Genomic DNA, 123,523 nt, shown 5'->3' on the forward strand with positions numbered 1-123,523 from the left:
AAACGTTAACATTATTCAAAGTTATGTCTGTTTTTACCCACATTTTTATTACTCTTTAATATTGTTTTTTTGTATCAGTATGCTGCTGCTGGAGTATGTGAATTTCCCCTTGGGATTAATAAAGTATCTATCTATCTATCTATCTATCTATCTATCTATCTATCTATCTATCTATCTATCTATCTATCTATCTATCTATCTATCTAAAATCACAAAAACAATAAAAAACAGTCATGTAACAAATAATTATTTTATACTTTGCTAGTATTAAACAATTATTCAGTATTAACGCACGTCAGACTTTGCCAGAAGACCCCCAACCCCACACTGAATGTCAGCAGGGTGAATGTAACTTTAGCAGGTAGGACACTTTCCCTCTCTCTGCTTCTCTTTGCTAGCTGCGGTGCTCATGATTCTTCAGCTCTCATCTTGTCCAAGTGCTGTGAAGACATACTGAGATGTTTGGAATAGAGGGCTGCAATTCAAAGGTCCCAGGATTAAACAGATGAGTGATTCTGTTGCTCAAACATGTCTGGGATCCATCAAGTGTGGGGTTCTGCAGTCCCAGGGTGTGGCAACACTTGGTATAACTTTTAGATAATGTTGTTTGGGCACAATAAATAAATTAGTTTAACTAGGAGTAAAAACGTTCTTAACGTTTCTCTTTGCAGAGCTCAAGAAATACTTTTGTCACAGACCTATATTCGTAAAGCATAATACTCGAAGCAAAAAGCAAGGCTATACATTAAAAAGAAAAAGTGAATAATGTGATACAATAATAAGTCAAAATAAAATATGTATTGACTATGAAAGAATAATATTCCATAAGCATATTATGTATGTGGTTCAAACTTGAATTAAATACTGTATGCACGTGCAATATTAATTGAACTTTACTGCTGCCTACAAGAACTGTACTGAAATGAGGTAATTAACAGATAATGAAGAAAATAATAATAATAATAATAATAATAATAAAAACATGAGTGTTAGGATATTTGGCAACTTGTGTGCATGAGTGTGCTCAGTGATGGACTGACATCCTGTCCAGGGTTGGCTTCCTAGTCCTACAACTCTGTACTTAATAAGTATGGTAGAAAATGAATGAATCGTGTTTCGTGATATAGTTCATCATTTTTTATTACTGTTGGCCAGAAATTCTTTATTCTGTATATCTTTGTTCTTGGACAAACAACAAAGCATACATAACCATATCCACAGACAAAGCATCTGAATCAAAGAAAATCTTAACATTTACATAGAATTGTAAAATACACTTTGTTAGCATGCATCAAGACATATAGAAAATCAATTAAATTGTTTCAGATTATAAGGTGCTGTTTATAGATTACTGATTTTGATTGAAGATGTTGTTGTCCAGTGACTATAATGTCATGTATATAATAAAAGTCTTAATTGCAAATCAAAATAAAAATCTTGAAGACAAAAAATGAATTACATTACAATGTTATTCTCCTGTTAAAGGCAGGGTGATAAAAACATGAAAGCTAAGCAAGCTTAGGACTGTGATTCTTAATGATCATGGTAACATCTGCATAATGCAAACATTCTCCATCACAAAGTGTGACAAGGCATCAAAGGGTCTTTCTTTCTGATTCCAGGAAGCTTTTATGACTGAGGCAAGCAAAATGTATTGCTTGAGGATTGTTTACAAACAGTTGCAAGCCATTGTCTCAAAAAGGAGTTCATGAACTCCTATGTCACCGGCCTTGCTGATTAAAATCTAGGAGAGACAGAGCAGATGTGTTCCATGTTAGGCTGAAGATCTGCTACAGTTGCCCAGATAAGACTGTTACATTTGTTTAAGTGCCTTGTTATTGACTTATGGTGTCCAGCAGACCCCATGACCCTGTAGTTAGGATATAGCGGGTTGGATAATGGATCGATGGATGTATGTTTGTAGAATGCGTACACTAAACCATTAGATTTTTAATACATTTTTTGACTGCAGACATATGGCAGCAAAACTTAAAACCGATCCTCTGCTTACTTACTTTTGGTTATATTATACACTAGGGGGCTCCGCCCCCTGCTCGCTTCGCTCGCCAACCCCTGATGTTGGGTAACCCGAAATACATTGATGTATGTATGAGATATATTGGAGTGTAAAGGTGTAGATGACGAACAAAGGAAAAGCAAATGAACAATTGTAGGATCTAATGCAGTCCATAAAGTTTTTACTTTCGGGTACATTATTAGTTAGAAGCTTCCATAGATATTCAGGATATTCATCTAAAGGAGGCAGTCTAACCTGACCCTTTTGACAACAACGTGTAAACTCATTAGTTGTATTGCCAGTTGTTTCTTCAGGGAAGTTAAGTGAATGACAATGACAGCAAATTATATTCATTAATCCTAATGAATGTTCAATAATAGTGGACTCATTACAGAATGCGTTGTCAGCTAATTGGCGGAATTGTGTAGCGGCCGTTTGTCGTTCCTTTCTTTGCCATTCATCTATTGCCTCTGCTGTTTGAGAGGCGCGTTGTAGGCACCTGCGTTCATTAATTGTATTCAGGCAGGCTCGTTTCTGTATGTCCATTAGTTGAGATGTTTCGTTTTGGAGCCGTGACTCCTTTGGTTGCATTGTTTGAGAAGCGCGTTGTAGGCGCCTGCGTTCATTGTTTTTATCCAGGCGGGCTCGTTTTTGTATCTCCGTCAGTTGTGGTCTTTCGTTTTGAACCCGTGCCTGCTTTGCTTCCGCAGTTTCAGATGCGCGTTGTAGGCATCTATGTTCATTGTATTTGTCCATGCAGGCTCGTTTTTGTAGCTCCGTTAGTCGAGCTGTTTGGTTTTGGAGCCGAGACAGTTTTTCTTCCGCGGTTTCAGACGTGCATTGTAGGCGCCTATGTTTATTGTTTTTATCCATGTGGGCTCGCTTTTGTAGCTCCGTTAGTTGAGCTGGATCGTTTTGGAGCTGTGACCATGACTCCATTAGTTATCCGTTGTCTACCGTTAGTAATATGGATAATTGCACTTACTGTTAATACGGAGCGTTTTCTGTGGTTGTACTGTTAATAATGCATCACTGCAATGTGATTCACATATGCTATATGGTTTGGACTTGTGAGGATGCCGTACGTTTAATATGGAGAGTTCGTTTATTCTTATTACCCGGACCATGCTGTGTAGTGTGGACGTTTAGTTCAGAAGCGCGTTGTAGGCGCCTGCACCTTTCGTACTTTCTCGCGCCTTCCGTACTATCTTTGTGGACCTTTGCGGACTCTGTATTGTCTTCCATTTGACTCTGGGGTGCAGTGCAGAATCTTCTTTTCTGTGTGGCTGTGTCGTTAGTCGTTAGCTATGGGCACGTTGTTGCTTCATGTCTTATTTATGTTAGTTGAGCTCTTTCATTTTTGGGCTGTGACTCCTTTGTTAGTTGAGCTCTTTCGTTTTTGAGCCGTGACTCCTTCGTTCACGGTGGATCAGACTTCGCTTGCGGTTTATGAGACGCGCGCTGTAGGCGCCTGCGCACTATGTCTCCTGCCGTGCCGTGTACCTGCGTCTGTGCCTTCCGGTTTACCATTCTCGGTTAGTAATATGGATTGAAATATTTATTAGCACTAAACATAGGCATTTTTCTTGTTTTATAAAAAATGTGGAGATCTTTTGAATCTGAATTTCTTCAATTCAAATGTGTTGATTATGGTAAATTTGCCATTATCAAAATATTTCATTAAGGTTCTTAATAAACCAGAAAAGTCTACCCATTCATGCATTAATTTTCCACTCACAGGTCATGGTGCTGAAGCCTATCCCAGCAGCCCTGGGTGGAAGGCAAGAACAGGCTCTGGACCAGGTGTAAGTCTACGATATCATGGGACAGGCTTACTCCAGGGGCCAGTTTAATGTTAACTGAACACACAATTGAGATTATTAGCTTATTAACTTAACACATTTTGCACTTGTTTGAGAAATGAGAGGAAAACATACCACCAAGAATTGCCAGACAGGGGATACAGTGTGAAAAGTTCATGCGGAAAGAGGATTGGGTACTGCCTTGAATTTAATGTTGAAGGATTTTGGGGCTTGTTAGTACAGCTCAACAGGTCACCAATGCTGCTGTCAAGTGAGACGCTGTGGAAGTGAGTGAATGGAGTGGTTTACTCTTTAAACGATTAGCAAAAACTGCCCCAAGTGGGATAGACTTTAAACCCCAAAACAACCATGAATTTTATGGCGAGAGTCTGAGAGATGAATGGATATACTTTGGTGGCTCTGGTGTAAACGCGTCATTTCAATAAAAGATTACAGTAAATAACTCAGGACATCATCTGACAGTACGCAGTCTATTGTTAGTGGCCGATTTGAACCGCGCATGTGGGCGCACACCACATTATATTTTACGAAGCTGCCCCGTATTGCGATTGTGTGTTATTTTACAGTTAATGGTGTTTTTTTTCTGTTTCAGAAGAATTTAACCATAGTTTAAGGTAGTATCTTCGCAATCTGCATAATAAAACGTATGGTTGCTAAGCTAATTATTTGTTGTGTTTAACCTACAACCTGTTGATTAAAGAACTGTTGAAGAATTCGATATACAGGGGCGACCCACTAATTAGAAACACTGCCAGCTTCACACGTCACAGAACCTCGGCTCAAGTATGGAGCTGATCGCGCAACAGTGTAAAACGTCATTCTGCAGCACAATACAAATCAAACAAGGGGTTGCAGATCTGGTAACCGCGGATCAGCTCTAGAACCATAGATTGGCGGATGTGTTGTCTTCAAGAAGGCAGAAGGCATCAATTTACAAGGAAATAGCACAGAAATCAATACAGAGCTTACTATAAACGGGATCCGTCTCTGGAGATTAAAGTTAGGGTCTGTTTTTAAAAATGATACTATGCCCCTTGAGGACGTCTGGTAAAAATTTGTCTGTGCACTATGCTTCTATAATGAAATTTATGAAGAAATGTGCATAGCTTTATGTGTATTTAGGTTTTTCGCTCGAGCGTGTAGTTTATATGTTCTTCCTTTGTAAAATTAATGTACTGTTACATTTTACAATGAGAGGGGAAAAAATGTTGACCTCCCCGTCGGGGAATCGAACCCCGGTCTCCCGCGTGACAGGCGGGGATACTTACCACTATACTAACGAGGAGTTAGTATATGCCTGCTTGTGCGATTTCGTCATATGACAGTTGTAGTTACTTCTGGTAAAATTGTTTAAATCTCTAAACTATTACCGATGCAATACATCTTCCGCTACTTCCGCCTTTGGGGGCGCTGTTCTGTGGCTTTCCACTCTATCTTCAGCTCTGTACTGATAAGAGTCGAAACAAGTCGTTAATTAATTCGTGAATCATTTTTTAATCAGGATGGAGATAGTATTTATAATTGTAACAAACAGTCCTCTTAAAAATATATAGAGCTTGTAGTGTTTAAAAACATGTAAAACAATTGGTGAGTAAATAAAATCAAAGGTAGTGCTATAATCCAAATATTCACTAGTAACGATTAATATGCACATAATCAGAACAGTATCTTACTGTATTTTAAAGAACAAATTGATGATACAGGCAATGATCTCGGTGGTATCATACATTGAAATAATTGCTGTATTTTTATTCATTTTTTTATTTTTTAATATTAGACTGTATTATCATTATCTGTCTTTTTCTTTAATTAAAATCATTAAATTAATGGCCATATACACGCTAATTTTTATTTCTTCCTTGTCTGGGAATCGAACCGCATTCCACGCTACCGAAATACTACATTCTGATTGGCTGCTCGTCTATGCCAACTATTCTTGACTAGATGTGCATTGGGCGGACTTGGTTGCTTTAGCTAAAACTCTCTAAACCGCTTTCCATTCATTTTCAATGGCAGTGCTGAAACACAACGGATGCGATATATTTTTCGCCACACCTTTTTTGAGGGGGCGCTCTTTCGTTATAACCGCTCTAGTGGCCGCTCCTGCAGCGGTAAACAGACGGATTTGGAAAGCGGCAAATGTTGCAGGGATCTGTTTGTATTATTGTATAATTGGTTCTCGGTAATAAATAATACAGTTCACGGAGTTTAATATTCACGGAGTTTACGGTTTTAATGAAGTTCTCACGGAAAGATAATGAATAAATGAACAGATATGAATTAATTTATCACCTATGTCAGGGAATATTTATTTATGTTTAGACACGCTATCAGGGATGCTGAACAGTATTCAAGTTGGATCAATTGAATATAAGCGATATTAAAACAACACAATTTTGATTTCTAAGATGTCATGTACATCATCTATCTGTGATCATTTCAATGTTAAAAGTGGAACTTCATCAGAGCTTTCTCAGCTCACAACCTGCCTTAGTGAAATTAAAACCTGGATGGAGCAGAACTCTTTAAAATTAAATTGCAATAAAACTGAACTCCTGCAAATTGGGACTAAAATGCAACTTAATAAAATGAGCTCCTTCCCAGTCTATCTTGGCAGTGATCTCATCAGACCTGCCTCTACTGTAAAAAATCTTGGTGTCATTTTTGACTCCTCCCTCTCTTATTCCGCCCACATAAATCACATTAAGAAACTTTCTTACTTTCACCTCCGTAACATATCCCGTGTTCGCTCCTTCCTCTCCTTTTCTAACGCTGAGAGACTTGTCCATGCTTTTATCACATCCCGCATCGATTATTGTAATTCCCTACTGGCAGGTGCCCCTTCTAATCTTATATCACAGCTCCAGCTTATTCAAAACTCAGCTGCAAGAGTCCTTACTCAAACCAGCAGCAGCGAGCACATCACACCCATCCTGCTCCGTCTCCACTGGCTCCCTGTGTCTTACAGAATCGAATATACAGTAAAATCCTACTAATAACTTACAAAGCCTTAAATAACCTCGCGCCAAACTACATCAGTGACCTTCTCCATCACTATGTGCCTGCCCGCCCACTAAGGTCCTCTGATTCTGGCAATCTTGTTGTGCCCCTCACTAATCTACACTCCATGGGTGACAGGGCCAGACTCTGGAATGACCTACCAAAATTAATCAGGTCAGCTGACTCCATGAATTCTTTTAAAAAACTATTCAAAACTCATCTGTTCAGGAAGGCTTTTAGCTCTATTTGACTTTATTACCCTTCTCTCAGTTTAATTCTCTGTCAAGATGCTAATGTAACCTGTGTGTGTGTGCTAGACCATCAATTATGTTGTCTGTTTCTTTTTTTTTCAGAATTCACTGTCTTAATCTTCTTTATTTATTTATCTGGTTTGTACAATGCTATATACTGTATACGCTGCCGTTCTTTATTATATTCTGTAAGTGCCTTGAGCATGGGAAAGGCGCTATATAAATAAAATGTATTATTATTATTATTATTATCATTCACTGTTAATATAGAGCAAAAACATTATGAAAGATTAAAATGCATATACAAAGTGAAAATATTTGCTCATAGAGGCAGTGCCAGAGATCAGCCAGCATGGAAGTCGGACATGTATGAGTTGAAACGGAGTGAAACCTTATACGTTTAGTCCTAATAAACAGTATAGTAAGAACGAATACTCCGTTTAAAAAGTTGTACTCGTCATGCTGTCAAGTTGTACTCGTCAGCTGTCTTAGGAGAGCTACTAAGATACTGTACTCAGAGACACCACCCTCCCAGCCCATACCTCCCAAAAATGCTGTTATGTCTGCATTATGTAAATGTTTTTTCTTCCGTTGACGCGATTATACATATACTGTATTATTATACATATATTCTGTCTGTTATGCTGCTTATGTCTATCTATTGCAGTATAACGTGTACTTATCTTTATGTTTATGTTCGTACATTCAGCCTGGAGAAACGCAACTTAGTTCAGCTGTGCACTCCTTGTTGTATGGTTTGAATGACAATAAAGTAAATCCAATCCAATAAATCAGACTCCTTATTTGATACTTCATTGTGGTATTAGTAGCACCTTTTCAAACAAAACGTAATATTTTTTCCTTAAACAAACGCATTCCTTAAATAATAAACATAGTGAAACGATTTGAGGTGTGGTGAATGAAGAACTGATACACACACTCAGAAGAGTAATGGACCATTTAACAGTTTTTGTAATGGGGATCTGAACAAACAACCACTGTGAGACTCAAGGAACGAACGATGAATGCCATCTATCTATCTATCTATCTATCTATCTATCTATCTATCTATCTATCTATCTATCTATCTATCTATCTATCTGTCTGTCTGTCTGTCTGTCTGTCTGTCTGTCTGTCTGTCTAGTGAAAGTGAATCAAGCTGTATTTCATATTGCGTTTGGAGGAATATTATGGAGAAAATTAAATACTGTACAGTATATACAAAATAAACAAGCAGCAAAAGCACATTCCGTGACACATTTATTTACTCTCAGATTTTAATGCTGCTTTTTATTTATTGTCACAGTTCACAATACGTTTAATAATTTGCGTATTAATTTATTTAAATTTGTCCAAAATCTCTCTAGTTTAGCTGTCTGACCTGTAGTCCTCGTTGTATTCCGTTCAGCGCTGTTTGTTGGTTTTATGCCTCTCCAGCACCCTTGGCTCCACCCTTTAAGTTTCTCGGCTGCCTGCTCCCTCAGAGGTCGAACTCGCCATAGCATTTCCAAAAGTTTTTTAAGTGAATTATTATGAATCGAAGCAATTCACTTCCTAAACAAGCGATATCGACTTAAAACAAAATTAAAATCACCAGTAAGCACTGGCTTAAGAACACTGAGAAACTAACGATTGTTCCAAAGCTACAAAGCTGCTTCTTTTATTCCGTCCTGCATCGGAATCGACGAGAAGGCTGCAATGAATTCAAGCGGCGCAAGTATGTGAAAAAAGTCCAATTGCACAGAACTGAGGGCGCAAGACAGCTGAGAAGTCGAGGAAGCGACGCACCGTTTCTGCCCCAAACCCCTTAGCGCTGGGCGTACCGTGCTCATTTATTTTAAGTTAAAAATTGTTAACGTTCTTATTGTGAAAATTGCTGCTGACAGAAAAAAAATCCCATTGTTTCCATGACGCGTGTACTGGGATGTATAACCACAATTTCTAATTCTACTTCATGCTCACAAACACCATTGGTGGACTGCCTTCCAGTCCAGGCATGAGCGTGACGCACTCCGACAACCGTCGCATCAGCCACCAAAGCGAAGACAGCAGAGCAGTTTGTGTTCTGATGTGAGATCAGATTGAAAAGTAATTGCGTTATCTCAAACTGTCGAAGCAGTTTGATGGACATCTTGGCTTCATTTTTCTTTTGGAAATTCATTTAGTAACAATTTAGAAAGTGGAAGGATGAAGCAGTTTATTTACCAATATTGGTGTAGTGATGTTTTAAATTAATTATTTTACTTTCTGTGTTTTCAAAAATTTCATATTGCCCCCATTGCCATATAACACCTTGGTTAAATGAAAATAAAAGCTAAAAGTACTGTCACACCATTTAACTTTATTAAACATTTTAAACTATTTTGTAGTACAGTAAAATGGCAGAATATAGCAAATGTTTCACAGGTTTAAAATATTGTAGTGGCCACTAATATTTAATGTGTTTAATACATACCTATATTAACATATGTTGTCAAGCCTTCTTAATGCAATTCAGAGTCCCAGGTGGTCAGGCTACCCTGGCTACAATGGGAACAAGTAGTTTAGTGGTATTTTATTTAATACTTTTATTTTGTTGAATTGAACATGGGTGGCTTGGAGGCACAGTGGATAGTGTAGCATCTTCAGTTTAAAGCAATGTTTGGTTTCTTATGAGATGGTCATGATATTAGGTTTGTGTAATATGTTGATTCAATTCTTTACTTATTTGTTACATATTTGGATTCTCTGAGGAATTTGCATAAATTTCTTATTTTTGTGACACCATCTCCATTTTGTGCTCATTTTTTGTGTGTCATTGTACAAATTTGTCTAGAATTTTTAAAAGGTCAAGTGTTTATGTTTAACTTTAAACAGGGAAAGATTTTCCAGGTAGACAGGGCTTATTAGTTTGACCTTTGAATGTTTGAGTGACAATTACAACTTTGACCATCAATGTTTTGACTTTCTTCTTCAGACCCATGCCTGTTTAAATAAAAAGTCGTTGTTCTGGGTCATTTAGTTAAAACTTCAATGCGCCTTTAAAAAAAAAAAAAGTGAAATTGAGTACAACTCAAATGCTTGCCTTACATGTAGTATTAAATAGACACAATAAACAACGTCACCTTGACAATATCCAGTGCTTTCAACACTTCCAGTCAGGTTTCACTGAGCCCAGCAGCCTTACCAGTGTCCAGTGCTGCCTTCAGGTAGGTGTGCATATCCACCAGGTTGAGTTTTCTTATACTGCTGGACAAAAGGTCAGCACCTCTCCATTACTGCTTAATGCAATTTAGGCAAGGTCACAGCTTCTTTCTTGCTGCTCCGGTTGGTACTCTTATGCTCATATGCTGAAATATTTTCAGTACAGTGTTAGGAACTGAATTCATACTAGACAGCAAACATAAGAAATATGAGAAATAAGAGGAAGCCTTCCAGCCTACCATGTTTGCCTGGTTAGCTAATACTTAAGTTGTCCCAAAATCTTATTCAGATGCTTAAGTGTTTTCGAGGTTTCCATTATAATAAGATAATTTTGTAGTTTGAAATTCATCATGTGAAGAAGTCTTTCCTGGATTTTGTCCTAAATGTACTTCACCTTAACTTCTGCTGAGTTCCTCAAATACACGATTGACAGTATTTTTAGTTTTGAGATGATCTCGTCAGTATTGTCAGGGCTATCTATCAAAAATTCATGAAATATTGTATCCTTGAGGGGGTGTAACATTACATCAGTTGAATGAAGTGGTATAATTGTAGTATGTCGTATGCAAGACTTGGTTTTTCTCCCTTTCGACATATAAAAAGTTGTACATCTGTTGTGTTTGTGCATAGTGTAGATTTTTCTGTGCCACTTGAGCTCTGATATACTCTTGATGAAGTTTGAAAGCCTCAATTTGCATTAAAAACAATCTAAATTAATACGCAATATTACTATTATTCCAACAAAAATACAAAACTGATAACTTCCATCAGTATTTTATTGAATATTTTCCCCATACTCATGTGGTTATTGTTAGTTTCTGTGATTTGTTTCATGTCCTTTCGGAGTGCACATACAGTCTTTAATGTGCTTGACATTATGTGATTCTTTAATGTATTCTAAATATATTTCCTCTTCTCTGTATCTAAATCTCTTTAGATAAATGAAAAAGGTATGCAGTTTTACAATCCTACATTTGTTCTGTACAAACCTTTACATTGAATGTTTTCATTACCTTTAATCCTTTTGGTGCATCAAAGATTAGTGCATTTATCAGTAATTATTCTTGTGTGCGTCTCACATGGGTAATGTATGTGGTTCTGTTCATGTTTAATTTCAGAACAAAAAACAATTAAATTGAATTACAACTGAATTAAATTTGAATTAAATCCAGACAAAAATTGGTTGACTTAGTCCTTTTATGTGTTTAAACTTCAAAGAATAGTTATTTGATTTTTGCTTCTGAACTGATCTGTATTAGTTAACTTCTAAAATGTATTCCAGAGATTCAAAAATCAGTTATTAGTGGAATAATACTGGAATTGTGTAATTACTTTTAACAATATTGTTGCAGTATTTTTTAATCCTTCCCATGTAGATTGATGCTCAATTGATAATATTAATATTGCTATCTAAAATATAGCTTAGTGGTGAATGAAATGTATGGTTTTGAAACAGCAATAATGGCAGGTGTTTATCCAATAAACATCCATCCATTTTATTCTTCCTCTTTGTTTTATTATACTTAATAGACGAATGCTTCATATTTTAGCATTTATATAGAAATCAACTTAACACAAAACCATTGTTTTAAAGTAATTAAAATGTTTAAACTATCATATTAAATAGTCTGTTATTAGATATATGGCATTGTAGATGTAAGGTATTGTCTGCCTGCTTCAATATTAAATCATCATCATGCATTAGTCATAAAAATAGGATTTCCAGAAGTCTAAATTACAAATTTACCATGGAATATATAATTTAGAGAGAAGAAAACATATAATTTTAGTTGTTGTTTTTTTTTCTTAGATCATGATCTGGCATTTGTTTGTGTTCTACAAGATGAACTCTTGATGATAGTGAAGGCTGTGCCGCCCTCTCATGGCTACATCGACATTATAAAGTATTAGGGGATTTAAACGCTAGACACTAAACACTGCAAATTAGCCCTTCTACTGACTAATTTTCTTACATAATGGTGCCTTTCTGGATGTTCATTTATGAATGGTTTTGTTATTTTTTGCTTTTCTAAGTTATTGGTGGATCTTGCTTTATTAGGCAGAGGAAATGTTAAAGTCAATTGTACTAGCATTTTTATTAACAAGTCATAATATGGTGCTTTTAATTCCGATGTACAAATCTCTGCCCATGTGATGTTTGTCTGTGCTTTTTGTTGTGCTTTACACAATTCTTTTGTTGTTCATAATGGGTATATTTTGGTTATGACTGATTGATAATGGATACATTTTATTTTTACACCAATGTCCATTATAAAACTTAGTTAAAACTAGAATAGTGTAAGCAACTCTGAAAAGGAGATGGGTTCAAGGGGATTGGAAAAACAGTTATCTTAAGTGCTCAGCACTAATGAAATTTAAATAAATTTTGGACTTGGAAGTGTTTCAAGTAATGTAAGATTTAAAATAATTAAACATAAGACCCCACTATTCATCCATGTTTAAACCCACTTATTGTACTATACCAGGAAGCTGAAGCTCATCTTGACTACATGAGGTACAAAGCTGGAATCACCTCAGTGAGGGGTGCCAGTCTATCTCAGATTAAACATGGAATACATTTTTGAGCAGTGTGGTAGATTGTACTCTGGGTAGCTTCAGATCTTCACCTGATAGGGAGTGGTGACAACTGATAGGTTGAATAACCTCTTTTCCCAAATATGTTCTTATGATTATTTCCTAATTACACTGTGAAACGTGTAAATGGATGCAACATATTGCACTTTATAGCAGGATACAGAGGATTGCAATTGCATTAATGCCATATCCCTTTATGTGGCATCTCCTTGTTTTTTCCAAAGTGTGCAAAACAATCAATGCGTTAGAGCTGTTGTCATACAATCACAACATAATGATGTGTGTACTTTTTAGATTGAACCAATGACAGCAAAAATAGCCAGATCCTTTATTAATTGCAGGTTACATTATTGTTTTAACCATAAAAAGATATTCACTGTCTGAATCCCAAAACAATATTCTAAAAAACATATACAGGTATTTTAAAAAATCCCTTTATTTTGTAAAGATTGAACTGGTCATTGAAAAATGTATACATGTTCTTGTCTTTACATTTACATTTGGTAAAATATTACCAAATTAGGGTGAGGAGACATGAATTATGTCTCTTTTAATTGTCTCAAGATGAACATAACTTTCAGGATAATGCATATTATGGGATAACTCGTTTCTGTAAAATATCCAGCTACTGCTGTATGCCAAGTACGGACAGACACAGTTACAAGTGTATAAAGTGGAAGCAGAAGCTGTAGAATACAGTACAAATATTCACAATTCTGTTACCATTCAGAAGCCATTTCTATATTTTTGTCTTTGTATTCTCACAAATGCAGACAGTCTAATTCACCCAGTTTCTAAAGTGGCAGTTCACTTTTTAATTTTTGTTATCATTTAGCTGATTTTATTCTGCACAACAGCACTTAGCAGAACCTCACCAAATGTATTCTGTTTTCAGGTAGCACTTTAAGTAACCTCTCTAATTTCCATCCATCTATCCTCAACTTACTTCAGCTTCCGGCCGAGGTTGCTTTGGATGCAAAAAAGCACACAACCACGGATGGGATGCTGATCCGCGAAAGTGCATACTCACTTATACGTCAGTCTAGTCCAGAGCTGCCAATTAGATTAACACATGTCTTTTGCATATGGAAAGAAAACTGAGTACAACCTAGTTAACTTTCCAAGATTTACTGTATGCTTGAAGTCAAATTTGTTTGAAAACTGTTTTGATGTGGCTTTGTTTACGAAACGTTCCTTGCAGGCCGACTGAATATTCGTTTTGTCTTAAGGAAAAAAAAACCAATATAAACACAATGAATACAAACAGGGAGTTATGACATCTTATACAAACACCTCTTAGTCAAAGTCTGTTGTTGCTTCCCTATTTGTTTTGGAACTTCTAGATGAGAAAATGTTCAGCTTCATTGCAGAACTCACACTGTTCGGTCTTTTATTGGCCTGTAGGTGAAGTTGTTGTGAAATTCTTCACCAACAAGAGTATCTCTGGCAGTTCGGCTGGCTTCTTTAGAGAGCTTCTCAAATCGCCGGAGAAAGGTAATGAGGAAAATAAGGAGAATGGCCTGAATGATAATAAAGATGAAGAGGCAAGCCTGGGATATAACAGCAAGATTACAATACCAGTATTGGCAGGTGGACAGTACCTCGTCCTCTGTAAGGTACATTATCAGTCGGCCCTTTAGGCTGGCTGGAGAGTGGCACACAATGTTCTTGTACAGTGTTCGATTCTCCTGCTTGAAGAGCCAAGAATGCAAGTAAAGGATGTTGCAGTCACAGTGCCATGGATTGCCTTGCAGGGACACCAGTTTCAAGTGGGTGAGACTGTCAAAAAGCCCTTTGGAGATCTCGGTAAGCTTGTTGTCATTGAGGTGTAGGAGCATTGCATCACTCGGAAACCCTGGAGGTAGCATGTCTATTGTAAGACCCCTGCCACTGCAGTCAACAGTACCATGACTACAGTAACATTTTTGTGGGCACCTGTGAGCAACTGCAAGTTGCAAACAACACAGAATAGCCAGTGAAGAGTGAAATTTCATTTTTCAGCCTGTTAATAAAAATAAAGAAACAGAATTAAGATGGTTATGTTGTAAGTATAAAGTAATCTCATTTGGCACCAAGAATTTGGGGGAATTATGAATCTTCTTGAGCAAACAGAGTGACCTGTGTGGTGGATTGCAACCTTTGATTAGTTGTATGAAACCATGAGCAATGCATTGAAATCAACTGTACTTAAAATGTTAAACAAAAAACAAAAAAACTATAAAGCACCTTAAAAGATACAAGACATGTACATATACATGAGGGACAAAAACTCAGCTGTGTTTAGTACAGACGTTTGTCCATTGCAAATCAAAAAACATCCGTCACCACCATTTTCTGAACATGTGTGGTCCATTACATGTAGAGCTACCTATTAACGCACAAGTATTGAGATACAGCAAGAAACTAAAACACCCACAAAAATCTACATGTAGGGTGGGAAGAGCATATAAATTTTACACAGATAGTGAGCAGAAAGTCTGCAGTGTAATTTAAGAGCAATACATTTAAACACACTGTATTTTAAGCAGTATCTTCCTAGTGAATTCTATTTTTATACCCTCTTTGACCTGGTAAATGTATTTAAGGGTATTTGTAATAATTATGTATTTCTCCACTATTGTTCAGTTCATTAGTGAACATCCTGTGATGGACTGCCATTCAATTTAAAGTTACACCCTGCTTTGTTCCTTCCTGCCTGAATAATTTTCTGCTTCACTTCTTTTCTGGCCTGGTTGATTTAAATCAGTTACATAACGTGTGACTAGAGGTACAGCATACATTAAAATATTAGTAAATACATGGGAAGAAAATAAGAGTGTTAGTGATGTTTGCTGGTGATGTTCTGGCTTGACAAAACACCTGTGCTCAAAACAGAATTTGTATAGTTAACAGGAAGACAGCTAGAGAGACCTTTATTGATATCCTATCAATATATATATTGTATGAAGTTTGATTTTGCCTTTTTGCAGTTGTTGGCGTCAGTAGTTTATATTCTTCAAAATCTATGTTGATTCAGATTTTGTTTTCCTTTCTTTTGTTGTCAACTTCACTTTTTGTAATATAAATAAATAAATTTTTATTTCCAAAACATTATTACTATTACTCCAGGTGCTCAAATCCACACCCAATACCCCCATCCACCCAGGTATATGTTAGGTTAATTTGCAGTTCTAATTTAGCCCTGTTGTGAAAGTGGGTGTGTGTATGACTGACCCCTTGAATGTATTAACACCCTGTTCAGGGATGCTTCATGTCTTGCACCTGATGCTGCTAGGATAGTCTCAAGCCCCTGGTGACTCTGAATTAAATGAAGCAGAATTCAGGATTATTTCTTATGTTATTATTAATATTTGGACCATAATAAATAATTTAAAAATGTATATTTTGTCTATAAATGTATACAGGTTTTTATTGGCTCATGCATATATAATTTTACATTAATATAAACATTTAATTTGCAAAATTCACATTTGACAATATAATATAATATAATATAATATAATATAATATAATATAATATAATATAATATAATATAATATAATATAATATAATGCACCAGTTCCGTAGTGCTCCCTAGTGCTGCTGCACAGGCTCCAGCCTTCTGCCATTCTTCATTGAATTAAGTGGATTTGACAGTGTTATGTTATAATATAGGAGGGCCACTGTGGTGTCCCCAACTGGGCAATGTCTGTGTACAGCTTATAAATTTCTCCCAAATTCCTAGTGTACCCTGAGATGGAGTGGCACCCCTCCAAGTGTTGGGTCTAGCTTTTTTACTGGTGTAGGCTCAATCACCCTTGACACTGTGTTGGAATAAGGAGATTTTATGATGAATGGATTGATAATATATTTTGCAGATTCAAGGAGGCAGGAATTCAGTGGATCCTTACTCAGTTCTTATTAGTTTGAGCTTGCAGTGACATTTTTCAAAGTTACAATAATTATTTCTGTGGTTTCTTCACAGTACAGTAACTATAAGGTACAGAATAATGCAAAGCATTCAGAGAATATGCTGAGAATGTGTCTTATAGTATTGTGAAGTTATTGCAACTAATGCCTATAAAAAAAAAGAGACTAATCATTTTTCTTCATGTATGTAGTCTTAAATGTTTCTTACAATTAAAGAATCATCCATAGTCTACAATCCCATTTTTCAAAATATGTTGTTTTATTACTGCCAATTGGCTAATATTCCTGCCACATAAAGAAGACCCCATACCTAAAACAATGAAAAGAAGAGTTTTGCAGTAAAAACACCTACACGTACCTTAGAGTCCTGTGTTGTCTGTCTGGTCCAAATTAGAAAATGAGCTCCTTCTGCAAATGCAGGCTTAGAAAAGCAGAGAAGCTGTCAACAGATGATTAGGAGAAGTTCACCCCAGGAAGTAAAGATAAAAGATAATAGTATGGTTTCCAAGTATTGGCAGCATGGGAAATGGGGCCCAAGCTTCTCCTAAATTGATAAAAAATGAGAAAAAAAATCTGTCACGTTGTTTTAAAAGGGTTCGTTTTGAAAGGCTTTGGTGCACTTTGTGTGTGTGTGAGAGTTTATGTTTAGAAAAGGAAAAAATATAGCATGGGTAAACGGGAAATGTAACATTCTGTGCTGGTCTTTGGTTGTGGGATTTTTACTTTTTTTAAATCTTGCAATACCAGCAGTGTTCTAATAAGAAACAACTTGCTGATAACAAAAAAAGGATTTATTTGAATTATTAAATGAATGCTTTGTAAGAATGATTTTATACAGCACACTGTGCATTTCTGAATGAGAATGGATCGACTAAATATATTGAACCAAGAAATAAGTCTTATTTTATTGTGCTTTTTTGTGGTAGATGGTAGTGCTTAGGACTCCCTCGAGTCATCTGGGGAACCAGCTTGGTGGTCTAGTTGTAAGCAGTGTAAAATATATGCTGCTTGTTCAGGTTCCACCTGTGACTCAGTCATCCTGCCAGGTCTGGCATCCTATACATAAGCAGTTAACACTGAATTCCATACTTTTTAAACTTTTTACTTTTGAAATGCACAATATAAAATAAAATCAGTTTGTTTGTGACTCAGGATGTGCCAGAATGATATTGTACTTTGTTGTTGGGATTTGCTATAAAACTTGAAACTGATAATCCGCATCTCCTAATGAACCCAACATGAATACACATTAGGAAATGAAACCTGTGTATTGTATGTGTTATTTTAACAGACTTGCTTCACACATACCAAAAGCTGGCCCCTATAGCTCTATGACTATATGCTCCTAGGACCAGTTGTACAGCAGTAGTGATGTGGCCCACATTCTGTTTTAGGGGTCATAGGGAAAATATTTGAAACTCCAAGGCTGATCCAGTGACCAAGTAAACTCTTATCAGTCTACATGTATAACTTGAGCAGAAATGCATCTGCAGAGGTAGTATTGTATCCATTGTCACTGTAATGTTTGAGTCATTTCAATACAGAATATTATTTGCATGTTTTGTGTTTGTGTGAGTATCTCTTCAGGTAGTCATGTATTCTTCTTACATAACCAAGATGTGCATGTTAATGTAAGCGGTTATTCTACGTTGACATGGTTTGTGCAGTTTCTGCAGCTCTTACTCTCTTGTGCCATCTCTCTATAAGTCTATGATTTTTTATCATTGTTAACTTTGAAAGTTTAAATGCAAAAACACCTTCTCACATTTGCATTTTACACTGACTATCTCTGGGTTTAGTCTATTTTCTAACCAGCTTACTTTGCAGATTTTAGTGCACTGGCCGTTAATATTTATTGCTAGTTGCATTTGTAATTATTGGCTTTTTTCAGTCTTTATTTCTCTGCTATTTATCATTCATTTACATTTTTTACAGTTTATTATTTTTAATAGAATTATATTATGTTGTTACTTGTGAAGAGCCTTGTAATGCCAAAAGGTTTATTCAGTTTCATTGTAAAGAATGACTCAAACATTTTGTAGTTTTTGCTAATGCTTCCATTCTCACTCACTATTCCTTTGTAGCTCCTTCCTTTACCCCTTGATTTCTAATGAATTTAGAAATTAAGTTTACTTGAATGTTGTCCCATTAAGGAAGCATCATGTAATTTCATGTTTTGTTTTTTACAATAGAACCAGAACATATAAACTAGCAGCCAAACTGCATCATAGCTGTCTTGAATGCTATTATTTTGCAAGCCTGCGTTTTAATCCCTGATGATGAAAAGATTTTGGCACCTGAAGGTTTATTATAAAAAAATGTACATAAGCCAGCTGATATCCACAGTTCCTGTATTCTGCATATTCTCCCCCTTGGAAAACAGTTGGTTGGGGTGGAGTTGGTAGTGAGGGTATGGAGTAGTATCCTCAGGATGTTTGAGAGGGCTGCAATCACTGATAACAGAGGAGACTGATTGGCACTGAAGCTGTGGTAGATAATGTCAAATTCTGTGATGGATACTCTTAAATTGCATATGACTCAGCCCATTCTTTACACGATTGTGTGTTTCTGATACAGTTAGCCTACTGGATCCTCTTTCTTTTGTTATAGACATGCTATATACTATATAGTACACAAATGTGAAAAAGTAAGTCCACACTCTTTTAGTTGTATTGTTTTATATATCCTTGCATAACCAACAATTATGTCATCCTCACCAGCTTCTAAAATTAGATCAATCTAACACCAGGTGGCAAATAACACATAAGGAATTGATTTTTTTTTTTTTTTTTTTTTTTTTACATTTTTTGTCATTTGGGGTTAGATTTATGTATTTTTATAATTTGTTGAGGGCTACATGATTGTTAGTTGCGTCACAAGTTTTAAACCTAAAAAACTGATTATTGATGTACATTCTATAATCACCATCCATCTACCTATTTCCTTACCTTCCTTATATTTTGAGTTGTAGCTCTTTTTATATGTAGCATGGGAAGATGGTTCATTATGACAACTAAGAGAAGCCTTTCATACTCCTGTATTTTGGATGGTATACATAAAAGAAGACTGAAGTAGCACTAAGCTCCTTTGTTTTTAATCAAAAACATTTCACAAATCCTTTCTCATATAGAAAAAAATACAGACTGACCTTAAATATGAAAAAATGGATAATACATAAAATTATTGTAAAGTCAAGTCAGTCAGTCAGTCAGTTAGTCATTATCCAACCTGCTATATCCTAACAAAGGGTCATGGGGGTCTGCTAGAGCCAATCCCAGCCAGCACAGGGCACAAGGCACGAACAAATCCTGGGCAGGGCGCCAGCCCACCGCAGTTATTGTAAAGTATGCTGGTGATTTGAGTGCACCCTAAATGGGAGGCATATTAATGGCCTAGAGAAAATTAGAGTGGCTGGGAAAGTTCTAACATGAGAATCTGTTAAGAGGATTGAGGTCCTGTTTTGTCTGATTAGGGCTCCAGAAAAGGTACTCGGGGTAAGTGTGGCATGGAGCTTGCAAAGCTATGAATCTTCACATGTATCCCTACATGTGAGGTGACAATACCCCAGATCATTTTTGTGGCACAGCCTTCCTTATATATATATATATATACTGTATATATATATATATATATATATATATATATAAGAATTTTGTGGAATTAGTCTTGCATTGTTAGGTCAGTCACCATAAGAGCACCCTATGACCTCAGATTTTAATATCTGTTATCAAGGGGTGCCTTGTTTAGAGGCTTTAACTGTTTTAACTCAGAACCAGAGTTTTTGGTCTTAAGAAAGACCCTAGTTGCTCTCTAAGGTGCTGGGACTCACAACTCTCTGGTTTGGAGGCCCTGCTCCCTCATTCAAGTCAGTTGAAAGGGCTCGAGGCTTTTAATTTGTCTATGTCTGTGTCATTTGGAGGGTCCAGGTCTCATCCTCTAGCTGGCACACTGAGTCAGATAAAATGCTGTCTGCATTTTGCACGTTTAGCTCCGTCTCCTGAAACTATGATTACTTTTGTTAAGAGACTATGTGTGAGAGGGTTTTTAATGGAGACATGGAATGGTAGATCTCTAAAGTAAAAGAAGAAGAGAAGGATGTGAGCAGAGTCCTCACACCCTAAGATGCACATTTTATAAAATCTCCTATGTGTTTAGGAGAAATAAGGCATATACAGACTATCATTTTGCTTTTTTTATGAATTACCATTATATCTCTTATTTGCTCTCTCATATCTGTGTCATGACTCTCTAGGATTTGATGGTCTTCAGTTAATCAAATGATGTTGTGTTGTATAGCACCTTCAATCTCCATTGCTCCCTCTCTCACATATTCAACATAATCCCCTAATTCAACATTATCCTGTCTATACTCTGACACTGCACCTTCGCTGCCTTTTTACTTTATATAGCATATAGCATGTTAAAATTGCTGGCAAAGTGAAAGAAAATGAAATAAAAAGTCTGGGCAGGAACAAAAAGCAGTGGCCTAAATGGCATTAAAACTGGCATGGAAGCAAAGCCATATACAGTACTGTATTTAAATACCTGATGCTCGTTACGTTCATGACAACCACTAGAGGGCTGCATTTTGCACTTGCTGTATACAGACTGACAACGGGTGGCTTCAGATTACAGTGATATAGGTGTGGCACTACAACACTTATATTAGTTTTATGAACAATTACATATGTCCAAATCATTGCTCTCTGTGATTTTGTTTGGGCAGTGCAGCATGTCTCAAATTTAGTTATAAGAATAAATGAGCAGAACCAAAAAAAAAAAAAAAAAACATACCACAGGATGACCAGCAGTTCATGTGGCAGGCAATTACAATGTTTTCCACTGTCTACAGAAATGTATTGACCTCTATAATATTCAGAGATGGAACTCCTTTTACAAATACTATTATGGCTACAGTTATTGACTGCTTTTTATTTTTAACCGCATCTGTAGTGCACTGGCTGTCATGGTATGAGGAGCCATAGTGTGAAATGGCCGCCTTGTTGTTTTTTAGGTGCATTATGTCTATAGGATGTTTCATCAGACAAGGTCTTATCTGCCATTGTACATCATAACATTTAAGGCTTCCCCAGTAACACTTTCCAATAGCACAGTGTCTAAACACTTATAGCTGGCACCTCCTGAAAATAACTGTGAGATCAGCACTCCCTAAAAAAGTATGTGCTAGGCATTCTGAGATGCTAACTACAGCTCACTCCTCAAATACAGTGACTGATGCCTCCCAGAAGCAGGAGTTACACAGTTCATGCCTGAATGTGCTTACTAAGATATTTACATTTTCCTTCTCTGTGTCTACAGAGGCACTTGATCTGCCACTGGGTGGCTGGATTGTTACAGAAGATGGACCAATTTCCAGATGTCTTCTGTCCAAATGATGCCATCATTGTTTGACTTTGACATGGCCCTTTTCACAATCAGCTGAATTATGACAGAATTTAAACGTAAAACTACCCTGTATATACAGTATGTGTCTTTTTATTTGTGCACTGTATGTAATGAATGATGTTTTTCTTCATTTTATATCTGTCATTTTTGCATATTGTTCTGTGCTCACAAGTGGGTGTGGCCATAATAGGAGCAAACCTAATGGAACTGAATGTGATATAGGACACCATTTAACATCATTCTAATTCCACACAATGGCACAGTCACTCTTGTCATTATTATGGACGATTTAACCAACATGAATTAAGTATGTTTATATGTACTTTTGGCCCTAGCTATTTTTTAACCACAGACTTTACATTTTAAAAGTAGAAGTTCCAAGGCTGACCTAGTTCACATTGTATAATTACCTAATATCTATGTTCCCAAGCAGAGGCATGTGGTGCTCCTTTTATTCCTTCAATATTTAGGGCATGTATTGATTAGAAAATGACTATGAAAGGCACTTTATATATCAACGTACCTAATGATATTTATCAACGTACCTAATGATATCTCTCTATTATAAAAAGAAATCTTGTCCTGGAAAGCAAATGCAAGGCTACGATACGTGATCATCTCAGAAGACATTTTAAAGATCCGCGAGACCAAGAAGACTTGCCACGGTGTGTCTCACGGGGACCATAAACATGACACTTGGTGCCAAGAGATTGTCCCAGGGCCGTAGCAAAAAGGACAGTGGCTATAGAGGCTTTACAAAGATCGAAGGGTAGCGCGACAGCATCGGATTAGCGCTATTTCAGATGTGGAATGGAAAAATGGGGGAGGCAGCTTGATGAATGAGGTCTCCAGGACTTAAAACAAATCCAAATTATATTATGTGATATCATCTAATGTGAAATTCTACTCCGTACTTTTAGAATTTTTATTTTTATACTGTATTGAGGATTTATTCTGTTCTATGTATTGTATTGACCCCCTTCTTTTTGACACCCACTGCATGCCCAACCTACCTGGCAAGGGGTCTCTCTTTGAACTGCCTTTCCCTAGGTTTCTTCCATTTTTTCCCCTACAAGGGTTTTTTTTGGGAGTTTTTTCTGGTCTTCTTAGAATGTCAAGGCTGGGGGGCTGTCAAGAGGCAGGGCCTGTTAAAGCCCATTGCGGCACTTCTTGTGTGATTTTGGGCTATACAAAAAATAAATTGTATTGTATTGTATATCCGGTAAACCAAACACAGGGGTTGGCAAGCGAAGCGAGCAGGGGGTGGAGCCCCCTAGTTTATCAGAATTATCTGAGTATCATACATCTAATCCCTTATTTCAATTTCTCCATCCTGTTATTTCCATGACAGTTGTCTTCTTTTTACATGTCATAATCTTGCTGTCAGAGCCAGAAGAGTTCCTGATATCCCCCTCATTTATGCATAGTTTGAAAAAGAAGTTTTGGTCCTCATTGTACCACCCCTATACATTTTGCAAGACCACTGGAAAAATCAAGTTTATTGCTCTCCAAAAGTTGTGATACTCATTTTTGGTAATTTTGGACAGCTTTGATAAAATAAATAAATACGTAATTGGAATTGTAAGTTTAGAACTTACTTCTCGCACCATCAGTGGCTCCAAGTTCATGATGTGCAATGTATTCTGGTGGCTAAAAATGGTAATGGCAATGACACAGTCAAGTACCCCTCCACCGCAAAGAAAACAATCAGCTCAGTCATAAATAGATACTGTAATTAAATATTGAACCTTACATTTTTGACAAACATCACATACATCTTTTAAAAACGGAAGTGCTTCACTTTTTTGTTTGCTTTAAAACACCATGTATGTAACATGCTTCCATGTACCGACTGACATCAAGTACTGTTACACCCTATTTTTGAACAATGTCTTATTCTCCTAAACTGCGATGCCCCGCACATCGCTGGCCAGGGTGTAGATAGGTCACTCTGTCCGATTTGTGATAAGATTCCATCTCCTCCTCACTGCTCCTGTTCATGCATCTGCTGCTGCATTTTCTGGAGCATCTCCTGCATTCGTTTGAGCTGAAAAAAGCGGGACACAGGAAGATTATTGGAATGTGGGAGAGTTCATAGTTAAGCATTTTGGTGGGCTTACACTTATTTCACTTGCAGTTTGATCACCCCCAGGTATAGAAAAGAGCTTAACCTCAATACACTCCCTCTCTCCTGTCCTTTGTAACTCAGAAATATCTCTTACTATGATATCAGGTGGTTTCTCCATGTATTATAATACCAGTCTCTCTTGTGCATCCTATCATATTTATGATTTATGTATTAGTCTCAGTGGAGCCCCTTGGTATTGTTTCTACTCATTCTCAGGTAAGCCGTTTAATTATTTCTTATGATCATAAAGGACTCCATAATATTTTTAATTTATTGCTGTGTCAAGAGGATACCTGTTTAATGTATGTAACAATCCTGAATAGCCTTCTCTTGTAGAAAGTACACTTCAGTCTCAGGGGCACCCTACGTGATAGGTAGGTGTTTGTGTCTGGACGTCTACCTTGCATCTAACTGACACACTCACTGTAACATCTCTAGTAATCCTGAAAATGCTTCCATTATCATCTTTATAGTAATTTTCATGCAGGTTCCTCTGAAGAAGCTTTTTGTTTGCAGTACATGTTTATCCAGTGAACATCCCCTTTAATATTTCTAAGCATTACATTCTCAGTTGGAGCTCACAGGGGAGCCAAACATTATTCTGGGCAATAAAGTGCCAGTCAGTTACAGAGAACACCCACGGGAGCCTATTTGGAATTGCCAGTTGAACTAACCTGCACCTTTCAGGGGCCTTTTGGGGAAAAAAGGAACACCTGGAGGACAACCAATCCAGACATGGAGGTAACATGCAAACTCCACATTGACTGCATGCAAAATGGTGCTGCCCTGTAATATTTATAATCATCCTAAAAGGACACACACTAACATTGTTCTAATTATAGGATAATTCCCCTGTATTACTTTTAATGACCCTAAAAGGAATCCATTTAAAACCTTTCTGGTCTAAGGGAGATCCATCAGTAATAGTAGCATCTCAGTCTTGGGAGGTAACTGGTCTTAAATCTCAAGTAATCCATAAATTACTTTCACCTTGCTGTGTGTACATTGATCTCATATTCCTCCTTTTGTAAAATTTGTTCGCTAGACCTACCCTCAAACTCTACACTACTCTTAGACATCCTAAGCATTCTCTGACTATAATGTTACCAGAGGAATGTTAAAATATATTTTAACCATTTTACATGGACTTCCTTTTCAATTTATTTATCTGTTTTCCTGGTTAAGACTGGGGGAGTGTCTACTCCCTTCAGTTGCTGCACCTCTTTTATCTTGCTGCCATTTCCCACCCCTCTAACATTAGTCCTTCAGAAATCCAACCTCTTGGTCTTTCATTTTAATCAGCTTCTCTGTTTCTGCATCTGGTGTTGGAAGAGGAAGAATGGGAATGGGGCTTTCTATCCGGCTGTCTTGAGTCAGCTTACTGTAAAAGAGAGAATAAAATAATAAATGTAACCCAGGAAGCAATACTGTGATCTGAATGTGCATTTTACAGTTTTACTTAGCAGTATAAATAAAGTGAGAGTCAATAAATGACAGACAGGCCCATTTGGCAAATAATAGAATCCAATAAGAGAAATGTTATGTGATACTTAGAGAATGTGCATTAACATGGGACTTGTTTGAGGTAGTCTGCCATAAGGAGTGCTACAGAACTGGTTCATGTAAACTAAAGCTGGAAAGAATATAGAAGATATAGTGCTGCCAGGAGAGCTTACCATCAACAGTCAGTGGTACTCCTGTAGTGCAGCAGGCCCTTAGGGACTTCTATACATGGGTCCATCTTACTGAGTGGGTGGTTTAGACTAATTAAGGTCAGAAAGCCACACATACTATGTAAAATATCTGGTCTGACCCAACACCTAGTTTGCTAACCTCAGCACTTAGAACGTAACCCATGCTTGTGTGCTTACCTGGTCATCTGCTGGATGCACTGTGCACGGTAGTTCTCATAGTGTACATCACAGGTAACATCCTTCAGGTCGTGCATGTGTGTGCGAATCAGCATATTCCTCAACTTTACAAAATCACAATGTGACTGGTTTTCAACTGCAGGTAAAGCACAAAGAGATATCAACCCAAATGAGTATGGGGTCATCCATATTCTAATGAGCGAAATTACAGATTTGCCACTTAGGAAATCTCTAACTTATCTAGTTCCTGTTGATATACAAACAAGAGCTGGCTTACCTTCAACAATACCCCAGGGGTAGAGGCGCCCACGGACTCTTTGGCCTTTGGCTTCCACAACAGTGTTGCTGCCAATGACAGCGAATGGAGTGCTTTCCTGAGGGGGACAGAAAAAAGACTTCAGGAGTAAAGCATTGCATATACCTATTGTATCTTGTGATGTAACAGGCCTGCTTATAGTGATTATTTGATTTGATTCACATAGCACTGTAGTGTAAATACTAGTGAACAAGTCATATACAAACAGGCATAAGGAGTGGATCAGGTAAGATAGTGTGTTTTTTTTCTATGAAATAAAATGTAGTTAGGTATTTTGACACATTATTGTTCATCATGGCACCAGAGAGTGGCAATGTGCTGCAAGTTTATGGGACATGCAAGTGAAAATATGTCTCTGAAAATCCAATGACTATTGCTCTTCACTTGGATCAAAGATTGCATCTTACGAAGTAGCTTAAAACCAGGAAGCATTTGAACCATCTCACACGCTCCTGTGAATCATTTCTTAGCATGTCTCCTAAATTCTCAGCATTGCCCTTTTTAAAATTTCTTATGCATATACATTTATGTGTAATATGTGCGTGTGTGCTTGTTATTGTGTGAGTGTATCCACATAGAGAACTAGGATGATGGCAGATGTTGGCTGTATGGGCTGTGGAATTTTCAAACCTCAATTTTAATAAGTGGTTTAAAAAATAGATGGCTCAATCCATATAGCAATTACAACATCTAAGGTAAAAGCATACATTAATAAGCTTGTGAACAAGATAGCATTTATTGAGAATCTGCTGTGGATGGGGTTGATGTTTTAAGTGTAACTTCCTTGACATGAATTATTTACCCTTCTTCCAAAACAGTTATTCTGATACTATGCACTGTGCATACCTGCCCATTTTTTTGCCCTTTTGTCATAATGTTAAACTAATCCAAAACAGTGACTCACAGCGTATGTCAGAGCACAACACCTGAACCTAATCAATCTGAATTCAGACTTGCAGGGTGTTGGGGCTGGATTCAATTCTAGTAATCATAGACCCAAGGCACTCACTCTTTATTATTCTTTGCACTTTAACTTGTAGCAGCAACATTTAGTACTGCAGGAAAAACATGTGATCATATAGATCAAAACAATAAATGGTGGATCTGGTCCTGTGTTTGTTCCTTAGAGCGAACAGTACATGCATGGAAAAACAGAATAGTGCTGTTATCAGTTTAAGGTTCTTGTCGTCCTCCACATGAGGAGTTCAAATTGGACAAAAGTAGTAGAATATTGTTTTGACAAAATCAATACAGTATTCTGCTTTGTAATTCTCCAGAGAACTTGACTGTTACGATAAACATGCAACAATATGAATACAAAAAAAGGGCTCAAGCTTAATATGCTTTAGGTTGCATTTGTGAAGGCAGCTTTTCTAATTTGCCAGTATTTAATGAAGATTTTACCATAGAATAAAGACACTTGTTGTATTCAAATAACATTGTAAAAAATTTCATGTAAGCGTTTTGCTTTATCCATATTTAACATAAGGAGGAAGTATAATCTTCAAGAAAAAATCGACTTACGGATTTAAATGTAAAACATGTTAAGAAATTTCTAAAAATATTTTGAGCATTTTTGGAAAGGTATGTGTGTAGTGATAAAAATTTGGTGCACACTGTAACTCGGGAGTAAATGGACCAATTGCTATGAAAGACAACGCTTGCACTCATTACTCTTAAGAGCAGATTAGGTTTTAAGTGAATTCCAATTATTCAGCTTTGAGGTTTTCAAATTCAGCCTTTTTAAAGCTGATGCCAACAACAGCTAAACCACTGCTCAGATTTTCACAAAATTTGATATATGCATTTAGGACTTTGGAAAAAAAGACTTTAGTGAATGTTGAATTCAATTGAAAGGTCAAGCTTTGATCTCTTAAATTTCACATTTTTTAAATGTCGAGGGGTATTGCATCTTGCATATATTTCGATAAATTCCTGTACAGTAGTTATGTTGTAAATATGGAGAAAGTCTTGACTAGCTGATTTTTTTAATGTAAAAACAATTGTTTTGAAATACATTTATGTACTATATTAAGAAGTTCCACACATCTCTCCAATTTTTGATTTCCTTATTCAATTTAATGTTATTGGGAGCTGGTGGCTATCCTTCCAGCAAGGTAGACACCAATGCTGTATCACATTTTATAAGATAACTAGGGGGGCCAAGCCCCCTGGCGCTTTCGGTGCCCAACCCCCAGTTGCGGCCAGAATATTAGTAAAATGTACAAAAGAAAAATGTTTATTTATTGGAGTCAAAAATCACAAAATTCAATAAATATGTAAAAGAAAAATTAATTAATATTTAACGGAATAAAAATCATGAAATGAGAATAAAATATTTACTCTCTTACTGATTGGAGTATTCCCGTTAAACTGAGGTCCACTATGCTTGATGAGAGACTAAATAAACAATCCATCTAAATGTCCATTTAACTGACATTCTTATAGATAAAAAATAATTTTTTTAAAAATGAATTAATTAAATAACAGGAAAAATCACGTGAAAACTAAAGTGGTATGCAATGGGTCATCGTAACTCGACCTTCAGCTAACTAAATCACCTAAATACAAACATTGGTGTTTTGAATAGATAATTTCGTTTGAATAGTTTGTTCCTGTGAAAGATAGTGTACTCGATCAAAAATAAAAACCACAACATTTTTGATATTAAAAACCACTTTCTTGATATTTTAGTTTATAATTTAAAAATGGAATAAGAATCTGAAATCTAACAACATCACATTAGAGTTCGATAAATTCTGAAAAGAATGATACCAAACATATATATGTAGCTTTTAAAATAAGCCCGATTTAAAGCGTGACAAAAAAATGACATAAAAAGTCACACAAAATCGTTGCACTTTTAGGCTTAGGATTTTATATACATGGAGTAGATAACTAAATGTGCTATATATATATATATATATATATATATATATATATATATATATATATATAAACTGCTCAAAAAAATTAAAGGAACACTTTGAAAACACATCACATCTCAATGGGAAAAAAATCTTGCTGGATATCTCTACTGATATGGAGTGGGTAATGTGTTAGGAACGAAAGGATGCCACATCGTTTGATGGAAATGAAAATTATCCAGAGGGCTGAATTCAAAGACACTCCAAAAATCAAAGTGAAAAAATGATGTGGCAAGCTAGTCCATTTTGCCGAAATTTAATTGCAGCAACTCAGAATTGTACTCAGTATTTTGTATGGCCCCCACGTGCTTGTATGCATGCTCCTAATGAGACGACTGATGGTGTTCTGGGGGATCTCTTCCTAGATCTGGACCAGGGCATCACTAAGCTCCTGGACAGTCTGAGGTGCAACCTGGCTGCGTCGGATAGAAAAAAACAATGTCCCAGAGGTGTTCTATTAGATTGATGTCAGGTGAGCACAGCATGGGTGCCAGTCAATGGTATCAATTCCTTCATCCTCCAGGGACTGCCTGCATACTCTCATCACATGAGGCCGGGCATTGTCGTGCACCAGGAGGAACCCAGGACCCACTGCACCAGCATAGGTTTTGACAATGGGTCCAAGGATTTCATCCTGATACCTAATGGCAGTCAAGGTGCCATTGTCTAACCTGTAGAGGTCTGTGCGTCCCTCCATGGATATGGCTCCCCAGACCATCACTGACCCACCACCAAATTGGTCAGGCTGAACAAGGTTACAGGCAGCATAACGTTCTCCACGGCTTCTCCAGACCCTTTCACGTCTGTCACATGTGCTCAGGGTGAACCTGCTCTCATCTGTGAAAAGCACAGGGTACCAGTGGTGGACCTGCCAATTCTGGTATTCTATGGCAAATGCCAATCAAGCTCCACAGTACCGGGCAGTGAGCACAGGGCCCACTAGAGGACATCGGTCCCTCAGGTCACCCTCATGAAGTCTGTTTCTGATTGTTTGGTCAGAGACATTCACACCAGTAGCCTGCTGGAGGTCATTTTGTAGGCTCTGACAGTGCTCATCCTGTTCCTCCATGCCCAAAGGAACAGATACCAGTGGGCCCTCCTGATGGGTTAAGGACCTTCTATGGCCCTGTCCAGCTCTCCTAGAGTAACTGCCTGTCTCCTGGAATCTCCTCCATGCCCCCGAGAATGTGCTGGGAGACACAGCAAACCTTCTGGCAATAGCACATATTGATGTGCCATCCTGGAGAAGTTGGACTACCTGTGCAACCTCTGTAGGGTCCAGGTATTGCCTCATGCTACCAGTAGTGATACTGACCATAGCCAAAAGCAAAACAAGTGGAAAAACAGATGAGGGGGGAAAAATGTCAGGGGCCTCCCTCCACCTGTTAAACCATTCATTCCTGTTTTGGGGGTTGTCTCATTGTTGCCCTGCTAGTGCACCAAAGCAGTTGAAACTGATTAACAACCCCCTCTGCTACTTAACTGACCAGATCAATAGCCCAGAAGTAAGTTTAAGCAGTATTATATATATATATATATATATATATATATATATATATATATATATATATATATTATATACAAAAGATACTACATAATTGATAGGATAGTATAATGTAATACATGACGGTGACTGCTTTAATATGGTCACCTTCCCTTCCTTCTTTACTGATTGCTCAGTCTATGATGCCATCACATGTGCAGGCAGTGCAATTACACTTGTTGATATGTATCAACATTTCAAATGTGTGTGCATTTTGTGCAATTTGGATGCAGACTGTGTAAGACCAAAGATTTTAGGGACATTTAACACAGCATTGTAAATGTGCTAAAATAAATGTATTAGGAAGTTTTCATACTTGAAAGAGTCAAGTGCATATTAAGGAAGAGCTCCCAGTAAAGCGAAAAAAAATTCCATACAACAAAACTCTTATTATTGAGAATAAAATGTTAATGAGGCTGATATGGCAATGGCAGTTGACAATCCAACCTAGGTCTTTATCAGTCAGTGTAAAACAAGAAGCTCTGTCAAGCTAATAAACAAAAATAATGGATTCTGGAATACATGAAAACAGTTTCTAATTTGATGATTCCCGGTTCTTGTAGATTTATGTTAACAGGAGGCATCTCAGCCAAAAAGGGTTGTTAGTTTAATCCCCACCTCTGACTAACTGTGCAAAAATGAGCATGCAGTCTACACCATTTGTGATACAGTTGTTTAAAAATGTAAACTATTGTTGTATTTCTCTCTACTTGTAAAGTACCTTGCGATACTCACTGTAGAAAGGTACTACATAAAACAAATGTTCTGTCTGTGATGCAGTGCCTACCTTCAGCTCTTTATCTTGCTGCTTAAATTCCTCATCTTCATCTGAATCACAGTCTGGGAATTGATATATTTTAATTCCAAATTTGTCAATTTCTTCTCTTACCTGTAATCCACACACAAAAAAAAAAGCTCACTTAAAGTCATCCATCACACCAGTACTTAGCCACTCCAATACAAGTGTGAATGCACTAAAACCATTGGGCAGAACAGATATGAACAGAAGGCATATCTTGTTCAAGCGTGCTGATGGCTTGTGTTATTGTTAACAAGGTAACTTATTATAATGTCATACTTGCATACTTGTATTTGAAATCATTTTTCTGACCATGCACTTGAACTAAACCTTTCACTTGTGTAAAAATAAAATTAATAACAATATTAAAAGATCATCTGCTTTCTATCCGGCAAACAATATTTTCCTTCTGTTTCTTGTTTTTTTTTTTGTTTTTTTTTTTTTTAAGATACCCAAGATTCACTGTGCTAGCTATGTGGCTTTTAGTCCTCCGTAAGTATGAACACACTTCAGAAGTTTTTGAAATTTTACAGCAGAACTAAAGTAAAATTTGATAACAATTGATTTGAGTCTAAGGTTGCCAGATGCTGCCTCCAATGCCCTGCCCTTTTTCTGCCCCTCCCAATTTTCACCACCCAGCCAAAAAGTTGATGCTCTGGATTATAGCAAACAATCCCTTCAAGGCAAGATGGCAAAGACAATCCACCACAAGACTCCTGCGCACTCTAAAATGTATTGTATACATGTAAACAAGTTTTGTTGGGAAAAAAACATCCCCTGAGTAAATGCATGTAAATTGCACAGCACTCAGGATAAAGTATATATGCCTGGCAGACCAGGACAAATAATCTGGTTACAGCCTAATGCTATCAGCTGGGCAAGATGACTGATTTGAGTGACACTCAGTAGCCAACTCACAGCTGTCTTCACAAAGTTTTCTTTTTCTGGTTGCAGTTGTTCCCCATCCACTCATTGCTAAGATATTCAGAAAGGTAGAACTGTGGGATGTGCCTGTCTGATAGCGTTTAATTGTCAGTTTAGGAGTATGCAATGACAATGCCTTGTAATAGATTCTCATGTTTTAATTTTGACTTTTTTTCATTTCCCAAATGAGTACTTAAAAGAATTGGAAAAATGACATAGAAGTTGGACTATCTATATGTTTAAAGATTGCATTTTTATGTTGTGGTAAAAATGCCACTCAGACAGTGTTATTTTTATTTTTTTAAATTTTTTTTACAGCACAAATTACAGAACCTTGCTCCTTTTCAGTCACATGAAGATCAGGCCCAATTTTGGACATTGGACAAGAAACAGCAAAGGAAACCCAGGCATATTAAACTATTGGTGAGTTAGACACTCTAATTAAAAAGCCTCCTTGTTTCCTGCTTACCCTGTCTTTCAGCTTCTTTACTTCACTGGGTGTGAGGCAGTCAGCTTTTGAGATGAGTGGAACCACATTGACCTTCTCATGCAAAGCCTTCATAAATTCCACATCCACTGGGCGTAAGCTACAAGCACAAAAAGGAGTCACACTTTAACCAGAAGACATTTTCAACTTAAGCTTTTGCAGATAAATGTATCCCATCATTTCAGATGGAAAAAATGAATATCACTCACCCATGACCAAATGGTGGGATAAAGTATAGGCAGCAGTGGACGCGGTTATCCTGGATGTTTTTCCGATTGAGGCCACTTTCATCCCGAAAGTACTGCTCAAACTGCTGATCAATATAATCTGTGATGGGCTTCCAACTAGAAACAAAGAGAGAGGAGTCAACCTGGCAGCTCCCTGTAATTCGTGTGTGTGTGTGTGTGTATAAATGAAACCACAGACTGAGATTCTGAAAGGGTAGGATGTGGCCACTAGAGCTCACCACTCTGCATTGTTGACAGCATCTCCAAACCCGGGGGTGTCTACGATAGTCAGCTTTAGCTTGACACCCTTCTCCTCAATGTCCACAGTGTGTTTGATAATCTCCACTGTCTGGTTTATCCGTTCTGCAAACACAAAAATTACTGATCATAGAAAAGCTGGAATGAGTTGATTTTAAGAATGAATTAGAAAAACACTGCATGGTATAAACGTTGTAAGGCATTTTATGATGGTAGTTACTACAAGATCAAATAACAGCAAAATGCTTAGGAGTAGTGCTCATAGTGAAATGCACTATAGGACTGTAAAGTGCTTTGGAATTGTGTTCATTGCAAAACGTCTTTTATGGTATTTCTATACAGTAATTCTCCATTCCTCCATATAAAGGGCCCTATTGAAAAAGCATTATTTTGCAAAAAGCACTCTATAATTGTTTTATGATTGTTCACTGTGAAAGTCACAATATACTATATACTTTTTTATTTTACACAAGAAATTATACCACGTTAAACCAGGGTTCCTTTTATAAAACTGTAATATTGCCTGAGGCAAGCACTATGTGATAGCTGTCTAAATCACTGATTAATGTTACTTATTATAAAACATGTCTGCTTTTAAACTGTCTTAATCAAGTTCATCTCCTTGGGGGCAGGGAAGCCAACCCTGGATGGTACACACTCATTGGCATGTGCTCATATGGGCTAGTTAATAATTGCCATTTAACTCTTTCGGACACAGAGAGGAAAATCCCGTAGACTCTGAGAGAATGTGCAAACTCCACACAGATAATGATGCAGGGTCAGGTAGCAGTGTTAACCAATGTGACACCATGCTGTTGCATTATGTAACTTAATATACACACGTGCTGCATTTATAAAGAATTGTATGAAATTATTCACAATGAAAGGTGCTATATGAAGATTGTTATAAAGACCTTTGTAACAGTATTGGCCATGAAAATACTATATAAAAAGGTTGATTTTGCAAAGCACTTTGTGAAAGGTTCAGTTGCAGAAGGAGATATAAAGATTGTTAAAGCACTTGGAAAGGTACTAAATTGAAAAATAGTGATGTGCACTATAGTGCTCATGTTAAAGGTGTAATATTTAAATATTTGTAAGCTGTTTTTCAGTATGTCTTCTATGTTATCTTCTATGTTTATATTGTCTTGGTGTTTGTATGGTCATCCTCTAGAGACTGTGGTTTCCTCCCAGAATGCACAGCCCCACCGTTAGGCTCAGTGGAGGCTCTGAATTATCAGTGTGTTAGTGAACATAGGTGTCTGCATAAGTGCTAGTTCTTGTATTGTTACAGAGATAGGTTTCAGGTATCCATGACCCTGTAGTAAGATAATCAGACTTACAAAATAGATGAGTGATAGATGACAATTTTTGTATTAGTACTGTAAGTGGTTTTCCTCTCCTCTCTGGCTATCTGATAACAACATATACTGTATTTTCAAATTGGACACTGACGTTTGCCACTGTAGCCATTAGAGACGTTCTTCTTCTTTTTATTGTCATTTCTCTGTTATTATTTGTAAAGCATTTTGAGCTACACTACTGTATGATAATGTGCCATTTAAATAAATGTTGTATAGAATGTACTATATAAAATACATGTTGGTTGATTTGTTCATTTCACTATAGCTTTGGATACAGACCTTCAGCATTTAACAGTTTGCGGTCCTTGTAAAGATCTGTAAGGAACAAGCTGTTGACCAATGTTGACTTCCCCAGACCGGACTCTCCTGCAAGAGGGGAAAATAATGCATAAATGGACAACAATACACATATACTTATATAAAGAAGAGATGTATTTGAGCCACTGTATATTCCGGAGATTTGTCATATGAAAAAGGAGAACTAATACAGGCTGGCTAAACCCCCACTCCTCCACTTGCGGTTGTAATTGTTTGGTAAGAAGCATGATTATGAAATTTCACTCTTAGTTTGAATTTAAGTAATATTAAAATGGGCTGTGCATTACAAACTGAAGACAATAATGCAACTTTAGACTAGTCAGGCATGGGGGGTTATTTTTGTTTTCAATTGAGTTAATCAAACCACTCACCTGCCACCATCAATGTGAAGTCAAAACCCTTCTTGACAGACTTCCTGTGGACCTGGTTTGGAAGAGTGGCGAATCCAACATACTGCTTTTCCTGGTCCTCCAGAAACAAAGTGAGTCATCAAGGAAAAAGAAAAAAGATATTCCTGTGAGTGTGCATTTTCCTTAAGAAAATTAAAAACTATACATAAGCTCTCACAGAACTCTATGCTTTCCCATTCTGCGAATGACCCTAGCTTGACATATCATACAACTGTGCTTATTTATTTAGTTTTATTCAAAGCAATTTAAAAAATGAGCTCCATTCATTGTCTTATTTTAAAAAACGCCACCTTTTGAATTGTAAACATGTTTGCATGTCGAGGAATGTCTAGTTTCATGCCAGTATGTTACATTTTTAGAACTGTTATCACTTCCAATCAGTGATTTACAGATTGATTCAAACTTGATTTTCCAAACATGTTAATGAGCCTCCTTTGCTTTTGCAGGAACCTTTTCAGGTTCAAGTGTATGGTGAATCTGATAAAGTATACATACTTTCCTATTCTTCATTCTGAATTCGAACTCGAGGATTTTGTTCTCACGGATGAGATTATTTGTCTCTTGGACATTTTTGGAATGAATTTCCACCCGCCTCGTCTTTTGGTGTTGTGCCCACAGGTTCTCAGTGAAGTGGTAATTTTTGTGTGTCTTGAAGCATTTTTCTAAGGGCTTCTACACTTACTTCTCTATGGCCACCTTACATGATGATTGCAGCTCTGCATACCCATAGTGTTCCATTGCCAAGATGACAGTAAATATTCAACTATCACCTGAGACTCATTTGTGCTTAGTTGGTTAATTTATTTAATGAACTTCTGACATTTGACTCCAGCTGTGAGCCATCAGTTTCATCTTCAAGCAGCACGTTTTTGTCTGCTTTTTTTTTGGATTTGTATTTTAAAGGTTCAGCATGATTGACAGGATGGGCATTTCAACCACCGTGTTCAAGGCACTGACTGATAGGTGTATGCAGTGTTGTGACAATTTTATCCATGGAAATATGCAAACAAACTTGCAGTTAGATGTAAGGTTAAAAAGTAAGATACTTAAATGCATATGAGATGAAAAAGGAACTTGAAAATGCAATGCTGGAGAGCAAAGCTAAGGTTAAACCTGCAAAATGAAGCACTTGGTATGTCAAAATGCAACATTAGAGCTACTGGTAATTACCAAATTATTGCAGAAATGTGTTGAGCTAACATGCGGAGAGAACTGTAGCCTAGCAACAACAGGCACCAAGAGCAGAAGCCCCTCTAGCTTTCAATATACAGTATAGCTATAGTAACTTGTGTACATTCTCAATAAAGGATCTTATGGGAAACAGTTTTGGACCCCCAAGTAAAGAGCTGAAGGCAGACCAATCTCAATAAACAAGTTTATGGGCCCTGGTGGGAAGCTGCCTATAAGAACGTAAAACAGATTTTAGACATGGACTGGCACATTAGTAGACAGTATACACTTATACCGTGGAGATGGCCTTAATACATGGACCCACATGGAATGTAGCATAGTTTGAGGGCCATGTGGGAGGTTTCATGACAAAGGGAGGAATAGAGTGGCCCATGAGGCTCAGTGCTGCTGACCTGTGGCCTTTTCAGACCAGTATCTTTCTGCTAAACTGGTTGGTGCTATTTCTTTTCCACCTGCCCCTACTATAGCATCTCCCAGTAAACATACTGTATAACTGCCTCACCTCCTACAACTGATGACATTGCCAGGCATGAATCACTGTCCGCCCACAGTGCTGCTCAGCAGAGAATTAATAAGCCTTATGAATGCAGGAATTGAGCTCTGCAGCTCCAAGCACTGTTTCTTCACGAAATGAAGAAGAGCCTTAACACGTTCTGCTTCCCCAGATGCTCATATCAGTTACACAAAACATTAAGGCTCAGACGATTTTATCCTTATCACCAAACAAATATACTGTAGCATCTTCTTCTGCACAAGTTTATCACTATCTTTCACTGAAAGACAGAGCAGAACACCAGTATCTTAAGTTTCATCTAACCCCAAGACCAATATTTCAGTGCTTCATGTGACCACCAAAAGAGTGTGCAACATCTCAGTTTAGCCTTGTCAATGAAGCACCATAATACTGTTCTCAGATTTCTCTCCCATGACCAGTGGATTAATACACTAGTATCTTCCTCAACCTACCAGTAACTCAGTGGCTCTCCTGACTCCTAAATCAGCTGGTCACTATAAAGGCATGTCCAAGTCTGCTACTGATCTGTGTATCAGTATATTGGCCTCATCCAGACGTCAGGTCTGCTAGCTGAAAACAGGCTTCTAACCTCAGGTTTGGTATCTAAAGGCTGATCTATCTCCTTGTTTCTTTTTTAACCCTGGTGCTTACCTTCAGCTTGGCATTTCGGATCCTAGGGGAAAGCAGTCTCTCCACCAGACGCTCCTGGAGAATAAGTGCATCCATTGCTACAGAGAGAACTAAGCGTCCTTTACAAAAGCAGAGGAAAGAGACAAAAATAGCCCCTTTCAGTAATATCCTGTATGCTGCCCGCCTCTCTGCTTCTGCCCGCCCCTCAACAGGCCTCTCCCATCACTCTGGTTCCCAACCACCCAAAAAAATAGTCAACTCTGGAAAATCACTTGGAATTTCCTGCACAGTAGCGGGTGGAGCTAAGAAAAAGAGGAGGCAGTGTGCAAGGGCTGAACTTGTGCTCTTATTGGACAGACAGATGCCGAGAAACTCCTGTGTGTTTTGTAAGCTTCAGCTGTGTACTACAAGTGTTCCTCGTAGGGACTGGGTGAGTGCTCAATTAAGCCTCAGACGCTGAGTGGGGAAGCTAGGTGGTCCACCTTCAGTTTATCTACATTAACTGGCACTTGGCAGGTTGAACCGAGCATGTGGCTATTACTCTGTCAGTGGAAAAACGCTTTACTGTGATGGTCACCAGATCAGCTCCCTAACAGCCGCACCAATGATCTGGCTTATTTACTCTTCTGTGGTGTGTTGAAGTGGATTTTGAATGTGGTGCCAAAACGTGATTAGAGAAGCCCTACATCTGTCTGGCCGTGAAGTGCAGCAGTGAGATAATGGGCTTAATGGAAAAGTGATATAAACAGGAAATTGAGGAGTCACTATGTAAACTTCAGCAGATGGGGCCAGACTCCCAATGTCAGGATCAGACCTCTTGCTGGATCATAAAATTTGAGAGTAGCATACTCCAGAAGAGTTCAAGCTCCAGGATGTTGAGACATGACGGGATGACAGTGTGGCTGGATCCAAAATGTCAAGAGGATCAATGTCCAGTTTTGTAAAACTGTATAATGATTAGACCTCAGGATTAGAGTTCTAAAGAGGTGAAGCAAAATGTCATGATCAGATTTGGATCAGTGCAGTGAAACCAGAGCAGAGGTTTCCGATCATTCAGCTACAATAATAAATTCTTATATCTGCTGGAGGAAAAAGCTGCAGAAAAACTTTCGATCAGTGTCGTATCTAGTAACACTGGAAAATGCTAGAATTCTAACAGGTTCAGTCTCCTGTCTCGTAATGGTACAGGTTACTGAAAATGTAGAGTTTAAAACTTGTTTGATCCAACAGGATTAGACTTCTGTCTAGTAAAGCTATAGATTGCTGAAATCTAACATGATCAGACTCAAAGGGGGGGGGGGGGGATGTGTGAGAAGGTTAGATATGACAGGATCAGTAAAGCAGCAAGATACATAAACCTAACAGGAAAAATCCCAAATGAAGCAAACCTGTAGGGTACTTGGGCATGTGAAGATGCAGGATGCTTGAAACTATTAGAATTAGATTGCAGTTTGCATATTTGCTGGAAAGTTGTATTTGACATGATCAGACTCCTGTCTAATAAAGATGCAAAATACTCAAATTTGATAGGATCATATTCATATGTGATAAAAGTGTAAGATACAATGGTCTCTTGAAATGAGGGTGGAACTCCAAATTATTAAACCCAATGGAAAATTTCATCTAACAGGATTCAGCCCCTTATTTAGTAAAGTTGCAAAAACTTGAAATTTGACAGATCTAGAATAAAAACTTGGATAATGTATTGGCCCCGAGGAGTGAGGTAAAGTAGTAGGATTGTAAAGCTACAGTGTACAACATGAGTCATGTACCAAGAACGTTAAGCTTTAAAATATTTAGATTTTATGGGTTCATCCCCCCTCCCATGTGATAAGACTGTAGAACAGTACAGTTGAATAGATTCATGTTATAATGCTTACCAACAGAAAGAGCTTGAATTGACAAGATTAGACTACAGTAAACCCGCTCCAATAAGCAAAAAAAAAAAGCTGTAAACTCTAAATAATAAGGTTAATATTGTCAGAGGTAAATGAGAAGAGCACTGAGGCAGGCCAATGAAGCTCTTACAAATCCGACTTCATGACACACTGGCTGTAGTTTTAAAAGGCTGGTATCAGTAGCTCCTGCCTCCCTCCTTCATTCACACTGACCATATTTTTTATACATGGCAAAACAAATCAGACTCAGCCCTTTCATTTTGCAGTCAAATAGCTGGTGTTTATTCTCTGGTTATTTCACTTGTAATAATGAGACATCACAGATGGATATGACAAGTGGACACATATCTGCTCAGTGACTCGCAGAATTTCAGTTCCCTTTGTGCCATTGACTTCAGCCTTGACTCAACGCTTGCCCAATCCAAAAATGATGGCCTGTCTGATAGAATGCTTTCTTTTTACTTTCAGCAGTAGTAACATAGACCACCAGAGAAGATCATCAATTGGGCTGTCAGAGGTTTGGCAGCACCACCTGCAGGTGTGGAAGAACACACAACAGAGGTTTCATTAAAACATGAAAGATGCTCTGTGTTTGCTCTGGGTCCCCCGACATAATGACTCTTATCAAAAATGCTGCAGGAAAAAAGAACTTTGATGATTTTCTGTGTTTTTCACAGTAAAGAAATGTAATGGCACCTTCTGTGTGAACTGTTTCAGATATTCAGACCCATGTGTTTCAAGTCATATGACCAGCTCATAGAAGGCAGCTCTCTGCTCTGTGAGGTCTCTCTCTCTCTCTTTGTAACCACTATGGGCTTGATTTCCTAGCACTTCCACCCTACCTCTAACAGTGAAATGAATGCAAGGGCTTCTATTTTATTTCTCTAGGCTGATAGTCTCTTCCTGTAAGCATGAATGGAAAGATCTGCTCAATTCAGATCTCCAGCTGATTGTTAAGCAGGAGTCTCTGTACTCTGGACCACATGAAGGCCATTGAGAGAGGAGGAGAACATGAAAAAGAGTAAACATAACAGGAATGTGGAGTGTGGCAACCAATTCCCTGCCTGTCAAAGGCTACAAAGGCTTCAGTTTAGCAGTTTACACAAGTGGCTCTCCCCCTCCCATTTTATTCTCAAATGGGCAGTTTCTTAGCTCCTAACCTTCTCTCTAACTTTTCCCCTAGGCTGTGCTGTGCCCTTACGTGTGGATGTGATGATCACCTATATCAGGAGGATGAAAGCGAATATCTACTAGGTTCGAGGCCTGTGTTCCCAAACTGCTATAAGGTGAGCTCTGCCCTTTATTAATCCTCAACACCATCTCCTTAACACCTCCCTCCCTTTACTAGTTTTAAACCAATGCCTCATATGTCAAGCCTGCCAGTGGGTGGTGTCCCAGAAGAGTTCTCTACCATGCCAAGATGTCCCTCAGGGGCCTCACTTAGACCCGCCCTCAGCTAAGCAGCAGGCAGATGGCATGCTCTCTGCATACAATAGACAGAGGGAGGCAGCTGTTCTAGAGACAAATGGGCTGAATGCCCCCAGATCAACCCGCTTTCTCACAAAACACTCCCACACACCTGCTGCTGGCTGGCAACAGAGCCTTTAAGTGGGGCATGCCAGTCCAGAGCCAGAAAAAGCAATTGGTACCTCTGCCATCAAACCAACCCAAGAGGCACAGCCACCCAGAATAAAATCAGGAATGAAGTGCTTTTAGTGCTAAATTGTAACGCTCCACTTGTTTTGTAGGACCACCATGTGACTTTACTCGTCAACCCCTTAGCACAGTAAGATACATGCCAACACACATACTATTTCACCATTCATATGTACTTACTGGCAGGTCCAACTCAGGCACAAACAGCAACACACACACACATTTGAGTCTGTCAGCAATTGTGTGTGAATATGTGAGGGAGCAAGTCTGCAAGTGTGCATGCAAATAAGCCCACCACTAACTAACTAGCTGTTTTTGAGAGTAAATGTCTAGTATGCATATTTACCACATGTACACCAACTGCACCAACAGTCTAGCAGACATACAAACACACACTTTCACTACTAAACTCACACTCATTCATGTACAATCACAAATTCTAAGTCTTACTGCAGACTTCTGCATAGTGGATGAAAAGAACACCTAGGTATATGTGCACACATATACTCATAAGTATTTCATCAGACAGGCATATAAGCACTCATGCAGAAAGTCACAACAGCAGGAATCTACAATCACACAGATACGCACAATTTTCTGCACCATCAACCACCTCCAGTTCAAAATCTATGAAAAACAGAACTGAAATCTAATGAGAAAAAAGTACACATCCTCACTCGGTGGATGACTGATACACACATTCAGGCCCTGCACATGTCAACACACCTCCTAGCAGGCAGATATTCACACATAATCATATACACATGTATAGTGGAGTGTGTGTATGAGCAAATGATTGGGTTGCAGAGACAAAGAGGCATGCATGAGAAAACACACACACACAGAATCGTTAATCTGCCCTGACCTGGATTTTTCATCAAGAGATGGAAGTTAATGAATTTTTCTAGTGAAAAATTGAACAGCATGTGAGCAGAATAAAGGATATGACACACTGAAACAAGAGTTACCAGAGGTGCAGATAAAGGCTTTCCAAAAGATTAACACTGACAGATGTATGCAATATACATAAAGTGGTTGGGCATAGAAATGATGAAAATGTAACAGAGAGAGTTCATTGGGAAGCAGCTCCACTTTTGCAATGCCTTCCATTTCTGAAGAGTCATTTTATGTACCACAAATAACTTGCAACCTATAACCACAGGCATTCTAAGTGGCAAAACCTCAGCCACTCGCCAAACCCCATCCACTTTACACCTTTAAAGTATTACATTTCAGTCTCTCATCAAGCCCAGCCCAATCAATTACTCTGCCCACACTCCAAGCTTAACCCACTCAGCCAAATGATGTCCTAAACCTCCAAAACTGTCCAGTTCAGTCCCTGCCTCTGACACATTGCCAAAGTTCCTGCACCTGTGCTGCTGTAGTATGGTTCTGAGCTTTATATAATTCTATTCACTACATAAAAGACACTATATAACATGAAGGTTGCTTGTCCAACACCTGCAACTGCCAAGTTACATCAACACAGCACAACACATATTATGGTATTCTTATAAACTTTCAACTTATCCTTAAACATCTACAATACTAGCCCCACAATCCCTTAACCACATCTGTCATAAATTCCAATTGTTTTTTCAGACACCACTCCCACCTCCATGTGTAGCTGCACACAAAATGGCATTATTAAACTAATCATACACTCATAGAGCTACAAGTCATGCCCAGCAAGTAATTGCAATGGACAAATCCTTTAACCACAAGCACTTACACAGGTTCACGGATAGACTGTGAGCTTTTTCCAGACCTGGTTGCAATCCTGACATTTATGACATATGAAGCATTTTTCACTCATTTCTTGGTACCTTGACTTAGGCTCAGGATCTTTTCACAGATCCCCTTATGACAAGGCTGTATACACCAAGAGAAAAATCCATGCATGCTGTCTTTGGTGGGTTTTTTTTTTAGCAGCAATCAAAACCACAGTCATTTCATTTCAAAAGGCAGAAGAAATGCAAATATCTCAGGTTGAGTTGATAGGTCTCACTTGGTTTGTTGCATGAGCGCTGCCAAGTTCTGAAAAGAGCCATTCTAAAATGGTACTCTTGGTGTTTGTGGTTTGGTTTTAAGACGTTGCTTCTGCCCTTTAATACAACAAAATATCCATTAGGTGCATCAATAGAGGTCCCATCATTCCATTTTGTCCCTTATTGTACTGACATACCCTAAATTATCTTCTGCTTAGAGGTTTTCCTCAAGCCACCTATACTGCAAGACTCTGTCCTGAGGGGTGTCCCTACTAGCGCCACTATTTCATTCCTCCCATTTTACATTTAAGCACTTGCAGAACTCCCCAGAGACAGCCAGATACATTCTCTGCTTGTTGATGCTTGCACTCCTAGCCTAAACTTGGCAGCCTAGAAAAATCAGCACTGGAGATAAGGACAGCTCCAGGTACTAAATCCAAAAAGGTGAAACAGGCATGTATTGTATGTCCACATGGCTGTAAGTGAAGTTTTGAAATCATTTGTTGGAACTCTAGGTTCTCAGCTGCTCTCCCCTGAACTACTCAAAGATGTCCTTATTTTGAAATAGAGAATTTCTTGCCATCCATGCTGAATGACTCTGCTTGCTCTGACATTCACTGATGCACCTTCTTCACAGCTGGTGCTTGCCGACTTCAGTACTTTCTGCGTCTCCAGCTATTATACCCTAATTACTGGGCTGGGGGTGGGAGTGGCTTGTATATTTTTTTTTGAATGACAGAGCACCACAGGCCCCATTTCTAATCCCGCAGTTATAAAGCAGCCAGCTGTGCATGTACACTGTGCTGCATGTGCCAGTTTGAGAATCCTGGCATACAAGTCCTCCCCTATTTTCAGTCTTTAACAGCCTCTCAAGAAAAACATAAAATAAAATGAAACAATCATCATGAATGACGCATGCTGCTGATAGCCAACCCCTATTTGTCAAAGGCGGCCTGCAGCTGGAGACACAGCATTAAAATTCTGTGCAGGTACTCCAGCAGGAATCTAGCCTGCAAAGTGAGAGAAATGCTCTGTTCCTAATAGACAGCTCACCATATTAGAGGGAAGTCTTTACTGTGCTATCCTGACTATAGAATTTAATCCGAGTGTAACTCATCCTCACCTTCTACTACAGATCCAGCTAGTTTGGGGGACCTCTTTATTGTCTCCCAATATAAACATACTGATGAGTGAAAAATTTTCAGCATGTAAAGTCTTCTTCTGTTGGTCAGTTAATTTACAAAAAAATCAGCCTTTCTTCTCTCACTATATAACATAATATGCCATGTGGATCCAGTATGGTTCCAGATCCATTATAAAGGGAAACATTCTACTGGACTAGACGATGAGGACTCATTCCTTCTCCAAGTACACACCGAATTATTTCTTTAATAAAAAAAATAAAAAAAGACCCATTCCTCTCTTCCAGTCACTTCTAACATGCATCTAGCTACCCTCCTACTAGCCAGTATACTTAATAAAGACCATCCTCGTTCTCCCAGTTCAATTTCAGATAAATTGTACAGACCCTTTTTATTCTGTATATTGACACCCTACTACACCAAGAAAACCCCTTTCCTCTTCCTGTACAGGCCCAGGCACACCATAAAGAGCATCTATTTCTCCCACCTTTGGTGTCATTTCAACACAAAAACGCTCCTTGTGCTCCAGTACAGCTTCGACTCTACTATGCATCGCGTTCCAATACTAGATGGAGATCCGAAGTACGTCTGAGGCATAGTTTTATCATCTCGAACCACCTCTGAAGGTAACCCAGGCTGTCTATATGTGCCGCAAGTCCTAAGACAGACCCTTAGTTATCTGACGCGCCCCCTTTTCTGATCTCACGGTGCCGGTGCGCTTATAAGCACTGAAACTGACGAGATCAGGCGCTGCACAGTGACAATCGAGCGCGAGACAAAGAGCGAAGGGGCGCGGGGCTTACCTCTCCGTCAACTGCGGGTCCGAGAGCAGCGGAGCGGGCCGGGATGAAGCCGACAGAGGAGAGCGAGAGAGAGACAGGAAAAACAGAGAGAGGATGAGACGGGAGAAACACACACCACGATCCGTTGACTCGAGCGACACACACAAGCGGTCGCGCGGCTGAGATGCTCACCCGATTTCACCAGCCGGCTCTTGTACCTCACGTTGGTGGTCATGGTGGAAGATGTGTTTTTGCCGCTCCGCTACAATAGAAGACAGCGAGTCTGCACTCGCGCACACCGGAGAGGCGGGGCGCAGGCAGGACCGGGGGCGGGGCCAAGAGTCTAACGCAGGGCGTATGCGCGTACATGTATAGGAGAAGAAGTATCAGAGGGGAAAACGGGCACACAGTCTTCATTGCGATGGAGCCATGGTGGACAAGGGAGAAGTAAGATGCAATCGGCAGCATCCAAGATGATGTTGACGTCGACCCCCTGCGATGTCAAAAGAACATCGATCACATGCGAATCCAAATGAACTGCATTACCCACAGAAGCATTAAACGAGCCAGACTTGCCTTACAAGTGACATTAAAGAGCCATATTGTCTATTAATGCCCATATGCTATATACTGCCGTTTATGACAAGCACAAACAGCATTTCATTGAAATCTTTAAATATATTTAAAATTAATGACGATAATAATGAAACAATATCACAACAGAAATCATTTGGGATAGGTTATTAAATAACACGGCAAAACAAGTGGAGGACAAGATTTAAACCTGAAAATTAAATATACATGAAATAGAATGGCAGTAGTTTATCCAACAAGTTAAACCGGAAACAAGTGGCCATTCTTAAAAGCAGACTTGTGTCCCATGATTTTTGATTTGAGGATTTTCATTTCTTGTCCCTTGAATTGTGACTTGTTGAAGCACCTAGAGACTGCAGTTTGTCATACCTGTTTCAGTCCTCCCACTTGGGAGTGCTTGTATGTCATGGTGACAGAGGGGTTAGTGCCACGACCTTACAGCTTATGAATCCTGGGTTTCTGTCCCAACCAACACATATGTTTGCTAACTACATATTGCCACCTGGCAGCACCATGGTGCTGAGGGTAGCGCTGCTGCCTTGCAGTTGGGAGACCTGGGTTCGCCTCCTGGGTCCTCCCTGCATGGAGTTTGCATGTTCTCCCCATGTCTGCGTGGGTATCCTCTGGGTACTCCGGTTTCCTCCTACAGTACAAAGACATGCAGGTTAGGTGCATTGGCGATTCTAAGTTGTCCCTAGTGTGTGCTTGGTGTGTGGGTGTGCATGTGCCCTGCGGTGCGCTGGCACCATGCCCAGGGTTTGTTTCCTGCCTTGCGCCCTGTGTTGGCTGGGATTGACTCCAGCATAAGGATAATGGATGGATGGATATTGCCACCTGTAGGTTAGGCGGATTGAAAACCTAATTATCCTTATGTTACCTAGCATCCCATGTGATCAATGTGCTTTGTCAAGGGGGCAAATTCCAGCTTTGAGCTCAATGCCAGCAGGACAGGCTGTGGTCCACACCATATCAGAAAAAGCAAATTCGGTAAAATATTTTTTTCTGCATTCCTGGCACTACTGCATACCCCTTAACTGTGAATGACGTATGCACTCCTCCCTCAGTACCTTATATGTTCTTTCAATTACCACAATATTTCTCCTTTCAGGCAGCTAGTTTTTCCTGTGCTGGCTCTCCTTAAGGACCAGACTGCAGTGTCTAAAAGTACCATTTGTTTAGATGTCACTATGTAGTTTTCTTTTTCTCATTCCAGTTTTCTCTGCTGGTAAGTGAGGCATCTCTGCTCTAATTGTACAAATAACTCAGTAGTATCTTTGTTTAAAACAGCCTAATTGTGGTCTAAATTTGTAACTACATAGCACCCACCACTTTGCTTTACCATGGGCCTTTTGGAAAAGCCTGAATAAAAAATATTTTTGAAATCAAAATCCCATGCTTGCTTATGTTCAACCTACTAATATTAAAGTACTAGATGCCAAATGACTGATTCTATATTTACAGAACATTAAAAAAATCAAAATAACAGTGTTGTAAATTATATACTACACTCCCACTTTCTTACAGAAACTTTATTTGTCATCTTTAAAACTTTAGTGTTGAAATACAAAATAGGAGGCCAATAGTACAGGCAACAAAAACTAACAGTGTTAAAAATCCCAAAGTAAAGATGTGAGCCTTTGGACATTTTATACAGAGGTGGTGAAGTTTTGGGAAGCACCTGTGTCTCTTGCAGTTTATATCTCACACTAGGTATTACAACTGGACATGGACTCTCATCCGATGGGCTGACATGAGGAAAAGTTTAGATCTTGAGGCATGAGCACAAAGAGAATCCTGCACAGAGAAGGTGGCCGAGGTACATGGTTACCACATATGCATATAGCAGACACATGGCACTTCTAGAACCAAGGTGGCAAATGGACAGATTTTTGAAACATATACATATGTAAAAGACAAGATACTAAAATGAGAAGGCCATATGTGTATATGAGAATAAGTAATTAACACTTGGCAAAGACAGGGAAAGAGTAAAGGCCTAGCTGAGCACATGTCAGAAAGGGAGTAAAGGGAAAATGTGTGAGAAAACAAAATATATGGAAAGAGAAAAAATGAATGAAAAAGGGCATCAGTGACTGGAACCAACTCTCATAAAAGCACAATCCATAATGGGAGCTACTAACCTTCAGTGACGATTTTGCCATGTAAAATTACTTCAGTTTTTTTGAGAACAGCCTTTTGAGTTGCCCCCATCAAAAGAAGAAAAAAAAAAAGTGCAAAGCAAGTAACAGTTTTAAGAATCTGGAGAAATCCTAGCACATTAACAACATACCCCCCACCCAAAAAAAGTTTGCATGACCTTGGAGGGAGCTAAAAACAGAACTATCCCAACATGAAATCCTGCAGAATGGGTGATCTGTTGTGAGGAAAACTCCAGGGGGCACAGAGTTCTTTCCTCATCCCTAAAGAATTCATTATGTAGTGTTGCTTCAAATGTCCTGGAGAAACTGCGCTCCGTCTGGAAAACAGGGAGAAGGCATTTCACTATGGAACTGGAAAAAATGAGTTTCCTGCTTTCCCTCATCCTATTCCCCTCACACCCACAACAACTTATTAAATTCTACTTTTGACAGTTTGGATGGTTGATGTTGAGCAGGCCGCACCTGTTCATCTCTGCAGGGGGCAGTGGAAGATGGAAAGGACTTCACTCGTCTGCTGGCTTCATTCGCATCTGAGCCTGCATTTGAGCAATCATCTCCTGCATTCTCCGGAGCTACAAAAAGAGAAAATAAGTAGCATGAAAAGCTCATAAGTGGGGAATTGGTAGGTGACGGGAGTGAGGAAGGTTTGTTTTGTGTTTTTTTTTTTTTTTTTTTTGCTATAGAGGTGTTTTTTTCTGCACTACCATGGAAGACTCACAGTTCCCATCCACACACATAGAAAGTGGTAAATACCTACTACCAGGCTTAAAATAAACAAGCAGGTGAGAGATGAAGTCTTCCCATATTTAAAAATGGGGTCCTATTCTCCGCGTTAGCCCTGCTGTACCCAGACACTGCCCCTCACCTCTGCCTCCTTTTGCATGAGGATTCTATCTTTGTCAACCACATCTTCTTCCACCGCCCTGCAAGAGAATCAAAGTGTACACCGAATTAGGCCATGACATCCAGCTCAAGGACTGGCAACTACTTTTACTGTTAAGCAGAAAGATGTTCTAATCATGCATTACAAGTCTTGCTCCCCTCAGAGTAAATTTGAGAAAGGGCAACTGTCTTTTGCATGAGTCTGTGGTAATATAGGACTGAGAAAAAAGTGAAACCCACAAAGTGACTAAAGACTATGCAACTGCCCTCTGCAGAGGAAAATGTCAGAGGCATACAATAATCCTGTATTTTAGCATGAAGGTATTTTTTCACAAAGTCACTGCATGCATCTCTCCTAGATATACCTTCCAGTTCTTTTTAGGCGCTCTGAACGGAAATTCTCATAATGCAGGTCCTGGGTCACCTCTTGAAGGTCCTGCATGTGAGTCCTGAAAACAGATAAGCAACATCAGAACAAAGTTGAAGGTTAGGTTTTCTAAATGTATAGGAGCAGAAGGTATTCTTCTTCTCCAGTAGATGGTGCCAGAGCACCTTTAACATAAAATGTATTTATTTGTTTGCCTATGTTGTTGCAAATGTATGATTTTTCTTGGTCAACTAAGCCTCTCAGTTAGGACAGTCACATATTAGGGAATAAATTAATATCATGTTCCATTAAGGACAAAGGAGAAAACAAGACCCTGTAATAAAAAGTTAGGCACTTTGTCTATCCATCTTTCTGGGGAGGTCATTTAACAAATTATATAAAGATTCTGTAGCATATACCACTGCATTGTACATATTATGCACAGTATACAGTGCAAAATGAATGCCACACCAGATGGGTAATGAGAGTTTGTCGATGTGACTTTTCACACAGATGTTAAAACAAGTTTCTTTTTTAAATAAAGCAAACACAATTCTCTATCTGTACAGCAGATGGTGCACTGCACCAACCCACAAAGGCAGGGTTCTCTCTTCTGAAGATTATAAATCCTGAATAAAGTAACTAAAACAATTTCTTTCCCCCCAAAGAAGGCATGGTTTCAGGAAGGAGGTAAATGAAAGGCTTTAAAATAATAAGGAGCCACTCTGGACTGGGGTGCATTCAAAACTCTCAGAATAACATGAAGAGGCAAAACAGGCAAAATGAAGCCAAGTGAAGAGTTCCCCACAACCAGCCTCTCACTACCCTACTGGTTTCTAGCAGGCAATCTGGTGGGTCAAGAGCTATTCTGGGGCAGAAGCAGCAGTGATTTCAGTCTTCTCTACCAATTATTGAAAAATGTGGTAAAGTCATCCCTCAAAAGTGGAGCCAAAAAGACAATCAACTCACACCAGCATGGTTCGCAGTTTGAGAAAATCATTGTGCTCTGGATTCTCGACCTCCACAACCCCCCATGGATACAAGCGGCCTCGGATCTTCTTTCCTTTCACTTCAATTAGTTGGTTTGAACCAATCACTGCAAAAGGAATACTGGCCTGTGGGCACAAAGAGAACAAAACATGTAACTTAACTGGAACTGCAGAGGACAGGTGGAGTGGGTTAAGGCTCCAGCTGACACTGAGATACTGTAGATAGTTTCAGCTAGCATGGGAAGTGATGAGAGTGAAGCTGAACTATGTTAGTCAGAACAAAGTCATTAAAAACACCAAACAGCAGTGTGGGGAAGACAGGGCAAGTGCCAGCTGTGAGTTCACATGTAGGAGCTGTAAAGAAATATACTGCAGGGTCACTGGGCTTTGTGTTAAAGCAAATGATCCCATTCACACCTTTGCCTGCTTTTATATGTCTGTTTGAAGAGCTTATAAAAATGCACTTTTGACTTAATAAAGGATATATTGAAGTGGAAGTGGACATGAAGGAATAATATAAGAAACAATAGCCAAATTGAGTAACATCACTTGGAAGGGGACCAGCAATGGAACGGCACTTAATGCCCTCCCAAACAACATTATTCCCCCTTTTAATTCTGTTCCCAACACTTTTCATACCTTTAGTACTCTGGTCTGCTCTTTAAACTCTTCATCCTCATCAGAGTCAGCATCAGGCAACTGGTAGATACGAATTCCATGCTCTGCGATTTCATCCAAAATCTGAAAGACACATTACAACAATTCATTGAGGAAGAACAATAAATAATAAGGCTAATGGACCAAAACAAAATAATACATATTACTACTAGCAGCCAATCAAATATGTTGTCTCTAAGGGAAATCATTTTAGTCCTTCATCTTTAATGATCTCAAAGTAAAATGAGAAAACCACTAAGTCTTCTGGACTTCACTAGAGGAAAGCAACATTAGAAAATCCAAAAACGTCTCCTGAGATATGTACCCCACCATTAAATGCTCAGAAAATATCACAAGTCCTCCTACTTCCCTAAAATTTAAGGCCAAACAAAAGAATGTTTTTTTGTAACAGTCCAGAGGACCACCATTTTTCAATATTTTGCTGGCACACTGGACAGACAGATAGTTAAGATAACATATCCCACCAGACTCTACCCCCTTGATTAACCAACCACACACTAGTCTCACTTTTCAAACAAAGGCCACATTTCTACAAACGTCTATGACTGCTTTTCTTTAGCTCTAAGTGTTTACATTGGCATTACTTCTTGCATGGAACTTGCTGCCACTTCACTACCAAAACAACACCGGCAGCCAGCTGTGTAGCCTGCCTTTTAGAGTCGGACGACCTTTCCGGTGACGCCTCAGTTAAATCTTACTGCCTTTGCCAAAAAAAACTGGCTCTCAAGAGGATTGGCTGCTGCTGGCACAGGTGGAGCGCACAAAATTGGCAGATAGGCAGGCGCCAGCACACAGCATGCGCTAAATAAAAGAATCAATTTATCAGCACAAGCACAGCATGATCTCTTTCTATTTAAGGTTTTCCTGCTTTCCCTGTTCCGAGTTATATGTGCAAATACCATTTTTTGTAATGAGAATATAGGCCCTGTTATAGATGGGCCTAAAGGCTAGCACAACAAATCTCATTTCATGGGGGGGACTTTTTAAAGAGAAGGGAGATCAAGTAAACACACAAATATGTAAAAATCATACTCGCAAATTAATGATTAAATGTATTCAACAGGGGTGCCTATTCCACCTACTACAGTAATATTCTTTCTGCCTAGCCCCATAAAGTAATTTCCCTGCCTCCACTGGGTCCAGCAAATTACTCAAAAATAAAGATTTCATCACAGAAGATGACATAAGCCTGTGGTATGTAGGTTTTTCATCACACACAGGATCTCAATGGAATGTTACTGCCTTTCTTTCTTTGACCCCACAGTTCCCTGCTCTAGTGTGGTTTCCCAAAGCACTTCTACTCTCCGTGCATTTGTGTGTCACTTTATTATAGCACACTGAACACAGTGTCAAACACAAGGTTTCCAATGGGGCCTCATTTGCAAAAGGAAATTATAAATGTGGCATGCTTTCCATGGCATGATTGCTAAAGTAAAAGAGAAGAAAAACCAGCACTGAGCTTCATATGCTCTGTACAGCTACCAAAACTTGTGTACCAAGAAGGTGTCAGTCTCTGCTGCTCAGACCAGCAAGCTGTATAATTATAAAGCAGCTTTAGGGTTGCAAACCAATATTAACCTGCTCCCTTAAAAAAAACAAAAACAAACAAAAAAAAAAACGTTTACTTATATTGTAATAAAGAAAACACAAAGCATGCCCTCCTCCCAACATAATAAACAGACGTACAGTAAACACAAGAGTTCTAATACAATTATGCATTTATTTATAAATGAAAGTTTATATTTTTTATTAAAACATCTGTACGTATAGAAACGTGACACAGCTGAAAAGAAAAAAAAACACCAAGACTCAGAAATAGGGACGATATCAAAATAGCAGTTAAAAAACAAAAATAAGTCAGATTTTTTGCTCAGCTCTTGCTTGGAGTAAAGTAATGAAATAGTGGAATGAACAATTCCTTAACAATGTTCATCATTTAATTTTAGATACAGAGCTGATTCAGCTTAGATTAAGGATGGTGGGGGAAATACGAACAAGAGGTCACATTGAAACTTCCTCCGGTCACAAAAGACACCTGTGTTCATAGCCGTTTCCTGCACCTGTACCTAAGTATTGCAAAATAATCCCAAAAAAACATTGGACCGACATTAAAAATGTCATCATCATGTCCGAAACCGCACTTCCCTTTCCGGAGTACAGGTCACCTGGAGAAACAGGCTCTCTCTGATAAAAGTCAGGCAGAAGAGCAGATAAAGACTTATTAGTAAATGAGGAATAAATGAGAACAAGTGAGTGTCTAAAGAATGAACACAGTAGCACAGCTACAACTTTATCTTTACCAAAAACACACACCTTCACTTTTGTTTTTCAACTAAGATTCATATTGCAGAGGACTTTTTCACTTATAAGTCTTGCAATGTTAATATGGGCAAGATATTTACAGGCAAGGTACATTTTATTTAGAAGCTGGTCACATCCCACATTATAGTTACATTAGGAAACCAACGTTGATGTAGGTGGTTGTGGCCTTCTGTATATTCTAAATGGCCATTTGATATTTAAATTTTAAAAAACAAAAGAAATAAACCACCAAATGCAGTTTTATAACAGTATGTGCAACACATATAGCAGACATTGTTTTTATACAGAAAAAAAACATAAAATACAATTCTAAACAAATATTTTTTGTCATGTTTTATTGTTAGTTAGTCAACCATATTAGTGTACCATTAATGTAGTGACCTAATATAGACAACACTGGGCAATGATGAACCTAGCTGGACTTTGGTAACAACAGTTATGGAGACAGCAGCAGCATTCTGAAGCCAACTCTCTGGAATGGTGAATCATAAGAAAAACTTGAGTGACTAGACACACATGATAACTACAATCAGAAATTAATTTACCAAAACCCTTCAACCACAGATAGACAGCAACCCGAGCAAGTGTTCACCCAAGGCTTAGAAATGGTAGCAAAACAACTATCCATAGTTAAGGAAAAGTACATGGGAAAAATCAAGAGGAACTTGAAAGCAGTACCAACATCAAATACACTCTGACCAAAGGGTAGACAAGCAGCTTCTAAAACTATATACTGACACGAGGAGCGACGTCAGTGTCATGCACCAGACAGTAACGGTAGACTGCAGATACTAAATTATGACTTCATTGGAGATCATCATTGTTACCATTAATACATTTTTAAATATCTGAGTTCATATGTTTGCTTTCATTTTCTTCAAATGAACAGTAACCTCCCATTTCCTATGGCCATACTTATGGTTCTGGCTAATATACAACCCATCTCCAATCACTGCACCAGCAGAAAAAAGTTAAGGTTTATGGAGCCCTTATAAGCAATTCACTTTAAGGTTACTGACAGAAAAAAAAACACCAGGAAACAAGTCAAACATTTTAATAGCATAGTAGGTTCATCAATCCACATAACAACAACCATGGAACTTATATCTGGGTGACCAGATCATACTAATTTCAAACGATAGTGGTGTATTTATATAGATTAAATCTTTTTTCCCCAACCTGTAGAAAAAGATTCAAATAAAGTTTTTAAACAATTGGCCCCAGATCCTGTATAGAGTTAGTCAGGCTAGGAATTGCAAAGCACATGTAACTTCAGGTTTAAATGAAAAAGAAAATCCGAGGCTTTACTAGGTAGGATGGTGTGGTACTACTAGCAACCAGTTTATGTGAATCCATAAAAACCAGGCAACATAATAAATTGATTGCACTCCAAGATTGCCATGCTGCTAAGAGATGCTAAAATTTCTGTACCAGATGCCCCTTGTAGTGCCCCAACTCTTCACCAAGTCCTGCTCACCGGTCACACAAGAAAATCCATCAAAGCTGACAATGTTTTCAGGAATAAACATGGTTGAAACAATGACGGGAAAAGCTCTGTCAGGCAGCACTAGAATAAAATATTACAGCTGCATAGTCCAACCACCTTCCTGCGGCAACACAGCCACAGTGCAAAACAAGTCCCTGCTCCTGAACAATCGAGCCCCCATGAGTGCCAGTGGCTTTTATTGCGCTCAGGAGCTTTTTTTGTTTTCTGTGCAACTTTAAAAGAAAATTACCCCCTGGAAGAAAAACAAAACAGAACTAAAATATTTACTCTCCCTACATAAATTCCAGAAATGGGCACCACAAAGGACTTTATGTCCAGCTTCCCCACCAGCATATCAGAAAGCAGAGTGCAGCAGATAAGACAACTATAAAAAAAAAAAAAAAAAACTGCTGAACTTTCTGAAAGTGCACAGGAAAAGTGTGCAAAAAAATTTAATCATAAAAAGAGAAAAACAAAACGAAACGTATGATCAAAAGTGTGACAGAAGTAAGCACTAGAAAGGAAAAAAAACAAAAATGAAATAAAGGAAATAGGAAGCCAAAGAACTTGTGCAGCATGGAGAAAACTTATAACCAGATAAGTCGAGCCTACCTAAATTCTCCCATCTTGCTATACCAAGTTCAAATTAAATTAACTTCTGCAGTATTCCAGGAAAATTCACCAAATTCCTAAAAAGTGTTCTGTCATGCAAGGTTCCATCCAGAAGCCATTTTACTAACAGCCTACTGTGCAAAGAGATTCATTATCCCCACAGAAAGATAAAACAAAGAACAGCTGCACATTAAGAGCTTTGTGATCAACAACAAACAAAGCAATAGAATGCTGTAAACCAGGGGTCACCAACTCTTTTTGAAACCAAGAGCTACTTCAAGGGTACTGAGTAATATGAAGGGCTACTTGTTTGATACAAACTTCCTGAATAATATGAAGTGGCACGGTTCACCTTTAATGATATTATTAATATATTGGAAATTTTTCCTTAACTTTTCTGCTATGTTTTTCTTTATTTTTAGGAGGTAAAAACTGCATCTAGCTCCCCATCGTAGCTGCGTTTATTTGCTTGTCTCAGCAAAGAGTGAGATGGAGGTTTGTCTTGCGCACGATATTAAACTTTGACCGCAGACTACCTCCCAATCTACATCAATGCAAGTGTTATTGATTCAAAAAGAACAGTAACACAATTAAATACAATTTTTAGACAGAGCTCCATGGTGTCTAGTGCTATTTTTAGAACATGCCCTATGGGCAACTCACATGGTCCCTGTGGTCAACCAGGTGCCCGTGGGCACCGTGTTGGCTACCTCTGCTCTAAATAGTACTTCTCATAATGCAAGGCAGCACTGACAAGTTTATTTTTTTTCTCCTGCAACTTATGTTACTTTCATGCATTGTGGACAATAAGAGTATCCCTGCTTAGAACTGCATGAGAGCAATGTTCCAAGTGGTAACGCCTAGCCTCTTTAAACAAACTAGTTACCTAAATTTGAAAGTTGTGACAAAATGTAACCTATAATCTCGTGTTAATATTTAATAAGCTAAAAGTGTCAGGTAGTTTTGTATTTTCAGCAAGGCAATATTTACTGTGTTATTATTGCTTATTGTTTTTACAAAACAAAAAAATACTCATTTTTAACTTTCCTATGTGTGGACTGAGCAGTACCAATAAAATTCCGACTGCTCATGAACTCAGTGTTAAAGAGGAGCTTCACAAGTCAATCAGTTTTCATGTCCCAAGGGGGAAATTTGGCTTTGCGTTAATTTGCTACCATGTTATTTATTTAATATATTCTTGTTCACTTTGGAAACCTAAGCTAACAATATTTATGGCACACTGATTGAGGGGAAAATATACCAAATTGACTTCAAAAATGCATTCTGAGCAAAATGAGAATCATATAGGAATTAACATCCACATGCTAATGCAGATTTCAGTATATATTGCCTTACACATGCAATAAATTGCAATTAAGGGGTTTTGAAGCATATTATTTTTGTATACTGCCTTGAGTAGACAGAAGAGATACGACTGGATTCAGTCTTTCATTTCTTAAAGAATTACGAAGTGGACTTGGTCTTAAATTATTTTAGAGTGGAGTGGCATGATATGAATTCTCAAGATTTTGAGTTCAAATCCCACACCTTCTTGTTCTCTGTATGGAGCCTGAATGTTCTCCCACAACCCCAAAGACATCCATGTTAATTAAAAGCTCTAAATTGGTCCTGTAGGTGTGTTTGCCAAAGTAATGACTTTGTGTTCTGGCCTGGCCTTGCTTGTGAATTTCCCCTTGGGATTAATAAAGTATCTATCTATCTATCTTCTGTCTTGCGCACAAATCTGAAAGGAGAAGCTTTAGCCATAAGAAACCCTGAATTCAGTTGCAGGCAGTGTTTATTATAGTGTCTTACAGCATTTGGTGTTAAGAGTGCTAGAAAGGCCATTTAAAAACTAAGCAACACAATTTTTTAGATATAGGAAGAAAAAACAATAGAGACCTTTATTGGTTAAGTTGCTTGTTTATACTGTCATATACATTCATATATACACGTATAAACACACACACATACAGACATACATATATAAACCTTTTCTTAAATTTTGGAAGCATACTAGACCCTTCTGGCAAGCAGCCTATGCCCACATTAAGATCAATGACTCATATTAAATTATTCTGAATGACTCACTTTATACTGAGATTAGCAAATTTCCTGTTTCCAAAGAAGTTGATGAATTTTAAAGTAACAAACTACTGCCTGCTCCATCAAAGGTGGTCTTGTTTCCTTGAATTTATTTACTATATATTGTAAAATGTACTGCAGTGTATCTTTGATTTATGTGGTGCTTTTTATGGTGCACATCATTGTAAACACTTTCCAGGAACATGACAACACTGTGTAGAGATTTGAATACTTGGAAGATTAGCAATGAAGTGACTCAATCAAGTTACACAATGGCCCAGAATAATATGAACATATAATCTTATCGTTTTCAGTCCAGCTCCCTAAACATCACACAGAGAGTGGAAGCCTATATGAAAAAAGGGTCACCATTTCTTTTCATTTTTACCTTCTTCTGTGTACAGTATAATACTCTCTTTTCTCAGTATGCACAATAAAGCCCCAGTAGATGCTATGATGATGGACCCAATCACTGCTTCATAAGTAACTACAGAGACTAATTATCTCTTCTTTGCTTGTATGCATTTCAGAAAAATCACCTTTACGGTGCATATAATCTATGAAACGCATGAACGGAGCAGCTGGAACACTTAATACCGGGCTACACATGCCAATATGTGATTAGCTGCAGGTCTTCATTGTAACAAATTTGTTATTTGAAAGCAAAATACTCATTGCCATATCCTGGCTAATTATGTTTACTGCACAAAACATGGAAATTTTGCACCAAAAAAAAAAAATAATTTGAAAATTTTTCAAAAAAAGTTTTCATTGTTCCTCAAATATGAATCAATCCACTGCCTACGTGTCTATTAAGAATCAAGATAAACTCAGAATACTGGGCCATAAGCAACTTACAGTTTAGATGTTGATGTCCAACAATAAGCATCTTTATTTCAAGATTTGTTCTTTAAACAGTTACGTGCTTACAAGAATTCCACGCCCTCTTTTAATTCTATTTAAACTGAGAAAGAAGAGCAGCTTTAAGAAAAAATAAACAAAATAACAGAGTATCAAAATTCAGTAAAAGGATTTATTGACAGGATTAACAGTTTGAGAGTCAAAGTGCAGAATTTGCAAAACCACCAGGTTCTATGCTTTGAAAATAAAATTTTAAAAGTTCACAAATAAAACAAGAAGTCTATTAAAAATGTTAGTTATAAATCAATGATTTACAGTAATAATGAAAACAGACAGCTACTCAGCTCAGGAGAGTATGCCTGATGTAGTTAAATCCTTTGAGACAATCTCAAAGTGCCAAAACATTTTTCCTGGCTATAGAATGTACCTGGTTGTGCCAAGCTGAACCGTGATGGCATGTTTCTGCATTTGGTATCGTCTTTATTTATGGATTTCTCAACATATAAACACCAGTAATGGAAATTTGAGGGGTCAGGCATTAAAAAGGTGAAAGTCAATTGTTATTCTGTGTATGGTAAATTGTGCTTACATTTAGCAATTTACATTCTTATGACTATTTCCTGCATGATAAATATTACAAAGATAAGAAGACTTGGAGCGGCAGAGTTAATATGTTACATAGTAAAAGGGAGGTGATTATAGTGGTATAGAAGGCAGCACCATAATGAAAGACAGCTTTGACTTCTCTCACTCAGTTTGCCAATTAATCTTCATATCTTTCAAATGTGTCACTTGACTGGAATTGTGAAACTAAAACCAGGATCAACAAGAGTTTTTACTTGAACAACATAAAAGAGACTGAATTCAGCAAGTACATAAAAGGGTCTGACTGCCGTGTAGGGCGATCAGACAGTGTTCCTCACCTCATTCAAATAGAAACAATCCAAACTGATCTTCCCAACTCCCAAAACAGAAAATTGCTAGACCATAGGAAAGTTCTCACAGCATACATTGAGCACGGTATCTGGGTGCATATATCAGAATTAATTTATAAGGAAGGAAAGGAGACAGACCATCTCAAATGTTCCTCTAGTACATGTAGTATGTGCATCAGCTCTGCATAGTGTAGCACCTATACATGGTCATAACTAGGGACACCATATCACTATTGTGTTGAACACTATCAACCAGAGTAGAGTATAAGATAGAGTGTGTCTGCGAGTTGTGTACAACAGGAGTAGGAGTCAGTTTTATTTGAAACTGGTATGACAAATTAAGTAAATTCAGGCAACCTGGTAACAATGTATGTCTAGAAAACAAAAACTACTTTGCCATTCAAATAGCGTGCCTACAACTCAGTCTCTGTAGTGAATGACAGTCCAGGAAATGCTGAAGGGCTTTTTGGTGAGCAATATAATACACACAGTATTGTTTTTAAAAGTACAAGAAGAAATTAACTAATAACCTTAAATTGCAGGATGTTCACATCACGCTGTTGGAAATTAGCTAAATATTTACATCAAATGACCATTAGCAAAGAAATGTTTTGGAAAACCTGTGCAAAGACTACTTATCTTGAGATAAGGATTTAAAAGATGCATCCTTTAAAGCCTGGCTCTTTAACCGAGTCTATTGGAAAGCCCCAGTAACCACAAGTTTTTCTTCCCCAACAAGATTTTGCTTTTGGATGGACTCCTGACTGAATTAATTACATTATTCCAGGTTTCTGGTTCTGTATGTTCAATACAATTATTTCAGAATATCTTGTTAAAGAGGTTCCTAATAATGATCACACCAGGGGAAGTATCACTATAGCCACTGTTCCTTTTTACCATTCATTGTTGTTCGCAGTAGTGTTTGTTCTTTGTGCATTCTAACTATTGGGATAAAATTAATGATTACTGTTTCTGATGTAACTGTTTGTTGCTGTCGCTGCTAGAGCTATAGATGTGGTATTATTACAGTAACATTTGTTCAATTTCTTCTTCCAAGTAAAAAAAAAAAAAACAAAAAAAACCTAAGGCTGTTATTTTAATAAAATATGTTATTTTGGGTTTTTGTTTCTCATAAATTAATATTTATGAACTGGAATTCTGCCCTGTTAACTTTAACTGTGCTATTGGTAGGTAGACTTGTTTTGCTCAACTGGAAGAATCCTAGTCCACCTCTTTTAAGTCAGTGGGGTAACTGATGTTATATACTATTTGAAACTGGAAAAAATCAAATTCTCTCTTAAAGGATCTGTTAAAAACGTTTTTAAAACCTGATAGCATCTAATCAATAACATTTTAGAATAAGCATTTAAATTTGGGAAAATGGTTTTCTTCCCCACTTTTTTTCCCCTACTCTTAAAAGTTTTACTCTTTCTGTTGGCCAAGCTCGCTTTCTCATGGGTGGGGATTGATTTGAACTTAATTTTGTCAAGTTTGACTTGCTTGTATTGGATGTTACTTGCTTTTAATAAATTTAAAAAATGTTTAAAAAAAGAAAAACTAACTGTGCTAAATTGATGTTACTAACACTTTCAAAAAGCTCAGAATGCATTCTAGCATCATATGGACATATTGTTTGTGAATTTTACAAATAGACTGGCATGAGAAATATTTATTTTCCACATTATTTCTAAAATTTTCTCCAAAATATTTTGGTTATTTCAAAGTGATTTACGACCCATATCTACATTTTGAGGAAATTGCACCTCGTGAATACAGGTGAATGCTTATATACTGAAAGCATGAATGTATGGCTATAAAACTAAGTGTCAGACAAGATTCCTTCTTTTCATACTTTTTTATTGGAAGATTTAATGAATTGTTAATACTATCTTTAATTTTTTGGTTCACAGGATAGCACCGTGGGATAATACTTCAGACTCATGTTTCAAGCATCCTTGGTTCAAATTATGCACCTGGTTGTTGCCTTTGTGGAGTTAACATTTTCTCAATGAGTCAGCACTGATTCTTCTACAGGTACTCTAAATTTACAAGTTTATTGGGTATGTTCTGTGTGACAGGGTAGGGTGTTAATCAATGTAGAAGGACCTCTGAATGAAGCTACTTGAATTTCAGACAGAGAGAAGTGTCAATTAATTTGATTGATACATTTACAGAGAACAAATGTCAGGGTACCTTTTTTTAGAGACAGGATGTGCTGGATGGATTAGATATTTTAGACATTCTCAAAATTACTCAGGAAGATTGAAGACTATTGCTAAGGATGCTGATGTATGGTCTGCCCACATTATATTTCCAGTGTCCCTCAGCACAGAGAGTGTTACCATAGTGAAAGAGTGTGAGTAAGTGAGCAGTTAATTATTATTATTATGTAGAGCTTTCTTGGCTAACAAAACCCCAATGGGTTTTACAAAATCTCAACCTAACCTCTGATGAAGTTATTTTCTATGCAAGTTGAATACCGTAACTAACATATATAATATATAAAACTACTTGTACATACATTTGCCTTTTATTCATAAAACAAATCAAATCTATAACACTGGAAACGTTGGCCATATAAGGAGTTCAAATAAAGTGATTTTTTTCCCCTTTTAATGAACAAATCAGACTAATTATCATTTCACACCAGCGGGGCAATAAGACAGTCACTTGTACACGTACATCAGAAAAACATATTGCGTGCATCTCCCAAATAAACTGGAACTTCAAACGACTTCTGCCGGCATTTAATAATTGTTTGAAGAATAAAAGCTGTATGGAGAACAAACATGGTCTTATTCAGAAACAATGACTACGTGTTTGATGGAAAGGAAATGATGTCACAGAGGCAGGAAATCCTATTTAGACAATGTCATTTTGTTCAGATACAAAGAATTTATTTGGTTTGGTGGTGATATTAAAAATCATAAAAGAAACACATTCCATATTTTTTTTGGTTCTGAACATGGATAAAAGCAGCACTGGAGATATGCCAGACGGCTGGGAGTCCTGTTTATACAAATATGGGCTGAGCAGGTTCTACTCCAAGTGCCTGAGCCTCACAAGTGCTTTTTTTAACTGGAAATGAGTGATTAGTGTAAAAACAAACACCTGCAGGTCACTAAAAGGCTAGACAATAACTGAGCTGATCACAGGAAGCAGTTGGGAAAGAAAAAAATTAAAAAAGAAATTATGAGGTGAGCAGACCTCTCCTAGCAGTGGTCCAAAGAGAGGCGTAATGAGACGCAATGCACCAACTACTTGAAATCTAACATCAAACTTGATGAATATGTGGCGGGGCACAACCCTGGCTTCAGGAAAAATGACAGGCTACTTCTTACAAGTATTCTTGGTAACTTGCTTGATGTTTGTCACCTACTGTGCGATTTTTAATTCTGAAACATTTTATTTTACTAGAAACTTGGTCAGTGTGAGGTGTGGCCACATCATTACTTTCTTCTTATCCCCTCAGCTATTCTAACTATTTTCAAAATTTGTAACCTGGTATACACTTTGTTCTCTTAAAGGTGAAGCAGAGAAACAGCAACTTTTTTCTTTTTTCAAATATGATGGCAGACTACCAAAACCATTATTTTAGAGACAACAGTTCCTCCTTCTCTGACCTGCTTCACATTCTTTAATGCCAGATAAAATAATTACTCAATATTGGTTGTTTTCACATTGTAAGTGAGAATACAGAAAACGTACATAAAGCAAAACTCTAAAACTCTCATTCTGCACTGACACAAAAAAAACACAGGGAACAGTTTCACTCTCACATCAGTAAGATGGCTTGTTGCTCTAATGTAACCTCACGCACCAAGCATTTAGAACTCAAGAAACTTACCCGCCTCTTTAGCCTGTCACGCTCCTTTAGGGTCAGAGTGTCAGCTTTGGCGATGACTGGGACGATGTTCACTTTACTGTGAATTGCTTTCATGAACTCCACATCTAGGGGTTTGAGGCTAAAAGCAATATATTAAGACATGAACCCAAACACCGAACCTGGTCAACAAGCCTAGTAACTGCATTTTAAAATGGTCCCCAAAAAGTTTATCTGCTCTATGCACGTGTTAAGAACATTAGGGATGATGGATATGAATCTACAAACCTGAACTAAACTAACTGAATGGAAACATTTTATCTACCCCCACATTTCCATACTGTACTCATTCATGAAACTATCAGCCACGAGGAGGCTGACATCTGTTGAGGGAACAGCAGTATGGTACAAAGCTTACCCATGTCCAAATGGAGAGATGAAATAGAAGCAGCAGTGCACTCTGTTGTCCACAATATGTCTTCTGTTTAAGCCGCTCTCATCATGTAGGTAGCGTTCAAACTGATTGTCAATGTACTGAATGATTGTTTTAAAGCTGGAAAAATTAAATAGAAATTGATCTAATCATAATGCTGAACTGTTCTTATCAACATTTTACATTCAAACAAATTGTGGTTAAGAGTATCATGTGGTCTGAAACATTGGAGGTGGGAGGGGACTACTGCAGAGTCTGTCCAAAGGCTTCACATAAGCTGCTGTGATACAACTTATCCTTCCTAGTATAACATTTAGCCTCCAATGACAACACATTGTTGAAATCAGTGAAATAAGATGGTTAGAGGGATGTTAGTTCCAACCATGATTTGATGACTGAGTGTGTCAGAATCTCAACCATTCTATAAGTGCCCAGTACATCAATTACATTCCCCCAGGAAGAAATTGTGCTAATAATTAATTACTGCTAGAATTATTTTTTACCATGTAAAGTCATGGGAGTATTTATTAAGGTAACAGCAGTAAAATGTATCTTTGCAAAAAAAAAAAAAAAAGTACCCTAATGACTATAACTAGACTCAAATGAAGCATGTAACAGAACTGAGGCAAAAATCCCAAATGCAGAAATTAATCCATTCATGCTTCCCTAAAGACAAGGCCAACTTTATTTAAAAAAGACAGCCCTAACAATTTCAAAGCACAAGAGCATTCCTTCTGCTACATTATGGAAATATGGTGAAGCAGTAAATTAACTTTCTCCATTTGCAGGATCTTTTTGATCCAAACCAGCTTCAAGAAGGACTCTATTAGACAGGCTAACTAATGTGGAAGGATATGCACGTTTTGTGTCAGGAGTGGAAAAATATGTTCTAGGCAAAAATTTGTCCAATGACAAAATACCTAGTGATGTTGCGCTCTGTGGGAGACAGTCTATAAATTATTGCTGACAAATAAAAAAAAAGCTCTGTATGAGTAGCACAGCACATTATCAAAACTTAAAGCTGGCTTTATACAGCATGTACTAAAATAAACACTTTGGATTATTTACTAAATGAGCAGTTGCTCTGTAACCATTCAATTTTAAGAATGTCTTTGGTTATCCCATGAAGATCTAACCAAATAACGGGGAAAAAAAATACATAGCATATTTAAAAAATAAAATGAAAAAAAAAAGTTCAATTTATAGATCTGCAACACACTCAGAAGTCTGAATCCCTCAAAATAATGATAGCCTATATCACCACAATATAGTCAAGAATGTAATTCAGCAATAAAACAAAGTTATTGGCAATATGCTTAATATCCCAGGAATAGTTCTCTCAGTGTAAATTAGAAGTGGAAGAACAGCTGTAATAGGCTTCAATAAATACTATAGTGATGTACAGCGATTATTTATTCAGTCTTATTATAATTGATACCTTCCCTTAAGTATGACTGACACAAGCCTAAAAAAATCCTTTGGTTGGTTGTGGGGGTTGGGATGTGTGTGAGAAAGAAAAAAAAAAGTCTGCTAAAGACTTTAGGGAGATGTACATTTCCGGACAATCAACAGGAAACTAGCACAATACCGCCAGTGCTGCCGAGGTCCATAGAAGTACACTTAAAGAGAGTAGATATTGGATATACAGACATCCATTCCTTCAGGAAAAGAGAAAATGTCTAGTCAACAATTTGGCATTCATATTGAGGGAACACCCTCCACTCTTCACCATTTCCTAGGAATTTTAAATACATGGTTATATCCTTTTTGGCCCAGGGCAGGAAGTTGTCTGTTTCAAATGACCGTTTGCCTTTTATTCCATGATGGAAGGCAGAATCCAAACCCAATTCCATTCCTTTTGAATACAGCAATCTGGTGCCTTAGCTGGTAGAGTTTTGGACCAGTACTAATTTAATGACCAATTTCATTATACATTTGCATGTTAAATGGAAGCAGCTGCCAATCGGAGAGAGCTCAAATAATGACTGAATGACTCTCACATGCCGATTGTCTATGGTTATAATTCTTTAATCAATTGGTAGTGTATTTTTATCAGCTTCTATAGAAGACTGAAATGTTCTAATGCTGGCAGATATGAAGCTACCCATTGAGTTTATTATCTGTGTTCAGTTAATTTGTGATTATTGTACAGAAGGGCACTGCTCATCAGCATGAAAGAAGCAACTTCAAACTCCACTTTTATGCAGTGAATTTAATTGTGAAAAAGAAAGTCAATGAAGAAATCTCAAAGGCAGTAATCTATCCAGGCAAACTGGAACAAGGTGGAGTACCTAGCATAAATTGCCTTTTGACTATGAGTGTTCCATCTCTCTGCTTAATCTGAAGGCAAATAATTCTGATCCTAAGACAGAGTGAACAGCAATGAAACTGAATGACCTAAGTCCGTAAGCTGCCATGCATCATCATTATTCACAATTAAGTATTTATAACATATGTGAATAGAATTGAAGATCACATGACTTATTAGTGTTAAAAGACCCATTGTAGTTTGGTAGCTTACCAATCTCAGGACAAATTTTGCACAATTTTGTTAATATTCTACCTGTCGTTGCTGAATAAAGTATGTTGGTAGTGAAGCAAGAATAATTAGTATTGGAACATAACATGAGCACCACAAGTTACCAACACTGAGAAAAAACAGCAAGAATATTATACACGATGGTAAATTTACCAGGCTAGAATTTGTTCAGCTCTTGTCTAATCAACTAACAAGGAGCACAATAAAAAAATGCACACAAAGAAGATTAAAAACAAAATGGTGATGAAGGGATTGTAAAGTAATTCAGCAAATTTCTGGAGACATCACCTTCTTTTTATACAATTTTCAAGTCTTTCAATATAAAAACCTTGGGCACCCAGAGAAAGATCTAATCATATTTTTAGAAAAAGGAAGAAAATCATCTTGATGAAGCATAGACATAAACCTACCAATCCTGGCTGTTAATAGCATCACCATAGCCAGGTGTGTCCACCACGGTTAGACGTAGCTTTACTCCTCTCTCTTCAATCTCTACTGTTGAAGCTTCAATCTGCACAGTCCGCTCAATCTTTTCTATAAAGTTGGTCATTTAGAATTGCAAAAACAAAAAGAAAAAAAAAATGTAGTATGGTGAGTAATTCTGACAAGAGTTTGTAACTGACAACCGTGTCAAAATCAACACTTGAGAGCACAGTAGAGACAATGACGGAATGCATGTGTACAAAAAGCCATACACTGTAATTGCCTTTACTTCACTATTAGCATGTAGACTTATCTTGCTCAACTAAAAGAATCCTAACTCACCTCTTTAAGTCAGTGGATAACTGATGCTATATACTTTTTGAAACTGGAAAAAAAATCAAATTCTCACTTAGAGGATTTGTTCAAAACTTTTTTAAAACCTGGCAGGATCTAATCAATAGGAGAAGGACTCCTTTCCCTCTTTACTACTCTCAAACTTTAACTCTGGCTGTTGGCCTTCCTCTCTTTCTCATGCATGGGGCATAATTGAATTTAGTTTTGTTAAGTCTGACTTGATTGTATGGAACGTTAAATGCTTTTAATAAAAGATATAAAAAGGTTGAAGATGACAAAGAAAGGCCAATGATGCCTATGGTTCATTCAATATGAAAAGTCTTGTCCCCATCAGGACACTTCAACAAGCAAAGCATGTGTACAAAACAACTTAATCTGATGCAGGATTGTTGGGAAAGGGTTAAATGTGCATCCACAGCAAGTTGGTTGTAACAGAGATTTGAATTGGAATCCTAACAATTAATATTTGACTGTGTTTCACATTTATTTTTTTCTGCTCAGAGACGCACAGATTACCAACACATACTTCATCTTTCTATCTAATAAGCATGTCTGATCAGCCTTAAGATACTTAACATCTCCCATCTGCTCAATCTCTTTCAGGCTAAAAATCTTCACACCCCACATGGGATTAATGCTGCAGCATATGGTAATTTAAGAATCTTTGCACTTCCTACGTGCATGAGTTACTATCATTTTTTCACAAGTTTTTGTGGACATTTCTTAGACAACAGGAAGCAGGACATGAACTGTTGCTGAAATATTAACCATTTCTTTTCAAAAAAACTGCTAAATAATACTGTAAAATATTTTTTAGCAACAGATGTGTATAGGATTTTTAAAAAATATATTGCATTTGAATTAATTCTGTTGTGCCCTCCATGCACAACCCACCATTGCTCGATGGATACTTTCCCAGTGTCAGAACACATGACATACTTACTAGCTGAACACGTAATTTGTTATTCAGAGATTAGAAACACGGAAACTAGAAAAAGAAAAAAAAAGGCAAATCACAGGATTTAATGTGTATAGGAAGGGAAAAAAACAATGAACTTTATTAAAGTGCATACATTTGCACTAAAATGCTTTAGTTTTCTGTAGTGCACAAGTCTGTTGTGACAAGCACAAGATGGAGACCTCGCTCAGATTCATACAGATAATGATACTCTGGATGCTAAACCAACACCTAAACAATCCCTTTACCTTTTGCTCTACATGACCTCTTCTAAATTCAATGGCTGCTGAAACACTGCAGTACGTGTAAGTTAAATGAGTAAGAACTTGGCGAATGATTTAAATTTGATCTCAAATGCAAATTCCTCAATAACTAAATGCAAAGTGCATACAATAAGAATCACCTGCTGCTCCAGGAATGTAGCGCTCAGGGTACAAGTCTGTCAAGAACAAGCTGTTGATAAGGGTGGATTTTCCCAGACCAGACTCTCCTGCAGGGAGAAAGAGTGTTTTAAGAGCAGAAACTGAAAAGAGTCTGCCTACGTGCAGCTTTTACAAAGAAACTGAACTAGGGGAAGACAAATAGCTAAAGTCAATCTTTCAGGGACACTGCGATTCACAATAACACTTACCCACCACCATAAGAGTGAACTCAAAGCCTTTCTTGACCGATTTCCTGTGAACTTGGTTGGGCAAGTTGGCAAATCCCACATAGCCTGCCGCTTCTGGAAACTGTAAAGAGAGCAGCGATTTAGAAAAGAAAAACAAACAAACAATCAATAAAAAAAGATATGCATTTCTGAACTAAGTCTTTGAACAATAGCATTGCTACAAAAAGCCATCTTCAGGTGTTTATTAAGAATCTAATAGTTTGGTGGCCCCACTATAAACGTAAAAGAAAATTAAGATACACTTATTAAACTTTAAGGAAACTGTCATTCAACATGGTTTCAAAACTTTTCATATTAGTATCACATAAGATGTTCACTAATAAAATTTAATTTACAAAACAGATAATGGCCACTCAAGGTTAGACCAGTTCTGTCTTAAATTGATTGACCACCTGAGACCTACTTAACTGACAACAGCCAAATGGCCATGATTTTGTGGCAAGCATCCCGTTTATTGTCTCAAAACAAAATATAAGAATTAAAAAAAAAAAAAAAAAAAAGAATAGAAACTTGCAGGATCTCTATCTAAATTGAAGCCAACTATTATTGCAAACAAAACAGAGGAAGCACTTTGGCCTAGTTTGATTTCCCTGAATTAGCCAGTTCCCGTGATCCCTGTAAAATACATTAAGGGGTAAATTACAAGCAAAGAAAGTCCATTAGATCAGAAATGCAGCACACCTTTCCTTTTTCTCCAGTCTGAGACATTCTCACAGAAGGACTAAGAGATTCAACCTGCAAAAAGAAAACAAATTGTCTACCCTTAGTATCTAGACTTATTTGGAAGGCATTAACCACCTGATACAGTACTTCCATATCAAAAGAGACCTCCAGGCATGTTGTATTTTTTGCAAGCAGAATGCTAGGTGTCCCTAAAGGATGTAGTGGGAAGCTCATTAGCTCAGAGGTTATTTATTGGTCCAGCAGGAATTAGCCAAGTGGAAATAAGAAGTCAGGGCCAAAAAGGGATGACACTCAGAATTCTATATTTATTAACTCTTTCAGTGTTAATTAAACACAATTCAGAATGGTGAATTTTTATGTTAACAAAAATAAACCTGCAATAAGCTATAAACTTAAAGCCTTCTTATGATATCTGAATGAAGCACACAGTCTTTTACCTTTTAAAAGTCAATTTTTCATATCCACTTTCAAAACATAAAAAACATTTAAATTAATTATAAAAGAAATTAAAGATTATGGATACAGGCAAAAAGTAAAACAGACAAATGCATCTAGATGAAGCAAGTGTATGGAGAATAAAAACGCTGTTGAATATTTTCTCAAACAATTTTCAATAGCAAGTACAATAAAAGGGCCTATAATGTTAAATACAATAAAGCTAGTATTTAAGATTCAGAGGAGTACATTAGACAGACACTGACAGAAATTAATTTTGCAGTGGAAGTTTGAAATAGTTATACAAACAAAGGAAGGGAGGAAAGATGATAAAATGTCTCACAAGTAGTGGGTTAAAATTCTTATACAGTACACATTACTTGAAAAAGAAAATTGATAAAGTATCTGCAGAGCAAATTCCAGCAAACACATACTACATTATTAGGATTAAGTCATTTTATGTCATTACAAAAAAAAAAAAAAAAAAAAAAAAAACACCCTCGACTGCAGTTTTAAACTAAAAAGGAGATTAGGATAATAAATGTAATTTACCTGTCAGTTTTATACTTATATTACATATGTTTTCTTTGCCCCTTCAATTTTGTGAACATGCACTCATTAGGCCTATGGCAAGCTGCAGGCTATCCTAGCAGAACAAGGCTCTGCATTCACCTCACCCTTCCCTAGTTTATATGTCTCTTGTTGTGTTTAGCAGTCACATGTCTTCCTTAAAGAATAATAATGTTCACTGTCTAGATCGTCTCTGTTGGTACAGTGGTGAGGCTTCCAATTGATGCTTTTAATACAGAATTTATTTCTTTCAGCATCTGTCTCTTTAACACTTTGAGCTGGATTTAGGAAATTAAGAAGATGGATGAATTACTTTTTTTCTTAAACATCAGTCACCGCAATTGTTTTTTAACACACTTTGGATAATCAAACATCCTTTGCAAAACTGAAGAACTTTGACAGGATATGTGTTGTCAGGCAAAGATTGCTAAGAGAGAATGGTCACATTTTTTTGACTAAGACCTTGTATTCACATGCAGTACTACGAAATAGACATAGGGGAGTGTTGAAATAACAGGGCAATGCAAGGAAGATGGATCTGGGGTTGGGCAGTATTAGTAAAAGCATATCCGGCTGCTTTCACATGAGGCTAAGTCCAGTCTAGTCCGGTTGTCTGAGGTTACAGGGTGTGAATGTGATGTGGTGAGAGCCTCCTTAGGCTTTCCCACGGGCTCTAATGCAAGTGCTTCCTCAAACAAATTAGTGAAGCTGTTTGGATTTTGTAGATAAGCCATCAAGATTGAGGTGTTCAGAGACTACAGGAAGTACAGTAAAGAGAAAGAGAGAAAACAAACCAGCACCAAACAAATAATAAAAGAAATATCAGAATTCACAGTGCCCAGAGTAGCCTGGATTGGGTGCTGAGAGGAAGTGCAAAAAATAAGTAAATAAGTAACTTGTCTGTAGTCATGCATATTAATAAAAACAGTGTTGTATGTTTTTAGTTTGCAAGGGCGTTTAACTTGGCACTTCTGTGCACCAACAAAATCAATAACTATCGAATAATTTAAATTTACAAAATTGAACAGTGGCTTCCAGCCATGTCATTGTAAACGGTGATCGTTTCCTTTATGGTTTCTTTAGAACAAAACCCGGGAGTTAGTATTTTGTCTTTGCCAAGAACATCGGGCTGGATTAAATAAAAGACTTACTGCTTACCTTATATAATAATTAGAAAGGTTTAGTTTGAATACAATTATGGGATTAAATTCATAAAGAACTAATTAAATTAGTTAAAAAACACAATACTTTAATAAATTAACCCTTCACTGTCTAACAATAATTATAATTTTCACTAATGAAAAACTGGTATCACTCCAAAGCAACAATAAGGAATACGCACACTCTCAAAATCTCAGTTTTAGAGCATGGAGACGAAATTATTTTCTTATAAAGGTTAATTCAGTAGTCCTTTTCCCCATGTATTATAGGAGCAGATGTAGAATGCCCCAACACCAGGGGATTCAGAAAGTATTCATACCCCTTCACTACTTGCATTCCCCCCCCCCCCCGATCATTCTACACTCAGTAACCCATACTGACAAAAAGGTTTAAAATTAAAAAAAAAAAAATCAAACATTGAAATCTGTCACTCATATTCAGTATTCCAGCCCTTAATGCAGTACTTTGTAGAAGCCCCTTTCAGAGCAACTCCAGCTTTGAATCTCCTTGGGTAAATCCCCACAAGCTTTGCACACCTGGATTTGGACAGTTTATCTCATTTTTTCTGACAGATCTCTTAAGTTCCATTAGGATGGGAAGTGTCTGTAAACTGCCAACTCTTAAAAAAAAGTCCTGCTGGTTATACGTCTTTCATTTCATACTTATTGTGGCCACTGTTCACCAGGAAACACTCTCAACTTTAGAAATGGCTTCATACCCTTGCCTTGCTTTATGCCTCACCACAATTTTATTGCAGAGGTCTACAGAGAGTTCATTGGCTTCTGTCCTGACCTGCAGTGTAAATTGTGGGACCTTATATACGTGTGCCATTCTAAACAATGTCCGATCAATTCAGCTTGCCCCAGGTGGACTCCAATCAAGTTTTAGAAACAAAGGGGATGTACAGTTTGGAGAACCACTGTCCAAATACATACATGAATGTTAGATTTCAGTTTTTGATTTTTAATAAGTTAGCAAACTGTTCTCAAAACATGTTTTCACTTTGTCATTATGTGTTATTGTTTGTGAATTGATGGGTAAGAATGACAAATGTATCCATTTCATTTTAAATGGATAAATTTAAGACAATGAAGTCTGCAGAAAGCGAAGGGGACCTAATGCTGTGTGAATTCAATGTATATAAGGTGACCTCCAGTGCTGAACTAGCTACTGACACATACAAAATCTGATTACCCGAAAACAACAACAGTTTAGATTTTTACCGCAAATACGTCTACACCTACACAATAAAATTATCATTATTAACACAACACTTAAACATATATGCGGAAACGCTCGTTGTAAATCATCACTTCTAAGAGCTTCATGAACGCTTAGCACTGTGAAAAAATGGAGTAAATAAAACATTCCGCATGAGGATTTGAGGGTAATCTCAAATATATGTGTCTAGGGTTACCCCTGCATTCAGCTGGCACCCTAAAATACAATAAATTGAAGGACACATTACTCTAAATACACTCGTATTAGTGTATTTTTGTATAATACGACAGGCATTGACTGCCCTGCAACAATGTAATATTTTAGGCATCAACTTTCATTTGAATGTAGAAATAAGATAAAAGAGTTTTTGGAAACGCATCTTTATTTGTAAATTTTAATACCCGAGAAATCATGCACAATGTACAAATTCATGTAAACTTCTGTCTGAGCATAAAAATCGAATCAGTATCAGATGCCGATTCATTAAACTACGCGTGGTCCCTCCGAGACTTAAAATAAAAAACGGCAGTAGAAAAAATATATTACTGAAAACATCTACATCCAATAGATAAAATAAAACTGTCGAGATTTAAACACGCGCGAACTACCGGCACAATTGTGATTTACCGAGTTGCCCATTTTTAGTGGACCGTCTGGCCAAGTGGACGGACAGCGCCCAAGCAGAAGGCTCGAACGACAGAAAGGAACAAACAGTACAAAACCAACATACGCCCTTTGGGACAACATAAAATCATTTTCGATTACAAAGTAGGCAACACGTTTGCATTAAACAGGAAAGCCTTTCGAGATACAGATTATCGGAGAATCCAGCAAAAACAAATGCCCCAAAAAACAAGCTGATCCCCACCCATACAGAAAAGCTCTGCTCGGCTCCACTCGTCTCACACTCCTCAAACTACATCTCAAGTTACATCTGAAAACGCCAAATAAGATTAAATACAACTTAAAATATGTATATTGCTTAGTTTTCAGCGAATAATAACTGTACTGTCAGCGCTGCAGTTTCATTTACTTTTTTTCCTCCAAAACAATAATAACTTCCACAAGTAACTACTTTCCAACCACAAGCGCGTGTACTTGGAAGATAACCAACAGAAAGTGCGAACCGATGACTTACCTGTACAGTACAGTATTCACTTTTTTACACAAAATTACAATACCAGTTATACACTTTTAATTTATGGAATGGGACTCTATCAATCCCAGGCCACTCTAGGGAATCCGGAACCTCCCAGGCGTATTCCGCCCTTATCCCACACTGCTTTGCTTCTACGAACAGGGTATTCACACGCAGACGCCATTGCGGCTCACGTACTGACAACAGACGCGCGGCTTCTCATCTTCTAACAGGCCAGGTTAGAACCAAAATGGCGCCATCTTCGCACACTTTTCGCGCTTTTGTAAAGCCTTGCTCAGTTCATTCACATAAGCATCAACCTGGCAGTGAGTGAAGACGGGTGTCATGGAGCATTGCTTACAGTTACAGTCTCTTTAAAGGTATTTAGTCCTCAGCAGAGGACTTTTAAAGCTCTATTAGAATGACCTTTGGGCTGTTGGTGACCACCCTAACCAAGGCCCTTCTTGTCCAGTTACTTAGTTTGGCCAGATGGTCAACTCTAGGAAGAGTTCTGGTGGTTACAACCTTGTTCCATTTCGCAATTATTGACACTTTTGTGATTCTGGAAATACTTATAGCTTTAGAAATGGTTTATACCCTTGCCCTGATCTATGCCTCACCGCAATTTTATCACAGAGGTCTACAGAGAGGGCGGCACGGTGGCACAGTGGGTAGCGCTGCTGCCTCGCAGTTGGGAGACCTGTGGACCTGGGTTCGTTTCCCGGGTCCTCCCTGCGTGGAGTTTGCATGTTCTCCCCGTGTCTGCGTGGGTTTTCTCCGGGCACTCCGGTTTCCTCCCACATTCCAAAGACATGCAGGTTAGGTGGATTGGCAATTCTAAATTGTCCCTAGTGTGTGGGTGTGTTTGTGTGTGTCCTGCGGTGGGTTGGCACCCTGCCCGGGATTGGTTCCTGCCTTGTGCCCTGTGTTGGCTGGGATTGGCTCCAGCAGACCCCCGTGACCCTGTGTTCGGATTCAGCGGGTTGGAAAATGGATGGATGGATGGATGGTCTGCAGAGAGTTCCATCACTTTATGGCTTGTTTTTTGTCCTGACGTGCAGTGTGAATTTTGGGACTTTCAATACACAAGTACACATGTGCCTTGACGTTTGATCGATTTAGTTTGCCTCAGGTGAACTCTAATCAAGTTCTAGACACATCTGATTGTGAATTAAAGAAAAGAGGAGGCACTCAACCACAATTTGGAGTGCCACAGCAAAGGGTCTGAATACTTATATAAATAAGGGAGTTCCGTTTTTGATTTTTAATACATTTTCAAATGTTTCTGAAAACGTGTATGTATGCATATATAAATACTTACACTGTTTTCATGTATGTACTTTTACCAGTGATTTTGCAATGTACATGGAGACCCTGGCTGGCTGATCTCGTCAGGCCAGTTTACTGTATTGCTACAGTGGCTGGAGAATGAGTTAAACACTTGCAGTGGGCTGTCACCTCCCCGGGGTTTGTTCCTGCCTTGCACTCTGTGTTGGCTGGGATTGGTTCCAGCAGACCCCATGACCCTGTGTTAGTATGTAAAGGGTTGGATAATGGATGGATGGAAAAAGTTCTTTAATATAAGGAGATGGTGGCTTAATGTTAAACGTTAAGTCAAAACTCATAAGATGTAACAATTTAACTTAAACAGTATCACTTAAATCCTCTCCGCATTATTCTGAATAAACTGATAAATAGCAATTAAATTAAGTTCATTATTTTAATACATTCTTGTATATTATGACAGTAGAGACTGTTGTTGGTCAGACAAACAAGTACTCTGTATACACCACAAAGCGACTACTACTAGATTTGAATATCTTGATAACAAAGCACTGAAGTATTCAATTCTGCTTCATACAAGTGAACATAGTAGATTTTCCAGTATCCCACATATTAAGAAATTATCTTAGATGTGTAATAAATTCCCACATTCTCAAGGACAAGTAGCATTCACTCATGAGTAGTATGCGGGCACCGTGGTTAGTATTGCTGCTTTATAGCTCCAGCGTCCTGTTTGAAATCTAACCCAAACACTGCATCTGTGGAGTTTGCCATTTCCTCCTGTGTCTGTGTGAGGATTTCAAAGATGCGTGTGATCAGTTGATTTGTGACGCTACAGTAAACTAAGTGAGTGAGAGTGTGTGTGTTAGTGCTTTAAAGCAGAAGTGTGTCCTGTCGAGACTCCGTTCCTGATGCTGCTGGGATAGGCCCCAGCCTGGGTGACTTTGAACTGGATTATGATAATGAACGGATGTATATTTTTTATTAATTTACTGGTTTACTTCTCTAAAGCATCTAATTAATGACATTCTAGGAGGTTTATTTCATGTTTTATTAATAAATACAGCTGAGAACCTACATATACAATTACTGTTATGATTCTGAATAATATTCCAAATAGAAAATCTTTAGAACATAAATACATTTGGTTTCAGTGTGGAATTTTAAGTAAACAGTAATTAAAAAAAAAAACAGAATATGAATAAAGTTCTGCATAACTCGTAATATCTGAATTACTGTAACAACTGCCATTTGTTAGATTGTAATAGTCCTTTATTGAAAGATGTGTTCTTATGTTTTAATATAGCTGATAAAAAAGAAGACAAACAATAGTACATTTTATTTACAGTACCATACAATACAGTTTATTTTTGTATAGCCCAAAATCATACAGGAAGTGCCGCAATGGGCTTTAACAGGTCCTGCCTCTTGACAGCCCCCCAGCCTTGACTCTCTAAGAAGACAAGGAAAAACTCCCAAAAAAACCTTGTAGGAAAAAATGGAAGAAACCTTGGGAAAGGCAGTTCAAAGAGAGACCCCTTTCCAGGTAGGTTGGGCGTGCAGTGGGTGTCAAAAGAAGGGGGTCAATACAATATTTATTTATCACCCTTTGTTTTTGTTACTGAATCAATAACAGAACTGTATTCCATATGATACATTTACAAATTTAAATGGTTTTCAGGTGTTTATTTATTATTCTTTTTTTAACAATGTGTCTTTTGAAAACTGGCAGGTGGAAATGCTTATCAAATGGCAGCTCCCTGAATTAAGTGTCTGTCAATTTGTGTGAACAAGGCACAATAAACTGTTCTTTATACTGAATACTAAATTAATCTACAAAGTATCAATGCTAGAAGAATTATACAAAAAACTCCTTTATGTTTCAAATGCCTGCTGGTAGAACTTATGACAAAATTTGCACACTGTCATTGTTGAATTGCAATGCATGTCAGGCAAATTATTTTAAGAAAAGATGCAAAGACTGTCTCGCATGTCTTCAAGACTGATATTACATGAGAGTTACATATGCCAGACACTAATGTTAATGTCATTTGTACAAGCTGTATAAAATTATAGTTAAGCAGAAGATGATTATGATGTGTGTCTTCCAACATGGTAAAAAATGAAGGGATTTTCATGGTCTGACCATTGTGTGGCATGCTGTTCTAATGTTGCTCTAATTTGCCAGGTGTATGATTCAGTGAGAACTACCACAAACACTCAATGCACAGACCCAAACACGATTTTGAATTAGGATTTTTCCTGCGGTGGGTGCATATTCTTCTTAGGGTGTGGGGGACACAGAGATTATCCCTCAGATATTTTCAATGATTTATCTAAATGGTACTGAAATGTTTTCTGTTTTGAACACACGCGTAATTTGACAGCGTTTGTTTAAGTAACTGCAGTGTTCATCAGGTTATGGGCCAATCAAAACATGGGCATCATCCCAAAGTGTTTGGGCGAGTCCGTTAGTACTGGATGGCACACTAAGGATTATGCGCTCATTGTGCGTGCGACGAATGCCTGCCAGCTATTCAAATGTTGCCACTCTGTCCATTCCTTGCTTTCCTTACTCCTTATAATCAGCCAGCCTTGTATTGCATTGGAGGATGGATTTGAAAAGAAGAAGACCACCCCCCAACACACACACACAAACACATACACACGCTCATACACAGTAGCTCTGCCCCTTCCTCTAAAAGTTGGACTGCAAGCGCATTCTGAAAGTTAAATACACGTAGACGGTGGCTGAGCGTCTGACACACAGAGGGAGGCGGACGACGATGCCTTACAGTGAGTCCTAGGCTGCTGCAGGAGCAAACTCGGGGCGCTACTGACAAATTCTACTCAGTCGGATTGAAGTCAAAGAACTCAGAAACCACGCGGAGAGGCTCACAAAGTGGGAAAATGGTGTCTGCATCCTTGGAGATCCTCGGGATGGTGCTGTCAATCCTCGGCTGGCTCATGGAGATGCTAGCCTGCGGTCTACCCATGTGGAAGGTGAACGCGTACCTGAGCGCCAACATCGTGGTCAGTCAGAGCTTGCAGCAGGGACTCTGGATGTCGTGCGTGGCCCAAAGCACCGGGCAGATGCAATGCAAGACGTATGACTCTGTGTTGGGACTACATCGGGACCTCCAGCTGGCCCGAGCGATGACGGTGCTGTCATCTGTGCTAGGTGCTTTGGGGTTACTAATTACTGTCGCCGGAGCGCAATGCACCAAATGCGTTCCAGACGAAAGCAACAAAGCGAGGATCGTCAACGCAGGAGGTGTTATCTTCATCATATCAGGTCTCTTTGTGTTGGTACCCGTCTGCTGGATGGCTAATTCTATCATCGCTGAGTTCAATGACCCGATGGTCTCTGACCATCAGAAACAGGAGATGGGGGCGTCCATCTATATTGGCTGGGCGGCCAGCGCTTTGCTAGTCGCTGGCGGTGCCGTCCTTTGCTGTTCATGCCCAAACAGACAAGCTCGCTTTTCAGCCAAGTATGCGGCCCCCAAGAGAACTGTACAGAACGGCGACTACGACAAAAAAAACTACGTGTGACTGGTTTGTCTACAGTAGTGGAGGCGCGGTGGTGAAGACCCTTTTAAGAGCAGAGTGATGATGAGCGTGACCCTTTGAAACGATTACAAGCAAGTCGCGGATCCAACTTCTCAACTTGTAGAGCGTATTTCTTTTGTTTGGCTATTTATCTTAGAAAAGAAAAGAGAGAGAGAAAAAGAACATGCGTTTTTGGAAACTCTGTGCCCTTTCCCGATCACGGAACTGTTCCATAAAGTGACAATCCGCTTTCCCAGAGTACGTCTTTTAAACAAGCCGAGAGACTTCACATTGGCTATATCGCACAAATCATAGTAGAAGGGCTCTTCATTTTAAACCCCTCACAAGTGGCAATAAGAAATTTCAAACCGAATAGTGGAACTTTGAGGCAGATGTGCAGAACTTTAGCAAATAGCACAGTTACCTTTGGGCGCAAAACAAGACCCGACGGATAACACTTTGGCTTCATGTTGTTTTATTGGAATTGAAAAAAACCCTGCGGACATTCAGCCTTCAGTGTAAGCAAATCACTCCCTGAAAACAGATGAGGAAGGGACGAATCGGCTACCTGAAGACGGCGCTAACAAACTTGTAACCATGTATCGGATGTCTAATGAATTGTAAATTGAAATCGGAGCAGTGTAATCTACGAGACTGATAATGTCGAACTGAAAAATGAAACACCATCAAGTGTATATATACCTTATACTTTTATACGCATAGTGTATAATGTAGAATATGTGCGCAATATTAGATATTGTGTGTCGTGTAAGTATATATAGGAAGTGACATACATTGTATCTGTTATGTCATTGCGTTTCACTTCTTCGCTTATATACTTTCACGCAGAAAATGACTGATGATTAATTTTTTACTGATTTTTTTGTGCGTTTCCCTAGATGGATGCCGTATTTTTGTGGTTGTTTTCAGAACGATACATTTTTTAGCTTGGTGCTTCAGGCTGGAGGATGGCATTGTTTTCTTGCACAGTGCGCTGTGTTACACTTGGGACGCAAGAGGTGGGGTTTACAGGCGTTTTAATCTCATATGGACAGAATGAATTAGTTCAGAAAATAAATCGAATTGAATTTTACAGGGAAGTAGAAAATTAAATAAATAAATTATAAAATACAAAAGTGGAAGTTTTAAGGACCTTACATATAATGGGAGTGCCAACAGCATTATTGAACCATCCATAAGGCTGTTTGTTCGAACTTGAGCTTTAACATATAGCCCTAAGTTTGTGTGATTTAGATGTGTACATTGGCCTCAGTCAGTATTTTTATTTAAATTCCTAGAGCAATACTTATCTAAACTCCACAAAATCTAAGTACTCTTATATAGTGCCTTTTAACAGTGAAGACCTTTATATGCTCACTAATGTTACCTTTATCTCCACATTTCTACAATGTGGACAATAGCAGGTTAAGCCATTCAGTCACACAGGAAGACTGAACAACAGTCTTGAGGTTTGCTGTTCAACAATTTATCAGGTAGGCCTCACTAACTATTAAACAGCAGCAGCATACTCTTGTAAAAGGATTAACAAAAAATGGGACATCATCAGGCTGTTAATTTTACTGTGGGATTTCTGTGTGCATTTTATTAAACATTTCCCCTCATTTATATGTCTATCACAACATATATTTCTCTTTGGAGGTATTTAGGTTAATGTTGTTCATTTGTGCAGTCATATGGGTAATCTATTATAATAAATCATAAGAGTCACAAAATGACAATGACTTACACTGTTTGTATATTGCCAAAGTGTATGAAAGATGCTAAAAAACAATAATATCATAAGAGAACAGTTTTGTAGATAAGCATTTTAATAGGCTTTCAATGAATGTTATTTTTTTATGTGCATAGAAAAAAAAGTTACTGCCTTTGGTGCCATATTAAATTTGTTTATAAATACACTTTATGAGTGTTCTGTCAATGAATGTCAGGTTTAGGGAGAAGACAATAAGTGTGTACATATGTATGTGTATATGTGTTGTGAGAAAGAGTGTGAGTTGGATTGACATGTCTATAGTTTAGGCTTCTTAGTCTGGAACTGATTTGTCAAAAAGCAGAAAGACACGTCCTTCATAATAAGACTGACTTAAATAAATAATATCATTTTTTTCCATTGGTCAGTAATGTATACATTATTGATTTAATTTAGAAATACCATACTATTTCTGCATATGTGTATTTGCATTTCACAACAATCCTTATAAGCTAAAATTACATACCTAAACTTGTGGATAAGCTCAAGTGGACAGAATCCAAGATGTTAGACCCAGAAAAGCCACATACAACCACTATAATATATTCTTTAAATTATTGTATAATGAACTTGTGTTTCTGTTATATTCACTTAACCATGCACTATGTCATAAGTTAATGGATGCAGAGTTTTCTATAAATAGGTATATCAATAAGGAGTGACTACTGAAACACATTGCAAACATTATGAGCGTTGAGAAGCAAAAGACTGCAAGACCATGCGAATAATATGTATATATTATATGCATAGTTATATACATCCATTGCAGGAATCTCAGACCTACCATGGAATCATTGACCACAAATATGTGCATATTGGTATCTAAATATTGAATAATGTTTTATTTTAACTTTCTAATGGGTTCAAATCCTGCATCCTGTTTTCACCAGCTAGAGTATACCCAATCCCTTCATGTCTGGGCTATTTGCCTTTGACATCCCCAAAGATGCACACTTTAGGTAAAATGATAACTTAAACAGGGCTCCATGTGAGGGGGCATTGCAATGGACTGACTCCCTGTCCACCACTGTGTTCTGAATTGTGCCCAGTAATGCTAGGATGGGCCGCAGCTCTCCTGAACTGGATTAAACAGGGTTGAGAGTGTTTTGTTAATACCTGAGCCTTCCAGTGGCAAGTGAGTAGTACAAAAATTAATTGGATTTCACAGATGTACTGTACACATTTTAATCAAGTAAGAGTGGGTGTGCCATTGCCTTTGTTGTTGTTTGCATAATTTAAATTAACTACTGTCTAAATATGATAGTACAAAAGAATTTATAATTATATAATATTTCCCTCGTGAAATTCAGCACTGTGTAAAAAACCTGCAATGATTATTTTCATCTACACTTAGTGAGTATAAACTGCACTTTTATTTTAGTTACAAACAATCCCACTTAGTGAGTATAAACTGCACTTTTATTTTAGTTACAAACAATCCCAAAATGCTATAAAAATGCAGGTTAGCAGTCTTAGTCTAAGTCCACCTGCAGCCCTGCATCATTGAAGCTTCCAGTCCATCTCTTTCAAAGACTGGCATCCATAACTGTCACCTTTTGTACTATAGTAAATAGGACACTTGACTGACACACAAAGGTGTTAGTACACCAAGATTTACAGTCCAGCCTTTGATCAAAACTGAAGAAGCAGCCCTTGTGAAGTATTGGGAAGCATCAGCCCACAAGAGTAATATAGACCTGCTAGGGCATAACTGCTGGAAACAAGGTGCAGGGTTTCATCTGAGATGATGAACTTCATAATGAGCACAACCTTTTGACATCTACTTTTTACAGAGCTTTAGTGAGAATAATCATAAGACTCTTAACAAGCCAAGTAGCATCCCCATTCCAGTCACTTTTGGGCAGTATCTCAAAGACATCTTAGCACCCATATTTGGCAAGTTATTGTCGTTGAAAGGAATTTGCATACACATACACATGGTTTTGCTGCAGGGGAGAGGGAGATGGGGTTAAGAAAGGGTGGTGGAGGAAAGCAGGAGAAGCTGTGCTGATAAGGAAAACATCACAAGAATGAGTCCCTGTGGGAGGCGGGCAGGGGGTTACCATGCTTAACAAACGCTGAATCAGGGATGGTGCATCACGGAAATCTCCCACCCAAGCAGTCACGTTCACACCAGGAAGTTTCCAGAGTCTATTTCCTTTTCCTTTTCAAACCTTTTTTTCAGACATTTTAATGTGGCTGCATGTCTGCAAGAACAACAATACCTTAGAAGGGAATTTATAGGGAAGAAAGGAAAGCAGGAAAGCAAGGGGTAGGGGTGGTTTTATTTTGAACTTGGAATCACTGCAGTGATCCTTTTGTTAAAAATACTGTTTGCTGCCACTTTGGTTGCATTCAGGTGAAAGATGTTTTATTTTTGTTCAAACTGTCTTTCAAAAGGTAGTAACCTAGCAGAACGTTTTGTGATGCAAATGTAAGAGGCTTTGCTAACACTCCTTAAGGAAGGAAATATTTTTACGGGCTCTCTTCACACCATCCAAACACACAGCAGTTTGCCCGTCCTGTCTGCTTTGACTCACCACACTCTTTCCTGACAGGCCATTACATTTCCTCTAGTCCAATTCTCCGTGGGGATGAGTCAGACAAATTAGACACCTCATTTCCAACAATCCTTACTAGGTTCATAATAATGAATGGATTTTTAGACAGAAGAACTCCCCTTCCCAGGGTCTTTGGTGAGGCGTCGAGTAGAATGCCATGCATCCACATCACTGAAAAATCCTCGTCATGGCAACGGAGAAGGGCTTTCAACTGTTTGAGTGCCTCCTTCTTAGACTGTAATGTTTAAGCGTTCCCTTCCCGTTTTTTTCAGGATAATATAACCTTTCTCCTTATTCTGTGAAAAAAATCTTTTTTTTTTCTTATCTCTGCCTCAAAAAGCCCTCCGCTGAACTCGGTCATTTTACTTGTTATGATTAAACTATAGCATACTAATTTAAATCAGAAGTCATGTAATAAAAGGCTTTGGGTATATTTAATGGAGTGTAAAATAATAGCACTCTCTCAAGACTGAAGCACTGGGCAACACATCTAATTGGGAGTGTTGGGGGCCTCAGTATGACATAACGCTCTGACAGCAAATCATCTGCCGGGATCAGAATGGTTAAATGGCAGTTTACCCTGTTTGCTAAGAAAGTGAACCTTACACCACATGTTTTGAATTGTGTCTGTTAAACATATACATAAAACATGCTATTTTGGAAATAACTCATTCTTTAAAGTCTACACACTATGTACTCAGATGGGGCAAACAGGTAATCTCTACTGTCCTGTGGTCAAAAAGGCACAAACAGAAAGACATGAAGTCTGAACAGCAAAGTATGTACAGTCAGCTTAGCAGGAGCTTTTGAAGAAGCATAATACAACAGAGACTTGTGGGGAGAAAAGGAAAAAATAAAAAAGGTATTAGCAGTGGTAGTGCTGCTGCCTTGCAGTTAGGAGACCCGGGTTCGCTTCCCGGGTCCTCCCTGCGTGGAGTTTGCATGTTCCCCCCGTGACTGCGTGGGTTTCCTCCGGGTGCTCCGGTTTCCTCTCACAGTCCAAAGACATGCAGGTTAGGTGCATTGGTGATCCTAAATTGTCCCTAGTGTGTGCTTGGTGTGTGTGTGTGCCCTGGGGATTTGTTCCAGCCTTGCGCCCTGTGCTGGCTGGGACTGGCTCCAGCAAAGCCCCGTGACCCTGTGTTAGGATATAGCAGGTTAGAAAATGACTAACTGACTGACTGAAAAGGTATTATATAACTTTTACTTATCTCCAACCATTTGATCAACTTATTTTACTGTATAGAATGGGAATGCTAAAATGTCTAAATATGCATAGTGTCAATTTAAAGCACTGGGACCCTGGAGGCAGCTGATAGGTACCGGCAGGCCAAGCGGAATGCGGCTTTGGTGGTTGCTGAGGCAAAAACTCGGGCATGGGAGGAGTTTGGGGAGGCCATGGAGAACAACTTTCGGACGACTTCGAGGAGATTCTGGTCCACCATCCGGCGTCTCAGGAGGGGGAAGCAGTGCAGTGTCAACACTGTATATGGTGGGGATGGTGCGCTGCTGACCTCGACTCTGGACGTTGTGGGTCGGTGGGGGGAGTACTTCGAAGACCTCCTCAGTCCCATTAACATGCCTTCCAATGAGGAAGCAGAGCCTGGGGACTCAGAGGTGGGCTCCCCCATCTCTGGGACTGAGGTCACCGAGGTGGTCAAAAAACTCCTTGGTGGCAGGGCCCCGGGGGTGGATGAGATACGCCCGGAGTTCCTCAAGGCTCTGGATGTTGTAGGACTGTCTTGGTTGACACGCCTCTGCAACATTGCATGGACATCAGGGACAGTGCCTCTGGATTGGCAGACCGGGGTGGTGGTCCCCCTCTTTAAGAAGGGGGATCTGAGGGTGTGTTCCAACTATAGAGGGATCACACTCCTCAGCCTCCCTGGAAAAGTCTATTCAAGGGTCCTGGAGAGGAGGGTCCGTCGGATAGTCGAGCCTCGGATTCAGGAGGAACAGTGTGGTTTTCGTCCTGGTCGCGGAACAGTGGACCAGCTCTATACCCTTAGCAGGGTCCTGGAGGGTGCATGGGAGTTTGCCCAACCAGTCTACATGTGTTTTGTGGACTTGGAAAAGGCATTCGACCATGTTCCTCGGGGAATCCTGTGGGGGGTACTCCGAGAGTATGGGGTACCGGCCCCCCTGATAAGGGCTGTTCGGTCCCTGTACGATCGGTGCCAGAGCTTGGTCCGCATTGCCGGCAGTAAGTTGAACCCGTTTCCAGTGAGAGTTGGACTCCGCCAGGGCTGCCCTTTGTCACCGATTCTGTTCATAACTTTTATGGACAGAATTTCTAGGCGCAGCCAGGGTGTTGAGGGGGTCCGGTTTGGTGGGCTCAGGATTGGGACACTGCTTTTTGCAGATGATATTGTCCTGTTTGCTTCATCAGGCCGTGATCTTCAGCTCTCTCTGGATCGGTTCGCAGCCGAGTGTGAAGCGGCTGGGATGAGAATCAGCACCTCCAAATCCGAGACCATGGTCCTCAGCCGGAAAAGGGTGGAGTGCCCTCTCAGGGTTGGTAGCGAGATCCTGCCCCAAGTGGAGGAGTTCAAGTATCTCGGGGTCTTGTTCACGAGTGAGGGAAGAATGGAGCGTGAGATCGACAGGCGGATCGGTGCGGCATCCGCAGTAATGCGGGCTCTGCATCGGTCTGTCGTGGTGAAAAAGGAGCTGAGCTGCAAGGCGAAGCTCTCAATTTACCAGTCGATCTATTTTCCTACCCTCACCTATGGTCATGAGCTATGGGTAGTGACCGAAAGAACGAGATCGCGAATACAAGCGGCTGAAATGAGTTTCCTCCGCAGGGTGTCTGGGCTTTCCCTTAAAAATAGGGTGAGAATCTCAGTCATCCGGGAGGGGCTCAGAGTAGAGCCGCTGCTCCTCCGCATCGAGAGGAGTCAGATGAGGTGGCTCGGGCATCTGATCAGGATGCCTCCTGGACGCCTCCCTGGTGAGGTGTTCCGGGCACGTCTAACCGGGAGGAGGCCCCGGGGAAGACCCAGGACACGTTGGAGGGACTATGTCTCTTGACTGGCCTGGGAACGCCTTGGGATTCTCCCGGAAGAGCTAGAAGAAGTGGCCGGGGAGAGGGAAGTCTGGGCATCTCTGCTCAAGCTGCTGCCCCCGCGACCCGACCTCGGATAAGCGGGAGACGATGGATGGAATTTAAAGCACAATCCAAGAAACCATTTATTCAAAGTTATTAGTGGAATGGGAATGTGACTCTTTATGAGAAGAGATGCTGTCACCATGCAGTATATAAAAGGTTCTTTCAAAGAGAAATAAGCAGACTTTAAGGAGGTGAATGTAAGTAGATTGCTTTTTGAAGCAGATCACCCACGCTACTAATTGGTCCTGTGGCTCTAGTAATAGAAAGTAAGGATTCTCCAAAAACGCAGATTCCACTTCTCCTATCAGCATTTATGTTCAACCTAGATATGCAGCTGATATTACAAAAACAGTTTTTGTGCATTTGTATAGGATTTTTAGTTGGCTTTATTTTTTTTTTCAAACAATCAATCAATCTGAGCATTATGTGCCTTGGTGCATGGAATCTATCAATATATAATGCAAAGTTTACTGATTGACTCACTCACTAACTCATTAACCAAAAACACTATTTTTCGTTTAGCTAAAAGGCTGAAATTTGACAGAGTGGTACATTGAGGGAAATAGCCATCCGCTAAGTAAGGACATTTTGATTAATCAGTATTAAGGGAAAGAAAAGTACAAAAGAAAAATAAAATACTCCAAAATCTCAAAAATGTGTCAATAGATTTGAATTAAATTTGGTGATGTTGTAGAAAAAAGAAAATTATCCGACAACTGTTTTTTTTTTTTATTTGTTGATATTTGTCATTAATAATGCACTAGTGAGTGGGATATTCTAATGCACAGTCTCAGCCGTTTTTCCACAGCACTGGCAGTAATCACACAAAGAAATCATTTTATCTGCAACCTTGGGAATTACAATCCCCGCATTGGCATTTGCTCATCAGCCAGTGCCCTGCTCCAGACGATTTCATCTTCACTCACTGGAATTTAAATAAGAGCATCGATAAATGCCGAGTATGCTGCTTTTTTTTCTCTCAGTCACTTTGGGATAACATTTTCATTGTCTGTCTCAACCATTGTGGCCTTAGGGCCCAGTTTTATCTTTAAGTTCCTTGATGACCCCAAGACAGCATTTGAAGGGGGAGGGGTTCCCCCTTTGTGAATCCAGCCCAATTAGAAGACCGAGGGAGGGAAATGAGGAAAAATATTGTGCAGTGCTATAGTTGGCTTCATCGAACTGGGGGTGTGTTACTTGTGAGACGAACTGATTACACTGCATGCTTTTTTAATCCATGCATAGCCTTGCTTTATTGAAAAAGCCAGCAATGCTGTCTACCTGCATATCACCGTTAAGTTCGCTAAACCAATCAACAAACAGCATTAATTTTTTTTGAAGTTAAAAAAAGAGGAAATAAAGTTAAAAAAAATACTTCAAAAATTAACCAATGGCGCCAAGCCACAGTTGAATAGATTGAAGCACAATGTTTTCCTTTAGCTGAAGGAGATTCTGTTTTTTCAAATGTGATAAGAGAATAGGACTTTGCTTTTGAGTGAATACAAGTAATTAGTAACTTAATTTTTTTTTTTTTATTAATTTTACTGTAATCATTCCATACAAATAGATCAATTTATAAAAAAAAAAAATTGAAGACAAATCAAACCCCACCCCTGAGAAGGAGAGCTTAGCCAAAGGAGAATTGCTTAGGGCTTTTTAATAAGGCAACAATAAACAAAAGAAAGGAAGAAATATATATAGGTAAATAAAAAATGGAGAAGGGAAGTAAATGCGGTAATAGTTATTTCTCTTATTCTAAAATAATATTAATTAGATCCTGCCAGGTTTTGAAAGAATTCTGTACAGATCCACTAACAGAGAATTTGATTTTTTCCAATTTCAAATAATATAAAACATTGGTTTCCCAGTGACTTATCAGAGGAGAGTTAGGATTCTTCCAATTTAACAAAATAAGTCTGCGTGCCAAAAGTGTAGTGAATGCAATCATCGTTTGTTTGTCCATCTCCACTTCAAGTCCGTCTGGAAGAACACCAAACACAGCTGTTAATGGGTTAGGAGGGATGTGACCCCAAGGCTGTCTGAAAGGCACTTAAAAATTTTGGTCCAAAATGATGTTAGTTTGGTGCAGGCCCAAAACATGTGACCCAATGAGGCAGGAGCTTGGTTGCAGCGTTCGCAGGTTGGATCTTGCCCTGGAAACATTTTGGACAGTTTTAAGCGAGACAGATGAGCTTGATATATAATTTTTAGTTGAATAATTCTATGCTTTGCGCATATGGAGCTCGAGTGAATTCTCTGCTTTTCTTATATATTGATTAAGAGATCTTCTTCCCAATGTCCTCTTGGGTCTTTGAAAGGTAGGGCCTCTAATAAGATTTTATATAATGCGGAAATGGTGTTTAATTCCTCAAAATTGAGCAGTATTTTTTCCAGCATGGTGGAGGGTGCGAGGTGGGGGAAATCGGGCAATTTCTGTTTAACAAAATTTCTAATTTGAAGATAGTGAAAGAGATGTGTAGCTGGGAGGTTGAATTTGGAACGTAATTGTTCATAAGATGCAAATATGTTGTCTATATAAAGATCTCTGAGCATTTTAATCCCACAACTTATCCAGGTATTAAAAACTGGATATGTTTGCGAGGGTTGAAAGAGGTAGTTCTCTTGCAGAGGTGCCACGGATAAAAGATTTTCCATCTTAAAATGCTTTCTAAGTTGGTTCCATATTCTGAGTGAGTAAAGCACAATTGGGTTATTAGTATATTTGCGATAACTTGCATTTATTGGAGCGCAGATCAGGAAGTATAAAGAAGTACTACAGGATTTTACTTCTATTGCAGACCAAGCCTGTGTATGTTCATTTTTTTGTGTCCAGGTTTTTATGGCTTGTATGTTTGCTGCCCAGTAATAAAACTGAAAATTAGGTAGAGCCATGCAACCTTCTGCCTGAGGTCTTTGTAGGGTCGCTCTTCGGATACGTGGGTGTTTTGAGTTCCAAATGAATGAGGTTATTGTTGAATCTAATTGCTTAAAAAATGATTTATTGATATATATTGGAATGTTTTGAAATAAAAAAAGAAGTTTAGGAAGGATATTTATCTTAACAACGTTAATTCTTCCGGCTAGAGTGAGATGAAGGGTTGACCATCTATGCAAGTCTTGCTTAATTTTTTCCATACACACGGCAAAATTTTGTTAATAAAGAGCTTTATGTTTACTTGTGATATTTACCCCTAGGTATTTAAACTGATCTGCTATGGTAAAAGGTAGGGTGTCCAATCTAATATTATATGCTTGTGAATTCACTGGAAAGAGTATACTTTTATTCAGATTAATTCTAAGACCAGATATCTTTTGAAATTCTGTGAGTGCTGTTAAAACTGCAGGGACAGTGTTTTCTGGGTCTGAAATATATAAAACCATATCATCTGCATATAGAGAAATTTTCTGTTCCAGTCCTTCTCTGGTAATCCCCTTTATCTGATAAGAATTTCGACAGTGAACCACCAGTGGTTCAATGGCAATTGCAAACAGCAGTGGCGAAAAGGGACATCCTTGTCTGGTACCACGTTCTAGCTTAAAGTAGTCTGAACAAATGCTGTTAATACAAACTGAAGCTTCTGGATTGGTATACAGTAGTTTGATCCATGCACAAATATTCGGGCCAAACCCAAATTTCTCCAATGCAGTGAAAAGGTAGTTCCATTCAATCTTATCAAATGCTTTTTCTGCGTCTAATGATAGTAATATCTCTGGGGTGTTTGATTTTGTTGGTGAATATATAACATTAAACAAGCGTCGGAGATTGGAAGATAGATGTCGGCCTTTGATAAATCCAGTTTGATCCTGTGATATTACCGAGGGCAGCACTTAACTTAATTTTTGTTAGTATGCAGTAGGTTTGAATAAATGTCTACCAAAGCAGTACTAATGTTAATTTTTGATGCTAATGGAAAGTTTAGATTTTACCATTTTTAACCTCTGAATGAATAAAGTTTAAATCACTTTTGTATTATTACGGAATACTCTAATTTGGTGATGTCCTTTAATATGGAGTTCTATATCAACATCACTGATGGTTGTATGTAGCATATTCAACAGTAAGCTACTTAAGTGAACTAATATTATTAGCCCTTGGTAAAGAAAAAAAATACACATATTTTAAACAGAAAAATACTTAGTTACATAGTACTTCTGATAAATTTGACTACCCAATAACACTTTAATTGAGGCCCACTGACTAAGGATGTTTTGCAGGTGAAGCTGGGTAACACAGCTAGCGTTCAGTAAGAACAAGAATCAGATATGTTCATAAAGTCCTGCAATGAAAGCCCTGTTGTAACATGCATCAAGCTGTAATATGCTGAACCAAAGGTTTGTAGTTCAGAGGTCTGTGGATAATAGTTTTTGCCACAGGAGGGCTTTGTTCACAAGTAAAATTGTGTCTTTTAATTAAATTCCTTTCTCAATTAAGTCTTTTGTGCCTAAAGTTATAATAACCTTCTAAAAAACACTTAATGCATTTTGGAATGCTGCAGCAGCACTGGGTGCAAGACAGGAAGCTACCCTGGATGGGACTAATTAATCCAGTATTAGCTTCTTTAGGGATGTGGGAAGAAGCCCAATACAACCTTATGGGGATGCAGCAAACTCCACATAGGCAACAACTAGCCACAAGATTCAAACACAGACTGCTGGATATATGAGACAGCAGCACTAACCACTGCACCACTATGCCTAAACTAGCATTTACAGCGGCTGCTACAGACACACATCAAATGTATGTTTTTATTGTATAATATTAACAATAAGAGCAGCTCACAACTCAAAAGGGTAAACTTGCCGGGGAGCCGGTTTTGAACTCACAACCTCTGGATTATAAATCAGCAGTTCTAACCATAGCACCACAGAAGCTGTCGTATTGTACTTGCACCTTTGGTGAAAGTGTTTATTTGATATTTGGCCGTCTTCCTTCACACATTATACAGTTCATGTCTACATTTTGTTATTTATTACTAAAACATGAAAAACTTTTCTGTTTTAACGATGTGTTTACATAGATTGTTGTAGACACAAAGCACACATCAAATTATTTCCCCTTACAATTCTGGGTAGCTCACTCCCAGATAATCAATCAAGGCAGGAACTGGGAGAACTTCTTGCCCGTTCTGAGGCAGTGGGGGGGATGGTATAGCAGGCTGCTTGTTGCTTGGGCTTATCGACACATTTAGAAGACAAAGGACGCTGACGGAGAGGCACAAAGGGATTTAAGGTGGGCCGGAATTACAAGTTTTTTCATTGGTTCTGATAATTCTAGTCTTAAGGGAAGAAAAAAAAAAGCATTGCTACATGGTATCGGGGTATGCAACATGGCAAAACATTACACTTCAATTACAGGAATGAGTAAATGAAAGATTTTATGCTGCTTTTTAAAATTTTGCATTATTGTTTAGTCCTGCCAGTAGCTTCAAAAACAATGGGGTTGAGTTTAAAGGGCTAAAGCGCTGGTAAAATGAAAAGGATAAAGTTTAATAATAAAAATAATTTTTAATAATAATAATTCTTTACATTTATATAGCGCTTTTCTCACTACTCAAAGCGCTCTCCACACAGGGAGGACCCAGGAAGCGAATCCACAATCTCCTTACTGCAAAGCAGCAGCACTACCACTGCACCACCTGTTTGTTGTAGTTTCCTAAAAACTAATTTCTCTTTCATACTGAGGCTTAATTAAAGCATTGATTAATGTAGTGTAGTTTAAACCACAACCGTCTTATGCAGGTAAGAAAACTCAAACTTCTGCTGTAGTTAAATGTACAATTTGGCTCGTACAAATAATCTTTGACTAACTGTCCTTGCTGCTTTCTGACTTGAAATTAGTGGGGCCTAAAACATATATATTTTTTTACCTGCTGACTCTTTCTGGACAAGAATTTTATTTCCCCTGTCTCTGGTTTGGCTTAGGTCAAGTTTCTGCCAGCAAAAGCTAGATGATGCATGAAATGCAATTATGTCCGAAGGCTGGAAAAAAACAATCATTTCAGTAACAGCAGACAAACCATCCAAGATTCCTGCGTGCATTATCACAACATTCCCCTTTGTTTTGACATACTTCAGCAGCAGATTCTTTTAATAAAAACATAATAAAAATAATCCTAGGAGACCCTGACGTGGTATGAGTAGTTTTGTCTTGTCTTCATTCATATAATTCCCAGGAAATCCACCTGGAGTCTGCTAGCTTTCTTCTGTGAGGGGGTAAAGGGGTTTGCAGTTCATGTCTATGATGTGTTCCTCTAAAACATGATGATAAATATCCAACATACCCCAACAAAAGCCAAACCAGACTGTTTTTGCTATGCCTCCCAGTCTTTAGGCATGTGAACAAAGTCTCCCACCTTGGGTTCTAAAAACATTTCATTAAAAGTACTGCATAAAAAAAAAGACAACACAGGAAACTAGTATGCCTCCCCTAGTTTATGAACACTATGTTTAAAACTGTGCAATTAATTAATAAAGCATGACACTTTTGAAAGATTGTTTTACAAGTAATTAAAAGCAAAAACAAGATTACCTCCCAACAACATTTTAAAACAGATGTCACATAAAAGATGTGATAGTCTGGCTGATCAGTCCTGTATCTCAAAGTTAAAAACTCTAAGATTGTTTAACTGAAATAATCAGACAAATGATGTTCAGAAAATGGTGGCTGTGAGGATATAGAAGTGCAGGTCAGTAAGATTCAGGAAGCCTCAAGCTTTGATGGTCAACTAAGAATGATGTGGCTGTACTAAAATGCAAAGAGCAGAATGTCTGTTTGATATGCACTCTCAAGCCACAAAACTGTGCAGGACTGTTGGCCTGCTGTACAGATATATGTGCATGTTGACTTCTTTAAGTGTTGGTTAAGGGGAAACCTGCAATTGTTTCCACAAAATCTACTCCTCAAGTACCAGAAAGAATGCTGGGTGCTCAGTGCTTCAGCACTTGAAAATTACAGACACAGAACACATAAAATGGCAGTGTAGAAAAAAGCATCACAGAGGGACATTATGCAATAGGAACTGATGTGATTAATGTGTTCTTCTCAGTAACATAATTATTGTTGTAAAAGATACTATGTGTATTGAGGAAACATCTACTTTTGGCATTTTAGACGGCTGGTATTTAGACAATGCTGTTGGCTTTTTTAGACATCTGTTGGCATCAGAAATATTAAAAAAGGAAGAAAGAACATTGGACTCACCAATATTGTCCTTATTACATATATGTTTTTTTGTGGCTAACTGGATGGTACCATGTGCATATTTTAAAAATAATTGCAAGTTTATCTACTATATAATAAAACAGTAAAGGCTGTGTCTATAGTACTTCTGAACAATTTGATTGGTCAGTTTGGCTTTGGAGATACAACAAAAGAGCAAGTGACAGTGTGAGAGACACACGAGTATGAGTAAAAGTGTATCAGACACGGCACCTTCAAAGAAAACAGGTGTAAAAGCAAACAGGAGGTGAGAAAGGAACCTTGAAAAATAATGACAGAGTTTGAGAAGTAGGCTTTACAAACACATGCTCGTGATAGGGAGCACCGGTTAAGAGATATTCACATACACAAATGTAGAGTCAAGGTGTTGAAGGTACACATAGGTCAAGGCATAGCAAATATTTTTTTAATTATTCCTCTCTTTGACAGGTTTCATGGCTAGTAATATAATATACTGTATATTTGGACATGAATGGAGTATGGAATATGAATAAGAATGGAGCATTTGATTGATTAGTTATGACACAGCCAGGTAAATGAAAGAAAGACACTGGGTGAACAAGGGTTAGACATCAGGTACAGCATGCACAGTTAAATGAATATGACCATTGTGCACACCAGCGGGTGCACCATTTCCCCTAACCCAACACAACAGATGCAAAGCACAAGTCTAGCACAGCACATGGTTTTATTTTACAGTGGGAAACGGTTCCCAGGTCTCCCATCTGCACAGTACCATATAAAACCACAGTCTACAGCTCAGTATCAGCACACAGTACTTCATCTTCTCTCCTTTCTGTCCTTCCACCTCCACTCCTCCTCTGGCAAGCTTTGTCTCTCTTCCTCCTGACTCTGGCTCCTCGAGTAAAGTGAGGTGGTCCTTTTTATGCTGCACCTGGGAGTACTTCAGGTGGCTCATCAGAATTATCTGGAAGTACTTCCTGGTGTGGTGGAAAGCAAATGTAGGGCTCTACAGTTGCCCTGTCGGCTCCCACGGAACTCAACAGGGCTGTGCCAAACTCCAATTCTCATGGAGCACTGCGTGGATCCGAGGTGCCTCCCCAACCCAGGGGGGCTACCATCTAACACTCTGGGGGAGGCAGTGCCCTGTGTACATCAGCTCCCCTGGTCCCTGGCCGTCTGTTACAGCACATAAGCTTAAATCAGACTTAACATGAACAATGAATAAACAAGTAAATGTATGAATGAGAGAACATGAACTAACAAAAGCAAGCAAATGCAAATAAATAAATGAAAACATAACTCAGTGAACAGGGAAAGACTATCTATATATTGATAATACTTTATGTGGATTAAGCCTCAAATGTCAGCACATATATTGTACATATTTAAACATCATCCATCATAGATGAATAAATGAACAAGTGCATGTGTGGACAGTAGTTCACAAGTTTGCCAATGGGCTGACATGTTTTTTTTCAAGAATATACATGCTAAATCAAACAAAAAAAAAATAGTAAAAGCTGCATTCAGTAGTGCTGTTTCAAAGAAACTACAAAAAAATAGCAAGCAATGGTTGTTGTTGTAAATATATAAATTTTCTGAACTTCTTTTCTCTATTATAAGACCACAGGGAAGCAGATTTAATCATGGCAAGACTGGATGCAAAATGGAAAATGAATCAGAATAGGATGCATGTCAGTTAACTCAGCCAGCATGTTATTGTTTTGTGGAAAGAAACCCGCATGGGCAGGCTACAAGCACATAAACACCACACATACCATACAGTGACTGGGGCAGGGAACTAAACCCAGGACCTGTGAAGTCATACTGTAATCACAGAACCTTTTGCTGCTGCCCTTTGTTGCAAATTGTACATTTTACATTAATTTAATTATCATCCATGTTTCTAAGTTCACTTGGTTAAATTTGCCTGATAAACCACAAATTCATTTGGTTCCATTTCTCCATGTGTATCAGAGCAATCAAATGTATTATTTCTTTACTGTTAATTCTTTTTTGATTTTTTTAAATTATTATTGCTTTTACATTTCTTGACAAACCTGTTTTAAAAAATCTCTCAATTTAAATGTACAACACATAACATAACCAGCGAATTGATTGTTCTAAAGGATTACTGCAATAATTGCTGTCACACATGGGAGTCTGGTTAATCTGTTATTGATACTTATCGGGGTACTGAGGAGGAGAGAGAGTGTTGCATAGTTACTGCCTCATTTTCCATTTCTGCACTTACAGTAGAAGAGAGTATCACCAAACAATTATGTCACTTTTGCATTAACTCCAGCTTTTCCTCTGCCAGGTGACACCATATAAAAAGAAGACACAAACAAGAAGCCAGCATCATTAAATGTAATAATAGCTTCATTGTCACCGTGTGCCAAGATTACTTAAAACTGTTTTTTTTTTTTTTTTTTTTTTTTTTTTTTTAACCACCAAAGCTGCCAATGGCAAATAAACAAGGTTATTCCTACTTGGGACACCATCTCTTTGATATTTCTCATCTTACCCTTTTTAGATAATAGCATTAACTGGCTTATGATTCATACTTAAGTCAGATATGCCAGAACCTCTTTGTCAATGATGAGAAATTACTCTGAGCCTTGCCCCTCTCCATTTCACGTCTTCATGCACAAAAATTGGCCACGAATTTGGGGCCTTGAAGCCTGGAAGCAATGTTTTACCAAGATGAGCTAAAACAGAATTTCCTCTGCTCAAGTGGGCTTCTAATTTTTAAATGCAACTGTGAAGCTGTCATATTTGCTGAAGCCCTCCCCTAAGTGTAAATATTCTTCCTAAAAAGTGCAAACATAACCTGTTGATTAAAGACATAAGAACTGACAATATAGTGTGTTATATGGACATCAAAACAGGCGACTTTCTTTACTTCGAGGTGTAATGATTTTAAATAAATAACCTATTGTTTTACTGCTTATCCACCATATTTATATGCTCTACCTCAGCTATTGCATAAATCATTTGAGGCTCCATATTTGTTTTGAGGAGGAGTTAAAGGTCACAGAACAGTGCCTAGCTGAATCACTGGAAGAAGCGGCCTTGACTGATCTAAGAATAGTTTTGGTGCGGAAGAAAGCTCTTGGTGTTACAGGCCTGATGAACCATGGAGGAAAAGATAAGATAAGCAGGATATGAAAAAATATAATTTAAGTCCACATAGAGGATGGCTCACTTGCCTTATCAAAAACTGCAATTTGAACCAGGAAATGAAATAGAAAAAGCTGTGTTCAGCATTCTCCAAAAAATTAAACACAATTGGATTTCAAATAATATAGTGCATTGAGCTTCAACGGAAAGTACTTGGAAAACAGTTAAGTACATTTCTAATAATTTTCAGTTACTGTATCCCATCTAAAATATTTTTCTAAACTAAGAAAAATATCTGTTGTCTTACACAAAGTGACATCCTTCTGTAAGGATGTATTTACTCATGTTGGTTAGATAAAGCCTCTGTTGTAGTAAAGTCATTCTTTTCTCATATCTAGCTTATTAAAGCCCTGCAATTACTGACTGTGAAATCCTTAAAACACCAGAGAGCATCTGCTCTTCATATCATTTGAGGGAGAAAATGTATATTAGGTTAAAGCAGCCAAGCATTCCTAAAAGCTATATACCATACAGGCTGCTGTCAGCTTTATTGATTCTGTATATTACATTAAATACTTATCTAGGTATTTCATAAATCCTTTTGCCTGTATAGGATCTCCGCTTGTCTGACTGTACACCAATTAACTATGGAAAACATGGATACTTGCTGGTGTGTACTATAGCCATTACTGACAAATGACAACTGTTATCAGTATTCATAATCAGTGGGTTAGAAATTGAGGACCATGTGTTCTGGACCTAGGTGTATTATACTAATTATAAAATCTACAAGGAGTACACTCCTACAGAAGAAAACTAATGCTAGTGCTAACTGTGGGATCTACTGTATCAGCGCAAAAGCAGTAACTTCAAAAGAACATTGAAAGTAAGGGAGCAGCTAAAAGAATGATCAAGGTGGAAGATAAATGGGGGGTCTGGACTCTTATGCTTCCAATAGGATTAATTCCACTGTATTTTAAGCTTGGTGTCAGTCTAAGTGTGACAGGGCAGGAAGGCCCCCAGGTGCTGCCCAAGTTTCGTGGTCTCCTTTCCCCTCATTTTCTTCTCTCACATGACAACAGCAATTAAATGAGGTTACACTCAGTACCCAAGCCTGTTAACCACTCAATCTGAAACCAGACATCTGGGGGACCTTTAAACCTCAACAATATTCAGAAAAATTTAGGGGAATAGGAACTGATGAACAATGCTGGGCTAAATTTACTGTTCTTGTTGACATTTTTACCTACTTCATACCAGCACAATCTAAAGAAGCCTTTTTGAATGTGCAGTGTATTATGAGAGGATATGACACCTGCTCAACAGCTACAGTTAAATAGTTAAAGAGTCTTTCACTAGGCATTAGACCGCCCCAACAAGTATGCATGTTTTACAATTACACCGAAAAGAAAAAAAATAGAGATATATAAAATTAATCAGAGAAACGTCAATAAATATGTAAGAGCCGCATTCTGTCAAGCATTCTTAAATTGCTCTCCCAGGATACACTAGACTAACAGGATTACAGTTTCTTTTTTCCTGTGGTTGTGTTTACAACTATAGGTCATGGCTTTCAGGATTTCACCCAACACAGAATTTCACCTTTTACACTCTAAAACTCCACCCCCAACCCTCTTGTCTGTTTATGAAAGCATTCCAGAGGTGCATCTGAATGCCATTCCAAGTGCGTTGTTTAAATTACTTTAGATAAAGTGCTTTCTGTTATTTGAACTTCAATATTTACAATTAAAACAAAGTGTATCCAACTGTCACATTCTCTTCTCAGGAGTTTGCTAACATACAGGGTTTTGTCCTTGTTTAATCCAGACCAAATATTAAAATGATTCTTTAAAATCATGCTTATAAATGCACAACTTTGCTCACCTACTTAAACATCCCATGGAAGTATTCCAGATAGACTGCTGACAGAAAAGATGAAGAGCTGTTCTCCTGTCATCATAGTCACAAGTCTTAAATTCCCATGACCAAAAAAAAAAAAAAAACTTGCCATACTTAAACAATAGCAAGCAAGGGCAAGGAGCTCCCGATTATCACAAACACATAGCTGAGGAAATTAAAAGAGCCCAAGGACATGAAAACTCAATGAAAGTGCAGTCAACTGACAGGATGAGGATGAGTACGGAGACATTTAGACAGTGGCAGAAAAGAAACAAAATATTATAGGCCAGGCTGAAGAGAAGTCCAGGGCTGGAGACAGATGAAGTGTCAAACATTACTGGTCATTAGCATGTACAATTTGCAGTCCTATACAAGCATACTGTTTAACATATAGAAACCTAACATTCTCAGACCCGCATAATCCAGCTCAGGATCACATCGGCCATAACCAATCCTGGCAAAAATGGCAAACAGTGCTGATGTATAATTTAAGAAAGATCTGTGAGACTCTGTCTGAAATTGCTATGCTCATTTAGAGGCTAATAATGGCAATGCCAGTCTTCCTAATGTGTATTAGCTAGCTCACAAGCATAGATGCCAACAAATAGCTGTAAATTGTTTTGAAAAGCATTGTAAAATGTAAAAAAAAAAAATTAAATAGATAAAACTTTATTCAGCGTTTTGCCTAAAACGTATATATTTAAATGGCATTTTGTTAAGCATTTTTAGCACACAGACCCCCTTTGGAGTGACCAAGTGCACACATTCCTCTGATAAAGAATGATGATATTCTTTTGCGCTAATCTTCTGAAAAGGCGCACAGACACCTTCATCATGTACGTCCTGATCTCTTATGATGCAGGCAAACCTCAGCAACCCCGTGGGACCCTCAGAAATACATTCCTATGCAACGGCTGGAGGCCTGGGCCTCCAGACCTGCTCATTCCGGCTCAGTGGCAAGTGTCTCTGATTGTCTGCAGGCGTGCTGTGACTGTCTTATTAAATCATTGCACATTCCAATGAGCAACGCAGAAGAAAGGCATTAAGTTCAGCGGTAGTTGCTGCTCAGGCAGGACATCACAGTAATTAAAGCTCACAGAAACACCTTGGGGTCCACTGAATATGAGTGGACATTTAGTAAAGCCCAGCACTCAAGCTACTTGTGTATCTGTGCATATACATTATGTATGGCCAGTCTAAGGACCAATTAAGGTGATAAGGAGACTGGGAATACTCAAGGTCTAAAAAACAAAATAGGGGCATTTAACTTTTAGAAGCTCACTTGAAAAGGTTAGAAATGAAACAATAAATTGAAGTAAGTGACATAAATGAGAAATTCCTGGTCTTGAGATACAAAGTTAATGTTCTTATTTTGTGGCCTACATTAAGTAACCGCTCTACGTCGATTCCCACTCATAGCTCTATTGTGTCACACACTTTTCAATTCATATATCTTGGTATAATAAATGTGTTTTTTTAGAATTAAGCAGTAAGTGTGGCACCATTTCGCTAAAGGTAACCAAAAATAAAATAAGAAGCTACAAAATTTTTTTCAGAAAAGTGGATTACCTTGTGATATTCTATTATAGACCGATAAACTAAAAGGTAAAAATGAAATGCTCTTGTTGTCATTTTTAATACGCGCCATTTAATTTATGATAGGCCTATAAGTTGGTAAGACAGGCCAGGGCAAACGGTCTTGCAACATAAATAAAAAATCCGATAAAGCGTTAATATTTATGTATATATAGGTTATGATGGTGTGTACGTTTAATTAGTCTTTTTATCCCTGGTATGATGAACATGTACCTTAAAATAAGTATAAGAAAAAAGAACCGGCGCATTTAGTACGTATGTTGCCGGTGACGCTGCACGCATAGAGCTGTCATTTTCTAAGCCAGGAGATCAGAGTTCGCGTCCGAGCCGAAGAGCAAAAGTAAGACATGTACTTTTAAAGTGTGTATATTATTATGATTGTGCATTACCTTGTGATATTCTATTATAGATCGATAAACTAAAAGGTAAAAATGCAATAAGATGTAAAACAGGGGTAGGCAATGTCGGTCCTGGTGAGCCGCAGTGGCTACAGGTTTTCATTCAACCCAATTGCTTAATTAGAAACCAATCATTGCCAATCTCAGACCTTATTTAATTTTATGGCTTGTTAGTCTGTGCAATGTAAGGCTTTTATATCGTAGATTTTTTTCCTTTCCAAGGATATCATCCAAATGATTTGAAGCCTAAAACAGATCATTTTCAGTCTGTCACATTTTTCTGTTAAGTGTTTTATTAAATCAAACCGTGCATGATGAACACACACAGATGTAATTGGAAAAAAGCTAGCTGGAGAACTGCTGGCTGCTTTGTCTTTTACATCTTATTGCTAATAAGGAGCAATTAAAACACTGAATGCAGCAGTTTAAGATTGAAATAAGCAATTAAGGTTGGAGAACCTTAACAAGCGAGACCACTAAAATGAAGCATTAAAATGTCACTTAAGCAATATGTGCTTCATCAGCAATAATTGAGTTCTCGTTAAGGAAATGGGTTGGAACAAAAACCTGCACATACTGTGGCACTCCAGGGCCGACGTTGCCTACCCCTGTTCTATGCCATCAGATCAGGGTACGCGTCTGAGCAGAAGTGCAAAAGTAAGACATGTACTTTAAAATGTGTATATTATTATGATTGTGCACTACGAGATGTCATTCTATGATAATCCCATAAATGAAATGGTAAAATGGAATTCTAGGTTTCTTTACAAAATTAACATCTGTTGCTAATCGTTGAGATAAGACGCGTGTACTTGACCCCGGGGCCTTGTTGAAACATTCTAGAGGCACCCATAGAATAAAATTTGATAAAAAAATTCATTGGAATATACGTTTTACCGGCTGTCTATAAGTGATGACGTTGGAACATTCTAGAGGTACCCTGATACATGACATAAAATGATAAAATTCCATGGAATATTTTTATTTACGTTTTCACCGTGTGTTTATAAACGATAATGTTTGATTAATGTTAGATGGTTATCGGCCTAATATATATAGCTGACTTGAGCCGAATTACACATTAAAATATTTTAATGCATTCTGCATTCCTGGAGCATTATGGCTAGCTTCTTAGATTCGGTTGAATTTGATGCTCAGCTTTCCGATCGACATAGAATTAGTACTGAATCGTCCGGTAAGATTTGTATAATATCTATCTATCTATCTATCTATCTATATATATATATATATATATATATATATATATATATATATATATATATAATTAGTGAAAAAAACATCGGTTTACACCTTAAAGGTTATAAGGATATTTGTATGTACAATGTTAATTTTAAAAATACATCCACCACCTTATTATTATTTTATTTTAACAATATTTCAGTATGTGAGAAATTGCTTGAATATTCCTCAATAAATAAATGACCAAGTATAATATTTTTGTCTAATTTGTTTAACTTGTTTCTCTTTATCTACTTTTATAACTTGAGTGAAAATCTAATGATGTTTTAGGTCATAATTATGCAGAAATATAGAAAATTCTAAAGGGTTCACAAACTTTCAAGCACAACTGAATTTCTGTTTATTTCCCTTTCAACATTTCACTCTTAAAATGGACAGGAGTTTATACACTACCTACAGTATTTCACAGACTGAAACTGTGTTTGCATTCCCTCACCACAAGGAGACGCTCCAGGTAGGAGCCTATATCACTAAGCCAAAGGCCAACTCTGGTTATTATATTAAAATTCAACAAAATGAACTCCCTACTTTAAAGTAATTTTAGCACTGGCAAAGAGAAGCCATCAAATCTCTTATTGGGATTACTTCTGGGATTCAGCGGCAAGTCAGACAGTCCGCTAGCGATTGCTGGTATACCAAAGTTGCCCTTAAAGGACCAGACCTTTTATGCCACTTCAAGACTACCTTCCTTTTAAGACAGCTGCCCCCCTTATTTATTACAAGCTGAATTCCTGAATAATACTGGTTAGACTGAAAGGAATTGAGTTCTCACCCTTCAGCCCTCCATGGCATCTCAGTCTTTACCTGTTTTATGGAACTCTTGGCAGGCCCCTGGTTACTACCATTCTAGTATCAGGACAACAGAGCCAAATCCTGCTTATGCTAACCTCATGTTCTCTAATGTGTCCCTGGAGAAATGGGTAATCTTCCTCCCAGAACACCAAACTCTCTTGCATGTAGAAGTGGTCTCTTTCTTCCAAGTAGAGTTTCATATTCAAATAGTACCTGGTCCAATGCCACCCACTACCCAAAAATGTGCAGTGTATATACTGTATATTCACTCACACAAGAGTACACGGAGAATAGACTTTGCAGAAGTCTTTGTGACCACATTGGGTAGCAGATGGAGGAAAGGAGACAGTTACCAATACAATCTACTTTTCCCTCACCGGTATGGAAGACCATGCTGATGAACATGTCATATTCACACAACTGTTAACTCCATCCTTTCTGGTTAAATTGAATAAGGGAACAACATAAACTCGCAGAAGGCTGTCATTTTATGGACCACCTTCTGTAAGAAAGGAATGACACACATCATTCAGTACTATTAAAACAAACAACACTAAATTATCTTTTCGAGCCCATGTGACACAGTTACCGTATGGCTTTTTCTTTTCTTTTTTTTTTTTTTTTTAGGTCATTGTTACCCCAAATTATGCAGAGAAATGCTTAACAGTTAAACATATAAGCCAAGACACATGCAAATAGGACATGAAAATGTTTTATAATAGAGCAAATCTTTTCCATAAATGTCACAAAATTAAATTTAACAAAACTACTGGTTTATAAGTCTTCCATTAACATACTGTTTGGATCATTGAACTTTTCTCTGATGAAAAAAATAAAAAAAACTCTGACAAAAGTAAGGTCCAGATGAGCTCAAACTAATGTTTCAATAAGAACATTTCTCAAAATTTAGTGTACAGGATAATCACTTAAATTAATGATTCAAAATGAAATTTGCAAATTACCTTAAAAAATGCAAAGATAGGTTAAAAAAACAAGACATTAAACTATAAAAGGGGTCAGGAACATGCTGCTTGAGAACATGGATTATCAAGTGTCTATCACAGACTATTCGCAAAATGCTTTTCTGCTAAGAATTTCTGATATGATTACTGAAGCACCCATTTCTTTATATAAACATTGACTAAGGCTTAAATATATATTCATTTTTAAAAGTGCACTAAATTAATTTTAGTGAAAATGTTAACAAAAATCATATTTACTTAAAACATCTTTGGTTACACCAGTACTAAATAAAATTGTACATTAAGAATTTTATAGTTGCCAGTTAAATAAAAACTGTACTATTCAGAAGCTCAGTATTATTTAATTACTGGTGAAAGAAGGATAAACTCCTATGAAATTCTGAAATCTCCCTTGAAGCTCTACCAAGAGGTGATGAGAGCAGCGAAATCAAATTACAGTATCTATCGGACTTATTGCAAATGATGCCTCAAGACCTAGAGTGCTTTTTAACACCATGAACACTTTCTTTACCCCACCTGTCAGCAGCTTCTCTGTGAGCTCGCCTGAGAACTGCGAGTTATTCCTAAACTTCTTTCCTGTGGGCCAGTGCAGAGCCAGTTTATGTTGTTTCAATCAGTTTCCATCTCCCAGCTAACTGATATAGTCAACCATTTCAAACTTCCGCTGATCCTCTTGATATTTAACCTGCACATCTGTTTAAAGATTATTTTGGAGACATCAGTACACTTGCTTTCGCACATAATTAATCACTGTTTAAAACTGTGGGGAAATGCCGGACAACTTCAAGCATGCAATTGTTCAGTCACTATTGGAGATGCCTACTCTGGATCCCACAGTGTTTTCAAATTACAGGCCTATCACTAAGCTCCCCTTCCTGTTCAAAATTATGGAAAAGGTGGTTAATGTGCAATTACTGTCATATTTGGAGGAAAACAATCTATATGATGTACAGTATTTCAATCTGGTTTTAAAAAACTTCACAGTTCAGTAGTACAAAAACTGATGGAGTGTAAAGATAATATTAAACTTTGGATGGTGCAAAATTTCCTCCAACTGAATGACAATAAAACAGAGGTTATTTATCTTTAGCCCTACTTCTTTCACTAGTGAAACTGGCACTCATTTAGGCTCACTGAAACTCCACACATGCAGTGCTAGCTACACTTACAGCAAGTAAAAAATCAAAAAACCTCTAAATCAAGTGGCTAGCTCCGAATTATATATTGGTGTACAACACTGAGTTGTCAATCACATATTTCTACACAGGAGTCATGACTGATCCAGAGAACCACTGCATTAATGAAAGGCACAGATAGTTATTGAATAACTCTACGTGCCCATGCTCAAACAAAATTTGCACACCCCAAACTGTCAGAACCCTAACACAATATATACACTGAAAAACCACACAATGTGCTTTTACATGTACTGCATTACAAATCCAGACACTGGACTGCAGCGATGTTAATGTTTGCTGCTTGAGTAATAAGGTGCAATTACACTACCAAACAATGCAGACTCCATACTTCCTATAGAATAAGACTAATTCTTAATGTATACAAGCATAATTACTTGTGAGAAAAATTATGGGGTTGAACAAAAAGGATACAAAAGAAACCTTAACACTTTTTGAATATATTTTAATCAAAATTTAAAATTGTTTTTATTTAAGAACAGTGCATTTTTTATTTTAAGAGATAGTGTAGAGTTTTATTTAACCACCTTATTAGGAAGTGTGACGACACCTCAGCAGGCTACAGGTATGAAAATAAAAAGAAAAAACGTTTGTTTTTAATACCAAAATCGGGTCTGTATGTGTTTTGGCGTTCACATAACAGGCAATAGCACTGGTGTGATCTGCAGGGCCAGTTGTCCATGTATAGCTTCAGTTGTATAGCGCCCACACTCTGGAATGACCTACCACAAATTAATTAGATCAGCTGACTCCATGAATTCTTTTAAAAACAACTCAAAACTCATGTGTTCAGAAAGGCTTTTAGCTCTACTTGACTTTATTACGCTTCTCTCAGTTCACCTCAATGTCAAGATGCACATGTAACCTGTGTGTGTTTGTGCGAGACCATCACATATGTTGTCTGTTAGGCTTTTTATTTATTTATTTATTTTTCCTCTGAATTCATGGTCGTAATCTTCTTTATTTATTTATCTGGTTTGTACAATGCTATATACTGTATATAACGTACTTCTTATATTCTGTAAGTGCCTTGAGCATGGTAAAGGCTCTATATAAATAAAATGTATGATTATTATTATTATAGTACTCAATGCATCCTAGCGTTAACCAAGAGCAACACATGGACACGGGGCCCCCTTGCTTAACCCTGTGTGCAAACCACTAATAAGAACTTTGCTGCCCAAAGACCTCAGAAATAGCGACACACGCCCAACCTTTTTTTCTATGCAGTTTTGCCCATTTTTCTGAGGCCTTTGGGCAGCAAAGTTCTTATCAGTGGTTTTTTCTCCATAACCTCTTGTCTGAACAAGTAAGCAGTTTGTATTTATTTTTGATCTTTCTGATCATATTTAAAAATGTGTTACTAGGTTTCATTTTAGCTTGCTTTAGTCATATAGAATTTGTACCAGAACCAGTACCCAGACTTGTGCAATCTTTTAAGATCACGCTTTCCAGTCTATGCAGCCTTTGGTAAACTGTCTGAAGTTCAACTACCGGTATGTGCTCAGAATCAAAAATGCCTGAGATACAGGTCAGAAGATATTTCTTTAAAATATTACTCTCAGGACATAATATCTCCTCGATAAAGGCTGATAAAAACTGTATACCTTTACGTCTGTTGCTAAATGAATTAATAATTCTAATAGCACACATCAGCCATTTCTCGATTAAATGATGCACATGGTTATCAACTTTATCATCTGAATGAATGGTTTTTCCAGACTTGGTTGTTGCTTTCTCTGTTTTCTTTCCTTTGGAAATGCTACCAACGGATTGCCCAAAATCTGAAAAAAAAATTATATCAACCACAATCTTAATAGCTATATAATATAAATATGGATACGTACAGCAATTCATTAAGCTCGCCACGTCAGGGCGTTGGTCAGCAAAGTTCTTATCAATGGCTTGCACACTGCAAGCCGGGACCCCTATCCATGTGTTGCTCTTGCCTAACGCTAGGGTACATTGAGCGCTATAATAATAATAAAATAATAATACATTCTATTTATATAGAGCCTATTCCATGCACAAGGCACTTACAGGATATAAGAAGCAGATCATAACGTCATAAATAAATAAATAAAGAAGATTACGACCAAAAAATTCAAAGAAAAAAATAAATAAATAAAGCACAAACACATACAGGCCGACCCCTGAAGATCACAGGTGTCCTTATTGTCTGCGATGTGAACGCCAAAATACATACACACCCCAATTTTGATATTAACAACAAAATTTATTTTTTCTTATTTTCATACCTGTAGGTTGCCGAGGTGCCGTCACAGTTCCTAATAAGGTGGTTGCAACTCGTCCTTGCGGTTCTGTGGTGCTTTTTCTCGTTGTTAATCGAGATTCAAGCAATTTCTCACGTGCTGAAATATTGTTAAAATAAAATAATAATAATAATAAGGTGGTGGATGTATTTTTAAAATTAACATTGTACATACAAATATCCTTATAACCTTTAAGGTGTAAACCGATGTTTTTATCACTAATTATATATATATATATATATATATATATATATATATATAGATAGATAGATAGATAGATAGATAGATAGATAGATAGATAGATAGATAGATAGATAGATAGATAGATAGATATTATACAAATCTTACCGGACGATTCGGTACTAATTCTATGTCGATCGGAAAGCTGAGCATCAAATTCAACCGAATCTAAGAAGCTAGCCATAATGCTCCAGGAATGCAGAATGCATTAAAATATTTTAATGTGTAATTCGGCTCAAGTCAGCTATATATATTAGGCCGATAACCATCTAACATTAATCAAACATTATCGTTTATAAACACACGGTGAAAACGTAAATAAAAATATTCCATGGAATTTTATCATTTTATGTCATGTATCAGGGTACCTCTAGAATGTTCCAACGTCATCACTTATAGACAGCCGGTAAAACGTATATTCCAATGAATTTTTTTATCAAATTTTATTCTATGGGTGCCTCTAGAATGTTTCAACAAGGCCCCGGGGTCAAGTACACGCGTCTTATCTCAACGATCAGCAACAGATGTTAATTTTGTAAAGAAACCTAGAATTCCATTTTACCATTTCATTTATGGGATTATCATAGAATGACATCTCGTAGTGCACAATCATAATAATATACACATTTTAAAGTACATGTCTTACTTTTGCACTTCTGCTCAGACGCGTACCCTGATCTGATGGCATAGAAAATGACAGCTCTATGCGTGCAGCGCCACAAGGTCAACATACGTACCAAAATGCGCCGGTTCTTTTTTCTTATACTTATTTTAAGGTACAAGTTCATCATACCAGGGATAAAAAGACTAATTAAACGTACACACCATCATAACCTATATATACATAAATATTAACGCTTTATCGGATTTTTTATTTATGTTGCAAGACCGTTTGCCCTGGCCTGTCTTACCAACTTATAGGCCTATCATAAATTAAATGGCGCGTATTAAAAATGACAACAAGAGCATTTCATTTTTACCTTTTAGTTTATCGATCTATAATAGAATATCACAAGGTAATGCACAATCATAATAATATACACACTTTAAAAGTACATGTCTTACTTTTGCTCTTCGGCTCGGACGCGAACTCTGATCTCCTGGCTTAGAAAATGACAGCTCTATGCGTGCAGCGTCACCGGCAACATACGTACTAAATGCGCCGGTTCTTTTTTCTTACACTTATTTTAAGGCACAAGTTCATTATACCAGGGATAAAAAGACTAATTAAACGTACACACCATCATAACCTATATATACATAAATATTAACGCTTTACCGGATTTTTTATTTACTTTACAAGACCGTTTGCCCTGGCCTGTCTTACCAACTTATAGGCCTATCATAAATTAAATGGCGTGTATTAACAATGACAACAAGAGCATTTCATTTTTACCTTTTAGTTTATCGGTCTATAATAGTATATCACAACGTAATGCACAATCATAATAATATACACACTTTAAAAGTACGTCTTACTTTTGCACTTAGAAAAACGGCCGCCCGAATACCCTGAACCAGCATTGTATATGTTACAATATTTTTGTCTGTTGTTGTTTAATTCATGTGCTAATACATTTTCCATGGACAGAGTCGTTCGTACATTTTTGACAGTAGCGCCATGTTGCCTTCAGTCCATAGGCTTTTCACATCCCCGCCAACAGGTCTGTATCCTGATTGGCTGTTATGAACATGGGAAGCGCTCGATGCAGCCAGCGCATGCCCGAACCAGCCTGGTGTAATGCCCTTGGCTAGTGTTTGTTGATTGGTTAAAAATATGCTGGCGGGTTATCTAAAAAAAATCTTATCTTTAAATGTTTTGATTGGCCCTAGCGTTGTAAAAAGCTTCGCCCAAAACGGGGTTTATTTTTTGTAACTCTTCTGCATAAAACGTCCCTTGAATTTCATCACCTGCATAATCTTTTAGTTTATAGACAGGTTTGATCCGTTTAAAACAGTCCACGATAATAAATATTTCATCTGTAAACGACTGCTCATAGCCTTTTTCGAATACACCTTTTAATTTTGATACTCGGACATGATCACCTATTTTCAAAGTGCACGGAGTAGATTTTCTTTGCCCGGCCCTACCATAGACTGTTTTCCAAACACTCAGAGCATTTTCTGGAGTCACATCTACAGGTCTTGTTTTAATCGTGGTGTGAAAACTGTGGTTATAACTCTTGAGAAAGTCTGACAGGACATCTATATACCGAAAAGTATTGGCGTATGTAAAATATTTCCACATTTTGGACTTTAAGGTTCTATTGAACCGTTCTACTATGCTGGCCTTTACATCGCTGTTCATGACAAAATGCACAATATTGTTCTGTTTTAGTAGTTTTTGTACCAATGTGTTATGAAATTCTTTGCCTTGATCTGTCTGTAGCTTCTTAGGAACTCGACCTTGTCTAAAGATCAAACTAAAACCCCGAGAAACTTCTTTCCCTGTCTTGGCTTTTAACGGTACAGCCCAAGCATATTTTGACAGCACATCGATACACGTAAGGATAAATTTATATCCATCATTGAATTTTGAGTAATAAGACATCTCTACCAGATCGGCTTGCCACTGGTCAACGACCGTTGAAACAGTTGTTCTGTTTCTCTTGAACCTCAGCCGTGCTGGTTTGTGCACACTGTAAGTGTATTGCCCAGTCATCCATTCCAACACATTTTTTCGCTTAACATTTTTCGACGACTTGATACATTTCTCAAGAATCTGTTAATACCACCAAAACTGCCAAGCTCCTTGGGTGTGTAATAGATGATCTCTAAAGTTTTCTTTTCCATCCTCTTGCAGGGGTCTGTCACTCAAGTTCTCTGTACTCTCTGTACACACCCCCGGCGCTGTGCGCTGCTAGGAGCAGGATGCCTGCTCCGTCCCCATTGCTGACTTACCTTTTGACGCCTTACAGGGGCCCGAAGCGCCGGCTCGGATCACAATGATGAACAGACCCAGTTTTTAGGATCAAGGCTAAGAGCAGCCAACCATTTTCCTTACGCACGACTGACAAAAGGGCTGGTGCCGGTCAAACAGCGCACCCGACAACAGGCAGAGATCAGAGCGCAGGGAAACACCCAAATTAACTCAGGTGGCATACGGTGGGTACCGGAAATGCCAAGGGGGGCGGGACAAACACCTGTCAAAAAGGTATGATGTATAAAAGTGACGCTCCTTTACTACTCATGTTCATTGGAACACAAATTATGAAAACTCTTAATGACATTGACACTAAGAGGGGCTACTTTTGTGTGCGTGACCCTGTTCTTTAACTGTATTGTATGGGCCGTACATTGGATAGAAGATACGTTAGCTTACTGCATTTCATGTCCACACTTGCATAATCATTTACTCTAATTTGCTTTGTACTTAAATAAATAAGAGGGTAGGTCAAAATTAATGTTAACAATTTTTTGAATATTTTTGGTCTAAGAGGTTTAGTTGAGTGAGTGGGGAGGCTCCAACCAAGGGCTTTCATTGGAGGGTAAAACAAGTTTAAGAACGAGAGCTACATGACATTAGAGGTTTGAGGTCTATAGCACAGAGCCAAACCTGATAAAGCCCTATTACCACGAGTAGGTCTTGAGGCCTGGAACCAATTGGTGATTGTTGATAAGATCACTATTGCCTCCAGATTTCTCACCCCCATGCCTGGGAAATAGAGAAAGATAACCTAGGTGTCCAATCCAGGTCCAAATCTAGATAACAGATAGATTAAACACATGGGTTTCAACCTAAGTCTTCAGATTTCTTACACATGTCTGTGTTCGAATAGTTTGAAAAGTACTGGTGTGACTGTTTGTCATAGATATGCTAAATGAAAGTGCTTTAATGACAGATGGCCAAACTCACTGTCTGTAGCTAAACATTTTGTGCTTCATTTTAAGCTAGCAGTCACTCACCCAGATTTCATTCATCCATTTGACTGTCAGGATCCAATGGATATCCAGGCATCCTAGAGCGCAAATCTCTACCATTGTTAAATGTGGCTTTGCCAGTCCATCACACATACCACATACAATGGTGTAATGAATTGGTACCAATCAGTCCATACACAAATTGGGAATGTGAGGGGATTAATACATTGTACCAAATATCAAAAATACCAAAAACCCATGAATTCACTTTGGAAAATAGAAACTGCAAACAGAGAATGTCTGTGGATTAAATACTGGTCGTCGGTAAGCTGTGAGGCAGCTGCACTAACCTTGCCACCCCCTACAAGTTGATAAATAACTGTACAAAAATTTACAGCCTCTTAATGTACAAGCAAAAATATTATACAAAAAAAACAAAACACAGAGATCAGAGATCAAATACAGTTGGGAATCCTAAATCAGATGCACCACATTTATTGCTGCGAAGGCAATGGAGATAGATGTATTAGCATACCACTAGTTAGAACTGTTGGACTTTGATGCAAGCACAAAAGTTAATTGGTTTGAAGACTGGTAAACAGTGTAAAAAAGGGAGCTTTTCATTGTGGTGGTTGTGGCAGAATGAAGTGAGGTGGTCAGAGTCAAGGTATACTTATTTCTCTTCCTGAGTTATCAACCTCGAAACGGTTACGGACACAGATTTCCCTTAACCTCTCCTGACACCCCCTCCTGTGCTCCCTTTGATTTTTTTCCCCCCTGACTCAGCTGAGTATTTAAACTCCTGATAAACATCAACATAAATAATATAAATAAATCAATGACTATAATTAGGTTAACCTGCATACCTTCATGTCTAAATAATGTAACATTTACAACTCTCTGTAGTAAAGTATGTCAGACAACAGCTTTTACCAATAGGAGGTTTCTAAATCCCAACAAAACAAGACGCGACTACTGATTTCCATATGCAGCCAGGGCCTTCCTCCTGCTTTCTAAGTGGCGTGTCCTATTCTGCTTTGAACTTCTCTTTTCTTCCACTGCCCATGACAGGTCTAAGAGGCCTCTGCTATTGTTTAATATAAAAGACTACAGAGCTTGGATCTGAAGGCCATAGACCTCTGACAGCACAACAGTCAATTAGTGACAGTTGCCAACATTACAAGCTGCTTTTGACAGCAGCAGCAAGTTAAGGCCGGACAGAGAACAGACAAAAACAACCCAGTAGTGCACCAGAGGAATCTTCATCTTTCCCATGAAAGCACCTGACATCTAAAGCATAAAGAAAAACTGAAAAGCAAAAAAAAAAAAAAAAAAACGTCCAGTCGTCATTTCTTATGAATGCAGAGGAGGTCATGAAGCTGATTTTGTCTTTAGGGGAAAAAAACCTTTTATTGCTGGCTACTTACTTTAGAGCCCTTGCTTTTTTGACATAAAGCCAGGAAAATATAAAATGAAGGACAGAAGTCAGTAACTGTAAAACCTATTGGGTTTATATAGTTAGGCATAATCCCAGTCAATCCAATCTGGTACATGAGAAAACAGAGTAAAGCACCTATATTATTTATGCTTTACATTTGAGATTTGCTTGGCTTACTCTGTGTTTTATTTTAAGGTTGCTCAGTAGGTCTGAATTTGGAGATGGCCATTTCAATATTTCATCTGTTTTGCTTATTCTTGACCTTTGAAGAAATATGTCAGGAGGGTGCAGAATGCTCATGCAGTGTGTGTAAATTTACATATTGGCAACTTAGTTGTTTTGGAGAAAACAACTTAGCTACTTAAGTGATACGTTGAGTTCAGATGATGGTACAGACACAGTAGTGATAGCCATGGTGAGAGGTGCATGGAAGAAATTCCAAATGAGCTGTCCCCCCATTCTGACTAAAGGAGCATCTCTGACATTGATGGGTAAAGTTTATTAAAGTCAATGGAGGAGTAGGATGCATTATGGGAGTGAGATGTGATTGACAAAAGCGGAACATGAAGCGAAGCTGGAGAGCACAGAGATAAGAATGATCAGGTGAAGATGTGGAGGGTCACAGACCGAGAAGAAAACAAATACTGAATTAAGAGATGCAGATGCAACAAGTTTTTTTTTTTTTTTTTTTTTTTTTTTTAGAAGTGATGAATCATAATGGGGTGGAGGGATGAGGCTCAGAGGAAGGCTGAAAAATATAAAAAAAAAGATAAGAATAATGAGTCTCACCCTAAAGGATGTTCAGGAAAGTGGAGAGTGAAGGATAAAAGATTTAGGGGAAACTGGCTAAAGATTTTACTTTTTAAGAGCATTTGTGCCTCACAGATAAAGTACATTGCAGGGTTCAGGATCAAGTTTAGCATTTTTCATTTACAAATTTGTTCTGTTATGCTGTACATGTCTTCCCAAACTAAACTGTTACACTTATTAGGCACTTTTCAGTGGGAACATCATCAAGACTGGAGACTGGTACAACTAACACCAGCTTTGATTGCTGTCTACATCAATAGCGAAGCAGGCCAAGTCCCACATACACTTGTTATAAACATCCGCAGCAGTTTCAGGTTTTACTGATGTCTTATCCAAACCGCGGTCATGCACCCTGTGAGCAAAAACTGATTCTGAACTTCCCACAATTGTGGGATTTTCCAAGGGAAAAATCAAGAACAAGATTTCTGTCTACACCCAAAGGACTTGGAAAACACATTTATCAAAATCAATCCAATTGGCCAAAACCTTGTTTTCCCTGTAGTCATGAAAATAACCCCAAAAATTGCTGCCATCACTGAAGATGGGCATTACCGTAATGGTGAATGTGGTAAGCGGAAAATACGGTCCACAGACAAATCAAGGCTAACAGCTCAAAAATTGCAGAAACTATGACATGGTAGTGGAAACTGTCTTACTAATGGTAAAAAAAAAAGAGGACAAAAAGGTATCTTTATGTATCACTATAATGCAATATTGTGCATTCTAAGTTCTGTTTTCCCAGCAATAACAATTAAATTTCTTTGAATGGGAACAAGAACATGATACAAGAAAGCTATGTTTCCACCATGCCTTGCACAAGAATGCATGATCCTAAAGCATCAGTTATGAACACATACCAGTTATCTCTGGGAAATGAACCAGTAGTTTGTTTGAGCAAGATTATAATATTTCAGGAGAGCTAGAGACACTTATTCTTACCATGTTTTAAGGAGGAACTGTGGAGGGTGTTCTGACAAACTGTATCAGTGGGTGGTTTGGGGACAGCAAAGCCCATGAGCACAAGACTCTGTAGCATGAAGTGAGGAATACAGAGAGGATTCCTCAATCTAGAACATTATTCAAACACACTGTCTACGCCATTGTGAAAGAAGTCTCTCACCCATCCCACACATTGTTTGACCTCCTGCTGTCAGGTAGAAGATACTGCATCATTAAAATCAGCACAGCCAGGTCCTATAATAACTTCTTTCCCAAAGCTTTAAGTCTTTTCAACTCCTACATGTCACCCAGTACCATATCCCTATAACATTCCCCCAATTATTTACTGTCACTTTGCACTCTACACTTTAATATGTATATTGAGCGTTGTTCAAGCTTTATAGTCCTGCATCTTTGTCTTGTTATGTTTTATTGTTGCTCTGGTTTTGGTAATGTTATGGTGTATGTTAAATGTACAGTATATGTTCAAATTATGTTCAATCATATTCTATGTATATGAATGAATAACAATAAAAGTGAGTTGAGTAGACATAAAGCATGTTAAATCCACTGCAACACTTGCATACTGCCAAAAAATTGAAAAAGGAGCCAGCTGAGGAGGGAAAAGGTAGGATATCTCAGTTCCCACTACAGATCCAATGTAAGGGAGGAAAAAAAAAATCCCGGACTCAGCAAGACTTAATCTACAGGCACTCTTTATCTCATACTTGCTTGAAAGCTACAGGAAATCAAATTTTAGCACTAACAGACTGTAAACTACATTTTTGACTCATTCCACAGGGGCAGCAAGTGCAAGAAGGCTCTGCTAAAGGAAAATCTTGACTGAGTGGTATGGATTTACTGCAATTGAACAGGAAGGTATAAAAAAAATCTTTTGACTCCCTACACAGACTTATGGTCCACCTTTCTAACTGGCAATCTTTCTCTTTGCCATTGTGCCATTAAATACTTCTTTGTACTGGAATCACATTAAGGGCCTATAATCTGAGACAATATTAGTGATACAACAGAAGCAAAATAACAGGATAGCACTGTTGTGTAATGGCTGATGAATCCCATGCCTGGACATTTTTATTAGAGAATCTGCAAATTCTCACAATCTGGATGGGGCTTTATCTTGCATATCCAGAGTCAAGAAGTTTAGGTTGATTGGTGATTCTAAATTGGCCCAAGGATGGGTATGAATGTGTGAGTGAACTCTGCAATGAACTAAGCTCCCTGTCCATAGCTGGCTCTTGCCTTGTGTCCAGTGCGCCAGGATAGATTTCATCCCCAAAGGCCCTGAAATTCAAATAGGTGGGGGTTGGGGATGTTCTCCTAATTGAGATCTGGATGTAAAAGGTATTCAGCCTGCTAAAGTGTATCATTTCATTCTACTGAGGTCCCCAGTGAGGTTTTTATGGACCAGAATGGCACATACTGGTTTTGTTGGGATATACAGAAACAAAACATAAAAGAACTGAACATTGTGAATGGAAATATTGTGATAGTGTTTCATTTTTCACTTCATGTTGCTGATATTCTAGCATGTGTATTAGTGGGCCCTTCACTAGACTTTCACCCTGTCCATAGCTGTCTTGAACCAGGTGTTGCCAAGATAGGCTTTAGCCCACCACGACCCTGAACTGAATTAACCTGTTTTGACAATGTTAGGTTATGTACTTCCAACAGACCTTGTATTTTAATGTAAAACTTGCAAACATACTAACAATTAACCATAAAGAGACCTAACCAAACCTAAACCTGATTCAGGTGTACCGCTCAGATAATTTCTTAAATTACTAGATATAGGTTGAACAGTCAACGGGAAGCAATTTAGTTGACAAGCATACCTTCCAATTAGCTGGTCAGTAGGGACTTCTACTTTATGCCTACTGCAGAAAAGTCTGCAGAAAAACTGAAACAAAATAACAACATTGAAGGAATGTATTGAAACCTATTCACAGAACCTAATGTGGGTGGGAGCAGGAAGCCAGCAAAGAAAGGAGACAGAGTAGTCTCTGGCCTTATTTTTAAAAAGTTGAGAAAGAGTACATTAACAGTGAGGCACAAAGGATTTGCTCCAGTAATCAAGAACAGAATTCAGAAAGCACTTCCTTGTGACCCTACTCGAGCACCCTCCACAACTAACTAATTAGACACAAAGCAAACTGTACATGGTTTGCTTTTCCCTTTTTGCAGCAATTACAAAAGCTACATTCGAGCCAATTCCACTCTTTTTATAGCTGGGCTAAGATTCTATTTTAATCAATAAATTAAAAATAAAAAAGAGCTGGAAACTGTATTTTCAGAACCCGCATCCCATAAACAGATTGTGCACAAACAAAGATATGGTCTACTTAAGCCAAATTCTTAATTACACTAATTCTCAGAAATCAGGGACCCACCCTGTAATCAGCACTTACTGTTTGCAAACACTGCGGCTTCAAGGAGGGGACTGGATTGCTGCACTGAACCACCATGAGAGCCACAGCCACCTGAAAAGCCACTTCATCAAATTCTGCACAGAGAAATTCTGGAGCTGATGTTTAAAGCTATTGTAGTCTGGGAACTGGAATATGAACAGAATGGAATGAAAACTAAAAGAATGTCAGTACAGTAAATACTGCCAGGACATTTGCATTACTGTAAACCATTTTAAGTTCTGCTGTATTTAAACATATACAGTCCTAGAGGACCTGAACTTTGCTGATAATTTGGACTTAACATCACATGTCCATTGATACATGCAGGAGACTGATTACCTATGTACTTTTGCACAACAGGTCATACTGAAAGTCAGCCAAAACAAGACTGAGGTCATGACCTACAACGTGGATAACCCATCACCAGTCATGCTAGCTGGAGAGGTCCTTTTCATGTTTTTAGATCACTAAGTTACTTCTTTAAGTCATCACAGAACAGCATTCACACCAAGCTGAAGTTTTGCGAGACCAGCGTCCTGTCAAGTCTCTTGCACAGGTCAGAATGCTGGAGAAAAACAGAAAGTGATGTCAAGAAACTGTCCTTGTTCTACACCAAGAAGTTTAGAAGAGTCTTTTGCATCTCCTGGCCAAGAACTATTTCAAATGATGAATTGCTTGCCCATTGCTAACAAGATAGCATGGATACTATTTTGATGAGGAAAAAGTGTAGTTAGTTTGAATGTGTTATCAGAAGGGAGAATACCATCACCAAGACTGCAGGTCACTTGATCCCTGAATGAAAAATTCAAGTGAAGATGACCCAGAAAGCACATGGTGCAGAACTGTTGAAGCAGAGTTGCAGACCCTAAACAGCAGCTGGGGAACCATGGTTGACATTAGCCTAAAAAAGACAGAAGTGGAGAACCTTTGCAGCTGTCCTATATGCCAGCAAGCATAAAATAAATAAAAAGAATATATAGAAAGCAATAAAGATAACATTTGAACAGATTCAGTGTATACCATACTAGTCCACAAGAACTTCACTGATCACACCAGCAGAAAGAGCAGCTACACTTCAGAATTAATTACTTGTGAACCAGATCTCAAATAACACTCCCAAACCTACTTGGCTGAATTTAGGGCTACTGGAGTGCACTCTGGGAAGAGTATCCCACTACCAGTGGACAGAAGGCAGGAGCCAGCTTATGACAGGGTTCAAGTCCATTTCAATGCCCCCCTGATGCATCCAAATTGATACTCATCCAGACAGTCAACCACACTATTATGTCTTTGAGTATGTACAAAAGACAACAGACAAATGGAGTATATGCCAACTCCAAACAAACAAAAACTAGATGTGGTATTCAGGTCCAAGATGTGTTTTGCAAAAACAAATGTCTTTCACACACACACTATATGTAGTAAATTAAACCAAGAAACCAAATGTATCCCTTGACTAAAGGCAAAAAAAAAGAAGTGAACCTCCTTAGTTCTGAGCAGAATTGAAATCAGAAATGTAAATCTCTAAATACATTGATAAAAAAAAAAGATTGAGAAGAATTCTTCCAAATGATGACATCTATTGCCAATTTAATGGAAATATATTTCTAATGTTTGCTACAGTGGAAAGCATTGCTTCCTCAAGAAAGCAGCCTCCTGGGTTAGAATCCTGCACCCATGCCATTTGCACATGGACCCTGTATCTGTGTCAGATTTTCTCCAGGTGTTTGTTTTTTCCTCGTAGGTTTGTTTGGATACTCAGAATTGTGAGTGTGGGTGTGTGGGCTCTTAAATGGACTGGTACCCCATTCAGGATGGGTTCCTACTCAGTAATGCTGGGATAGGCCTCAGCCCCCTGCAACACTGAATTGGAATAAGTGGATTGAGAAAGTTATGATATGGCAGGCATTTAAGACAGAACACAGGAATGAGTCAGCCTGGAACAAGCCATTGAGTCAGGATTTTAAATGGGTGCACTGATGATTAAAAAAAAAATCATGGAATGAAAGATCTTATTTTTAAACATTTATATTGTCTTCCTATTTAAAAAAAAAGATTGAACATGAATTTTAAATGATGCCAAAAAAGATAGAAACTCAAACAATGTTCTGAACATCATCACAGAATGAATTGCATTCCACTGACAAATATATTTTCAGTTTGCATTATTAAACTGGAATTTCACTTTTTTGTGAGTGAACTCACGACCACAATCAATATCCTAGGTCTTGTATTTGTTGCTTTGAATTAATATTCAGCATTGTTTTCCAGCTAAATGTTCAAAATTTACATTAAATCCAGAAACAAATTCCTCAATTTATTGTACTACCAAAATGTACTGAATACCAACAGATTTTTCTTTTCATTCTAAAAGTTAAAAAAAAAAGAACCAATAGCTCAATTCTGTCTTACTTAGCCGTTTGCCCTAAACAGTCAGATGAAGATATTGTCACTTTTTGAGGCAGTAAATAGGCAGCAAGTCGTTAAAAATGATATTAAGAGATTAAGCACTTCTAGACACCATACACTGCAATGTCAACACTTCTGATATTTCCCTATTTAAATAATACAAATATGACTTTACAAACTATCTGAATTGTAGTTCATTTTCTGCTCACCACTGTAAAGGATTCTTCCATTTATAGCTTTATTTATTTTTTTAAGTAATTTGGAATTTTTTCTTCTACTACTGATAACATACATGGTGCTACAGTTTTGTAAAAAAAATGTGCTGCACAAATAAATGTCATCACTGACTTTAGTTTGAAGCTGTGAAGTAATTTATGGCAAAAAATTCATATCAACACTAAAATTACAAGGATTGTGGCTGACACTGAAATGAGTATGGTGTACTAATAAGGTGTGCATGATAGGAACTAAGGTTGAGCAGATTTCTTTGGGGAGTAGAAGCATAGATTAAGCTTTTTAAAGTTTACCTTCCCGTACAAGTAACAAATATCAAAGAGCTTGAGTTATCAACCTAGTATGTCTTATAAAGAAACTATGTGTCAAAAAGAGTGACCTGTCCCCTTCAAAGTATTGATTTGAAGAAAGTGTGTAAAAAAGGGCATGTTAACAGCACATATGGTAAAATTCTCAAACATGATCAATCCAATTCAGGGTCTGGACATTTTCTGGTAGCCCTTTGCACAAAACAAGCAAAAACCCAAGGACAGGGTGTCCCTCGCAGGACATACTTACTCAAAAACTGGCCAGTTTGTATTCGTCAGTTAACATAATCTGCATGTCTTTAGGGATGTGGGGGAGAACACAGCAACAGTGTTCAAACTCCACATGGACAAAATCTGAATGTGACATTCAAAGCCGGGGCACTAAATCCATGAGGTGGCAGCAATACCCACTGTGCCACTTAAGCACTACATTATAAACATAACGGGTCTGTGAATGTGGAAGTTTTAATATGAAAGTATAACAGTGGATTAAAAGCATCATGATTCTATGTAAAACTGGCAATGATTGAACCATTAAAAGTAAAATAACAGTAGTACACATCTTTCAGACAAAAACCAAAAGGCATGGTGGACAGAAGTAATTAAGTTTCTGTTTATTAGAAGCTGTAAGACAGCAGGAAATAAATACATCTTGCCAGACAGGAAACGCTCTTTTAAACAGAATGTTTCTGATATCTGACTAGGACTCCTCCACCCATTGAGGTACAGGAAATTTCAGCTTTTCATAGCAAAGAGAAGGAAACATCCTTTGCTCCAACAGTCCCTACCAAAATGGATCTCGAAACAAACACTAGGACAATAATCTGGAAGCCAATGCGGGTATTAATTAATTCAGGCAGCGTATATCTAGCAGCTGCTATCCAGGTGTTTTTCTATTTATGATCATTTATCACAGACAGGATTACTTAGTACAGGTTATCTTGCCACCAGTGAGAAGTCTCTCTGGGGCCTGCCCCTCTCTGTTTAATGTCACAAACATGAGGCTTCTGAATCAGTAGGCAGCAGCTTATCCATTTGTGGATATGCTACAGTGGTAGGGAAGAAAATGTTGAAATCCCAAATAAACCTCCCCACCAAGAATGAGTCCTGCTGCTGTCGTCTTGGGGAAGGCCAGTGCCTGAGAGAATTCCTGAGCAAAGACACATCTTTTCTGGTACATTCTAGTCTGATAAGATATGCACATTTCCTAAAGCACCCTGTTAGAGAACCTCCAGATATTCCATCAGGTTTAGCAGAGCTGAATGTACTTTAAGTAGGTTTGCTTTATTGCACACCCACACTGGAAATGTCCACCACTTAAGCTAACATGCCTGCAATGTCGGAATGAGAAACAGCTGGACACAGAGAAGCCTGCACACATACAGTATACTGCAATCCTCAGAACAGCAAAACACTGGAATGTAAATGTCCAAGAAACTGGAAAAGAACAGTGCTGAAGTGTAACAGAGAAGTTAAAAAAGTAACTGTAATGTGCTCTATCAAACTATCTTAAATCACTTTGTCAAAAGAGAACACCCCAGATCTTTATCTTAGCATGGATAGACACCCTCAGTTTAAGTAGGGCGGATGATAAAGCAGTTTTTTTAGACTTAAAGAGGTTGCTGCAAATTTAGAATCTATGCTTTTCTTAGTAAACAGTGCTGAGAAAAATTACTACTTTGAGGTGCATGTGACTCATAGCTACAGTTGCAGTAAAGTATTTGAGGTCATTTCATCATTTGAATTAATTTTTACAAACAATTTCAGATTACCGTATGTTTTTACAATAACTGACATGTTTAGGGGTTTAGAGATTAGATAAATGATTGTTAGAAAGGACTTCATTGGTCATATTTGATTTGTTATCTTTGATGTCCGATTAGAATTTTGTTTGTTATTTACAAATTCAACTTTTTGACTGGAAGGAAATGGCCAGTCAGTGTCTGGGAAAGGGGAAGTCTTACCCATTGAATCCTCCAAAATCATCTCCTGTAAAAGGGCAGTGCTAATTGTGCAAGACGTTTCCTGAAACAAAAAGGGAATAACTTGTGAGTTGGCTTTAAAAGAGCAATCACAAAAACAGAGAGAGAAAAGAGGGGGAAAAATCTAAACCACACAACTCTTTTTGTGCATTTAACCAAAGATATGTGCCGAGATAACACTCATTAAAGAGCAGGCTGACATAACTAGTAGTTGGTGTTTGAACAAAAATACATTCGCTAAAGAGGGCTTATGCTGTGGCACGAATGCAACAATTAAAACATCACTTGAGGCTCAAATGAATCCCACAGTACAGCCCTATTTTTAGCTCACCTTCAAATGATACATTCCCTTAAATTCTGGATGGTCGCTAGCATATTCCCGGCACTGGTTTGCAATCTTAGAAATGCTAACAAATACCATTTTTAATTATGTATCCTTTCTCCCTACCAGGAACAATACAAAACCAAAACAGACGGTGCTTTGTAATGGCTGAAAAAACAACGATAAAAAATAAATAAAATCAGCACAATTGTCCTTTGGACACAGTGAGGGAACACCCACCTAAAAATGGCCTTGGTTTCCATTGCAGGTTGTTTTTTTTCTTTTTGAAATTAAAGCTGTCTACAGTGTTCTAGAACATGGTTCCTAAACATTAATTTATTTTTGCCTTTTTACTATTATTTTTATTACCTTGACATGTGTTGATGTTTTCAAACACAAAAGTAAAAACTGACCGGCCACAGGGGTCTGGAGCCCATCTTGGTAGCATTGGATACAAGGCAAGAAAAAACCCTGGATGGCATGAGGTTGCATCACATGGCCTCATTTCAGGCTTTGTTCTCAAATAAGGCCAAATGATACGACAGGCCCAGAAGCTGTACTTTTGTCACATTTTTTGTACGTACATCTTAGGATACATTTGAGCACATCAGTGCTATGATCTAGATCAATCAGATTATTTCTGATTTTTCAACACCAGGGGCCCTTGCCAAGAGAACCTGGACTCGCTTAATCAAACCATAACTTGTGTTCAAGTAACATGTAATACAGAGCCCCATAGACTTGCTGTTCTCATCCAGAGCCATCTTAAGGCTGCCTCTGCTGCCTTGCTGGAATTCATGATGGCATTTCACCTTTACCCTAACAGTGAAGTCAAATTTGATAAAAGTTTTGAGTAGGGAATGTGCAGCGAAGCCCCTGCAGCCCACCTTTATGGGCTGCCTCCAACAGCTGCTTATCAGTTCTTCTTGTTTGGCTAACTTCCTCTTGAAGGCCTCCTGCACATAGTCCTGACGCAGATTATCTGTTTTTGAATCCAAGACCAGGATGATGTCAGGTCGCAAAACAATCTAAACTATGTGCTGTGGAAATGTTAGTTGTGACTCCATATCAGTTTATGAGTTGCCAGGTGTGTGTAGATGCCACATTCCAGTGGTTGGTTTAGCTTTTGTTACTATTCTGCTATCTGAGAAGTTTTAACTGTCCTCTACGTATGTCAATGCTTCAGATTGAGTAAAAATATACAAATTCCATCAATCAGTAAGCCACAGCAATTATTACATAAGTCAGAAAATGCAAATATATACTATTAATCAACTTCAACAAAAGAAGATAACTGAATGTACACTTTCACCCCTCTCCAATTAAAAAAAACAATTGTTTATTTCAAGAACATGTTATCAAGTATATTAAATTTTAAATTACTTGGAAAAAAATCACAACATAAGAGGTGTTACAGATGAGGGATGACCTCTTAGTCCATGAAGCTCATTTGGTTAGCTATTAGCCGATTCATTACCATCTCTCATCCGTATACTTGTACTAAGAAGTCACTTCAACTATATGGCCTCAGTGTGAAGCAGCGCTCTTGGCATTTCATCTTTAATATAGTTCCCCTTATTTTCCTCTGATGGTCAATGAATTGATTTATTATTTAACTGGAATAAATCTGCTGGATT

At 38.1% G+C, this 123,523-nt stretch overlaps 3 protein-coding genes and 1 non-coding gene across 7 annotated transcripts; 1 reads left to right on the top strand and 3 right to left on the bottom strand.

Annotated features, from left to right (window-relative positions):
• Positions 1-5,053: 5,053 nt before the first annotated feature.
• Positions 5,054-5,125, bottom strand: trnad-guc (transfer RNA aspartic acid (anticodon GUC)). The gene has a single exon. It is a non-coding gene; the product is annotated as a tRNA-Asp (tRNA).
• Positions 5,126-23,897: 18,772 nt separating this feature from the next.
• septin5a (septin 5a) lies at positions 23,898-45,876 on the bottom strand. Of its 4 annotated transcripts, none has more exons than XM_028824822.2 (12): positions 45,751-45,876; positions 45,580-45,590; positions 35,719-35,809; positions 35,309-35,395; positions 33,647-33,770; positions 33,390-33,524; positions 33,163-33,280; positions 31,758-31,859; positions 26,462-26,558; positions 26,185-26,320; positions 25,592-25,694; positions 23,898-24,232 (listed from the first exon to the last, which is right to left on the bottom strand). In XM_028824822.2, the coding sequence occupies exons 1-12, from the start codon at positions 45,791-45,793 to the stop codon at positions 24,170-24,172; spliced, it is 1,110 nt and encodes a 369-aa protein (XP_028680655.1). In that variant the 5' UTR covers positions 45,794-45,876; the 3' UTR covers positions 23,898-24,169. The 4 variants fall into 4 exon arrangements, with proteins under 4 accessions (XP_028680655.1, XP_028680654.1, XP_028680653.1 ...); XM_028824821.2 differs by having other exon boundaries at positions 35,719-35,815; XM_028824820.2 differs by lacking the exons at positions 45,580-45,590; positions 45,751-45,876 and adding an exon at positions 38,114-38,352.
• A 1,790-nt stretch (positions 45,877-47,666) lies between these two features.
• On the bottom strand, positions 47,667-74,091 carry zgc:63587 (uncharacterized protein LOC393431 homolog). Its single transcript, XM_028825070.2, has 13 exons — positions 73,938-74,091; positions 69,410-69,463; positions 68,690-68,789; positions 68,462-68,548; positions 66,734-66,857; positions 63,770-63,904; positions 63,376-63,493; positions 51,189-51,290; positions 50,530-50,675; positions 49,559-49,642; positions 49,177-49,234; positions 48,774-48,883; positions 47,667-48,628 (listed from the first exon to the last, which is right to left on the bottom strand). Exons 2-12 carry the CDS (start codon positions 69,434-69,436, stop codon positions 48,815-48,817), a joined length of 1,050 nt encoding a protein of 349 aa, XP_028680903.1. The 5' UTR covers positions 69,437-69,463; positions 73,938-74,091; the 3' UTR covers positions 47,667-48,628; positions 48,774-48,814.
• A 3,820-nt stretch (positions 74,092-77,911) lies between these two features.
• cldn5a (claudin 5a) lies at positions 77,912-80,692 on the top strand. The gene has a single exon (XM_028825071.2). It carries the CDS (start codon positions 78,132-78,134, stop codon positions 78,774-78,776), a length of 645 nt encoding a protein of 214 aa, XP_028680904.1. The 5' UTR covers positions 77,912-78,131; the 3' UTR covers positions 78,777-80,692.
• The last annotated feature ends 42,831 nt before the right edge of the window (positions 80,693-123,523 follow it).

Source organism: Erpetoichthys calabaricus, chromosome 18 (genome assembly GCF_900747795.2).
Source record: "Erpetoichthys calabaricus chromosome 18, fErpCal1.3, whole genome shotgun sequence".
NCBI classification, from domain to species: domain Eukaryota; kingdom Metazoa; phylum Chordata; class Cladistia; order Polypteriformes; family Polypteridae; genus Erpetoichthys; species Erpetoichthys calabaricus.

Coding starts and splice junctions, on each gene's coding strand:
- cldn5a (XM_028825071.2), top strand. CDS start 78,132: ATGGTGTCTGCATCCTTGGAGATCCTCGGGATGGTGCTGTCAATCCTC.
- zgc:63587 (XM_028825070.2), bottom strand. CDS start 69,436: ATGTCTCAGACTGGAGAAAAAGGAAAG. Junction 51,291..63,375: donor GTGACAGGCTAAAGAGGCGG/GTAAGTTTCTTG, acceptor TGTGTCTTTCAG/ATTTTGGATGAAATCGCAGA. Junction 49,643..50,529: donor AAACTGCGAACCATGCTGGT/GTGAGTTGATTG, acceptor ATCTGTTTTCAG/GACTCACATGCAGGACCTTC.
- septin5a (XM_028824819.2), bottom strand. CDS start 38,188: ATGGATGCACTTATTCTCCAGGAGCGTCTGGTGGAGAGACTGCTTTCC. Junction 35,816..38,113: donor TCCGAAATGCCAAGCTGAAG/GTAAGCACCAGG, acceptor TTGTTTCTGGAG/GACCAGGAAAAGCAGTATGT. Junction 26,559..31,757: donor AGCAAGATAAAGAGCTGAAG/GTAGGCACTGCA, acceptor TGTCCCCCTCAG/GAAAGCACTCCATTCGCTGT.